We start from the raw sequence: 130,403 nt of genomic DNA on the forward strand, positions 1-130,403 counted from the left end.
GAAGAGGAAAGGGAGGAAAAAAACTCGACAGAAGCTACCTTTTGCCTGTTCTATGACAGAGAGAGAAGAGGGTGTGGAGGGAAAAAGGTGATGGTGAACTAAAAAGAAAAATAAATATTTGATGGATTTGCATTTTTCGACTATTTTCTATCATTCAGGTGAGAGTGAGTGAGTGAAAGAGAGAGAGGAAGAGAGAGAAAGAAATCGCGCGTTTTTACATCCTTGCCCCTCTCATACCAACCTTCGTTCACAACAAGCCCAATCGATTGATCAAGGCTCCCCAGCAACCGTCTCTTAGCAACCGCCCGCTCCTTCATTTCCATTCCCGTTCGGAACCATCACAACCCTCATGAACCGACCAACTTGAAGGATTGCTAAGAATTCCTCTCGAAAGAGTGTCATGGAATTACTCCTTGTCATCATCTACCTGAGTGTCTCGGCGCTGGGACAGGAAGATAGCGACTATCCAGTGGTCACTACGAAGAGCGGCCGCATCCGTGGGAAAATCCTCAAGCTAACCAGCGGTAAAGAGGTGGCAGCTTTCTTAGGAATATTTTATGCCGAACCGCCCGTTGGAGAATTGAGGTTCAAGGTAAGGGGCCAATAAACTCGTTGAAAGTGCCTGGAAACATATTGTGCTTAGATTATCTCTAAATATTAAGAGGTGTAAATCGAGTAGATTAAAAAAAATTGAGCGTGAAATTAAATTTTCGATTTCTTTATATCAAAAGCAAACAATATAAAGTAACATCGAAAATGAAATATGATATGCTTAGCTCTCGGTTTTTAAAACTGCCCTGGAGTTGTCTATTCGTTTTTTCTTCAATATTATAATGCCAAGAGATTTGGAATCTTAACGTGAAAGGAATGACGCAAAACTGATTCAAACAGCATTGTAGGATGTAATTCATGAAAATGTTTTGTGCGCACTTTGATGATATAAATCATATTTCTTAGATATCATCGATTGCTTTGTGCAGAATTACTTATCATCATTTTTTTTATCCTATAATAATCTTTACACTTCATTTATTACCTGACTGTCATTTTGTTAACTATTAGCAAAACTTTCGAATGTAATTTTTGAAATTTATTATAGCTTATTTTTTTTTAATATTTCGTTACATTTATATATATATTATATAAATGCAACAAAATAATAATATAATTTATATTTATATACTAAACAGATGGCATTTTCCGATTCTGAAAATATGCATATATCTATGATTTCAAGGAATACTCAGATAATTATAACGTAATTTTAAAAATACCATAAATAGAATTAAGGTGTGCACGAATATAATGATCAAGGACTTAAGTCTTTAAAAAATAACAATTAAAATTTGATTTTTAAAATATAATTCAACAACTGCTTTAAATGAATTTTCGAATAAAAAACTATTCTGAATAATTCCTAATAAAAAAGAAATTATTTGATTTTGAATTACTAGTCAAGATGAAACTATAAACATCATTCAAGAAATTCTAATGCACTCTTTTGAATTGAAAATTGAAAGAATATAATATTTTGGCAAGATTATTACAATTTAAATATTTGTAAAAGCTACTTAAATGAATTTTAATTTATGATTGAATAAGTAAAAAAACTGAAATTTATTTTAATCCATTTTTTATTGCACAATTAACTTAATAAGTGAACTTTCATTTTAAAAGTGGAATACTGAAAAATTTAAGGAATAAATAAAAGAAATAACTTGCGGTTTGGATATATATATTTTTTTAATTTTAAGCATTACCCGTTTTGAAAGCAGGCCTTTAAAATTAATTCTGATGAAAAGTAAGATGTATTTACTTTGAGATTTGGATGATAAATAATATTCATATGAGAGATCAAATCACATCTCTTATTTAATTAAAATTACAAAAAATAGAATAATTACAAGTAAATAAATATGTAGTGAAGAAATTTAAATTTACGAAATAAAATCCTCTTGTGATTTCGCATTTCTCTCTATTAGAAAAAAACGGCATTCATAATTTATATACATTATATTAATTACAAAAATGACTTCTGTATTTTTCAAAAATAATTTATAATATTTGATAAAAATATAATTAGAAAACAAGTGCCTCTTATTAGGTGTTACATAGATAGTTCGGAAAAATGGATATTATAGAAGAAATGCATTACATATCCATAAATTCCTTCTCGTATTTCCTACTCGAATTTTAATATTTTTTTAACTTTTAAATTTTTACTACATTCTTTTGTTCCTGACTTATTCGAAATATATAACTTTTACAACTTTTTCTTCGCAAGGAAAAAAAATAATAATTAAGTATGCATTTCTTCTATCATAGATAATAAAAAAAGTAGATTTTTTTTCTTGCTCCCATAGAAACAACAGAACATGTGACAATAACAGTGAAATGAATGATGGTGACCTTGACATCAGGTTTCAGAAAATTAAAGCTTTTTTTTTTCCCGTAATAACTGATGCCGTTGAGCGCATACACTAAGGATTCATATATGTGTTATTAAAGTACATTTCTTTCGTGAAGGAAATATAAAGTAATTTTGGTAATGAGATATGCTGGTTTTTTTTTCGGTTGAATCCATTTCCAAGATAAATCATTCGACGCTTTTACCTAAATTGATGCGTTAAACTAGTGAATCGAATCAAAAAATATTTGATATACTTAAATTTTTAATTAATTCATGTTTGCAGTTCATTAAAAAGATAAGAATAAATTGGATGCTTTTAATTATTTTCTATTTTCGTATAATTTATGTTTTTCAAAATTTAATAAGTTTAATTAATTAAAAGTTAAATTGTTTCTTAAAAGCAGTTATATTTATTCATCATGAAAATTACTTCTAGATTCTTCCTAATCTCGAAAGTAAATTATATTTTATCAAAAAAATAAATAAATAAACCAATCATATAAAGGCTCTGTTCAATCAATTGAAAAATTCTAAATCAATGCAAAATATTTAATAAAAGTTAATTTTGAACACAATTGTTTTTATTAATCGTATATTCTACATAGTCATCAATCGATTATTCTCAGGCTCCTACATTTACTATTTATCCATTCACTGATATCTAATTAAAAATTAGTTTTGCATACAATTGTTTTTATTAGTCGTGAATTCTACGTAGCCATGAAAGGATTATTCACCCGATCCTTAACTGTTTGTCCATCATCACTATGCTTTCTGCATAGCATCGACAAACCGCGAAGCAGGATTATGTTTACTTTGATAAAGCAGTGCGAAATCTCCTGAGCTATTTATTTTCTTATTCATCTTATTAATCTTTTTGTTGTGTCTGTTCTGTGTTTTCATTTGGATTAAACATAGAATTGATACAATATTTGAACTGCAAAGATTTTTCACACTATTTCCAAACCAAATTATAACGTCAATGAATGACAACTTTAGCCTGTAGGTTCAAAAGTAAAGTAATTCTAGATAAGTATGATGCAAAATGCATATACGTATATGGTATAATGATAAAGGGTTAAGGATCATGGCTGCGTTAATATAGGGAATTGTCCGTCTCATCATGAAATTCATAACAAGAAAGTGAGTTATTTATATAATCATAAACTTCAATACTCATATGATCTCTAAATGAAGCAGTTTATGTAACAGCACGCCTTTTAAAATCTTTTGATCGCTTCTCATAGTTCATTAAAAAGAAAAATGAATGGTAATTTCTAGTACATTTGGAAAATTATTAATCACAACTCAAAAAACCTAATGTTGTGTTAATTAGAAAATATGAGAATTCTTCTTTTAAGGAAAAGTGGAAGGTAAATATTTTTCAGTCACATCCGAAAAGCTTATACTCATTTTCATAAAATGGCTATAAGTAATTGTGTGAATACAACGATATCATTTATGAAATTGATCCAAGATTGCAAGCTACTACTATTTATAGTATAATCTTATATTTCTATTTGTCTCCGCGACAAGAATTCTTTGTTGACAGTAGTCTTTATAATTACTACAAAACAATCATCAATTATATAATACTATAAACTTTTTACTATGGAATAATACTGTTCTTTTTTTTTGTCCAAAGGGATAGCGTAACTAATGTAGAAACAGTGATTTTATATTTAATTGTTATCAGAATGATGCAACGATGGGGAAAAAAACTCAGCATGTTCTTTCATCCCATGAATTCAAATCGATCATTACAGTTCAATGTCAAGTATGGTGTTACATAAAGACAAAATGTGTGCAACGCCAATTGAAAATATTGATATACTCAAAGTAAGAATCACAGATGTTGTATCTAGTGTGACAGCGAAAATTTCGGACAATATTTGGTGAAAATCGTAATAATGCTTTGATATACCCCGAGCTCCCGAGAGTATTCATTCTAAAATTTAGTGAAATAAGTGGTTTTATTAAAAACTTTATAAACATCTTTACTCGATCGAGAAATACATCGAAACAACCATATGCAGAATTATAGGTTTTTTTTGCAATTAATTTCGTAATCAGGTAAAGACTTAGGGACCTTCATGTATATTAAATGAATAGCGTTAGTTTCTTAAGAATACCTTAAAGTCACAAATGAAGTAAAATTCTTAATCTAGAATAATTTATTGTTTATTAGAAAGTAAAACCATCCCCCCCCCCAAAAAAAAAAAATTCTCGTATACTCTCTAATAAATTTGTCATAACAGAGAACGCTTTACAAGACATTGACGTACAATAGTTACGAAATATTTTTTGGCGCGAATTTAGCATTTTTACTTAATCTATTTCGTTGACTACTTACTGTGATCCTTGGCGAGTTATTTGGAGATTAATCCCGGGCATGAGGTTAAGAGTATCCAAAAATCGAATGTGTGTTTTAGATAATTTTTCACAGCCGATTGAAAAAAAAAAGTGATATAAAGCTAAACTTGTAGTTATAAAAATCCCATGCCAAGTTTAATATATTTAACTTATTGGTTTTTTTTCAGTTATAGCGTTTATCTGTTTCTGAAAGCACAGACCGACAGATAGTCAACTCTTAGTTGGATTTGGCTCGAAGTTTGACAAGAGTCGTTATTATAAATGTTAAATCTGTAAACCGAATATTATTTATCTAGCTATGTTCGTTTTGTAGTTATCGTGTGAACTTATATTCGAACAGCCGGACCGACAAACATCTTCAGAACAGATTTTACACAAAACTTGAAAGAAATCTGCAAATTTGATGTAACGACCATATACCAAATTTCAATGGTCTAGCTCAAATCGGTTTTAAGTTATATTTGTCACAGGCAGAGGCATGGACATTTTCCAAAAATGTATTTTTCGAAATTAGGGAGATCGTAAACGTGGAGATTCGTCGAAATCCCGAGTTCTAAAATTTATTTCCTGCAAATGGTTCAGTTGATGTAGTTACAGAAAATTGATGTCTTTTGTTGACGCTCAAATCAATCTTAAATCAATCAGAGATTTCAACAGAGAGTTGATGCCTTGAAAGTTATTTTATTCATACGAAGAGTTTTCAGTACAAATACAGTCAGCAGTTCCGATAAATTATTTTAGCATAAAAATAATTTAAATGTTCTTTGAAATCACCCTTTTTGCATAAACGTGTAGGATAATTTATTTAGATCAATATCATCGTTTGAAATAGAATTTGAGTAAATAAACACTGAATAATATACTTGCATTATAACATATCCTGGACTCGCTGGGAATATTCATGGGATTATGAGATACAACTGAGGCATCACAGTCAGCACTTATCAGATGAATTTATTGAGCATGAATTTAACATTAGTACTTTATTTCTTCATCATGTTTTTACTTATACAAATGCATTTAAAAAACGCTTCAGCATCAACTATGAAGTTTCGTCCAGTGTTGTTTTAAAATGGTTTATCTTGTACAGTTATCTGAAATAATTTACATTTGCAACAGATTGCTGATATCATCATTATTAATATTTCCTATTAACAAATATCTTTTTGTTTTCTCATTTTTTTGTGTGTTCTGTCATTAGAATAATGAATGAATGAAATAAGTTTCACATCGCTTTCAACATAATTTCCAACAACCAAACTTGTTACGAATAAGGATGCTATAAAAGAATCTGCTTAATATTTCATCTGATACAGTATCTTGGTGTAAAAATATGTATCCACAAACAATTTTTCTTTATCTATGCACATTTACAATATATGTTATATAACAGAAATTTATGTCTATAATCATTTTTTCGTTTAAACAGTTCGAGGCGGTCAAATTAATTTCCTTCCTTTATTTGAACACTTTTTTTTAGTAAAATGATATTTACATCTATCCTTTTATAAATTATCTCATGACAAAGCTGATTCAAAGATTACTAACTTTACGAAGCTATAGAAAGTGGTTTGGGAGGGCCATATAATATATTTTTTATAAAGGGATTTTTTTCTTCTTCTACAAGTTATTATGTTTTGCATAAGGGTGTTCAGTTAATGGACAGAGAAATTCAAATGGTTTTTAGTAGATATCAAGAGGAACGAAAATTGTGATGGAGCAATGTCGTAATCCATATTGAAAAAGGTGGGGCTCTCGAAACACGCATGCAGGTTTGACATCACACTGGATCGTAACGAATATAATAATAACAACAACAAAAAGATTATTTGATTAATTATTTCAAAAATCACAGGAAGACGCAGCTTCTGATCTCATTGCACAATCTATAAAGACATAAAAAGGATTTCTGGGTGTGCTCGGAGATACCAAGCAAGCTTTTTATATTTGCCGTATTGATGACAGTCCTCGCTATATTTTAACTGGATACATGCGTCGCATAAACGAGTGATTTTAAGACGATATAATGAGAAAAAGTCACACGAATTGAAATACGGTGAATGTGAAGACCGAGCAATGGATCCAAAGTGTATTGTCCACTTTCTAGAATATGTAAAATTGAGATGATTATGCCCCTCGCGGGGAAAATATACAAGGGCTCCATTACCAAAATTTGCATGGACCAACCACATGCAATGTTTTGCTGTACTGAGTCGGCCTTTTTTAAAAAAACATTTTTAAAAGGAAGTGTAGGTAGAAAAACAAGAGATATTAATTCCAAAAGTAAGTGCAGCCCAAAGAGTGAATCACCCAGGATCCCTGTTCACTCGTTAGAGCAAAATTTCAGTTAAAATTTCCACAGTATACTGGTATGAGGATTATCCATTTCTCACTTGTGTGCTGATAATGACTGAAAGTTTGCATGCGTTTTTCGCGATTTTCACCCCTTTGACAACCCTCTGAATTTTTCAATCAATTATTATATATTTAAATTAGCTTATCATTGTTATAAAAGTTAAAAAAAAAGAAAAAAAAAAGAAAGAAAGCTACGGCGACAATATGAAAAAAAGGGAGCTTTAATTTATGAGCAGGCATTAGAAATCCAGAAGATATTTTATGTAAGCTTAAATGTGAGATTTACAGCTCAACTCAATAGAGAACAGTAGTTTCGAGAAAATGAAATAAGCAAAATCAGTTTCCTTTCAAAAAGAATTTTATAGTTGGATGACATTTCAACAATAGAATTCATATACAGTAGACTTCCGAGTATCCTGCCTAATGTGGTCAAAAGACAGGTCGGATAACAAAAAAGCCGGATAGGTCGGAGTTTTATGAATTCATTTCTTGGACCGCCAATACCAGAATACATAGTTTTTATACAATAACTCACTGTTATAATATGTATTTTCTAACTTCTTATTGAGTACTAAGCCCTCCATTTATCTCAAGCTACGCAGAATGTGAACGCGGCCGTGACCCAGTGAATCATAGAAGCAGTTGCCGATAACTTGTCAAGTTATAATAGAAGCTTTATACTTATATACGTTTATACACTGCACTGCGTGTTTCAAGAGAAAAAGCAAGTTAAAGGATGTAAATTGCTCCCATTTTAACATAAATTCTGTAATCTTTACTGTGGTATACTTAAAAAAATATTTAGCATATCCCAAGAACAATTTATGTATACTGTACATACTGTGCTGTTATAATCAGGAACAGTGGTAGCAACTGAGGTCCCTCACGCACTGACGAAACAATGAACAAAGAGCAGAATGGTACTCTTTTCCTGTCACAACTTGTATTTTGCACAAGGAGGATCGTAGCAGACGTCAGCTTCTAATACTTTGGCAATGTTACTAATGAATGTTTTGCCTTCTTCATTTAATTATGATAAAGGAAAACTAGGCCGGATACTGCGAAAACCGGATACTCGGGCATGTACTGTAACTTGATTTGCCTCACAAAGCTTCAGTTTTCGAAGATACAAAATGCCCCTCGGAGACAAAATTCACAATTCTAAACTATAGTGAACTGACGTAATATAAACTACAACCCGTTGATTATTATTCGAATTTTGACAATTATTCGAATTTTCACAGCTCTATGGTAGAGATTTTAAGTTCGTTATAGATCAGCAGCAGGCATATCAACGAATGGGCAAGTATGCTTCTCAATGAAGACAAGATTTCACAATCTATATTGGGTTTTAAAGCTCAAAAGCCAATGAATGAATTCAAATGATGAAAATAAATATTATGCATTGAACACCATTTTCACTTACTGAGCCATTGACTTAGAGCATACTAGATTTATATGTACATTGATCAGCTCGCGTTGAATCAAGTCTTATCCAGAGCAACAAACTGTACTTTTATCCCACATTCATCAACATTTGTGAACCGAAATATAAAAAAATATTGTAAAAGACATCTGAAGTCATGGAAGAAATTTAATTTATTATTATCGAAGAAAGAAATATTCTCTATAGCATTTTTCTTATGATATTCTACGCAGATTCAGTTAGTACTATGTATTTTTATCATACCTTTTCTTATAAAACTTTATTTTAAAGCTACCTTTTAATTTATCTAGAAAATTTAAAATTCAACGCAGTTCGATTTTCTAAAAGATTTATTTTGAAAGAATTCAGTGATAAAGAAATATGCATGTTGAAATAAGAAAGGCAACGTAGTGGGTAATATCTTCCTCTCTCGAATTTTTATATAAAATTGCTTTTATGCAAACAAAACTTTTCAAACATTAAATTTGATTTTAACAAATTAAAGCAATTTGGAGAATCAAGTTATTGGGGTGTTTGATTGAGAAAAAGAAGTGTCGAGAACAGCTGGTAAAATGATTAAATAGAGCAACTCAACCAATTCTGCTAGAGAGCAGAACCAACATTTCTTCTTACGTGTTTCATTATTAAAATGCCCTTGTGCGTGATGGCAAGTTTAAGTTCTCTGTTGTTCTCAGTTTCTACATATTACAAAGCTTTTTCTAAGACATGAGATGTGATAATAAATACTTCAGGGATAGCAAGCATGAAGAAAATATTTTAATCTTTGAAGTATTAAAACTCGTTCAATGTTTGAAAAGAGAACACTGGCTTCCATTCATTCCCTAGAGCTATATTTATAAATATGAAGATAAAATCTTTTAAGGATGAATTGGATCATAAATTGAAAATGAAGAATAAGAATGTAATTCTGTTTAGTTCGTCGTTCTGAGGTATGAAGCTCATTTCGAGAAAAGCGACTATCGTGATGGCAGTATAATTTTGATTTATTTTCCTTTTCAGAATTATAAATAAAGTTTTATAATTTTGCTTGTATCTAAAAAAGTATTTTTGTCAAAAAATGTCAAATTTTTTTCTTCTTAAAAACGATTAGTTGAAAATATTAAATTTTCAGGGATACAGTTCATCAAAAAGTATAAGTATATTAAGTATTTAGCTACTACACTCATGTCCAAAATTAAGGCCACAAACATAAAATCTGCGAAAAATGAAAAACTATTCACTGTGTTGCCACGAAATTTGGCACAGAGGTACACTACAATGGCAGAAAGAACATAGACATATAACAACGTGGGAAAGATTTTAATTGGGGATTAAGAAACATTATATATCAAAAAGTGTTACATTATGAATCAGAGATAAAGCATTTATCTCGGGAAAATTCGTGTCTAATATGGAATGTGACCACGTGCACTGCTATACTGGCTTCACAACGAGCTTTCATACTGTTTATGAGGGTGTCAATAAATGCTTGGAGCAACAAAGCCCACTCTCCCAAAAGCGCGGCTTTTAACTCTTGGAGGATATTAGGAGGGGGGTTACGCTGTGCAATGGTTCTTCCGAGACCATCCCAAACATGTTCAATAGGATTGTCATCCGGAGTCCTCGAGGGCCAGTTTATACGTCGAATATCCTCTTCCTCAAGAAAATCATCAACGATCTGGGCTTTGCGTGGAAGCGCGTTTTCATCCATAAACATGAAGTCTGGGCCAAAAGCACCCGGAACAACCTCACATAGGCTTCAAGGATCTCATCCCTATAGCGATGTGCATTGACAGTACCCGCATCGAAGACGTGCAGTGGCGTACGTCTGCCCAACATTATGCCACCCCAGATAAGGATTTCTCTGCCACCAAATCTGTCGATTTCTTTTACGTAGGAGGGAGGATAGCGAGCTCCTCGCTCTCTCCAGATGAATATTCGATGAGTGTCACTCTGTGTGGTAAATCGCGACTCATCTCTGAAAAGAACACGCCCCTAATCTTGATGTGCCCAAGACTGATATGTTAGGCACCACAACAGCCGGGCTTTTCTATTGCATGTAGTCAAAGGGACGAACTCAACTGGTCGCCGGGCATAAAGAGCCCTTTCAGCTAGACGTCTGTATACGTTTTGTTTGGAAATTCTTATTCCAGACGCAAGAGCATGAGCAAGTTGAGTAGCCGTTGTCAGCCTATGCTGTCGTGCGCTTAATGCCAAATAGCGATCCTGTGCAGGCGTCTTTGCTCTGAGACGGCTTTGGCCAGCCTTCCTGGTTACAGTACCACTTGTTTAGAATTGATTCCACAACCTGGATACCACATTCGGTGCCACTTGTTACCATCGAACCACCTCCGCTTGAGACTGCCCAGCTTCAAGCCTACCAACGGTTCTCCATCTCAAGACATCGTCTAAACGATTATGAGAACTCATTCTCACTGGAAACAGGTTAAACTTTTTGTTTTAATGCAATATTCACAAAATTGCAGGCAAAAATCCCGAATGCCTAAACGGTCTAATTTCAGTAGTTCCCCCAAAACTAATGCTAAACAACATTTTTTCTCCCAAAAAACGGTTAATATCGTGTTAGCGGTCCTTCACAATATATAAAATACAATTTGTTTAAATTTTACTGGTAGCCATTTAGAATTACTTTGAAAAACATTTTTGTGACCTTAATTTTGGACATAGTGTAATTATTGGATATTTAATATATAAATTCCTATGACTTCACAAATCTATTTGCAATAATTTTTTTCATGCAGGAGGTCGTCTTTATCTTTAAATTTACACGAATTTTTTTTTTCAAATTTGTAACAGCTAGATTTTAATATAAATTAAAACTTATTATTAAAATTAATCTAAATACATATTTATTTTTGATAAAAACCATTGATATAAATTATGATCCGTTAAAATTTGAAACTCTTAATATTAACTTTGAAAAACATTTTTGTGACCTTAATTTTGGACATGAGTGTAATTATTGGATATTTAATATATAAATTCCTATGACTTCACAAATCTATTTGCAATAATTTTTTTCATGCAGGAGGTCGTCTTTATCTTTAAATTTACACGAATTTTTTTTTTCAAATTTGTAACAGCTAGATTTTAATATAAATTAAAACTTATTATTAAAATGAATCCAAATACATATTTATTTTTGATAAAAACCATTGATATAAATTATGATCCGTTAAAATTTGAAACTCTTAATATTAAACAAGGATTTCCATTTTTTTGAAATATTTTTTCACAAATAATTAACAATAATTCTTTATTAACTCGAAAATGCTTAATAAACAAAACAAAAGTTATGTATAACAAGCAAATTTTAAAGCAATATTTAATTTTTATATTAAAATTTGAATAGATATGGAATTTTTTTTATACCAATAAAAATAACCAAAGTTGAAACATAATTGCTCTAAATTCTGGCTTATTCTAACAAGTTGTTGCAACGATATACACACCAGGTTGATTAACACCACTTTCTGAGCTTTTTTTGTATTTTAATGTCAAAGCATTTGATATACTCTTTTTATATTGATAGTACGTTTTCTTAACTATAAGAATAATGACTAACATACTTAATGAAAAAATATTTGTTTCAGAAGCTAATTTATTTGAACTCCATACTTGTGGTGGTAGCTTCATAAGCCAGTTAACAACCACAGGATACGAGTGATCTCTTTTGTCTAGTGGCTACGTTACGTGGCCACGAACTCTAACGTTGCGAGTTCGGTTCTTGGTGATTAAACCACGACATGCTGTTACATAAAATCCACAACGCACACCATAGTCTGCATTGCATTTTAATTTATGCTGCAGTGCGTATGTATGCGTGCTGAAAAATACTCCGCAGATATGGTAAAATTTTTAATGTCATCTCATCAGAATTAGTAAGTGAAAGAACCTAGTCACTTGCATTCCAGCTGTCACAGATTTCAATTATTTATAGAAAAATTATTTTAGTTGCAATTGTTTTTAGAAAAAAGAGAAGTTATACCGTTATATTAAGATAGATGAAATAATTAATTATTTGAAAGCTAAAAATGATGAATCTGATAATTTTTCAGTACAGATCATTTTATAAATGTGACTATTATAAAATTTACGATCAAATTTACGTGATGAAATTCAAATACAGCTGATGAGTAAACTGAATAATCAATTTAAACAAATGTTGCTGAATAATCAATTTAAACAAATGTTGCTGAATAATCAATTTAAATAAATGTTGCTGAATAATCAATTTAAACAAATTATAATAATAATTGTTGTAAAATCTTAAAAATATACAATGGCGAATTTTTTTTATCAATTTAATAAAAAGATTCATTTAAAGTTTGAGTTTGACGTTACAACTTTTTTTATTTTCTCGTATATGTAGTATAGAGAAAGTATAGTAATCGTCAAAGAATTCGAACTCGAGGTTTTGACGAATCTTTAACCCCCCTGCCAAGTTCGAAAAACATATTTTTGAAAAATGTCCATCTATCTATCTATGACAAAGATAATTCAAAAAATATTTGTGGTATACAGTTTTTACACGAAATTTGAAGATTTCTATCAAATTTTAAGCAAAATTCGCACAGAGTAAGTTTGTCTGTCCGGTTGTTCGAATTTAAGGTAACACGATAACTTCAAAACAAAGCGAGCTAGATAGATAAAATTCAGTACACAGTTTTAACATCTATTTTAACATTTATACACATTTTAACATCTATATAATCTATCTCAACATTTGATGGATGTCTACATCCATCAAATTTTGAGTCAAAACCAATAAGGTATTGACCAACTTTCGGTCCGTACTTTCAGAAACATGTAAACGCGATAATTCAAAGGTGCAATGAATTAAACATATCAAATTTGGCATGAGATTTTTATGACTACAAGTGCAGCTTTGTATCATTTTTTTTCAATCGGTTGGGAAAAACGCGTTTAAAACACAAATTTGGATTTTGGATGTTATTAACCTCATACCAGGAATTAATCGCCAAAAAACTCGCCAACCATCAGATGACAGATTCTGTAAAAATGATAAATTAACGCCAAACGGGAATATTTCGTAACTATTGTACTCCAATGCAGTGCAAGGCGCTTAAGATAACACCTTTATTCGAGAATATGAGCGAAAGTTTTAAGGAGACTATTGATTCACTTGCGAAATTGATTACTACCTCCAATCACTCCGAAATTTTAATAATAAAATGGATTGCTTAAAAGATTTGCTGTTTTACAAATTTTATAAATCGTTAAATAAAAGCCAGAATTAATAAAAAAAACAAAATATATTTATTACCTGATCACTTTTCTGAAATTTCCTGTTTTATGGATTTTATCAATTTAGTTAGAGAACTACACGTAAAGTGACAACCAAAAGCTTGAACGGAGACTGGTTTTGGGTTCTAAGTACCAAAATCGATAATGAACTGAAGAAGTCTTGTCATTAGAAAACCATTGCAATAGGTAATCTTCCTATAGGAATTTACCTAAAAGTGTTTAAAAATAAGCATTTGCTGTTATTAAATTGATGATCAATTCCATATCATTGTATATTTTCAATGTCAATCATGTATAATTTTTTAAAAACGAAGTCCTTAATTTTACAAACCATAACCAAAAATAAATTCCCATCTTAATTAGTAAAAGAAAATTCAATATTACTCACTTTTTTGTTCACTCTTTCATGTGAAGAATATTCCAAAGGAAAGTAGTCAATATATTAAAATATTCTTTTTAAAAAACTTAAAAAAGACTGCAAGATAAAAGATTAAAAACATAATGATGAAATATTATTTCATATCAAATAATCCTGAATGGTTTATATGCATTATAAAATTTAGCAAAATAACTATAAGAATGACACATTCGGGCGAGAGGGAAAACATCAAACGATTATAAATCGCAGTTCTTTTTCAAAATAGTTCTAAAATGATGAACAAGCTAGAAAATCGTTTGCGCCTAAAAAATGAATTATTTTTCAGTTCGCTTTATTATTTCAGATAATTTACGTACAGTAATCTTAATCAGTAACTTGATAATCAAATAAAATATTTTAATCTATTTAATTTGTATTTTGTAAACAGTTTCTAAATATAAAATATGACTAAATTTAGCTAGCATTTATAATTAATCTGTCATTTGCTACTTGCTTTCGGATGAAAATTACCATGGTCATTTGATCGCCTTGAACGGTAAAAAGCATGCTCTATATAACATTTTACTATTGGTAACAATGCTAAATTGTTGTTACAGTACCATTATTGATGTGTGTAATTTTTTTCCGTAATACTAATGATATTTTCAAGCAGCTTGAACTCATTAATTTAATTTTTCTTTAAAAAGAAATTTTAATCTAGTTTCTTTCAACAGTATAATGACCTTATATTTTATTGATTCCTTTAATATAAAAATTCTTTTTTTAAACAACAACAACAACAAAAAAACTTTGCGATTGCATTAGAGATTGAAATGTAAACTTGAATAAAAAAGGGCATTAAAGATCTATTTTCTATATTTGCATATATCAGCTAAAATATTTTTTCGATATGTATTTCCTGCTAGTTTAAATCGAAATGTTTAAGATTTCATTAGAATGCAGAGCCATTTTTTTTAAAAAAAAAGAGTGTTATCCTTTAAAATTTGAAGATAGGGCAATTATGAATACAAAAGTATTTCACATAAATTTGAAACGAAAATTCTTACAATGAAAGTCATATATATTTTTTAATTTAACTTTTAATGTATATCATTTGATATACTTAGATTAAAATCCTTTCATGGATAATGTTTTTAACATACAAACTACTTTTGTATAAAATATGTTAATATGCAAAATTCTTTTTTAATTTTGATTAATATCAATTGAATCAGACGGTTTTTTAAAACAACAGATAGCTAATTTTCACCATAAGTTTTCTAATAATATTTTTTATATTAACACGGCAAAATTTGCTCGCACATACTGAAACAAGCGAAAGATTATCTTCATTTCCAACGATTGATTTAAATTTAGCTTTAAGTGTGGTAAAATCACCAACAACACTTTTAAAAGCAATAAAAGCACTCTGAAAAGACGTATTAAAAAAGAGAGAAATAAAACAAATAATTGTAGAATAGTTCAAAATCTTTGAAAAAAATGTTAATTTATAATTAATTGAAATTTATTAATTTTTGTTTTAAAAAGATGAAAATTCTATTTTTCATATTTTTCACGTCATTTAAAAAAATAAATGAGTAAAATTTGTTTGAATTCGATTTTGCTGTTTATAACCAGAGATGTGAAACACACACACACACACACACACACACACACACACACACACACACACACACACACACACACACACACACACACACACACACACACACACACAGTTCTAATGATTTTTATTTATATTAAGACTACAATAAGACTGTCAAAATGCAGTACTTTAATAATTTTTATTATTTATATATAGCTTCTTACGAATAAGATGTAAATTATTAGGTGAATATGAACAAGATAACAAGAATTTAATAATAATATCTACTGAATATTGGTAAGAATTTATGACTAAATGAAAGAGAAAAATTCATTTAATTTTCTATTTGTTATTCGGGCTAAATGAAATTATGAAAAGTTCTATAAAAAATGCAAGTGAAATATCAAATTTTTTAAATAAAGCCGAATGTAACTGGCAAAAATATAAAAAATGAAGATACATGAAAATTTTAAAATGTTTATAAAAATAATCTGTTTTGAAAACTTTAGTCTTCATTCTTTTTTTAATTTTCTGACAACGACGGTGCAGAAAATGTCGAATGATAGAAAATCTATAAAAGTTCTAGTGTTGGCTTGGTTATATAATAATAGTTAATATATCCTAATAAAAATAAATAGCCTTAATACGATTTCACATAGGTTTTATTTTAATGAGCTACATAAATTATAAGATTAAATAACCATTAACTGAATTTTCAATTAAACAAGCTGTCTTTTTTATCAAATAATTAAAAAAATAAAGAAAAGAGAGATAGATGTTGTGATATTATTTTATTTCATAAAATCATTATGTATTTCATTCACACGATTCATAATTCCATTATCTGTTTTATTATCTATATTACTTAATAATCTGTAGTCTAATTTCCATATGTCAATTTTGGTGTTCATTTAACATATGTATAATTAATGTGTTTTGAATATTTGAACTAGACACTAACACACTTAAAAACTAATCTTATTTAAAATGCTTTAATGTATAAAATATGTTTATCGTCTGCATCCACCTTTTTGTGCATGGCTCTTCCCTTTTATGATGTCAAAAGATCCATTGTTCATCACTTCTCTTCTAACTGGCAAAAGTTATGGGATCTGCAGATCTTAAATAAATTGCATTCTGTTAAAACGGACATTGCTTTGTGGCTTGTTCATCTTATACGCGAGATGGATGTTAAATTGACTCGTTTCGGTATAGGGTATACGCGCTTCACCTATAAACATCTCATATTTGGAGAAAATGCGCCTATGTGTAATAGTCGCAAAGTTTCTTTTACTCTTCATCATGTGTTAATTGAATGTCCTGTTTTTAATTCTTATCGTGCACGTTTTTTTACCTAGGCATCTTTAACATTACAAGACCTGGTGGGTGAAAAATGCCACCCAAATATTTTTAATTTTGTAAAAGCTATTAGTTTTTTCACTTGCATTTAGCATCTTTTTTCTCCTTTAGTGTTATAAAAGATTAAATGAATTACTTCTTTATTTTGTTTTCTTATGAATCATAGTTTCGATTCTATTTGTATTTGTTTCATCTTTTTTCATGTGTTTTTATCTTTATACCGCTGATCTTGTTTTTTAATAAATGAATGTTTTATAAACCTTTTTATAACTGTACCATTAAATTGGCGCAGCATGGCCAAGCATGGCTCTTGCGCCTGAAAACGAAACTCAATTAATCAGTCTGAATCATTTTATTAACTAAAATTAAAATATACATTGAACATAACGCTTTTTAAAAACAGCCAACAGTTTATTTTCTTCATAAAATATAAATATTTGTAATATTGTGAAAATTTTGTTCATAAATATTAAAGTTTCAGAAAGGTTTTAAAGAACATTTTGAGATAATTAATTAAATAGTTAATTTTTATAAATAAAAATCTTCATCTCCTAAATATATAATTGTTCCTGATACAAATTGTTAATCGTCTGTTTCCATAGTTTTCTTTCAGAATTCTGTTAATGTGCCCTGTCAATAGTTCTTTATACGTATTCTTGAATACGTATACGTAATTCATTTACACTCAAGAATTTTGCTATCGTCGTCTTCCTTTAAATTTCAAAGATGGATAGTTATTTTCAGTTCTTCTTATATTGGCATTTTAAAATAAATAAAAACAATGGCATAGATTACGCATTAAAATAAAAGAGAAATAAAAAAATAGCGATAGAGAGTAGATCCAAAAATCTTAACGTTGTCTAGTAAAGAAATACTTGTGTATTACTTAATTTCAAACTCGATTGTGTTAAAGCCTTTTAAAAATTAATAGTGAAGGAAAAATTGCTCAGAAAGGAGACTGATTTTATTGAAAAGACAAAAAGTTGAATTTTAGCTGAGTGTGAAAATATATGTAGATGATAATTTTCTTTGAAATTTATATGGGACAAATGAAAAATTTTGGTTAACATATAATTAATCGAATATTTATATATGTAATAATATTTTAAAAATTTAATTTAAAACTTAATTAATTTCCTAATTTTTAGCTCAATTTAGCCCATATTAACTTCATTCTAGAATATTATCTTATTTCCTGATCCCATTCCACTTTTTCTATCTAATTAATTCAACAGAAGCTTAATTGCCGAATCGGATAAAACCTCAACTTCCCACACTCCGAGTGAAGGGACAAAATACCATTGACTTAACAAATTCTTTTTTAAAAGATCCTTGTGTTTCCCGTGTCTCGTCGGCGCGTGTAGCGAAAATCCCTATCGAAATCTCATTGTATATAAGAACTATGGAGAAATATTTTTCTTATCAGTATCTCATGTTATATAAGACGAGGGATAATTTATCTCTCTTCCCCACTTCTGCTTTTGTGCTGTGATGTGGTGGACGTGCCTTGTCAGCGCTTATTTGTAAATAAATCATGCCTGCCTCCCGGGAGAGAGTAAAACGAATTTAAAAATTAAAAGTCTTTTCACTGTTTGTCATATCTGCATCCTGATTTTCAAAAAATAATGCTTATATATATCTGTAATGATATCTCCTAATCTTTATCCTGATTAATTTCCTAATTTTATCTTAAATTAGTTTAAGTTAATTTCATTCTAAAATGATCTCTTATTTCCTATTAAAAACTATGTGAAGAAGAGTTTTTTGGAGTTTTACTTTCAATTGGTATGTGCTTTGCTTTTACATTTTAATGATAGTTTTTGGTTTTATGATTAAGTAGTCTTTTTTAGTTTGATTTTATTCAATTTTGCTGTGGTTTTGCTTAGATTTAAAATAATTTTGAAATAATATTTTACTTGTTCTTGTGTAATTTATTGTCTTTAATTTTGTGATACTAATTTTTTCTCCAAAACTTCAATTTCTTGGGATTTTCGCTTCACGAGGAGTCAATATTTTTGGATGAAAGTCATATTCCTCATTGAAAAAATCCCTGGTTTGAATCCCTGACTGAGGGTAACCGTTGAGAAAGTCTTCAAGCAGGATTCATCTTGGCTTTCTTTTTGGTCTTTTTTTGCAATAATCTTAATATTTATTTCTAATTTCGTTTTATTTCGAAGATGCATTAAAATTATTTTTAAGAATAAAATAAGAAACGAAATTAGGCATACAGAATAAATACCAGCCTTGTCGGAGAGGCAGATCGTAAGAAAGCAGAACATAAACGTTTGTAAAGAAGAAATTTTGCAAATGAAATTTCATTTATTTCTTTATACGCTAGAGTTTTGAAATTTTCTATATTTTTGTATTTTCCGAACAACACAATAATTTAATATTTTCCGAAATTAATTCTCAATCAATCGATTAACAAATTTAAAAATTGATTCCATACTACTGATGTTGTATGATGCTGAATTTGAACACATTAATTCAAGTTCAATAAACAGTAAATATTTAAAATAAAAAAAATCTATTTAGTACAGCATTAATTGTGCCTTCTAAAGTGCTTTTAATAAAATTTGTTATTAATGTGTTTTTTTTATTGTGCACCGAAAAATTTATGCATCTGCTTTGTTTTTAATTTTCAGGCTCCTGTGCCGAAAGTGCCTTGGGATGACATTTACAATGCCACTTCCTTTGGGCCTCTCTGTGCGCAGAGCAAGAATAGATCTCACTGGGATATAGAGACAGAAGCCAGTGGCAAAAAAATACTCCGTAGACTGGGATTATGGGATTACATGCAAGGAGAAGACTGTCTGAACCTCAACGTTTATGTACCGGCAGAGGTGAGAGAAAACTAATTGTTTGATATCAGGAGTTAAAGATTTATTTAAATTCAGTAGAACAATTCATCAATAAATAGTGCACAAAACAAAATATCTTTGCACGTCGCGGCTTATAGTCTCATCGGTTTATAGAAGGAGTCTGATACTTGAATAAAAAATTTCAAAATTTGATACCAAAAAACAACAATATGAGAAAAAAAAAATCATAAAAAAACCAGATTGAAATCTATGATCGCAAATTTCAAGTTATCATGTGAGAACATTATTATTTTTTAAGCCATTATTTCCCTTAATTAATTTAAATCATTAACGAGTTTAAACCGCCCACGAGACTTCTCTCACGGTCTCGTGGCCGGTTCACGAGACTTCTCTTTATATATATATATCTCTCTCTATATATATAATGATATTTTTTTTTAACTTTCATTTTCAATTTCTCTAGCTGGCAAACAAAGTTTTGGAGCTCGACCGATTTTGACATGAAAAGAAAAACCATTGTTTTTCTAAATATCGACGCATGCGTAATCTGATAGTCTCGTGATTGTTTCAAACCAGTTTAAACTGGTTAATGACTTAAATTAATTAAGACAATTCGTAAGAATTCAAAGAATTTACAGTTTGGAAATCCAGTTGTAACTTTAGTAGGCAATAAATCGCCAAATCTGAAACCTTCTGCATTATTTTCAAATAACCTTATTTTAATTAGTTCAAAATATCCCTGAACCAACAATCTTTATCGATTAAACAAATAATATTTTAACTTGTTTGGTTTATTTTTAAAAAATCGTTGCGCGAGTTAGGCAATAACACTGTGATTTCCAAAGGAAATACTACAACAGCAGACGATAGATAATTCAAAAGCTATACAGTGAAAGCCGACTCCAAAATAAAAAAAAGGGATAAATCGCCGATTTGTTCAGGCACAATAGATAAGTTCTAAACAGTCAGGAGCTGATAAATTTACATGCTTGCAGTTGGAAGAATTTACTTAACGATGTAAAGTATTATATTTTATATTTTAGCCAATAAATATATTTCTGGAAAAAATTAAGAATAAATTTTTGTACAGTCTTTAGTTCTATTAATCATCTTTAATAATATGATGTTAATATTCTAATCTATATACTTATAATAAAGCTCAATGTGTGTGTGTGTGTGTGTTGGCGCTCTACAGGCCAGACCGTTTGACATACAGCTACCAAATTTGGTACATGTATACCTTAGAGGTCGGGAATGTGCACCTGGGGTCCCTTTTTTCGAATTTTTAATTAGAATTTTAATTATTAATTAAAAACTAACTTTCCCGCCAAAAAAATCTTCCATTTTCCCCACCGCCAACTTTTCCGCCAAAAAAATCCCAGCGCCAAACGAGAAAGGCTTCAGTTTTTTTTTTCTCCCAACAGGAATGAGGCTAGGGTTAAAATTTTTCGGCGGATTATTTCAATCGGTTCTGTTTATTTTCGCAATGTTTGATGCCTTTAAAATTAAACATTGTTAATGAATCAATCTTTAAGATTTATTCTGAAGTACTTTTGAATTAAAATAAAACAGAATAAAGGAAATTAAAAATTTCTAATCCGCATAGGGTTACCCCAACTGGCGTAGAAAAAATCACGTACTTCCGTTACGTAACCGGCGAAGAAAATTCACGCATGCGCATTCTGTTCTGATTGTTACCATGACAACGTTATCAATGGACGATTTAAATTATTTTTGGGTTAGTTGCATGCTTTTGTAAGTAAATTGTATTTATGTTAGTTATATATTTTTTGTATATGCTTATAGTTTTAAGTACATCGTTTTTTAAGTAGTTTTTTTAAACCTGTTTTCGACCGTTTATTTTAAACGATTCGTTTTATTTTCTTAGTGTTTGACCCATTTAAATTTAAACATTGTTAATGAATCGATCTGCTCATAATGAATCTAAGAAAATTTTGTTGACCAACTCTTGAGATATTACATAAATTAAAACAGATATTCTTTAGTGCCCATAAAGTTTAAACGCTGAGTGACTCTATTTTCAGTAATCAGATGATAAAAAAATGCTTTGTTTCAGTAAAAAATATTATTATATTAATTGAAGATAAATTCTTTCCACTTTAATTTAAAGCATAAATTCTACGGGTGCTAACAGAAAATGAGAGAGATACATATTACGTTATGACTGAAGGCCTTTATAATATTATGAATGAATTATATGATAATCAAAATTTGAAGTTTTAAAATATTTTGATGAAGAAGCTATTAAAGTAGAAATTGCATAAAATATTTAATTATTAAAATTTTAACGAACATTAAGATTGGCGAACCGGCTGGTCGCCAAAGGCGGCTAGTATTTGAAATAAAAGAGATCTTCCCTTTTGTGTTTATTACTAACCAAGCATGAACAGGTTGGTTAGTAATAAACGCAAAGCTTGGACAGGTTGAATCAGGTATGAACAAGACTATCTTAGACCATATGAATATTCACCTCCAGGAAGATCCACCAATCAAAACAAAGCAATCACTAACCGTCCTAAATTACTGAAATTAAAAGCTTCATTTCTTCGTCAGTTTTAAGCATAGAACTTTTCGAAAATATTAATGGCATTTTTTTCAAAAAAAAAAAAAAAAAAAAAAAAAAACCTTTTAATATTTAAGAATATTTTACTAAAAAGGATTAGTAAAACTAATGGACTTTAAATGAATTCCTATTTGATAATTCTTTTAGAGGGGCTTTTATTGATTTAGCAGTATCAGATATAATTATTTGCGTCATTTTAGGAATTTTTTGATCAAGTAATATACGCCTATCTTTTGAAGTCTAAAAATAAGGTATTAGACAGAGTGGGCACTTTGAATGTAAGCGTATATATCAGCCATCTTTACACAGGAAAAATTAAAATAAAAGGAACTTACATATCAACTTTTAACAGTTGATAAAGTGCATCTTTCAATTGTAGAAAGTTTTTTTTATGCTAAAATTTTTTATTTTATTTTATTTCCTTTTAGAAACATTATTAAATTTAAGAGCTAACACTTATATGAAAGAATCAGACTTTGATATCAATTAAGAATAATTTTATGATCCATGATTTCAGGCAAACGAAGTTTAATTGTATTTTAATAAACATTTATAAAAATAAAATAAAAATAAAAGATACAGATAAAATTATTTATATTGTTACTGATTGATAATGGAAAGGCATGTTTATGTACTTAGCACGTCGATATTTCTTTGATGGATTGTATATAAAATAGATTGTTTGAAAAAACGGTTGCAATTCTTTAAAATTTAAACGGTACTGTTCAACGTTTAAGAAAGAATCAATAATGTCGCAAAATGGTAGTGATATGATTAAATTTATGTATTATTGTATCGCATTGTTGAATTTACTCGTATATTGCATACTTTTATATGCCACTCTACATTCCCACCCAAGAATTCCAAAAGGAAGTTGAAGTATGAAAACTAAATAATCAAAAAAAAAAAAAAATAATAATAATAATAACGATATTGGATAATATCCACATTTCAAGGGCGCTTTTCTGCTCAAAACAATATACTTTTCTGAAGATATCTGCCATTAGTTGATTCAAAAACAGTAGCCATTTGATCAATAATTGCATTGTTTCATCTCATCAGTTCCATCGATTACATACAAATTAATCTACGGTTGGATTTACACTGAAACCTCGCTTTGTATAATGTGAAAACTGGCGGTAATTTTAATGAGTACAAGGATTAAAACTGAACCAAAACTTTTGAATTTTATTCAAAATTTCCTTTGGGAATTTTTTATTTGATGCTATTGATTATTGATTATCTTTGATTTATTGCCTCTTCATAGCCCAGAGTCCGACTGAGCAAACGCGCTTTTCACTAGAATAAGATAACGGTAACTCACTTATCTTTGAATAGTAAAACTTTTAGAAATCGTACTGAAGTTGAGACGCAGATGGAGATAAAGCTAAATAGCTGTTTTGTGGGTTGATGTGTTTCAAAAATTGTAGCTTTCGATGCTATTAACTCTTCAAATCGAGGATTTTTTTGCGAATATTTTCAAAATGAGCTATCCATTCCGTCAAAGTAACATATATGGATTACGGCTTCTTTCAGTGTAAAAGAGAGCAAGACTTCTCAATACTCAGAAATATCATTCATAGATCCAGAGTTTTAATATCAAGCCATTCGCTATGGCCTGATATGTCCAACCGGAGACTTACATTCGCATCTTCTGCGTTGTTTATAAAAATTGTCAAACCTGTAAGCACTTTTAATCTGAAAAATATTCTATGCTTTACTGACTTAAGTTTAATAAAAACATTTCTTAACAATTATTAACAACAGTTAACTGCGCCGGTAACCTGATATGCAAACCAGCAACGTTTGATTCTTTTTAGTCTCGCTGCAGGCTTAAAAAGATTCCTTTTACAACTGTCTTTTCCTTAATGATTCTGCTAGATAAAAGAGAGTTTTTTTTAATCCTTATAAATGATTTTTATAACCTCTTAAGATAGTTCACTGAATGCACAAAACGCAAATCATTTTATTTTAAGATGGCGGTAAGGTACTAATGATTAACAAAGCCAAAAATGACGCGAAATACTTCTAAGAGTAGAGCAAGAGATATATATTTTTTCTTTTATGTTAGTTTTCTTAGAATATGTCTATGCAATATTTTATGGATTTATTTTCATTTGTTCATTTCAGGCCTTGCCAAACAAAAGCGTCAACTCAAAGCCTCTATCAGTTATGTTTTTCATACATGGTGGATCCTATAAGACCAATGGTGGACGATTCTATCCTGGAGAATGGCTAGCAGCTGCTGGACAAGTTATCGTTATTACTATTAATTACAGACTAGGAGTTTTGGGTATGTAAAATATTATTTTCTTTTAGGCTGTTATATTTTCTCCTAAATATATTTAGTAGGGATAATTTTCTAAATTTGGATACCAGTTTCTGCCTTTTTTTTTTTTTTTTTTTTTTAATTCTGTAATGCCAAATCAACATTAAAGCATGAGAATTTTCGTCTCAAAGCTTTCATTAAATTTATGATATTTAATTGAACTCTGAAATTGTGGAATAGATGATGGCTAATTGATTTTACCAAAAGCATAAGCTTTTATATGTATGGTCCTTACATTCAAATAAGATAAGAGTTCGGTTGTTGAAATAAAGAAATTATACAATTACTAAATCTTTTTCGTAATTTGATAATTTCCATAATAACATTTCAAGTTTTTGAGGCAAATCAAGAAATCAAAACAAGTTATATGCGATTAGAATAATTTCAACCTATAAAATACTTTTTTAATAATAGCATGAACATCTAGGTAAAAGGTTTTGATCTTTCAGCTGGAAAAATTTTTTTTCTTGAACAAATAAATATTACTTCATTTTAATTTTAATTTGGTCTAAAAATTTTCTTGATAAACTGATAAGAAAATTATTCTCTGTATGAATATCAATTTTAACTCTATATTCCATAACGTAATTTGTCTATTTGTCTGTCGAAATAATGTAAATCGTTATAAATATAGTAAGGAATGCGGGACAAGTATTTAAAAAACCAATTTCGAATCTTAATTTTTTAATAAAATTTTTCTCTCAGCTTTTTTTTGCGTTTTTATTAAATAAATTTAAAAAAATTATTTTTAATTTCTAAGTTAAAAAGTAAAATTTCTGTTTTTAATTACTCTCTACTGTATAATTTATAAAAAATATCATTCATTATTATGGATATTATGAGATCTTGTAATCAATTTTTTTTCGCTGTCAGAAAGTGGAATGGAATCAAAATTTAATTGATTGATTCATTTGGTTTTCCTTAAATTCTTGACAGCATTAAAATATTATATTATCATCAAGAATACATGGGCAAGTAAAATTTCCTCAGGAATGAAAAATTGATAACAAATTTTCATCTTACTGTTTTTTTTTTTTGCCAAATATGAAAATTGTCAAGTTAAATAAAAAAAAAGAAATAAAATTATTAATTAAGTATTAAACTGCACAAAATATGTGTATAAATGTGTAAGTGGTGCAAATACAGCACTGCTCAGTAAAGGATTGAAAATTAAAACATTTCTAAGATTACATCATATAAGTCCTTCTGAACCTGTTCAATCATGCAGTCAAATATTATGAAAGCAACCGAAAGTTATGGTTTCAACGGCATGAAAATGTTCATTAATGTAATTTTGTAACATCTTGATACTACTTTTGATTATTTATTTAATAATATCCTTTTGTAATTGTCTTGTTTCAGAATTGTTCTTGTTCAGAAGAAATAATTGTCTTATTTCAATTTATTAGGTTTTTTGAGTACTGAAGATGACACTGCAAAAGGAAACTATGGACTTTTAGACCAAATATTAGCTTTGAAATGGGTCAAAGACAACATTGCTGCTTTTGGAGGCAACTCCTCTGATGTCACGATTTTTGGAAATAGTGCTGGAGGTGCATGTGTTGGACTACATCTAATCTCTCCAATGTCCAGAGGTAATTACTTTTAGACATTTGTATTTAACTTGACTTTTTTTCATGTTTGTATATATAGAAATTCTTAATCGATTTTTTATTCTCTTTCTATATGCAATAATTTTGAAATTTAATGAAAATAATTTTGAAATGTAAGTAAAAATGATGTAACTTTTTAGTATACTAATAAAAGAACATACGAAAACTACTTTTAATAAATCATTTCATGAGCAAGGTGGACATCATTTCAAATTTTATAGATGGCTCAGGGAAACACAAACAAATTATTTCTGCAATAATGCATGAGGGCGTAAGTGCAAAGAAATGTAGTTATATTTCAGTGCCTGTTAATTAATAAATTATAATGTAATTAAGAAAATCGTCATAGATAAAAGCTAAACATTTGTAATTTAGTAGAGCATTTATTGATTAAAGTTACATAAAATATAATTATTACTTCATTTAGACCATTTAAACACATGCATTTCTATCAATAAATGTTTACAAACTATCCGTTGTGCCCGGAATCGAAAGGATATATATTAAACCATGTTTACCTTAAATAAAGCTGATTTATGGAATTAATAAAGTAGATATTGTAAAATTTCGCAGAAAACTTTGCTTTGGATTTATTTTTTTTAGAAATTATTATATTTATTAATTATTTCATTTTATACAGACACTAGTTGAAAATTACACTTTTCTAGGTTTGTATTAATATTTAACTTAATACTTTAATTTGAGCTTTTGTCAATATGATAGCAACTCGTTGAAAAAAGTTAATTTTTTCCCATGCACGCGTAACGTGCTCATGCAGGTTATATTTTATTTTCATTTTGAGAGAAATAAATTGTTCAAAAATATGGATAAAATATTTTTAAAAAAATCTTTAAAAAAGAAATTTAATTTACAGGATAAAGCATTGGTATCATTAAAAAAGATAATTTTTGGGCTTTAATTTGATGTACAAAGCAATTTTGTGCTGTAATATTTTTGGAAAGTATTGCGGAAAAGAGCCAAAATTTAGCTTAATTTTTAATTATTTAAAATTCTTTTTAAAAATTCATTAAAAAAATCTCTCTAAGGTGCACATTTCCGATCTCCAAAGGTATATATGTGCCAAATTTGGTAGCTGTAGGTTAAACAGTCTGGATTATAGAGCATCAACACAAAAGACCACACAGACACACACACGCTTGCGCACACACACATACAGCTTTATTATAAACTAGCCGCCTAACCGCGACCAGCCGGTTCGCCAGTCTTAATGTTCGTTAAAATTTTAATAATTAAATATTTTATGCAATTCCTACTTTAACAGCTTCTTCATCAAAATATTTTAAAACTTCAAATTTTGATTGTCATATAATTCACTTATAATACAGGGTGTTTATAAAGTCCCGGACCCATTTTGATGCTTAATAACTCGTAAAATAATAAAGATATAAACAAACTTATGGCATTTATTGATGGAATAACTCATATATTTTCCTTTTCAGGTTTGAATATTTTTACTTTTGTAAATATCGTCTGCACGTGTGATTATTTTCAGATAATTTCATTTTCCAGTCTAAATATCTGTACTTTCCTAAATATTGTCTGCTTATTAATTGCATTTTTCTCTCTTTTGTTTTTGGCAACTATTGCAATGTTATGTTTACTTTTGATGTGTTTGTTCTATGTAGTACTTTTGTATGTGATGTTTTATTCGAGTGGATATTAAGGAGAATGCGTACACCACAAGAGAAAGGACAGATTTTATGGTGGTTCATAGAAATGAAATCGATAGTGCAAGCACAGAGAAATTTCAAAAGAATTTACCAAAAAGATCCTCCATCCAAAAACAGCATCTTGCGGTGGAAAAAGAATTTTCTAGAAATTAGAAGTATCGAAGATAAGAAACGTTCCAGACGTCCTTGCACAAGTGATTTTGATGTTGAGCGTGTCAGAGAGACATTTTTACACAATCCTAGAATATCTGTGAGATCAGCGGCAACAGAATTGGATATGCCAATTTCGACGGTGTACTAGGTTATTAAGAAAAAATTAAGACTGCATGCATACAAAGTTCAAATTGTTCAAGTTTTGGAACCGAACGATAGGCCTAGGAGGATGGCCTTTGCAACAGATATGCTAAGGAGGATAGAAGATGCTGCTGATTTTCTGAAGAGCATAATGTTCTCCGATGAAGCATCCTTTCATGTTTCTGGCATTGTTAATCGCCATAATGTGCGCAAATGGCTCTGTGGATGCCGACATGCTTGTCGCTACCTGGCGTGAAATTGACTATCGACTTGATATTCTCCGTGCGAAGAAGGGGGCACAGGTGGAAGTTCATTGACAAGGGTCATGAAACTTTTTGAGTCTATTTAACCATTTATGTTATTAATTTTAATCTATCTTTATTATTTTATGAGTTATTAAACATCAAAATGGGTCCGGGACTTTATAAACACCCTGTATTATAAAGGCTTTCAGTCATAACGTAATATGTATCTCTCTTATTTTCTGTTAGCTCCGGTAGAATTTATGCCTTGAATTAAAGTGAAAAGGATTAATTTGCAATTAATATAATAATACTTTTTACTGAAACAAAGCATTTTTTTATAATATGATTACTGAAAACAGAATCACTGAGCGTTTAAACTTTATGGGCACTAAAGAATATCTTTCTTAATTTTTGTAATATTTCAAGAATTTGTCAACAAAATTTTCTCAGATTCATCATGACCAGATCGATTCATTAACAATGTTCAATTTTAAATGCACCAAACACTAAGAAAATAAAACGAATCGTTTAAAATAATCGGTCGAAAACAGGTTAAAAAAAACTACTTAAAAAACGATGTACTTAAAACTATAAGAATGTACAAAAAATATATAACTAACATAAATACAATTCAATTACAAAAGCATACAACTAACCTAAAAATAATTTAAATAGAATCCGCATCCGTTGATAATAATTGTCAACAATCAGAACACAATGCGCATGCGTGAATTTTCAACGGCACGGTAACGCAAATGCGTGAATTTTTCGTCGCCAGTTGGAGTAATGCTATGCGGATTAGAAATTTTTAATTTCCTTTATTCTGTGTTATTTTAATTCAAAAGTACTTCAGAATGAATCTGAAAGATCGATTAATTAACAATGTTTAATTTTAAGTGCATAAAACATTAAGAAAATAAACAGAATCGTTTGAAATAATCGACCGAAAAATGTTAACCCTAGCCTCCTTTGAGTGGAAAAAAAAATACTGAAGCTTTACTCATTTGGAGTTGGGGAAAATAAAAAGGTTTTTGGCGAGAAAGTTAGCTTTTAATTAATAATTAAAATTCTAATTAAAAATTCACAAAAAAGTGACCCCAGGTGCACATTCCCGACCTCCAAGGTATGCAGGTATCAAATTTGGTAGCTGTAGGTCAAATGGTCTTTTCTGTAGAGCACCAACACACACACATTGAGCTTTATATATAAGTATGGATATAGATGGATAGATCGATGAAAATAAGAGATTTTGTCGCATTACGAACAACTTTATACAGAACGACATGGACGTGGAAAATGTTTGAAACATAATAAAAATTTTTGCTTTTCTATTTCTTGTCTGCCATTATTGTTTTTTTTTCCTTTCTCTAACGATACTTGCATCCTTTTCCATGGCTTTTCCATCGCTCCAATGTTATTTATATATTTTAATGTAGAAATTGCATTTCTGTAAAGAAATAAAGTATTGTTATTTAAAATTTTCGAAATTTTTTCTCATTTCAGACATTATCGAAATTTTATGTAACTGTAATTGTGAGAGCTTGTCGGTTACATTATACGCCATCTTTTAGCACATTCTTTAAAATATCTGCATCCAAAATTCCTTTTCACTTCCTTGAATGATATTGTTGCTGGGGATTTTTATATAGGCAGTGCATTTAATCGTAATTTAATTCACGGATTCTTCGCATTCGTGACCTTATCTTCTATTGTTCTTTCTTTTTTCCCGTTATTTTTCTTACCAATTTAAAAATGCAAAGCGCATTACACACAAAACCGAAATAAAATGTCATATATTCATTAAAGACACGAAGAAAATATTGCTTATAAATTAAATCCGCAGTGTTTTCTCTCCAAAAATTTTTCATGAGATATATGAGTAATTTAATTTTGCTTCTACCCTTACTTATTAATCAAATCATCGATATGAAGATCCCTCTTTAAACAGGTATTGTATGGGGTCATGTACATGTTCAGTCATCAGCAAAAATGGCGGGAAACCTCTATAACTTTTTACTATCGCAGCTTCACAAAATTTGTATCGATGGATTATTCAAGAAAACAGGTTTATTTAGAACTAGCCGCCTTTGGCGACCAGCCGGTTCGCCAATCTTAATGCTCGATAAATTTGAATAATTAAATATTTTATGTAATTCCTACTTTAATATCTTCTTCATCAAATATTTTAAAGCTTTAAATTTTGAGAGTCATGTAATTCACTCTAAATAATACAAAGTCCTTCAGCCATAACATAATATGTATCTCTCTAATTTTCTGTTAGTTTCGGTAGAATTTATGCTTAAAATTAAAATGGAAATGACTAAACTGCAATTAATATAATAATATTTTTTACTGAAACAAAGCATTTTTTTAATAATATGATTACTGATAATAGAGTCACTGAGCGTTTAAACTTTATGGGCACTAAAGAATATCTTTCTTAAGTTATGTAATATCTCAAGAATTTGTCAACAAAATTTTCTCAGATTCATCATGAACAGATCGATTCATTAACAATGTTTAATTTTAAATGCATCGAACTTCAAGAAAATAAAATGAATCGTTTAAAATAATCGGTCGAAAACAGGTTTAAAAAAAACTACTTAAAAAACGATGTACATAAAACTATAAGCATATACAAAAAAATATATGACTAACATGAATACAATTTAATTACAAAAGCATGAAACTAACCTAAAAATAATTTAAATCATCCGTTGATAACGGTTGTCATGGCAACAATCAGAACACAGTGCGCATGCGTGAATTTTCTTCGCCAGTTACGTTAACGCAAATGCGTGAATTTTTCTACGCCAGTTGGGGTAACGCTATGCAGATTATACATTTTTAATTTCCTTTATTCTGTGTTATTTTAATTCATAAGTACTTCAGAATGAATCTCAAAGATAGATTAATTAACAATGTTTAATTTTAAATGCATCAAACATTAAGAAAATAAACAGAATCGTTTGAAATAATCCGCCGAAAAATATTAACCCTAGCCTCATTACTGTTGGGAGAAAAAAAACTGTAACCTTACTCATTTGGCGGTGGAGAAAATGGAATATTTTTTTGGCGGAAAAGTTGGCGGTGGGGAAAATGGAAGATTTTTTTGGCGGGAAAGTTTGTTTTTAATTAATAATTAAAATTCTAATTAAAAATTCGAAAAAAGGAACCCCAGGTGCACATTCCCGACCTCCAAGGTATACATGTACCAAATTTGGTAGCTGTAGGTCAAACGGTCTGGCCTGTAGAGCGCCAACACACACACACACACACACACACATTGAGCTTTATTATAAGTATAGATATAGATGAAAACTGATTTAGAATGAAACTGAACATAGTTAATTAATTAGTTTTTCGGAATTTTGCCATTTCGAAAATCGGAATTTTTGTCCTCTCTGTGAAAATGGAAATTTAAAAATGGAACGAGTTCGCATGTGGTCTGTACCCTAAAAATATTTATATTGCATCAAGTTTTGACTAAATCAAAATAAGGAAAGTTATTATTTTTGTCTATCCGAACAAGTGCATGAGAACACGATAGCGAAATAAAGGCTAGATGCATAAAATTTGGTATAAGAGTTTATAAACAGAATTAAAGATCTGTATCAAAATTTGGATTAATTCTATCATATAGTTGACTGCCTATTATTCTGACGATTCAATCGAGGTTGCTCAGAGATATAAGCTAAATATGTAAAATTTGGTTCGTAGTTTTGACAATAAAGCAGTAATCATGTGTTGAATTTTCGATTTAATAATTTAATATATAAAACATGTTATTTTATTACTTTAAAGTAATTAAAACATCAATTGCCACTTTGAATATTTTCATTAACAGTATTAATCTATCTATGCTTATATAAAGCTCAATGTGTGTGTGTGTGTTGGCGCTCTACAGACCAGACCGCTTGACCTACGGCTACCAAATTTGGTGCATGTATACCTTGGATATCGGGAATGACCTGGGGTCCCTTTTTTGAATTTTTAATTAGAATTTCAATTATTAATTAAAAACTAACTTTCCTGCCAAAAGAATGTTTTTATTTTCCCCACCGCCAAATGAGTAAGGCTTCAGTTTTTTCCCCACGTTAATGAGTCTAGGCTTAAAATTTTTCGGCTTGTTATTTCAAACGATTCTGTTTATTTTCTTAATGTTTGATGCATTTAAAATTAAACATTGTTAATTAATCGATCTTTCAGATTCATTCTGAAGTACTTTTGAATTAAAATAACACAGAATAAAGGAAATTAAAAATTTCTAATCTGCATAGCGTTATCCCAACTGGCGTATAAAAATTCACGCATTTGCGTTACCGTAACTGGCGTTGAAAATTCACGCATGCGCATTGTGCTCTGATTGTTGACAACTATTATCAACGGATGCGGACTAGATTTAAATTATTTTTATGTTAGTTATATACTTTTGTAATTAAATTGTATTTATGTTAGTTATATATTTTTTGTATATGCTTATAGTTTTAAGTACATAATTTTTTAGTTTTTTAAACCTGTTTTCGACCGATTATTTTAAACGATTCATTTTATTTTCTTAGTGTTTGATGCATTTAAAATTAAACATTGTTAATGAATCGATCTGCTCATGATGAATGTGAGAAAATTTTGTTGACAAATTCTTGAGATATTACATAAATTAAGAAAGATAATTCTTTAGTGCCCATAAAGTTTAAACGCTCAATGACTCTGTTTTCAGTAGTCATATTATAAAAAAATGCTTTGCTTCAGTAAAAAATTATTATTATATTAATTGCAGATTAATCCTTTCCACTTTAATTTAAAGCATAAATTCTACGGGAGCTAACAAAAAATTAGAGAGATACATATTACGTTATGACTGAAGGCCTTTATAATATTATGAGTTAATTATACGACTTTCAAAATTTGAGGTTTTAAAATATTTTGATGAAGAATCTATTAAAGTAGGAATTGAGTAAAATATTTAATTATTAAAATTTAAGCGAACATTAAGATTGGCGAACTGGTCATCAAAGGCGGCTAGTCGGTAATAAAGCAATGAGAGCAATCACAGTGAAAAAAGAATATATAAAGGGATCAAGGAACCATTAATTTGAATATGAGGTTTGCGATATTGCAGCTTTCCATTTGAATCCTATGACGAAACCATAGATCAAAGCATGATAATAGAGTTAGTTGGATTACATCGAATATGAGCTACGAATGTGTCATTCGATTTTTTTACTTTCTCGTATATGTAGTATAGAGAAAGTATAGTAAGCGTCAAAAAATTCGAACTCGAGATGTTGACGAATCCTCGCGTTTTAAACCTCCCTGAGTTCGAAAAACACATTTTTGGAAAATCGTCTGTCCGTCTGTGACAAAGATAACACAAAACCGATTTGAGCTAGACGGATGAAATTTGGTATATGATATTTACACTATACTTGCAGATTTCTATCAAATTTTGAGCAAAATCTGTACAGAAGAATTTTGTCTGTCCGCCTGCTAGAATGTAAGTTAACAGGATAATTACTAAACGAAGAGAGCTTGATACATAAGATTCGGTACACAAACATCTACATTGTAGACATTTGTGAAATGCTTTCGCTAAATACAATAATGAGTTAATGGTTAGTCGGTCTGTACCTTCACAAGTATGAAAACGCAATAGATTAAAAATGGAATGACTTAAATGCATAAAAATTGTTGAGACAATCGTAGCTCTGTGGTAAATTTTGGTGTCATTCGGTAGCGGAAAAAAAAAAAAAAAAAAAAAAAACGTATTTAAAACGCAAATTTTTTCCCCGGATACTATTAATCACATATCTTGGATTAATCGCCAAAAAACTCGTCAAGTCTCACACGATGGATTCAATAACAGTGTTAAATTCACGCCAAAAGTTAATATTTCATAACTGTTCTACGCTAATGCCATGCCAAGCATTCTCTGGCATGACAAGTTTATTAGAGAGTATGCGAGAAATCTTGGGTGGGACCATTCAGTCTGGTTTAAGTATGCCTATTGTCAGAAGGTTATGTAATTTTTGTCTCCTTTTTCAATTTTATTTTTATTTCATGCAATAAAGTTATGTAATACGAACAAGTAATTTATTATCTAATTTGAATGGGAATTACATTTGTGCTGGGCTTGATTATGGTATTCACGCAAAATCAAGTTGCCTTGAAAGAATAAAGGATAGTTAATTTGCAATACAAAATGAGAGATTCAATTAGAGTTGATGACTGAATCAGCCTCAGGAAAGATAAAAACTGATACACCTGAAAGAAAAGAAGACTACATTCGCGTCAGAAAAAAAGGAAAATCACCACAAAACCGGTTATTCAATATCGGCTTTAATGGCCACCACTCCTGGTACCTGCATACCAAATTTCTGGAATAAGGCTCTCTACAATTGTGATTCAATTCAAATCGCAGGCTCTTATTGCTTCGACAGAAAAGATAAATTATAATTACATTATTCTTTATGGTAATTGATAGATCGATATTTAACTGAGATGTAACGATTTAATTTATTTCAGCTACACATCATAATTTATATATTTCAGGGAAAACATGAAATCCTTTTTTAAAGCACAGAGAAGATATTAATCGAATGGCTTAACCCTTTAAAGGGCTATTTTTTTTTCTTGTCATATTATGTTAAAATATTTTTAGGCCTAAAATGAGAATAAGAAAAGGGATTCATTTAGCTTATTCGATAAATTTAATTTGATTAATTAATTAATTTGGTTAATTAATAATTAAGTAACAAATAAAGACACATCATTTTGTCTGAGATAAAGAACTGAAGCATCTAAGTTTCTGACTTATTAAAAAAAAATTCTCAGAACTGATGCCAACCTACATAATTTCATACAAAGATTGATAAATTTGGTGGGAAGCATACTTTCCACGGCCCTAGAAAGGGTTAAATAAATATGAGACAGCCTTCGTTTTTAATTCCTCGATGAAAAATGCTTTTCAATGTGAAAAATAGAAAATTATAAAAAATCATAAATATGCATTATTTGCACATCTAGCCTTTGATGAATAAATCTTAGAAAAAAATTAAAAAGATTCGTTAAAATTCGCAATCAAGTAATATAAATATTCTTTTTTTCTAAAGAAATTCTTATTAATGTTCTTCATCTTTTATATCAATTGATTAAATATACTTATTTTTAATAAAGAAGGAAATACCATTGTATATAAAAATCATTTGTTCGGAAAATTACCAAATGGAGCGATTTTATTACAGTAATTAAAACTCGTGTATCACGACGAGTAGATTAATAGAAACAATTAGAAATAATATAGAAATAATAATAGATCGATAGAAAACAATTAGAAATAATATATAGTCTTTCAACAAATAGGTATGTGAAGGCGTTTGCAATCGACAGTGGGTATTTTGCACCTTTTTTCGACATATTTCAAAATATTTTCAGATACCAAGTAATTCTTAGGATTCCGATTTTTTAGGATCCCAGCTTTATTGTCATATAAAATTTTTAATAAATTGTAATTCGCTTTTCCTTTTATCACAGCTGTATTTAAAAATTTATAAAAAAATATTTTTTTTTTAATTTAAAAATCTATTTTATCTATTTGTGTAGTAAAATTATGTTCTTTAAAAGAATAAAAAAAATGCGAAATATATTATAGTTTTCAAGATATCGCCAAAATATTTTATGATCTATTTAACATTGGAAACGTCATTTTTGCAAAACTTTGCAACTCTTGAAAACTTTATCAGAAGCTTACAAAAAAAATTTGGGGATTATTTTCATGACGAACAATCGATTAAGCGACAAAACTGGTATGCGTAATGGAAGAATTGCGAGAGTTTTAATTCATTAATTAACTATTTTAATTAGCCCAATTAATTAATGCGTCTATTTAAATCAACTTGTCTTCGTGTGTCATTTCCATTGGCAACAATCTTATGAAGATGCAATAATAAACAGCAAAGTTACAGAAGTGTCCCGTTATTTTTGTTAACGACTGTACTAAAGATAGTTTTAGTGAAATAAAAATTCAGACAATGAACACTTATATTATTTTGAATGATAAGTCTCTTAATATCACTTAGGCAGGTTAAGGATAAAGACAACATGTTGAAACTTATCACACAGAGAGAAAGGCTTATAAAGTTGACACTGAGAAAAGCTTTGATGACGTTTATTAAGCAATAGCGTTTATTTATAAATGGCTTATTTTCTCCTGAAAACGTCTGTATGTTTTAAAGACAAAAACTTGAGAAATACTTAACATATTGGAGATATTTGTAACACTTTGTAGAGCATATATTAGGGAAAGTTTTAGTATATTAAAGTCATGTCAAAATAAAAAAGGAGTTTTATAATTGCGATTTTAATTATTTTTTTACTACGATTCGCGCATTCGTAAAACAGCAGTATAGGTACTTTGTACTTATCCGAGCATATGCGAAATAGCAAGAGGTGTGGTATGCATTTCCGATACATTTATTTGCTTACGTCTGATTTTAAACAGCAATTCAAAACTCATTATGTTATATTTACACTCCAAATTTAAATATTTTATATAAAATTTTAAAAAAATCTTAAAATGATTCACATATTCTATTCTATTCTCTATTCATATTTTTTATCCGTTCGAGTAATAAATATTTTCATAACATTGTCTGATAGATAATATTAGAATTTGTAATTTTTTCTGTAATTCTCAATAGTTTCTTCTAAAAGTAGCTGCACCAATTACAAAAATTGAAATCAGTTTTGATTTGATATGAAGCTGTTGAGTAATATTTTTTTATCCATCCAATTCTTTAAGATTATTGTTGAAAGCTAAAGTATACAAGTTTTATATTTAATATCTGAGTAGTTTACGAGACGTATAAAAAATGAAATTACAATATCGCGAAATTTAAAAGATAGGTGAACTAGATATTTACGTTTTTAACAGCGCCATAATATCATGGGACTGATCTCCATTAGAAAGGTTCATGTGCACAAAAAACAGAGCATATATGCAAAAAATAATTAACACGGTTTTAATGACTGATAATTTGGTGGAATCATGAACATGAAGCTATATCTTTACATTTTAGAGAAAATTAAATGTAACTAATAACCCTGGCAAACCAGCTGGTCGTCAAAGGCGATTATTTAAATATACAAGCCATTTTTCGTGGATAGCTGATTCTTTTATGTGATTATATTTTCAAATGTAATCACGCAAAAATGATTCTTTATACTATCTTAAAATTAAAAAAATAATCTTTAATGATATCTGTTTAATTGTTGGGCAATTTTTTCTAAATTTTATCAATTTTTAAAATGATTTAAAGAATATTCTAAAACAATACTTTTCATTGTTATGGTTATTAGATTTATGATCATCCGCCTTGCAATGATATCAAATACGTTTTTAGTGTGCGCTTTACTAATGCCATAGTTGACAGTAAAGTTTTAAAAATAATCTCATAATATACGAATTAAATTTAAAACATTATTATTCAATGAGTTCTGAACTAGAAGATTGCATCTCCTTAATTTTTTCGTTTATTTAACGAAGAAGAAAATATTTTTCATCGAAAGAATCACTTATCAAATTGAATTTAATTAATAATATTTTATCTTCAAATTTTTATAATCTGTCCCTTTAAAATAATTTACCTTAAATCTCTTTACTATTTCATTATTTTTTTTTTACCGTAGGTTTGTTTTCAAAGGCCATAGCCCAGAGCGGAAGTCCGATTGGAGAATGGGCTGTACAACGGCGACCGCGCATGTACGTGGAAAGGCTTGCCAAGAAATTAAAATGTCCAGATGTGAATGACAGTGCAACGATTCTTCAGTGTTTGCGAAAAATTGACCCAGAGCAAATCATAGATAAAAGCGAAGATGCCGTAAGTGTTAGATTCTATTTAATCCTTTTTGTTACATTATGTTTGAAATTCTCGAGATATATTTCCATTGAAAAAAATTCACCCTGTAACTTTTCAATTTAGACAAATAAATTCCAAGTACATCCAGCTTAACGGAAATATTGCAATGTTTTTACATTGAGCTTCAGTCTTCTTCATTTTATAATGACCTTAGAGTATGTTTTTAAACTTTTCTCCGTAAACCTTTCGGAGCCTCGGTGGCCTGATGGTAAAGTCTCGACTTCGGGACCGGAGTGTTCCAACTTCGAGGCCCGATTCCACTGAAAAAAACGCCGTGTAAGCGCGTCTAGGGTACATTAATTGTCCATCGGGACAAAACGTCCTACCGTTGACGCCTTATAAGTCTCATCGGCGATCATTTCTGTTCTTACAGCAACGAATTTCCAAATCTAAAATGGATTCAATCAAAGGAAGTCAAGTTGTATTTGCTCTCCCAAAAGCATCCCAGACATGCAGCATGAGATTAAAACCCGAATTTAAAATCCATATTCTTTTTCTCAGAAATTTGTCGATCAGTTAACTCCAATGTGTGCAAGCACTATTCTTTATAAGGATGAAATCAGGGCTAACTTCTACCTTTCGATAAAAAAGACATCAAACACATTTTTAATGACTGTTTAGAAATAGTTTGAAAAGAACTTTCATTTTATGTGGTATTATTCAGATGAAATTTTTCTTTAAATATTAAAGAGCTAAAATGAGTCTCGTATTACAAGTTTGCTATGTTAATAAGAAATTGAGAGGCAGAATTATTGAAAATGTTTTATTATAATTCTTAACCCTATTGCAAAAAGTAGTCCACCTGGGAAAGAATTTTTTTTGTGTGGTGGCGGGAAAATTTTCTTGTGATCGTCGGGACTGCTTCACTTTCATTTCATCATTTCACTGGAACAAAATGATGAACCATTCCCAGTATGGGAAAAATCATTTTGTGTCAGGACGTTTCACCGTTTCCATCAAAAATTCATCGTCGGGACGACGTTTACTTTCATTTCATTAGAAATTCTTTTTCGTTGGGAGCCAATGTGGTGGCGGAAACTTTTCTTGTGATGGTTGGGACGACGTCACTTTCATTTCCTCACAAATTCTTTTCCGTTGGGGCCCCACATTGGGCGCCAATGTAGTGGTATGTAGATTATTATGATCCATGCAGGAAGCAAAAGGACTAATATTTTTAGAAACATTTCTTTTAATAATCACATTCACACACTAAACAAGCACAAACACAAAGACAAGACATTGACGCGCGCGGCTTCACAGTTCAGCATCACATCTCATTCTAATTACAATCGCAATGCACTATGGGATGACATATGGGATGGCCTAATCAGGTATCGCCATCTAGTATTCAAAAGAGAAGATAAGAGTAATGCAACTGCTACATTTGTAAATTTTCAGCTACATCTAATGAAGATTATTTAATACTAGTCAAAGATTGTTTAACGGTTTCCCCCCATTAAGTGATAGATGTATAGAGGGCTAACTAATAAAAAGAAATCAAAACATGAAAGCACAGATATAAGAAAGCACAAATGTCAAATATGGATGTGCAGCTTTTTATGAGATGATACGTTATAGGTCTGAAAACACGAATTAGCAAAGAAGCCAGTTTATTTTCACAAACTTTTATAATAAGATGTCATTGCTAAGCTTAGTTATGGATGTCATATTAGATTTTAAACTGCTTTTGCCACTTGAAAAAGATGATAAAATATTAAATATGTTATTATAATATATATTTAATAAATATATGTAAATATAAAATTATTCTTTAAAATGAATACTAAAATTTAGTTTTGATACGAAAGAAAATTTTACTGACAATTTTTGTTATAAAATCTTTAAAATCTATACAAATAGTCTTCTTAATTATTTTTCCTTTGCATGTCATAACAAATGGGAGCACAATAGTTTTCTTACTAAAAATACAAACAATCATACCTTATGAGTTAAAATTTTTATATCTTTTTTTATTATGCATACGAATTTCATCATATATTTTATACAATCAAGCGGTAATAATGGAAAGCTATTTTCCCCTTTGGACTCAAATCTCCTTGGAAATATGTTATACTACAAATAAGAATGTATATTACGCTAAAACAGAAACCATAATGACGTTTATTATTCCTCGCATCCTTTCATAGCTCATAAAGAATATTACTTAGCTGTTTATTCCTTTGTGACGTCACATTCTTTCGGGAAATGTATTATGATTCTAAAGAAAAGAAAACATTTATGTGGCCATAAACCGAGAAAATATTGTGATTTATGGTAGCTGAAAGAAAGTGGCAATGTCTGAGGCAAATTTGGAACAAACACATGCAAATAAAACAAGGGGTAGCAAGGAATTTTTATTATTTTAAACAATACATTTATGATTTTCATCTTAAATTTTGTTATATTCATACAGTTTTGAAAAACTGAATTAATTATTATATATCTATACGAACCAAATATATAATTTTCAAAAACTTCCTCTGTAAGCAAAATTAAAGTTTCTTTTGAAGCAATTTCTTTTCTCTATATAGTTTTAAATCATTTATGTATAAAAATTAAATGAGCTGTAACAAAAGATGCATATTTACTGCAATATATTTATTTTTTAAATAATTTATGAAAAAAATTTGAAATTAATTTTTATTTTTATTTTAACAAATTAATCTCCTCATTATCTTATCAACGAACGGCATCATTTATTTTATCAATTTTGAGACATTAGTTAGTATGGCAGTTTCTCACAAATTACCTCTGCAGGTTTCTAAATATGTTTCAAGACCTTTCTTTTATTTCATTCAAATTAATCGTAAGCCTTTGAAAAGATTGATAAGATGGAATTGGAACAATGGGGATTATTCATTTCTATTGATTTAGAAAAGGGTAGACAAAATTCATAGAAGCATTAATTGATTCGATCAGAAGCAATACGATAATCAAGAAACAAAAATTGAGAAGATTAATGGTTTTATTGAATTAATAATTATTAGTTGCTACAACTAATAATTGCTAACTCTTTGGAGTTAAGTTGGTTAATTGATTATATAGTAAATTTGCTTTCATTTAGTTCTTTATTATTTTTAGCTGATGAAAAATAAACGAATTCGAAACTGAAAAGTCATTTTGTGATTACCCATATATGATTAATTTTTGCGACAATTGAAATGTTATTTGCACCAGTCTATTAACACATTGACTGCCGCACTGCATTTGTTACAATGTAATTTACATGGGCCCGCCGGACACCGGCGATCCCACGGCAGTTAAGGTGTTAAAGAAAATAACTATTTTTTCGCCTTCTAAAGTAAAAAAAAAAAAAAACTTTTAAATAAGGTTTCATTTTTGCTAGAGGTGGGAATTCGATATATGTGATCCCTTTTTAAAAGATGACTATTGTTGTTAGGTTTAAAATTTTTTAACTACTATTTATTTCTGTAATAGCAAATCATAAAAAAATTTCGTATTAAGTGAGCTATCGGTAAAGCCAGGTGTATATATTCACCGAAGGATTTAGCAGCAAAAAAAAGATTATTTTGTGTATAATGTTTTCATCGAAATCCTTTCATTATTTTATTCTCGAAGAAATTATTTTTAAGCGTGACGTGGCCTTCCTTCCAGAAGACTCTGGAGGATTCTCTGATGCTCCAGTTTGCTCCGGTGGCGGACGGCGAATTCCTGCTCAAGTACCCCACGACCATGCTGCAACAGGAAGGCTCGCTGAGTCCTGTACCCGTCATGGTGGGCGTGACAAGGGATGAGCTCGAAGTATGGATGACAAAGTGTTAGTAGAAAACCTTTTAGATTTAGAAAATCTTACTCTCCTTCGTTCTGAGTGTCTTCGCCTCAAACAATGCTGGGGCTACTTTAAACGAGGACCGCTCTTCCTAAATTTCAGTTACTGCTATGAGATAAAATAGATCTAAATTTTAATAAACTGTTTCTGTATTTTTGTAACTTTGTTTTGTAAACTTATTGATCTGCCTCTTTTGTTTTATGAGATAGGAAATATACAAAGATAAAATATTGTGATCATCAAACAATTCGAAATCGAGATTTTGATGAATCCAAATTTCCCTGGTCAAAAAGCACATTATTGAGATTTAATCTGTCTTCCTATGAATTCGATAGCTCAAAAACGCTTTGAATTATTTGGATGAAATATATTGTAAGTGAATTTTATATCGAATTTGCAGATTTCTATCCAATTTTGAATGAAATTCACTCACGGAAAGTCTTATTCTCTGGTTGTCCTGTTATTAGTGGGCACGATACTAAAACACTTGAAAAACTATATTGATAAAATTTAGTACACAGTTGTAGCATCTTAAATATAAAGCCATATCAAATTTTGAACAAAATCCGTATGGAGACTGACTGTCTGTCGGTCTTTTATCTTCGCATGCATGCAAACGCGATAACTCAAAAATGCATGCATGCAAACTTAATGTATAATCTTGTGTCTACAATTGTAATTATGAGTCAAATTTTGGTCTTAACCGGTGGGAGAAAAAGTGTCAAATATAAGTCTAATATTTCATGATCCTTGTGTAATAACCACATGCCAGCAATTAATCGCCAAAACAATTACCAGAGACAGCCAAAACAATTGCCAAGCACGGTGCGGGATTGTGGTAAAAATTTGAGCATTCGTACTGTTCACGACCTTGCCCAAAGCCCACGATTTTATGCAGGGAGAGGGGATAGCATTTTTTTAGAGAACATGCGAACACGTTTCGAATTGACCATCCCCGTTGGTTTTATTTCTCACTCAGGCGCAGATTACCTAGAGGACATAAGGTTTTACTCGAGTAGGATGGTAAACCTTTCTGTGGATAGAAACAGCACCTATCTAGGATGGAAAGAAAAAAGTTTGTACATATATAGAAGCAGAAATGATAAAAAACATAATGGAAAATAAATAATATTTACATAAAACTCATAATATAGAAACGATAAATAAATAATTGTACATGTGTAAGTAAATAAAAATGATAAAATGTGTAAATTCATGAATGGCATATACGTGTAGAAGTATAAATACCTGTAATAAATAAAATTTAGGTACATATGCAAGATTTTTATTAACCTCATCGAATAGTAAAGAAAGACAACAATGCACAAGAATTAAAAAAAAATCTGCAAGAATATAGTCAAGTGTCTGCAAAAGAAAAAAAAATCTAAGTATGTAATAATACAATTTTGATAAGAGAAAAAGAAAATGGTTTCTATAATCTAGTTTAGAAAAGACTAGAAAATCGTGTCTGCAATCAAATAAAAAACAAACAAACAACGAAGGTTGTCTATATCACATGAAAAATGAAAGTCAGATGGAGATACAATGACTGAAATAGAATTTTGTATGGAATCAAAGTTCAGACTCGTTCAGACTCGTCAATGTTGTAAAAGATACTTCTGAATGGCTGCAATATATTATCTGTCCAAACCAATGGAAGTCTCCTGCTTTCTGATTAATACATTAAATGAATACATTTTGTGCTGAACTTCATATAATAAAGAGAAACGAATATGCATTTTGGATATTTTACCATTCTCCAATCAGTTCCCAAACTTAAGGTTTTAATGTCAAGACCCCATATTAAACATTTATCAAGCTTATTGACTTTGGGAGTTACTGTACTCACAGAAGCAAGGGCAGTCTGAGATATATGATAAAAAGAATTAGAGATAAGTCTATAATTTTAGAATAATAAAGAGAAACGAATATGCATTTTGGATATTTTACCATTCTCCAATCAGTTCCCAAACTTAAGGTTTTAATGTCAAGACCCCATATTAAACATTTATCATGCTTATTGACTTTGGGAGTTACTGTACTCACAGAAGCAAGGGCAGTCTGAGATATATGATAAAAAAAATTAGAGATAAGTCTATAATTTTAGAATAATAAAGAGAAACGAATATGCATTTTGGATATTTTACCATTCTCCAATCAGTTCCCAAACTTAAGGTTTTAATGTCAAGACCCCATATTAAACATTTATCATGCTTATTGACTTTGGGAGTTACTGTACTCACAGAAGCAAGGGCAGTCTGAGATATATGATAAAAAAAATTAGAGATATGTCTATAATTTTAGAATAAAAGTTATATACTGAAATTTGCTCATCTAACCTGTTGCCTGTTATTACTTTCACATATGAATAAATAGACACATTTGTAAACAGTCTGTATGCGACACTTCTGGTCCAAAATTTGATACAGATTTAATATTTCAGCAGTAAAAATTACTTGCCAGAATTATTTATTTAGCTAATTGCGTTTTTGAGTTATCGTGCATTTATATATACTCACTAACATATAAATATAGTTTCTTTTTAAACATTCCAGTCAAAATTAGCTGGAAATATATATTTTTGATTTCATGACAGCATACTAAATTTCATCCATCTACCTTAAAACATCTCTGAACTATCAAATTCGCATTTTTTGACTCTCTCATATGCGCAGTATAGAGAAAGTGTCGAGTCTAATGTGCCTGTACCCATTTGAGTAGCGCCAAGCATTATGGCGAGCGTGTGTGGTTGCTGATGCTGATGCACCAAGTGAATCTGACGGCTTTGTGTTGCTGCGTCAAATGAGTCTGACGACTTTGGTTTGCTATGGGTAGATGGCGCCACAACAGCTTTACGAAGGTTGAAGGTTCATGGTCCGGGTCACCAATGTAGCGGATTGGAATGAGCGAGTAGAACCTGGGACCTTGTGGTTCCCAGCCAAGTAACAAGACAAAAGCAATTGCTCGTGTAGCGTAGCTGTTATCTGACTTATAAGCTTTCATTACAATATCATCAAAAAATTCAGACTCGAGACTTTACTAATCTTCACGTTTTAGATCGCCATGAGTTCGAAAAACACATTTTTGAAAAAAATGACTCTCTGTCTTTGACAAAGATAACTCAAAAACTATTGTAGCCAGATGGATAAATTTTGGTATACAGTCTTTGCATCAAATTTGTGGATTTCTATCAAATTTTGTGTAAAATCTGATCAGAGAAAGTCCGGTTGTTAGAATATAAATTAACATGATAATTACAAAACAAAGAGAGCTAGATAGATAAAATTATATACACAGATTTAAAATCTATAGTTAAAGACATATTTCAAATTTTGTGCCAAGTTCAACTACGGGTTGACTGTCTGTGGGTCTGTACGTTCAGAAATAAGAAAGTGCGATAATTCAAAAACTCAATGATTTTAATATATCAAAATTTGTATCTAATTTTGTGACTACAAGTGCAGATTTGTGTCAAATTTTTGTTACAATCGATTGAGGAAAACGTATCTAAAACACAAATTTGATTTTTGGATACTATTAACACATGCTAGGGCTAATCGCCAAATAAATTACCAAGAATGACATGATAGATCTAATGAAAATGTTAAATTCAAGCTAAAAGTTAATATTTTGGAAATATTGTTCCCCAATGCTATGTAGCATTTCTCTGACATGATAAAGTTCATTAGGGAGTAAGCGAGAATGTTTTGTGGTGACCACTGTCGGTGGTTTACAATCAGGAAGATCCTTGAAAAGGGCATGCAGATTTTTCAAAATATCAAAGCTGGATACTTTGAGGGTTACAACTTTTTTTTTTTTGCAAGGTGGAAGTAAAAGTTACAGTTAACTTTTATAAAACAAAAATTCATAAATTCAGTGTAAGACATTGGATTTTTTTTCTCATTTTAACAAAATAAAATTTCGCATTTTAATAGAAATAAGCTTTGATTATCATTTTAAAAAAAATCTATTGGAATTGTCTACTATTAACAAGCCATTTTCACAAAAGCATATGATCCATTATTTCGGCGTTTGATTTATTAATCTGGTTCTCAATAAACGAAAGACACCGCTTCCAAAATAAGTTTATTTTGTTCTGTTCTGTTAAAGTTTTAGGCGAACAAAAAGATATAAAGAATGATTTAATATTTAGAGGTATAAAGAAAAACATTTTAGGGCTTCACGGATGAAGACGGAAGTATTTTCTTTGTTGAATATTAAAGTAAAACAAAAACTAGAAGGGATAGTTTTGCCTAAACTTTCTTGCATACTCTTTAATAAAAGTGTTTCCCCCCTTTCCCCCGAAGAAAATTGGTGATCTTGGACAAGGCCATAAACACCACGAGCTCTCCGATTTTAACTTTCAAAGTCTTGTCCATGAGAGCTTTGTGCTTCGTAGTTTAATAGACAAAAATACATATGTGTTTAGGATGATTTTTTTATTCTTCAGACTGAGACCAAAACTTGGCACAGAAATACAATTTTTTTAAAAAAATCGTATACTTATTATTATATTATAGCATTTACTTGCATGCAATTGCACAGATCGACAGAAAGTCAACACGTTGCCGGATTTGAATCAAAGATTAATAAAATTGTAGATCTTAACATTGTATGCCAAATTTCATTTACATAAATTTTTGCGTAAATTTTATTCATTCATTTGTGTTTCATTTATGTAAGTTATACGCATGCGAAAGTACAAACAGACAGAGGATCAGCTCCATGACATATGTGTTCAAATTTGATATAAATTTAAACTTTTAATGCTGATCTGTGAACTATCTATCTAACTTTTTACATTTTGTAGTTATTGTGTCCGCTCGTATTGGAATAACCACACTTCCAATAAACGGATTTCGTAGAAAATTTTATAGAAATCTGAAAACTGATGTAAAGATCACATTATAAATTTTATCTGTCTAACTCAAAGCGTTTTTAGAGTTATCGTGCTTAGACAAATTCGAAGAATGCGTTTTTCGGACTCAGAAAGATAAATCCAAAACTGGCGATTCTTTAAAAGATCGAATTCGAATTTTTTGACGATTGCAGTACTTTCTCTTTGTATATTTTGTATATGAAAAAATAAAATATCAAGAGAAACAATGTAGATAGAGGAAGAAAAGAGAAAAGAAGATCGTCAGTTTGTAATTTTCCCAATATTTAAGGTTGGGCTGTTGTCACAGCAGCTTCTAGAAGGCCATTCCTCCACCCAGATTTTCTTAGATAAGTGGTCTTTTACGTTGTGTACAGATATTATCATGTGAGAACATGATGTTGTTTTGGTTAGGGGTTTTTGAAGCTCGAAATTGCGTAGGCAATGAATATTGAAGCTCGAAATTGCGTGGACAATGAATAAAGCATAACTGGCAATTTTCACCACCATGTTTTAATCGCATATATTTTTTTACCTGTTTTTACCAGTATTGCATTATTATTACATATGCTTCTTTGAAAGCAGATGCGTTTTTAAAAGATTGACCTGCTTTTACCAGTATTGCTTTATTATTACGCATGCTTCTTTGACAGCAGATGCGTTTTTAAAAGGTTGACGTAGAACTGTGACATCATAGCTGTTATTTCATCTCAAAATCGGTCGAGCTCCAAAACTTTGTACGCCAACTTGAAAAATTGAAAATGAAAATTTAAAAAAATTATATATAAAGAGAGAGGAGGGGATAGAACTGATAGAGAAGTCTCGTGATTGTTTCAAACCGGTTTAAACTAGTTAATGACTTAAATTAATTAAGACAAATAATGACTTAAAAATAATAATATTCTCATATGATAACTTGAAATTGGCGATCGTAGATTTCATTTTAATTTTATTATTATTTTGAGCTGAAAAGCCATTCGTTTTAATTTCGTCCTAGTTTCAATATAATGTAATTAAATTTTTGGTAGTGTGCACAAATTTAACTCTTTTATCCTTTGCATTTTTCTCTCTTAGTCAGTTATTGCGAAGATACGCAAATATTATATCTAATGCAATTATATATGTAATTGAACATTCTGAATAAAATCTCTCTTTTTTTTTTCTTTTTGATTCTTCATTTTAAAATAATTATGAAATATTTTAGTAGCAGTAATATAATCATGAATTTTGCTTTCTATTGTTAAAATTGTTTTAATTACAAGTTTTGTCTCTTTTATTAAATTATAAAAAAGAAAAGAAGCCATGATTTTGACTTTGTAATTAAATGAATTTTCTCGAAGAAAGGGCAATCCATTAATTGACTTAATAGCACTATTTGTTGAAAAATAGTAACCGAAGTATGCATACTCTATGCATTAATTTTGAAAACATGGCAGTAACTGAAAATAAAAGATATAATAATGAATTATATATTCAGATTACAAAAAAAGAAGCGTTTGAAAAAGTTTAGTAGGGTTATAGAAATGCATTAGCTTATGCATTATTTGAGGTTATAGATATGTATTGTTATGATTTCTCCCTACCATTATTGTAGTTCACCTCTATACGAACAGAGAGATTCTTTTCTTTTTAATAATACTATGCATGTCAAGAACTACAAATCTGTTTCGTAAAACAAAAATAATAGCGCCCTCTTTAGTCATAGATAGCTCCAACCATTCATCTCTTTGAAATTAGTTGAGTTGTAAATTATATGTTATGACATTACTGATAAACTGTAGAGTGTTAGGTTACAAATTAACAAATGAGTTTAGTCAGAAGTAAATTTAATAGCAAGAAACTGGAAAACATTATATGTTGTTGGTTCTAATGGGGACTGACTGACTTAAACCCATCACTGACTTTAGAAATCCGTTATTTTAAGCCAAGAGTGCGTCTCTTGTTTTTTCATAGCGCCATATAGGGCCAAGAGTACGACTTAGCCACACACACGTCATAACCCTTTTTACTCGGCGGACTTCATTCATGCATTTCATTCACAAATCGTAATTTAGACCTGAATCAGGGAACGATCGCCCCTGATCCAGTTCCCCTAGTGGCATTACTCTTGACACGGAGGGCTTTGTGACCAAGACAGATATATACGTGCGCCAACCACCCCCCACACGGAGAGTCTTCGGCCGACGGGGTTCGAATTTGCAACCCAAGGGACGCGAATCCAGCACTCTACCAACCAGGCTATCTCGGCCATGGATAACATCATATTGTGAGATTTAAAAAAATAATGTTTCACGTTCACTGTGTTGTTATACTTACGGTTCTGCTTTAAAGTTGTATCCATTAAGAGCAGATTAATGATAAAATCACAATGCATTCAATTTATTATCGCAAATAAATAATTTTCACTCTTGTGATATTCTCTATCTACCTTTATCATGATCTCAAAATATAAGATATAATCCATGCATTGGTAAAATAATGCATGAAATTCTTACTTTCATATTTAATGCATTACATTTCTTACAACTGAAGGGAAAATAACTTCATTGGTTTCCCTCTCAAGTTTCATTTTTTATACTACCGGGAATCAAACATTTGAATAAAAAAATTTCTGACCAATTTATAATTAAATCATGTAACGATACTATAATATGCAGTTCAGCATTTCAGTGTAACTATGCCGTAAATTCAAATGAAGGGCTGAAATATTTCAATTAAAATAAAAGAGAATTCAAAATTTATAGAAATTTATTTAAAGAAACCTGCTTGTTTACTCTGAACATTTCTTTTTCTTTGACATTATAAAAAATTCTCATCTATTGTATATTGAGATCACACATAAGATTAAAAAAATATTTTTCAGAATTTTCTTTTCAAATTTCAATAACCATTATTGAAGAATCATTATTGAATTATTATTGAATCATTATTGAAGAATTATTATCATTGAGAGAATGACAAAAAAAATTTTTTTTGTCATTCAGCGATTTAAATCTCTAACATTTCCAGATGCTATTAAGCGAATTTTCTCAATTTGCTATTTTTTTTATAAATGAAACATGAATAACTTTACAAAAATAATTGTTTCAAAAAATCTTTGCTTGCAAGCTGGTATATGTGGGGGAAAAGGCTCAGTTCAGCACTAAATAACAGAATGTGTCAAGTACAAAGAAATTAGAGGACAATTCATAATGAGGAGTAAATTTAACTAAAATATTACAATTCCCTGTAAATTTAAAAATATTAGAAGAAATGATGGTAAAGATTTTTAGCCTTTTACCAACAGTTTGAAGACTCTTTTCTTGAACTTTTGTTGGTCGTTGTTTTCGTACCCACGAAGCAGCGGTGGCCTGGTGGTAAGGTCTCGGCGTGTGATTCGTAGGGTTTCAAGCTCGAGACCCGATTCCACCGAAGAACCGTCTTGTAAGGGCGTCTGTTGCACGTTAAATCCGTCATGCCAAATGTCTTCCCGCTGGTGTGGAGAGGGGTGTGCCAACTCAGGTGTCGTCCTCGTCATCTGACCGCGGTTCAAAATTACGAGGTCCGTCCCAAAATAGCCCTAGTGTAGCTTTGTAACGGGACGTTAATATAACTAAACTAAATCTTATACAGAAGTTGGACAATTAATGAGCATAACAGCCAGTCACAATAATCCCTATTTATACGGCATATTCTGTGGTAACGGGGTGACTGGCCGTAATTACAAAAAAAAAAAAAAAAAAAAAAAAGCCAGAAGAATATGTTAGATTTTTTTTTATATTTGGATTAAATGCAAATATATTTCTCTTTCACAATACGGACCTTCGATGTTCAGAGAAATCGAACCTCGAAGCTTAGACTCTAATATGAAGCGATCCTAGGAGGGATCTAGGAGCCATTCGAGGAGCTAAAAACAAGAAAGCTTAAATGCATATTTTTTATCTATGAGTTGGGTTATCGACTCTTAAATTCTAAGGTTTGGTGACTATAAAATAATTTTAGCACAAAATGTTTTATTATGATGATGCAATTATTCACCTAATTTAGCTAATAATTTAAGAATTATCGGTTGAAATAAAAAATTTAAACTCCTCCCACCATTTCATACCCATTTGAATTGGATTATCATCTAAGAATTCAGCTTGGAGTTATACTTACTCTCTGGATAACATACCCTTAATTAAAATACAATAAATACAATAATACAATAATACAAATGCCCCAGATATTACTTTTAAAACACAATGTAGGCAAAGCATATATTTGATGCCGTGAAAAATTGAAATCAGAGAAAATCAGTATCTTCAGGTGAACATCGACTTGTAGCAAAGAGATCGGAGAAAGATCTAATATTTGGTTGCATTTTTATACTTTCGAACCATATGTCGACAGCGTAATTCTGATGAGAGGTGAACTGGGAAAACGAGAAGACACAGTCAGATAACCGAATTAAATGCTACCCCAAATTTATTTTTATTCTACTGAATTTCTTAGGCGCTTTTATTCTACTGTTTTTCGTTTTTTTTCTAAAATTTTTTCCTTTTATTGTGCTCGATTTCTTATAGGATTTTATCTATCGCAATGGTTCTCATAACAACACTTAGCGAAAATGTTCTACGCAGTTTGGCCGATTATCGTTGCTAAAAACCAAAACTATTCCTAATTTAATGAAATACCCATTCCATTTTTTTATTATTGTTTATTTAGCATTCTCACTAAACGCGCATGTCCATTTGGGTGTAAGACCGGAGAGGTCTGGTGAGAAAACGAAATTCTTAATGTTATTTTGTGAACAAGATAATCAGAACAATTTTGACTGAATTCTAACTGGCAATTTTGACTGAATTCTAACTAGAGGGTAAAATTACCACCGAGATTGTAAACTCTTGTAAAATTAAAAGAGGAAATGACAGAAGAGTAAAATATTTTCTTTTCCTTATATTTCTAAATAAAAGAATCTGTCTTCTCTGTCCGGTTTGCCGACATTAAATTTTTTCACTTTTTACTTGTTAAATTAATTTTCCACTTTGAATTTAAACAGAGATATTTATAATTTATATTCATAAAGAAAACTTTAGGGGATCAGTACAAGATTTCTCGAGTTCAATCAAAGTTCAATAAGTTATTTTGCTATCTTTAATCGATATATTAAGGGGAGGGTCGATAACTTCAAAGAAAGAGATATCGTTATTTTTATCATGCATCTCTTATCATTATTATAATCTTGTATACAGTTTTTGAACGAAAAAAATCGGAAAGTATCAATACACATAACTGTTGATATATAACAACATAAAACCCATTTCTTATATCTTGTTTCTATTTATTTTATTATTTTGATCTCTCAGCAATATTTAAACACGATTTCTGTTTTATTACAAAGTATAAGATAAATCTGAAGGTTACATATTCAGAATACATCCGAGAAAATGATTTCAAATTTTATTTGCTTAGAAATTAATATTTGTTTATTTGCCAAATAACTATATATTGCATGATATATATTATTATTTTGAATGCATTTATTTCTAAATCTTATTTTTACTAAAATAATATATTCTAAGTACTTTTTCATTTTTATAACCTTATAATTTACAAATGCACATTGCTTAGTGAAATCGTTAGTAGTTTAAAAACATAAAATTTGTGTTAATTTTTATTTTTTACTTCGAATTAAAAATACGTCTTATTTAAATTAAATGGTCTTATTTTATTCATTTTGCTCAATTCATCATAGCTTTTCTACTCAATAAAAAAAGCAATAAACTGAGGGATTAAACAATTATGGAATGTCATTTTAACAGGAAATGATTTTAAATTACTCTAACTTTTACTAGATGAAAAAGAGTTACATTATTTCTTCTTTAATTCAAAATTTATCGGATACAAAAGAGAAATTGTAATGAAAGGGGAAAAAACATAGAACATACCAAATAAAAAATTTAAATCTGAAAGGGAAAATAGAAACATAAGATTCAAGGAAAGTACCCACTTTCCATAGGACATTGGCAAAATGTTTCGGCGTAAGTTTTTAAATTAATATGCAAGCATTCAAAGTAAGGCAGTTGTCGTTATGCAGAATGCTGGGTCAAAAATTCTTATACAAACCTTGCAGACAGATAGGCATACGCTAAAGAGATATTTTTTTAAAGGAATATCTGGATGCAAAAGACAGTACCCAGTAATAGGGTTGTGTAACAGTCATGCAACAGGTGATTTCATAAGGTGATTTTTGGGCACTGATTTGCTTTATAAAGGCAGCACTAATTACTGATAATAGCGTGACCAATAGACATTGAATAACTAGTATCTGTGTGAATCTAAGAACCCAAGATCAATGCATCAACTGGGAGCATAACAGCATTGTAGTATCTCCATTTGCAAAACAGGATAGAGTTTACGATACGAGAATCCAATCTGGTCATGCTGCACCAACATCATCGTTCGAAAAAGGACTTTCCCTGTCAATAAGAATGAAGGCAAATTCTCTTGGCTATTTCTGGAAATTTTTTTAAAAAAATTCTATCCTAATAGACATTTACAATAACCTGTTGTCTTGAAACAACTGCTAATCAGTGGTTGTCCTTATCCTGGTTATTAAATGTTAGCATGAAATTTTTTATTGGCATTCATTGCGTTTGTGACTGAAAGCTACTTTATAAAAATGATTCATTTGCGCATGCCTGATATACTGTTCAATGACTTTTGACTTAATCTGTACGATAACAAATTTTGCAATAAACAATTTGTAATAAGCAATTAACAAAAATAACTAATATTGTTAGTTGAGACTTCAGTGAATCTTTCAAAATTGAGAATTATGTTTTTTTAAATTCCTTCTCGTTCAGCTGATAGAATATTCATTGTCGTAGGCCTGTCTTCTTTTAGCCTACCAGGATAAGGACCCCTCATCCATTCCATTCACCAAGGACCTCCTGAGAAAGTATCTGTTGCACCTGGTACGCAAAGATTTCATGTCTGGCATTGCGGCTGATGTGCTGCTACATGCGGTGTACACTGAATATGTGTACAGGCACGGGACCACGTCACATCACAAGAAGAGAAGGCAACAGCAACACAAGATGAGCAACGGAACCATGCCCTATTACGAGAACAACTCTTCGGTGTTACCTGACATTAGGACGCTTGGAAAGGTAAGGCACAGAAGAGATAATAATTATGGATTTATTTTATCAAACTGCAATTTGGTTTCAAAATTTAATGTCAAACTTATGCTGTAAATGATTCCTGCAGGTGATGAATTTCTTCCTTGCCTCATAAATAGGTAACCGCATACGCAATTTTAAAATGCTAATAAAAGTGACAAGTGTTTAAAGATCCTAATCAGGAAGTCACAAAAATTTTTTTAATGCAACTATAGTATTTGCTAAAATGCATAAAATGTCAGATAAGCGTCTGGTGACTTGAATTAGGTATTTCATACATATCCAAATATGTTGCCAATGATTTGTCTGATGCTTTTGCGCGGTAGGAAGTCTGTGTGTAATGCCTAACAGCTAGCTATAAATCCACTAATCATTTCGCTGATATTTTGCTGTTAATGGCTGATCCGATTACATTCTGATATATGCATTGGGTCTTGATATGCAACAGCACGAACAATATCTGTGAGAATTTGCGTTACCTCCATGAAAATAAATTCCATATATTAAATTTTCTTGGAGTTCGTTATCTTAAAGTCGATCAATTAAAGTAATTTGTATTGATCGTATTTTAATTTTTATAAAATAAATTTGTTATAAAATACATTGTTAAAAAAATTGTTAATTTATTAAAAAAATATCATTATTTATTGTAGAAGAAAAGTCAATATTTTGCATTTTGATCTATGGAAAATAAAAGTAATTTTCGGCAGTTCTCAAATTTACCAACGATATAGAAAACTCTTATCTATTTAATACAACAACGTGTAGAGTAGAAGTATCTTATAAAGATCCTAAACTGCTGATAAATTAAAAAAAAGGGGGATTTGTTTTAATTTTGAAGCATATTTCTTTAAATAATGAAAGATAAATATGAACTCTACATGCGGTATTTAAGAGTCGTAATCATTATAAATACATGCAATATCATTGTTCGCCAGTGAAATTTCAAGGAAAAAAGATGCTGTTGCAAAGGTGCGGCTAGGTTTTAAGCAATCAAAACAGGAATTTTCCCGGAAACGTTTGACATTGCATATCTTTAACTAATATCTTGTTAACTTATTAAGTTAACAAGATACTGCAGACCAACATTATGGTGTTACAGAAATTAGATTTAAGAGGCATGAAAAAATTAAAGGCCCAAAACGCCTCAGAAGTCAAAGTATTATAGGAAATATTTTTATTTTTAAATTTAAAGTTAATTTCCTAATTTTTATTAATTAAAACATTTAATACATCTATAAAAAACTTACTTAATAAATTGAATCAATATATAGTTGATGAATTAATTTTCAAAAATATAATATAGATATTTTTATTTTTCACTTCAAACAATTTAAAGCTAATATTTTTCTCATTACTAGTGAAACTGTACAACATTGTGATTACCAATTTATATAATATTAGTACATCGGAAGAAGCGTAAAATACGTCCATCCAGATTCAAATGTACAGGGTGATCCGAAACAGGTGATCAAACAAGTCAATAGAAATAATCTTTGTAATAGAACATGAAGTTTTAAACACAAATAATAATAATATCATCGAATCATTTCATATATCATTATCGAATCAAATAAGTAAACAGGATACATCAAGTAAAGCATACAGTTTACGCTTATTGTAATAAAAATTCATGATAAAACCATATTCATAAAACCATGCACAGTGTGTAATGCTCCGAATAATAAATCAGCTGTACACACTCCACTTTTTTTTGGAACATTTTAGTGGTTTTATTGCTCAAAGGAAGTTCTACGTGCTTATCTATCTGTCAATTTACATACCATTTTTAATGCCGCTACTCATGCACCTGTGTTATGAGGAATCTGTTCTATTAAATTTCTGTTACACATTTTATTCTACTGCATTCTTTTCTTTTATTCATTGATAAAGAAAACTCGGAAGCGATCATTCGTTGCTTTTGCGACTACTGCAAAATCGTTTTGTCTTGACATCATCACTAGAAGTTAATCATTGGGTAATCGGATCACCTTATAGCTTTAATAACAATTCTAATGCTTTCGAATATATGATTTCTTTTCAATTTGACAGTTTGGTTTATTTAATGAAACTGTTTCGGAATTCCTACCCTAGAATATACATTGAATAATATGCGTACGGCGGAGAGGGGAGGGAGCTGTTTTAGTTTTTATAGAAATAAGTGATTCAAAAAACGAATGCCACTTCTAATGACTATTATAAAACAATGTCTTGCATTTTAAATAGTTTTACACGTGTTTTGGGAACAGGATTATTTAAAATCATTTTTATTATAGAAAATTTTATAAAAAGGCAGAATCTTTCCTTTTAATTATTTTCTCTTTTTTAATATTGAAAACTGTTGCCTCACAAATTCACTACCATGTGGCGTCCTTGGTAAGGAATGAAAATTTAATTGGATTAAGGATTAATTAGTAACAAAGTTTTGAAAATTATTGAAGTAATGCATTCGTCATCGAAAACACAAATGAACAAAATTATCAGGTACTCTATGGAAAAATTGACTGCAAAATTCCTTCTTTATAATTATGAAGCAAATCAAGTTCATTAAAAAAGTTTCATAAAAAAATTTGCCCTTCTTATTTTTTTCAAAATGGAAAAACAAACAGATATACAGGGTGTCCCAAAAAAATGTATACACACTTTAAATAATTGTAAATTTGGGGTTTATTATAATTCGAATAATTTTCAACATGTAAAAGATTCTACAAATATCATTCTATTGTCTTGTTATCGCATGTTCTCAAACTGATGTCCGTTCTGCTCCAGACACTGTTGACAACGCGAAGAGATGGAATAGCACACATGATGAAACAATTCCCTTGGGATATTCGTACATTCATGTTCAATGGTTGCCCTCAGTTGAACAACTGTTGCAGGTTTATGGACGTCCTGAACAGTTCCATCAGCTTCAAACTTATCTCTAATTCGAGTGATGGTAATTCGTGTAGGTGGTTCTTTGTTAAACTCCCTCTTAAATTTTCTTTGCACTTCTACTGCATTTTCATACTTCCAGTAGCATTTTAGAATAAATTTCCTTTCTTCAAATTCAAGTCTGTCTGCCATCACTCGGTTCAATGGGTTCAGTTTGTAAAGAAAGAAGAAATAACTTAGTTATCAGCTGCTAAAATGTGTATACATTTTTTGGGGACACCCTGTATATCTTCACACTTACGACAATACATTAATTTTAAAATTTAACCACTGTGATTTTATTCAACTTCCAGTCCTTTTTCTTAACGTTTAGCATTTATTTTCGTGTAAGATAACAAACGAAAAGACAAAAGAAAAAAAAAAGAAATCAATTATTTTTGAGATAAATAATCTGTTTATATATAAAGTGGCATGAAATGTAAGCTTTTTCGAGCGTATTTTTCCTTTCTATTTTCAGATCATTAGCGACATCGATCTGAAAGCCCCTTCCGTAAAGCTGGTGAATCTGCTGACTCTTCACCCGTCTGTTTCAGTCTACATGTATGAATTTGACTACGCCAGCTCAGATGACGTTATCGCTAACAAATATGTAGGTGCGAAAAATTCGTGGGTAGGTGAGTCGCAGATTGAAGATGTGCTGCTACATCCCACCCATTTCTTGTTTCTTTTCCTGAAATTAAGTTGTGTATCCCTTAAGGATGACTCATTGTTGTGAATTTAATATTTTGATAATTATTAGGATGATGCACAGATGTCTGGGCTTTTTTTTTTTATCTTTTTGTTACTTAAGTTTTGATGACTTGATAACTATTGATAGTTAAATTTTGATGTTTACAAGTAATAGTTAAGTGCAGATTATTTGTCTACATTAGCAGGTTCCAATATTATTCGCAATCTTTTTAAAATAATATTTGTTTTTTTCTTAACGTATTCTTGTTATACCATCTTAACTAAACCCCCGGGGGGTACTTCTGAATGAGGATGAGATGCTTCCGGCATGGTGGTTGGATCTCGCCACCCTGGAGGGTACACAAATAGGTGGGGGATCTGACTCCTCCCATCGATGACGGGACGTACTTCCTTCGGGGAGGGTTGTACCGTGGCCGGTGACGGCCCTTAGGACTCAACCACAGTTCCCGCCAATGTTGCTGTTGCGGCGGTCCGGTCATTCAGTTTTATGGTTTAAATCCGTGTGCCTTCTTGGTGGGTCGGAGAGTTAGATGGTTGACTATACCATCTCAACTATTCCTTTGTGCAAATTACTACTATTAATAACAATAACAGTAAAGGCTTCAATTAGTTTAGAAGTCAAACTACTAGATTTAACAACTTCTGTATGGTTAAACTTTAATTTAACATTTCATTACATTTTTATAATAGCACAGATTCAATACTACAGCAAATTAGCACATTGATTACCACGCTGAATTTCTTACGATATAATTTATTTATGGATGCTTAGTCACTGGTGACCTCCGAGTTAGTCAAGGTGTTAATCTCATTAACCCCGTCGTATAAAATGATGAATCTGACCCGCGGATCGAATTATTGAATTTTGAAGTTTAAATCTGTAGTTAAGTGATAGTACTAAGCAATTTAAAATGCAAGAAATCGCTTAAAAACTCTTCAATATCTCAAATGCCTTTATACTATTATAGAAATTAAAATAATAATAAATGTTGAAAAATAGGATATGTCATCTAATTAGGGAGTTAAGTAAATTCATGAGTCAAGGAGTTAACTTATGATGAAAGTTGACAGTTATTTATTGAGATAATCAATTAAATTGAAACATGAAACTTTGAGAAGATTAACTTTTTTTTCTGGATACTGCTAAATGAAAAGATTAAAAAAAAAGGTACCTATTAACATTTCTTTTTCAACTTTTGCGAAGATATGGATAGTTCATACATAATCGTTCAAAATCATTGATTTTGGGTGGGGCTGCTGACACCTAATTATCAATCAATTAGTAGATCTTTATCTATTCTTTGCTTTTTCATATTTCGTGAACAGGTTTTAGGGTTTGCTCGACTTTTCTCTTGTGTACGAACTGTGGGAAATACAATTCTCTTTTGCTTTATTTTCCACTATTATTGCTATCACCTTAGTTTATCCCTAATTTGTATTAGCAAAGGATAAACAAAAGTGATGTTACTCCATGTCATGACGTCATGCTTTTTTGTTTTACTTAATCTATATAAAATAATTGATCCAATAATAAATGTGGTAGGATCCATTCTTCCTCTTATCATTTAAGGACATCTCTTCCAGTTACAAAGTACAGAGTGGTTATAATTAAAGTTTCACTTTGAAATGATCTTACAAGGGAAACTACTTGACCAAATGTTATCAAACTAGGTAATAATTTAAAGGAGGGCGTAAGAATTTCTTTTCTGACAAAAAAAAAAGTTCAAAAACTCACCACCAGGTATGAAATGGCGCTGTATCAATATTGTTAAGCAAAATAGGACATGAAGACATTGTTTTAAAATGGGTTAAATCGTTTCTCAAACGTGTTACAAAGTATGTTAAATGTGTGTTATCTCAAAAGCACTTTTGTGGTGACAATTAAACAATTTGGCGGAACTGAAAGATGCGATACAATGACATGTGCGTAACATTCCTCTTGCTACGTTAAGAACTACTTTTGAGAATGCAGTAATGCGATTTAAATTGCTTTCAGAAAATGGTGGACGTCACATGGATCATGCTTTGTAATACGTTTCAGAAACGATTAAGCACATTTCAAACCGATGTCTTCATGTCCTATTTTGCTTAACAATATTGCATAAAGCGCCATTTCTCAGTTGGTGTTTAATTTTTGAACTTTTTTTTGGTGAAAAAAGAAATTCTCATGACCTAATTTAAACTATTACTAAATTTTATAACATTTGGTCTAGTAGTTTTCTTTTTATGACCATTTCAAAATTGAACTTTAATTATAACCACTTTGTATTTTTTATTTAATTAACATAAAAGAATTTCTCTATTAATAAACCTGATGATGATCGTATAGTTAGTTATTTTTGACTTCGTAGGTCATAAATAAATAATTGTCGCCAGATCCTATCAGTCCCTTTTTTAATGAAAGCGAGAAAAGAATTTGAGGAAATAGTGAACGAATTATTTATATCGAATTTTTATATTATAAACACAAATATAACGAAAATCCTCGAAGACAAATAGTATTCTGAAAGGATTTACTTCAGATAGAAGTCGGGAAGAGATAAAAATAATCAATATCATTTTTAACAAAATAAAATAGGTGCTATCAGACAATTCATTTTTTGATTATAGTCGTAATGTACCTGAAGATAAAAAACATTAAATCTCAAAAATCAAGTTCTCTAATTCATCCGAAGACGGCTGTTAAAAATGCATATGAAAATCTTGTGCACCGGCAAAGCCTTTTTTTCACCTCGGATGATTTTTGGTTTGCTAATTTCACCATTTTAAATGGCACTTTATAATAGATAATCCGGGTGATTTAAAAATAAAACTGTTTTACCATATATAATAATATTGCCGCATTGAAAGCAGATTCTGGACCTTTCTTTAATTTACCAGATAAGTGTTCTAGACTTTTCTTACTGTTTCCAGAAAAGCATTCTGTAACTTTCCCTGTTAGTATAAAAGCAGAAGATCTGTAAGTCACTGTGTTCTGAGCTCAGAGTTGAGTTAATAAATTGGTTTAGATCTACTTCTTGTGTGTGTGTGTCATTGAGTTCCACACTAGAGTACCTACGTGACATTCTTTGGTGGAGGCGCCGGGTACGATTCCATTCAGCGTGGAAACGGATTTACGCAGAAGCAATCGCCTTAAAGGCCTTGACTCAGAATTTGGACTTTATAACCCACCACCCAGAAAAACAAGGAAAATGTCTGTTGAACAGGAAACTAAACCGGTCATCCTGACACCAGCACAGCAAGAATACAGGAATCCATCTGTATTTAAAGGAGACGTGGGACAAGACCCAAGCAAATGGCTGAAGGAATATGACAGAGTATCAAAATTTAACAGACGGGATGACATGATTTGTCTCGCAAATGTGTTATTTTTCCTGGACGGCACAGCCAAGTAATGGTTCGAAAATAATAAAGATAAATTGACTTCCTGGGATGTTTCCAAATCAAAGTTAACAGAGGCATTTGGGGAAACACAGTACTATGTAAAGAAGACAGAAGACCAGCTAAAGTATAGAGCTCAAAAATCTGGTGAAAGCACGCAGTCATACATCCAAAGCGTGTTGGGATTATGCCATCAAGTCAAACCAGAGAAGAGGAAAGTGTCTCAATTGATGAAAGGAGTCGCCGAAGATGTTTACCAGGCACTACTGACGAAAGAGATAACCACTACAGATAACTTTATTAAATGGTGTAGAAAAATCGGCAGCATCTTCAATTTTGGAATTAACCAGAAGTCACAAGGATCTATATCTGGAAAATAGGGGTGTTAGGAGACAAGTGGAATTCTATGTTTCGCCAAGAAATTCTGAATAAGGCGTGACGAATGAGACGGAGCACTGTCATGATGCAACTTTTCGTCGTCCAGGTCTGGTCTTTTGCGCCGAGCTGCATCTCTGAATCGGTGTAGAACTTGTTGATAATTCCTTTTTTTCATTGTTTATCCTTCCAGTGCTTATTCGTAATGCATTCGCAATTGTTTCTGTCGATGTGCGGCCATTTTTTGAGTCGGTTAAATCTCTCCTTCATTTGTATTACCCCCCCCCCCCCCCCCTCATATCCAAATACTTGCTGAATCTTGCGAATTGTTTCGCTTTGAGAATCACCAAGCTTTTGCCAAAATTTGATGCTTATCTCGTCTTTGCTTATCTCTTTCAGTCATCTTGAGATAAATCAAAAATCCAATGAGCACTTCTAACAACGCCTTACTCAGCGGCCAGCAGGTGGTGACTGGCATACGCGAATACGGAGAAAAGAATCAAGCATTTAAGCGTTAAGCTGTCTTCTTCCACTGTGCACAGTGGCGCCGCTCTAGCATCATTACCGAACGCAGGAAAATTCAAGCCCCTATACTTTTTAGACTGCCCGTGTATTTATAATTTGTTCTTCAAAAGAGAAAAATTTGATTTAACTAATTCACAAAAATAAAAATACAAAAAATAATAATTATAAGAATAAATAATCGATTATATTTTGTCTCACAGTGATCAGTTTGAGAAGCAAAATGTGCTTAAATGTACTTTCTCTAGAATATCTTTATTTTTGACGATTCCAGCTCTCAATATCTATGTCGAAACATGCATTCAGGATTTGAAAAGTATCTCGAAGGAGTCAAACCATGCCGTTTTATTAGCAGCCTGCTCGTATTTGTTCCCTAAAGATAGAGAGAAGAATAATAATACATTAGGTGAGACAAACCTTATAAACTTGAAATATAAAGTTCATTGATTTCATACATGATAAATAAATTCACTTTCCTAAATACAATTACTGTTAAGAAAACGTTGAAATCATTATCTCACATTTTTCCTTCAAAGTGACCAAATTTGTACGCGATATCTGCAAAAAAAAAAAAAAAAAAAAAAAAAAAAAAAAAAAGGAAGGACATCCTGCAGATAATTATTTTGTTTGTTAATTAATTTTTGCTTACAATTTTCAGAGATAAAAAGAGCTCTAAAAGCATTGTAAAAGTAATTCTATCAGTTTGACCCTCTAAAGGGCCATTTTTTTCTAGTCATATTATGTTAAAATATTTTTAGGCTTGAAATTAGAATAAGAAAAGGGATTCATTTAGCTTATTAGATAAATTTAATTTGAATAATTAATTAATTTGGTTAATTAATAATTAAGTGACAAACCAAGACACATCATTTTGGGTGAGATAAAGAACTGAAGCATCTAAGTTTCTGACTTACTAAAAAAAATGTGTCAGAACTGATGCCAACCTACATAATTTCATACAAAGATTGATAAATTTGATGGGAAGCATACTTCTCACGGCCCTAGAAAGGGTTAAACAAAAATTGAGAGAAAGAAATAAAATCAATATATTAATAAAAAAAAGTATTTTTAAAAACACTGGAAAGATTTTTCACTTTCAGGTAAATATACAACAGCTTAAATCCGAAATAGATTGAATGAATAAATATAATGCTAAATTGTTAAATTAAGATATTAAAAGGAAAAGTTTCATTATTTTGATGGTTTTATACTTTTTAGTTATTAATTTATAAATCGATATTATAGATATTTCAGAATTATAAAATTATTTTTCTCAAATTCGCATCTGGTAGCACTACTTTCCATTACATCAAAATTTAATTAAAATTTTGTTGGTTTTTTTTGTACTGAAAATATTAAAATAAAATATTCTCGATAAAAATGTACAAATGTTAAAGAATATTCTTAACTCTGGAACACCAGTAACGGAGTGAAAAATCGGTTACGATATTTCATCTTTATAAATATAAAATTATTTGAAGAAATTTTATAAATAAATTGAAAAAATGCAAATGCCCAAGCAGTATTGCATTGTATTAATCCTTCAATTTTTTTTATTGCTTCATCATGGAGCAACTGCGCTAGTTAATATTACATCATGAAATCTAAGCAAATTTACTAAATTGCAAAATCGTAACTTCTGACTTCATAATCAAAATAATAATAACAGACAATAGAATATTTTGTTTTTAAAATCTTTAAACATTACAATATGCATAATATCTATATAAAACACAAGGCCACAGGATCAATGTACGGCTCATGCGATCTGTGGCTTCAAGGTGTTAAACAAAGATGTTGGAAATGGGTTATAAAATTTAAAAACAAATTAATTTTTATAATTGTCAGATATTTGAATTTAATTATCCTTATTTATTCAGATATCTTTTTTGATGTATAAAAACACGGAATTCTTTTTGAAATATCATGAGGAAATTTATGCAACCAATTGTTGGAAATGCGAAATTGCCAAGTATTCAAGTACTTTTGTTTCTAATTTTTTTTTCTTCTCATTCATAGTTCAGTAGATGAATCGACTCTATTTCATAGAATTCAATGAAATAGAGTCGATTCATCTACTATTTCATTGCTTTTTGCATATTTTATTTATTTATTTGCCTACGCCTTAATTTTGCCGCAGGAAACACCAATAATATTATATTTAAATAATTATCAATGAAATTAGAATCTCTTTTAGCATTTCAAACTTTCAATGTATAAATAATGAACAGTCTATTTGCAGGTTCTTACCACGAAAGTGAGCTTTACTACATATTTGGGTTTCCTCACATGAATTTGAGCAATGCTCTGAGACTGCCTGAAGACAAAGAAGTCTCTAATATTATGATCCAGCTTTGGACGGACTTTGCAAAACATGGGTGAGTAAAATATTTATATGTCTTGAAAGAATGTCCATGGTAACTTTAAAAAAAGATATTACTGATAATTTTTGATTATTTATTGTGTATATAAATATGACTCCGCCCTTTTTAAGTTGTTGATTTAAAAAAATAAAGGATTAATCCATTCAATGTATTCCTTAACACAGACATTACAGAAACTATAACATTTGCCCATCTTTATAGCAACAAGCGAATTTCATGAAGGAAAAAGTCTGTTTGTTTAGATGCAATAATTTTTTTTGTATTTACTTGGGAATTAAATATCTCTTCAGAAGCAGCTCTCTGTATCGAGCGAAACAAATAGTATCTGAAGGATCAACATCTGGCGAATACATCAAATGGGGCAACATATCCCAGCGAAGAATTAGATTACTTTCATCACATTTATCAACTAGAAGTATGCACTTCTTTGTAACTTTTTAGGAATTAGGCACTGGACTGCAATTAGAATGGGCATTCTATATAATTTATCTTGTTAAAAGGTTCTACAAATTTTCTCTTTTTCTCAATTATATCAATAACTTGTAAAAAATTTCCACTTTGATTTGGTTTTTATACAGAAGTTCATAATTATGGTTAATTAAAGAAAGTTTAGATAACTTGAGAGGAATAAAAGTATTATATCATTTGCTGCTGTAATGAGTGACAAACTATTCTAATATCTACTGCCTATTTGGCTATTTTTAATATTGTTACAAAATTTTTTTCTACAAATGCCGCCAATCAATCGTAATAATGCAGCGCATTTAATCGCAAGTTCAACAGCTTGCTTGCTGTCTAATCCTCTCAAATCTTTTACTTGTCGGCGACTTCGACTACCCTCATACACGACCTCCTCGCAGCTTCAGAGTGCCCGTCTTTTATAGTTCCGGAGAATATAGGGCTAGAATCTTCAGATCAATCAGAACGTCTCTGGGTGTATCTCGGTTCCTACTGGATGGATCGTGATACTTCTCGAACTTTCCAGTGTGATCCATTTTGTCGCCAAATTCATCGCCAAGCCGCCAAATGGTCGCCAAGCTCAGCACGCACAGGACAGATCTCACAACGGTTTTAACGGGTTTTCCCATGATGACACTATTCGTGCCGGGTAGCAAAATTACAGATTTGTAACAATATATAGTCTTAAACAAAGCAAGCAAATTCATAGTAATTGTTAACTTCAAAATGCATTTGACATGTTCACTTTTTTTTTTTTTTTTTTTTTTTTTGCATTTACACACATTTGAAAAACTTAAGTGAACTATATTCCTTTCAGCTATTCTCTCAAATCCAATGACATCACTAATGAAATGCTTTATCTTAATTTTTACTGATTTACAGAAATCCAACTCCAAGAGGCGTGAACGAGGAGAACATGGTGAAGAATTTCACTTGGAGACAGTACACAGAAGAGGAAGATTGTTTCGCAACTTTGGGACTGCAACCTTTCGTGGCCAGATCTTACGAGTCGGAAAGGATGACCTTCTGGAACCACTTCGTACCTCTCTTTACTGAATATCCTATTTTAATTTCGCCCAACCACACCAAAAATGTGCCGTTTGAAGAATGTAACTTCACTTACCTCCTTACTTTTGCTGGGTGGCTGTTAGCTATTATCCTTTTGATCCTGGTCCTGCATCTGTGTTCTTGTAAAATGTTTAAGAATTTTGGTGTGATGAAGAAAATTCCAATACCTGTTTGACAGATGTAAGAGAAAAAAAAAAAGAAACACTTGTTTATATACATTTATCTTTACAATTGTCGGTGACAACTTGGTCAACAAACAAGTCATCTGTTAATCAAAAACGAAATGATCCTGTTAAATCCCGATTTTGATGGCTCAACAATGAAATCCCAGAAGTGCGTATGAAAGCCATACTCGCATTACTCTTTGTAAAAATATTTTATATAACTTTTACTACAATTTTTTAGAACTTTCGCAATTGTTTTAAGATTCTTACTAATTTGTTGTAGTGATATTTTAAAATTTTCTCTCTCTGACTTGAATCATCAAAAAAAAAGCACTATAACTAGCATGAAAGGAAATGGATTGTTGTTATGAAGTTATGATATATTAACGTATATATGTGTGTGTGATTTCCATTTCCAAAAATCAAATTCTTCAACTCGGATGCAAAACCCTGTGATGTCTGCTAGATCGACTTTTCAAGTTTCTTGCTTGCATTGTATATTTGCATTGTTTCAAAGTGATTCTCATCATTTCCAATTTCTATGCAATGAATTACGTGTTCCTGTAATGATGTGTGATCATAATTAAAATATTCAAAGTTTTCAGCGTATTTATTCTATAATCAACTTGCACGCCTTTTCAATCAAATCCTTATCACAGAAAAACAACCCAGATATGGGATGAAAAGCTCTCGGTATGGTGGTTGATTCTCGATTTCTTAATGCATACCTTAATACTCCTACTATTGAATAGAGCTATTCCGTTTTCATGGCCAGACTTCTTTCACACATAAGGGGTTATTCCTAGTTGAACATGACATGAAGATGAGAAGCTCTCACTTTAATGGTTGATTCTTAATTCCTGCGTGAGTACATAAATGCTGGGGGCTTGAGTTACTTCCATTTCCATGACGAGACTTAAGTCATTCAGAAAAGTTGTACTTAACCCATTAGCCATTAGAATTCAACTTTTGAAAATAGTCTCCATATTATCATGACGATGTTCAATCATTTTATTCGGTGTTTAGGTAAGAAAGGTGTTGACTCTCATGTATTTTTCAATCAAATCCTCTATCAAAATAGTATGTTGAATATTTTTTTTGCAAATAAAAAAAAGGATTCGCGATTGGATATTACATTTCTTTCAAGGAGTGTGATTATCTTTGATGATGGTAAATAACGACATGAAGATAAATGTTGTGCAATCATAAGAATACATGTAGAGTTAAATTCTCAAGTCTTTTTTCTCAAAACTACTTTGTTAAAGTAACGCTTAAACACAAAAATATTATTATACTGATAAGATATTTTGTTGAGAAGTGCTGATTTATGAAATTAAATGTAAATTAAGCGAAACCTGTCATTTTTTTTTTTTTTTTTGCAAAAAAAGTATTAGAATATAAATATGTATTTTTTAAAAATCATCACATTTTCTCATAACATCAAATATTAATTAAATTTATTTTTACATTTCACGATTTCTAACATTTTAATATGTCTCTGTGGGAAAGAAAAAAAATTTAATCTAATTTTGAACCAATTACGCATGGTTTTACCTTTTAATATATTTTATTAATGATGATAAGTATGAGTAACAGGAAAGAATTCATCGAATAAATTCATGTAGAATTACATTTATCCAACGTAATTTAAGCAAGTCACGCCATTATTTCCCGATTCATATTTCAACTTCAATGTTCTATTTTAGAACTTGCAATGGGAAACGAGTATTCCTCCTTGTCCAGTTCTAGATCACCCACGTCAAAACAGCAAAAAGGATGTCCCGATATTCAGCACGATCGGAAGAAACGGTCTCCATAGCTCAACAAACTTCATTAGGAAGAAGGGTCAGCAAAAATAGATCATAGATTTCTTCAAAAACAAGTACAAACAAATGATGAGAGAATAAAAATATTCAGGAGATGGGAATTAATCTGTGAGATATAATTCGAAATTGTTTGGAAAAGATTCCTTTCATTTATAATACAATAATCTGACAAATATATTACATTGAATTTCAATTATTTCCTTTGGTTTCTTAGTAAATAAGTTTTAAATAAGCGTTTGAAACCTTCTCTAAATTTCTGTTCGTTTATAATTTATCAAGCGATTATTTGTAGGCATTCAAATGAAATCACTAGATATATATGAATATCGAATATTTGTAACAGTTTAGAGCAGATATTTTTAAATTTGCAAGATTTTGGACCTTATAAATAAAAAAGACTAAAAAAACATACTTACAATTATAAAAGCATTTTCTGATTAAAAATCAATGCTGAGTGTTTTAAATAAAATAACAGAATGATTTAAATTTATATTACTCCACCACATAACAAAATATTTGTATTCTAACAAATATCTAAAACTTATTTATTGTTATGCCACTTGGATTTACTTGAAGATTTTCAGATTACGCCAAGATCGCCATAGCGCTGAACCATCTATATTCCTTTTCTATAAACTTCAGCAGTCAGACTCACAAAGAAAGGTCAAGTGATCTATGTTTTAAATCAAGAGATGCCACCACCCACATAGATGCTGCATTCTGCTTATACAAATATTATGGGTATTATATACCGTTACGTATACGACATCAAGATTGGTTACAATCCCGAAATTTCCTGGCAATTTTCAGATAACGCCAAGAACGCTAGGATGATAGGTTTGCTTCACTGTTATTAAATTACGTAAAGATCGCCAAATTCCATTAAGCATAAAATGTCAAGATTTCGCCAAGTAAGATGATTACATTCCCTTGTTTACTTGATGATTTTCAGATTACGCCAAGCTCCAATGTATAATGCCGGGTTCACACTCGGCCAGTTATAAGGCGGTCAATAGGCAGCGCATGTTCAGAAAGGGACTGATTTATGTTTGCCACAATTTCAAAAGATAGATCCAGGCATTCCATACTTGGCTATAAATTGCCGTTTTGTCATCCCTGAATTTTCCTTTTTCACTGTAAATCGTATTAAAATGATGGATATTTACACATAAAAAAGTATGATTAAAAAAAAGGTCAACAGGCCTAAATTTGGAAAACTATGGAAAAGAAATGTCAAATAAAATGAAAAAAAATTCGCATCAGAAAGAATAAAGAGCAAAAAAGGTCTTAAATAATCTATAAGTGATAAATTTTTTCAAACCAAAAAAATCCGCCACATTCTACAAAAACATGCGCAGTAAAAAAAAAAAAAAAAAAAAAAAAAAAAATACAATACAGCGGTATGTTGTTGTCTCCTCGGGACAATTACTTGCCATCGCCCGAACACCAATTTTCAGCCTTTTTATGCATGCGCTCGCTGCCTGCTGGCCGTCCTATAAATGGCCGAGTGTAAACCCGGCATTAAAGATATAAAGATTTCCACAAAGTGATTGGCTTCATGTTAGATTTTTTGGCCGATTTATCGTGGGGAACGTAAAAATTCACAAGTACCAATTATATTTATTTTGAAAAGGTTAACTAGATATGAAGCTACGATTTACCAAGTTAAATTCTTTAAAAATCTACTAAAAAACGCTAACTGAGTATGGCCGCCATCATAAGCACTAATTTAAATAGGAAGGGGTAACTAAAAAATGGAGAAATATACCTGAATTAAAAAATACCAAAATAAAAGAGTACCATTTTCCATTTATCTAATTCTTTACGTATATCATCAAAAATAATGTAATGCGCGATTAGTGATATCATAGTTTATGAATATCTGGTTTAAGAAGTTGAGTTTTCAAAGTATGGTGTTTTTGATGTCGGTTTTTTTTCTTGTACTGTTGAACGAATAATGAAATATATTTCTAATGCGTCTCAGAACGTATTATAAATTTAAAAAATCCAATCAACATTCTGTAAATCGCAATTTTCTGTTCTAAAATAGTTCTAGAATCCGTTAGAGCTTTATAGGTAAGTTGTTTCAACGCGACCGTCAGCGTCATTCGTAATTCTGAACAATACTTTGTGCTAACTCAACATCAATCTAGGCAAATAATTCACTGCTTTAAAGATAAAATGAATTGATAGAAAATAAGTTCAAATAAATGAAAGGTTAAACTTTGAAATAAAAGAAATTTCACTTCACCGATTCGTTCATTAAAGACAGAGAAAGTTGCTAAATAATTTACAGCTTTTATACAAATTCGTTTTATAGGCAAGTTTGCAACGTTTATTCTCTATTATTATGCGTGTTATCATATATGCGTTTCTTCTCTAAGTACTAATCTACTCACAATTATTTGGGAAGATTGAGTTTATCAAAGAAGAAAAGATGTATCGTTGTGTCAAACGTTGGATTCGAAGTACTGTCTTATGCGTATTTTGAAGATCATTCCATTTTTACCTTTCATCAGAACAAGTATTTAATGAACTTAAATCGGCCTGGAAAATTTCGATGTATTTGTTAAATATGATAAGGTATAATTCTTTTATTGATTATTATCTTAAGAAAATCTGAATAGTATAATTTTCTCATTTATTATTGAAAAACTACAATCAATACGTTCTGGGCTAACAATTCTGAAGCACAAGTTCATTTTGATGGGTGGGCTTTGAAACCATTTATAGTACCTTAAATATCATTATCCATGACACGTGCTTAAAAAGTATCCATTAAAGATAATGATGATTTTTTTTCCCATAATGGACACTACGAAAATTATTTTGCGATCGAACATTTTGGTCCATTTTGTCCATTCGGAGATATTTTCCGTTGTTTCTCGATTTTTTTACGAGGTCATCATTTTTTTGGTTGCTCGTGCGTTCTAAATGGCTATGTTTTATTATGATTTTATCTCTTTCTTGTTATGTAATGGATTAACTGAATTTTTTATCTTTTGCGCTTTATTCTTAACCCATTAATTGGCAATTTTTTATAACATTTTTAGGCCGGTTAAGTTACATATATATATGCACAAAAAGTAATGTGTAATAGTGTAATTATATTCGAATTATGCTTTGTGTTGAACATATTTTATATTTTTGAAAAAAGGCATAGTTATAAAAAGATCAATAAAATCATTTAAAAAACACTGAGTAAATAACAGATCGCGATCATAATTTCAATGCTTCATATTTATGTGTGGCATTTCATTATAATATAAAAATCAAACCAAAAATATAATGATTCAAACAGCACAATTCTGTTTCATTCAACTTACAGACGAATTTCAAATTTGTTCTCTTGGCATTTCATGGCAAATGAACAACGGGATGTTTTTTTTTATAGAAATGACAGTAAACTGAATTTCCAAGAAGTTGAATCCATTCTTTTCTTTTTTTCATATTTAAAATCAAGAAACTGCATATGATGTAGCTGATCAAAAAGATACAATAAAAGAAGATAATCATTTAATCAAAAATTTGCCAAAAAAAAAACCTATACACAATTTATAGATAATTTCATTTTAGGATAGTTAAGTTTAATCAATACTAAAAATGTTTTATATATTTTATAATTCTTTCCAATAATTTGAAGGAAACTGCATATATTCATATTTCTGAAAAATTAAATCAAAGTTCTAAATAAATTATTATTTTATAATAAAAAAGACGCTAAAAAATAGGAAGCAAAAATTTTCTTTTCTTAAAAAAATTCCTTTATCTGAAATATATCCAATAATTACAAATATCAAAAATATTGAAATATATATATTAAAAAATGGCAATGTTTTTTAAATATTTTTTTTTAATTTGTACTCTTTATAACAAATGAATTTTCTTTTGATAGTGATACTATCAAAAAATAACATGCATGAAATTTTGTAAGCAAATGTAAAATATTTTATTTTGCTGCAAGGCTAATACTAATAAGAAATGTCTTTTTAGCTGAAAAATAAGCAACTCGGGAGACTCCTTGTGTTCTTTGTTGTATTTCGCATTGTCCAATATCTCAATTACAATTTTATTAGTTAAACATTGAGGGGCTGATATACTACGGACTTGCGATGAGTTCATAGATGTTGGATAAAGCACCCAAATATTAAAATAGAAAAGTGATAGTATCTCATTATTTCCTGTAAACTATTCAGTTCTAGTAATATGTCCATCAAGATATCAAATTATAAAAAGAATTACTTTCATTTTTACCTCCAATTCAGAACACTTCTTTTCCTTCTAACAATAAAAAGCTACGAAAGCTTTTAAATGTTTCATTTTGTACAGCATGAGAAATAGATAAAATGAGGATAGAAACGATCATATATAGATAGAAGGTGGATCACTGTCTTTTTCTCTGAATGCTGTGTGTTGTGACTTATGGCGCTTTACAATCCCGCTGATAGTTATTTGTCAGCTATTTAAGCCGAGTGAGCATCTCTTGTTTTTACAGTAGCGCCAACTAAAGTCAAGAGTACAATTTAGCTACTCACACGTCACAACCCTTTTTACGTGACGGACTTCATTCATGCCTTTCATTCACAGATAGTAATTTATACCTGAATTAGATAAAGATCACCTCTGAACCTGTACCCCCAGTGGTATTACTTTCGACACGGAGGACTTTGTGACCACGACAGATTTATACGTGCGCCAACCACCACACATACGGAGAGTCTTCAGCCGACAGGGTTCGAACTCACAAACTAAGGGATACGAGTACAACGCCCTACCAACAAGGCTATACCAGACCCCTGAAAGTTAAATTTCGGAAACAAGGAATATATTGAATGTTATGACCTATAATTTATTTTAATGCGGTGGATACCCTTCTACACTGAAAAAGAATGATCTGCTTTTATCACTATATCATGTTAAATTTTACAGCCATTTCCTGTACACAAGAATCAGCAAGTGAGAGGTGGCCAAGCGGCAATGGGAATTTTTGCCTACTTGTCCATTTGATTTACCAATTACTTTTTTATAAGAATCGTTGATGAAAACTTTCAAAGCCAGAAAAAAAATCGATGTATTTCTTTTTTTAAAAAAACTAACTTTTTATGCCTTGTTTTTTTTTTTTTTTTTGATACTGAGATTTTGCAGAAAAATTGAATGAAAGGATTTTTATTAAAAAAATTGAACTGGAAAATGTGAATTTATAAAATTATTATTCTGGAATAAATTTATTCAGAAACAAAATAAAAATATTTGTGATAACGTTCTTAATATATGTGAGTACGTTCGGGGTGAATTTTTTGGAAAATGTCCGAAAATAGTTATATTTTTGAATATTCGCAAAACAAAAGATTAAAAAAAACAATTATGAAACCAAAACAAACCAGTTACATGGCAAAATATTTTAAAAATTAGAAAAAAGGCGGATTTTTTTTTATCATGTGAGAGCATGATGTTGTTTCGGTTTGTGGTTTTTGAAGCCTCAAATTGGCGATTTATCGCTTTTGAGGCATCAATTTTTCGCTTTTAGGGTTATTAGAAATTAGTGCAGAAGTTTGTCAGATTTGACGATTTTTTGCCAACTCAAGTTACAACTTGATTTCTAAATTATTCATTCTCTGAATTCTTACGAATTGTCTTAATTAATTTAAGTCATTAACCAGTTTAAACCGGTTTGAAACAATCACAAGACTATCAGATTATGCATACATCGATATTTAAAAAAAACGATGGATTTTTTTTCATCTCAAAATCGGTCGAGCTCGAAAACTTTGTTTGCCAGGAAGAAAAATTGAAAATAAAAGTTTAAAATAATTGTGTATATACATAGTATATATATATACAGGGTGTTGCCGAATTCAACCGAAAAATCCAGAAGGGTGATAGTAGACATCAAGAGGATAAAGAATCACCATACGACAAGGGGTCCCAAATGACGTTTAGGGGGTGAAAATCACAAAAATATAAAGTCAGAAAACTGTTGGAAACTGTAAAAAATTAATAAAAAAATAACAAAGGGTGTTTCAACCATGAATTTTTTAAAGTGAAAGCCCATTCTTAAAGGCTATTTTTCATGTAACATGCCGATTTGATGAACCAGGGGGTCGTAAATTATTGAAAACGAAAAAGTAACTTAGAACCCTTATCTGCAAAAATATTAAAACTTTAAGAAAAATAATGGCTTGAAATATAAGAAAATTTATACTCTTTAATTTGATGTAAGTATGTATTGTGAAAACTGAGGAGGTTTTAAGATATTCAAGAAAAACTAAAATGTTTGCCGGGAAACATCGCTGCAACATCGGCACCGATGTTTACAGAAGGTATTGCAAAATTTTACCGAAAAATTCCGAGGAGTGATAGAAGGCATCACGGCGATAAGAATTTCCAAAGAAATATAAGTCGTAAACGACGGTGAAAATTTATTTGGTGGAATACAGATACAGCATACATTTACAGCACAGATATTTTAACATAAGAAAGGAGACGATGAGAAATTTTTATAAAAATTGCTCAATTTGCGGCCACGAAGATCATTACACAACCGACACCGACGTTTAAAGGATCGCCGGAAGCGCTGTAACATGCCAGATGTGCTTGCGGCCAGCAGCGACGACGATCCGTGCTACAAAATCTTCAACTGTATCCGAAGGTGTCTGATAAGAGATTTCATGTGGCCCTAGAAGAAGAAATCCAAGGGATTGACGTCCGGGGAACAATGGGGCCAATCAAAGGTCCGCCGCTTCCTATCCACCTCCCAGGATATGTATCATCTAAGCAGTTACGCACAGAATTCGGAAATGCGTTGGTGCACCAACATGCATTAACCACATCTTCTGAAGTACAATGGCCGGTATTCCCTGCAGTAAATCCGGAAGAATGTGCTGCAAGAAAACAAGGTACTTTGCGTCATTCAGGTGTTCGAGCATAAGATAGGTCCCAACAGATGATCTCCGAGAATTCCTGTTCAGATGCAAATACTAAATTTGTGTTGCGCGTTCGACGAGATAGTGATATGGGGATTTTCGGATGATCAAATATGTGCATTGTGCGTGTTGAAGACGCCTTCTGTAGTAAAGCAGGCTTCATCTGAGAATAAAATTCTTGCAGGAAAGAGTGCATTTTCCTGTGTGGTACCAAGCATCCAGCGTGCGAACTCCATCCGACGTGGGAAATCGTCATCACATAGGAGTTGGACTTCTGCAAGTGGAAGGGGTACGTGTTTTCAGCACGCATGACTTCCCATACCATTTCGAGCCGAATACCCAATTAAGCTGCAACTGATCGCGTGCTTGTCGATGGGATATCGGAAAAGCGCTGCAAAACTCAGTTTTCTGTTTCAGGTGTGCGCACACTGCGTTCTTTCCTTGCATTTGGTCTCGTCATTTTGAAGGACCCTGCCTCCCGCAACCGTCAATCAATATTTACAAAGGTACTGTGGTGTGGACTATCTACTTGGATATTGCTCTTTGTATATTCTTTGTGCTAGGCGTCCATTACCATCCGTACGGCCGTAAATTAAATGCATATGCGGATATTCGTCATTCGTGAAATCTGACATGTTGTTTGCGAATGAAATTTATCGACTATCAATTCTGCACTGCTCTTTAATGAATACAAGCTGTTTTTATTCTCCTCGAACCATCAATTCAGCAATTCTAACTGCTTTTATATTCCTCGAACGCATGGAAAAATTACATACGAGAAAGCTTCTTTTTCTCGATTACCTTGTTACAAATCCTCGCATTCATAGGGCCATTCACTTCGCCAGGCTAATTGTCTTTTCGATGTCTGTTTTTGAGATTTTCACAGAATAAACGTCTTCTGCGACCCTATGTTTTATGTTAACTTTCAGCTTCTTAATGCCTATTATCTCTTCTCTAAATTTACCTTTCGAATTTTTCAACAACCTCTGTAAACATTAGTACCGATCTTGCAGCGATGTTTCCTGGCAAACATTTTAGTTTATTTTGAATATCTTAAAACCTCCTCAGTTTTCACACAACAGATTTAGATAAAATTAAAGAGTATAAAATTCCTTATGTTTTCAAGCTTTTATTTTTCTTAAAGTTTTAAAATTTTTGCAGATAAAGGTTCTAAACTAATTTTTCGTTTTCAATAATTTACGACCCTCTGGTTCATCAAAGCGGCATGTTACTACATGAAAGCCTTTAAGAATGTGCTTTCACTTAAAAACAATTCATAGTTGAAATACCATTGGTTATTATTTTATTAATTTTTTACGGTTTCCAATGGTTCTCCGACTCCCTATATTTTTGTGATTTTCTCCGTCTAAACGTTGTTTGGGACCCCATGTTTTATGGTGATTCTTTTTCCTCTTAATGACTACTATCCCCCCATTGATTTTGTCGGTTGAATTCGGCAACACCCTGTATATATATATATATATATATATATATATATATATATACAAAGAGAAAGGGGGGATAGAGAAAAGTCTTGTGATTGTTTCAAACCGGTTTAAAATGGTTAATAACTTAAATTAATTAAGACAAATAATGACTTAAAAATAATAATGTTCTCACATGATGACTTAAATTTGCGATTGTAGATTTCATTTATTTATTTAATTTGCTGAAAAAGTTGCAGATAGCTTAAGAAATATATTATCTGGTTCCTGAATTAAATAATATATCAAAAATAAGCTGTTTCTATTTATCCTTTAAATATTGGGGTTCTAATTATAAATAGCACGAAAGTTTCTTTTTTTTTACATTGTGAAGTACTAAAACAACTATAAAATATTTCTAAATAGATAGATTACGCATTCTCTAATTCAGGAACTGCAGAACATCTTGAGAATTTAAAAAACAAAATTCATTAGAATTTAATTTATGAGTTTTTTTCCTAAGAAAATTCAACCAAAGATTAGAATTCCAGAAAATAGTATTAAAGATGCAAAATAGCATTAAAACTTATGTAAATGCAAATATAAAAATCAGTGTAACTTCCCAAAATTAGATTTAGAAACAAAATTCTAAAGGCTTTATTAAGAAACCTGTTCAAATAGGAAGAATATTAAATTTAAACAATTCATAATTTCGCAAAAAAAATCGGTTGTTCTTCGTAGTCACCTATCTTAAATTCGAACTTACCGGTACTTATTTTTTTAAATATGGTAGCTTATCCCCGGCCCTCCCCGAAAGAAATTTTTTTCACACAATTATTGCGAGTTTGAATGTTCTACAAAATAGATATTGTTTACTCAATGTTAAGCTCTATTTTTTCACATTGTGCTACATATGAGCTTTCTATCAACATTTTTTTGAATTTATCAACATTTTAACAAAACTGATTTATATAAATGCCATTAAAAGTAGAATTCGGAATAATATTATCTATGTAGTGAAATAATTGGTAGAAGAGGAAAAAACGCATTCCAATAGCTATTTATTATTATGAATATTGTACTAAAAGATTTTTATATGGACTTAATCAACAAATTTAGAGTGGTTTTTAGCATATTCTGTGCATTACGACGAATCATATTATGTATATTTACTTTTTGTTATCAAACTGCAGTTGATAATATTTTACTAATGAAATAATTATAACCTAATGAATTAATTCACAAAATAATAGATATTTTATATTTAAGTGAATGTAATTTCCATTTGCATATTTTATTTACATCATTTTCTTATGTTGAATTCATATTATTTGGTTACAACATAGCAACTCTTCTTAGCATGTATAAATGGCAAAAGACATATTTTCATCAAATGATATTTAACCATTAACCAGACAAGAAATAGTCATAAAGAAATAAAATATGACAAATCAGAAAATTTTGAAAATTTATCGTTTCAAAAAAATAAATAAAATATATCTTCTTTAATATACGAATTTTAATTGGAGAGTGAAAAAAAATTGAAAGATGTTTGACTGTCTGCATTATCCTAACGCCACATATCAGTGATACTTTCATTTATTTTCCTTAAAAATTCCACCGATAAGCAATTAAAATAGCCGATTAAAGTAAATCAATTTTCATCCGTCTTGCAAATTTTTTAATCGACCGATCAAGAATAATCGATGAAACGTGACATCTGATTCACTTGCCATCGATTATTCTACAAAATGTAATTAAACAACAAAATGAATTGATAACAGAAGAATCGGATATCTAACATTTTGCTGACAACTAGTATTAACCGATTCATCAAATTCGGACAAAATTCGCTTATTTCGTCTGTTTACTATATAATAAATTAAAGATAAGATTAAAATTATTAGAATCTTTAATATCTAGCTCTCTAGATCTCACTTTCGAAGCGCTGAAGAATTTTGTCGATGAAAATCTTACTTTCTCGCCGATGGAGGGAGGCAAGAGATCCACAACCCCCACTAATGTTGCTACCTTGTTGACTTGGTTGCAAAGCATCGGATTCACAATTTGAAGTTCCAGGCTCCTAACTCAATATGATCAAAGTATCATTGAGTAAAAGGGCACAACCCACCCCGAATCCGTAAAGTTCAAACTCCCATACCTTCTATTATTGTGAAGCGGGAACACGAAGAGAGAGCCACCGGACCAGACGTCTTTTTTGCCATCCAACCACGACTCAAAATTACAAAATCCATTCTTTAATAACTATAGTGATGCTTAAAAGAAAAAGAGACAGGATGTGCATATACGGGAGCAGTCTAAATAGACCCAACCTTGAATTTTCCTGCGTACGATAATGATGCTAAAGCGGCGCCACTGTGCACAGTGTAAGAAAACAGCTTAATGAACATGCTTGAAATTTTTATCCGTGTTCGAGAGTGTCAGTCACCGCCTGCTGACCACTGAGTAAGGTGCTGTTATGAGTGTTCATCGGATTTTTTATTTATCTTAAGATGATTGAACGAGGTGAATAAAGGCACTGCTTCAAATTTTGTCAAAAGCTTGGTGATTCTCAAAGCGAAACAATTCGCAAGTGTTTGTAGACGATGCTATGGGGGGGGGTAATACATATGAAGGAGTGGTTTAACCGACTCATAAATGGCCGCATATCGGTGAAAAGATGGCGAATGCATCACGAATACACACCGGAAGGACAAACAGTGACAAAATAGCATTATTAACAAGTTCTACACCGACTCAGAGATGTGGCGGGCTACAAAGACTCGGCGCAAAAGACCAGACCTTTGGACGACGAAAAACAGCAGTTTCATCGTGACAGTGCTCCGGCTCATTCGTCAAGCCTTATTCAGAATTTCTTGGCGAAACATGGAATTCCACTTATCTACCAATTCCTCTATTCTCCAGATATGGCTCCTTGCGACTTCTGACTATTTCCAAAATTGAATATGTCGTTGAAAGGATCCCATTTTGAGAGTAGAGAAGATATAATGCAAAACGCGACAACGAAGATGAACACCATTAAAAAAAAAGCCTTCCATGAATGTTTTCGGCAGTGGAAAGATCGGTGGGCTAAGTGTGTGAAGGTGCAAGAGGCCTACATTGAAGAGAATTAGGGTCTCAATTTCGTCATGTAAGTAATATATTATTCCTGGCCGAAGGTCGGATATTTTTTAGAAAGCCTTCATATTTAAATTAAAATAATTTGTGGAGTTATTTCGAATCGTCCCTTTTCGGATAAGATTTGAGATGTAATATTTTAAATACACATTTTTGGTGCAGTGAAGTATTGCTTAGTTGAATTTTTTTTCGATTTCTCGCAAATAGACAATGGGATACAATTCCTCTGCGCAAGAAAAACAACGGAAATGCCTAATTTAAAAAAAAAAGAAATAATATTCAACGAAATTCTGATTTTTTTTTCGAATTTTATTTGCATCATTTAATATTAAAAATAAAGATTTTTATTTTCTTCCTGGATTATTAAATTTTATGTTACTTTTTCTATCTATTTGCAAGCAAAAATAAATTAATATCCTTTAAAACTGATATTTTCGCTTTACATAACACAAACAATAGAACTTTACTTCAAAGTTCTATTGTTTGTGTTAATAAGTAAAAAAGAATACTTTTGTTTAAGTTTTAAAAATTATTTACTTGTTTTGCATAAGCTTCAGTTTTATATAATAGCATGTGTACACAATTTTATATAATAGCATGTGTACACAATTTTATATAATAGCATGTGAAAATAATTACCGACCATCCCATTAAGTGTGATGTTCAAGTTGAAACTAACAATTCCCAAGAGCACGACTCAAATTCATCAGATAAATTATCCCCACTCTGACATCCCTTCTAATAGAACGACACCATTAAAATTATTAACTTGCTCATTATCCACAAATTTCATGCTCTTCCGCTTTAATTAGAACTTCCTGCAGCAGAAATGTAATGAATTTAATCGAAACTTTCAACCATCGACGCACTTTTGGGAGAGAATTTTTAAACTTCTCTAATTTATAGCTAAGGTTTGCAGTGACTTTTCAGAAAAAAAAAAGTTTACTTTGATGTAAAAGATTCGTGATATAATTGCTCAAGTGGATTACATTTCGAAGTTAATCGGATGCAAAATGACTTTGTTAAGGATCCAACAATCTGTTGCTCTTTTTTTATTTCCTGGCAGATGGGTGATTTGAACTGAGTAATTGTGTTGCTACAGTGAAATGCTGCGTAGAATTACTTAAGTTGATTCGAAATAATTACTCCAAGAGCTCACATCACTTAGTTTGAGACTTGGAAAAATTAGAGTAATTGTTCAGCAAGATAGTTTTGTTCTCTCTAAAATATTTCGTTACTTTCAACGATCTTTTAGCGACTATGATCGTTTGCAGAATGAAAATTTGTTTCTGGGATCGTAGGAAGCATATTATGTCTCTTATTAATGAGTATTTACTCTTATTTTCTAAAAAGGAAAAAAACAAACATTCTTTAAACACAAATATAGAGAAATAAGATTCGCCAAACTTTCACTGAACAAAATGGCAAAGATTGCGAATAATATTGTACAAGCTAACTCGCTTTCCGTGCAGTAGGATAGAAGTTCTGATAGAATGGAATTCGTTTCATGTTAACTTGCTTCTTGTAAATACAACTTGAAAAATAGATTTTTGTCATGGGAGAACATATTGATTTGGTTTGAGGTATTTGAAGCCACAAAATGCACGGGCAGAAAACTGGTTATTAATCGCTTTTGAAGCATCAATTTTTCACTTTTGGCTTTATTAGAAAATTATAAAGAAGGTTGTCACATTTGGCAACTTATCACCAAAAAAAAGTTTCAACTTGGCATGAATGCCACCCATGTACCCGATTCTCTTGCCTGGCCAATAAAGGGCAGGGCCATATGAATTTATCGCCCGAAGAAGCACATAGAAGAACGAAACAGCGAGAGGAGTTATCGATAGGTGTATATATACAGATATATAAAAATGATGATAATAATAATATAATTTTTTTAAACATTCATTTTTAATTTTTCTAACTGCTTACAAATTTTGGAATTCGAAAGTTTTTCAAATGAAACAAATTATAACTTTTCTAAAAGTAAAGATTGCGCAATACAGCAGTCACGTGATCATTTCAAACCAGTTTAAATCGAATTTCCAAAACAGGAGAAAAATTCTGACCTTGAGAAAAAGGTATATATATATATACATATATATATTGATGCACGTGTAATCTGATAGTCACGTGATTGTTTTAAACCATTTTAAAGGGTTAATGACTTCAATTAATTAAGATAAACAATGACTTAAATAATAATCTTCTCACATGATAACTTGAAATTTACGATAGTAGATTTCAATTTTGTTTTATTTTTTCATTTATTATCATGTGAGAACATGATGTTGTTTTGATTTGGGGGTTTTGAAACTTTAAAATGTGTAGGCAACACATTGGCGATTTATCGCTTTTGAAGCATCAATTTTTCGCTTTTGGGGTTATTAGAAAATAAAGCAGAAGGTTATCACATTTGGCGATTTATCGCCAATTAAAGTTACAACTTGATTTCCAAAATTATTTATTCTCTGAATTCTTACGAATTGTCTTGATTAATTTAAGTCATTTACCAGCTTAAACGGGTTTGAAACAATCACGAGACTATCAGATTACGCATGCGTCGATATTTAAAAAAAAAAAAAAAGCGATGGATTTTTTTTAATCTCAAAATCGGTCGAGCTCCAAAACTTTGTTTGCTAGCTAGAAAAATTGAAAATGAAAGTTTAAAAAAATTATCATTATCAGAGAGAGAGACCGATAGAGAAATCTCGTGATTGTTCCAAACCGGTTTAAACTGGTTAATGACTTAAATGAATTAAGACAAATAATGACTTAAAAAATAATAATGTTCTCACATGATAACTTGAAATTGGCGATAGTAGATTTCACTTTTATTTTATTTTTTATTTATTTATTTATTTTATCCTAGGATGGAAAGTGACTGAACAGGAGCTTTCGTGAACTGTTTCATTAAACCTAGCTTCATATTCAGCAAAGGCGTAATCATTCTTTCTCGCTCCCAAAAACTTTCTCGCATATTCTCTAACAAAAGTGTCATTCCGCCTACACTCGCAAAAATTTTCAGATGCTAGGTCTGGCCACGAAAGCCATATATGACATTGGCGACAAATAGTTGCGAAATATTGATCTTAGGCCTGAATTTAACATTTTTACTAAATGTATTATATCTTGTGATCTTTGGAAATTCCCCAAAGTCATATTTGCGTTTTAGACCCGTTATTCCCAATTTAGTGAAACTAAAATTTGACTCAAAATTGCAATTGTAGTCATGAAATCGTATGCCAAATTTCATACATTTAAGTCATTGCAGTTTTGATTTATCCCGTTTACAGGCTTGTGAAAATACAGATCAACAAAAATTCAACCTTTTGGATATATGGCTCCAAATTTGATATATACATATATATACTTTAGACGTGTACAAAATTTTACTCATCTAGCTCTGTTCATTTGGTAGTTACCATGTTAACAAATTTTCGAACAGAAGGACAAATACTTTTTTCCAGATGAATTTTGTTCTAAATTTGATTATCTTTATCAGAGCGTTTTTGAATTATCTTTGTCATAGACAGATAGACAAACCAATAAAGAAACATAAGGCCAAAAATGAGTTTCTCAACTCGATGGGAGAGAGAGAGGATTAAAGGGTGAAGATTCGACAAAATTTCTAATTCGAATTTTTTGATAATTACAATACTCATAATTCACATACGAGAAAACAACTGGTCCAAGTATCTGTATCAACTGTGATAGAATCTCGTGCTTCCCGGTATTTTATGAGCAATCAATAGAATTTTACGACTTACACAGGAAGATGAACTGAACTGTTTTACCTACAACTGCGTGCAGTCAAGAGATTTACGAAAAGTAATAAAGATTCCAATATCTATTGGGGGAAAAGATGTTATTACCGGAAATCGATTGACCTTCATCAGTGAAAGTAGAAAGATGGCGCCATTTTTTACTATCAGGTGGCCGTTTATGGGAGCGTTATGACTGAGCCACCAGATTTAATGCGCACATAAATTTGTACCTTCTTTTTTCTGAGTAATATGAAACAAAACTTGAACGTAGGTAAGAGATAAAGGAATAAATAGAAAAAGAAGATATATTATAGTATAATGTATAGTTTTTATAGGCTGTTAAATACTATAATTTAAAATTTCTTGAAAATCAACCCAAACGTTGCAAAGTAATTAAACGAACGCCATTGGATTCTTGTGCATGCATATTAAACGAGCGCATGATCTGAAATAATAATAATAATAATGTTAAAAAGATAGAAGTGTTGCCACCCCAAAACTTTCTCGCATATTTACCAATAAGGGCTTTATCCCCCTCCTTTCGAATAAAATTGGGGACCTTGAATAAGGTTTCGAATATCTTGCATAGTATTGATGAACTATAGTCACGAAATATAGATCTTTAGAATGAATCTGGCATTTTTATTGAATCTCTAGCGAATATATACCTCTTTACCAACGAATAATATAAAAATTTGATACAAAAAATTACTATTGTAATCACAAAATAAAATACCGTATTTCATTGATTCCGCTACAATACAATCAAATCCGTCAAATTCGACCAGTTATCGAATTTTGATTCAAATTCGACCAGTTAACGAATTTTGATTAACAGATTTGATTCAAAATTTGGTATCTATAGTTTAAATGTTAAGCCGCCGGCGTCCTGGCACGTCTTCCCCGTGACTTCGGCGTCCTGGGTTCGAGTCCCGGTTCGAGCATGGTTGTTCTATCTGTGAGAGGTATGAATGTGCCTCCCTGTAAAAAGGGGTTGTGCAAGCGAATGTGATGCGTGAGTAGCTAAGACGTGCTCTTGGCCCTAGTTGGCGCTACTAAAACAAGAGACGCTCCCTTGGCTTAAAATCACTGACTTCGTCAGCGAGCTTGTCCATGGCAAGTGCCATTATAAACAACAACTACAACAAATGTTAAGCCTGTGTACAAAATTTTATTGGCTTTATTCTTTTTGTTTTGCAGTTATATTTTACTTGTACTCGAACAGCCAGATAGACAGACTTCCCTCAAATGTATTTAATTTACTATTTGATAGAAATTTGATTTTAAAACCGTAAATAAATGTCAATCACCTACCTTAAAACCTTTTTTGAATTTTATAATTTTCACAGACACACCCAGATTGACAGACAGAGATAAAGCAAAAAAAAATGTCATTTTTTTCTGACTCCGTGAGGTCTGAACCATGGTGAATTTTCAAAATCTCGATTTAGAATTCTTTGACAATCACAAAATTTCCTCTATGCATCAGATACGAGAAAGTAATAAAAAGAGCACTTGGCTTTGGTGTTAATTTCCAAAGACAACAATATGTTTGTTTTAGTTGTAAAAGTAGCAAAAATTAGGCAAATAAAGGATTTAATGAAACAATGAAATCGGCTCTAATTTAATTATTAAAATAGTAAAAAATTGCTGCATGTTATTTTCAAAATAAATTTTGAATTTTTTATTAATTAAATAATAATTACATTTAGTGTGTAAATAATTAAATTTAGTGTTTTAAAAAAGCTTTATATATTACATATGAAAAGACAATTAAATTAATGTGAATAAAAAGATAATTGCATGTTTAAAAAGGGATATATTCACATTCGTGCAATAATTATTTTAGAAATTTGACAAAAGACTGAGCAAAGACACCACAGTAAGACGTGACTTATTTATTTTTCATATTTGATTAAAAATCTACAGTAATAATCTATACATTTCAAGTTTCTATTGTTCTCTGTTTAGGAAGAGTTGTTTGACAAACAAATACATATGCATTTAATTGTTCTGTTTTATATTACGGGTACAATAGAGGATATAAATATCATAGAGTACAAAATTATCCATTGTAATACAAAACATGAATTGAAAGTAAAGTATTCGTACATAATAACGAATACCCAGAAAGAGCATTTAATTTATAGGGCATTTTATTTCATCACAAAATGCATAGTTACTCAGAAGAGGAACTTGGCGATATATTTTCGATGCTCTTAAATTTAACAACCAATACCGGCTCTGTTTCTTACAATGAAATCCATTTCATTAAACTTATTTTTACATGCTTTAATTGCATAATCCTAATATACAAATATAAAAAACTCTCCTAATGCACTCTAATCATCCACCTGAATTGTCAATGTGTACACTGTTAATTGATACACAACCCAGTATATCTCAGCAGTACAACGATCCAAGAATGCTGTTCGTTTGAGGATCTCGACACTAGCACTTTTCAACGACTGAAAAGGGTGTCCCAAAATTAACACAAGATTTGAATTTACCACTATTCGTGTAGAAAAGTGTTGACAACCCTATTAAAAAAAGCATTTGGCAGCTGATAGTTTAGGGTCCTTAAAAATGCAGCGTTACACGATAGAACAACATATTTCCATTGGCGAACAATATTTCAAAAATAATGAAAGTCTGGCGGCCATTGTTAGAAAATTTGAGAATCGATCACTTAGATCGTGGGATTTAACACCATTGGGTTTCTTTTTATAAGCTTATTTGAAGTCAAAGGTCTATGCCAACAAGCCCACGAAACGCGTGCATTGAGGAAGAAATTCAATGCTGCATCAATAAAATCCAGCCACATTTATGCAACATTGACAGAAAATTTTGACAAAAGAGTGCGTACGTGCCAGTAATGACGTGGTGGCCATTTGCCCTATGTTTTATCCCATATATAACCCTATCCTATGTACTTTACGATTCAATAAAAATATAACAATTTAAAGAGGAAAAAGGTTCTTTTCATTTAATTAAAATCTTGCGTTAACACATTGTTTGTTCGTGTAAACTGAATTTTTACTAACCCTAAATTATCAGTTGTCAAATGTTTTTTTAGTGGGGTTGCCAACACTTTACTGCACGAATGGTAGCAAATTCAAATCTTGGATTAATTTTATGACATCCTTTATTCCACTAAGCGTTTCTACGCAGAAAGATGTGTGGTTACTATTAATTCCGCGAATACTCTGAGTTCACTTTACTGCTAAATGGGAACATCTCCTTTCATCTTTTCTCACAGCTCTTTTTTGACGGTCTGACGCATGCGCAGAAGCGAGGGAGGTTTTTGAATCCGAGAATGAACAGTAATTGCCAATGTTTAATTTTCTAAATGAAACTTTCTTTTTCCTCGCATTTCTTTCAAATTTTCGAATCATATCTTGTTTTAATATCATGGATTATATTTCATTGATAGATCAATGGATTAAAAACATTCGACAAAATATATGCTATTGAATATATTTAATTTATGATTTCTCTTACAGAATAAATTAATTGTTTTAAACAGACTACTTCTTCATTTGCTAAATTCCGTTAGAAGTACTAATGATAAAAGGACTGTACCTTAAAATAATTTATTGCCGATTGAAAGTGACTTGTGGAATTAGAAACCAGAAAAATTACACTGATGGTGTGTTTTACTGTCTATTATATTACTTTATCGGATACGTAGCATAAAGAAAATATAATAATCGCAAATAAAAAAAAACCGAACTCCAGATTTTGACGAATTTCCACGTTTTAGACCTCCGTGAGTTCGAAAAATACGTTTTCAAAAAAATGTCCTTTTGTCTGTCTGTGACAAAGATAACTCAAAAACGCTTTGGACTTAATGGATGAAAATTGGTATTCGATCTTTACACTAAATTTCTGTCAAATTTTGTACAAAATATCAGTTTAAAAGAAGCTTGTCTGACCAACAGTTCAAATATAAGTTATTATGTTAACTACAAAAAGAGAGCTAGATACACTGATTTAACATCAATAATGTAGACACCTGTCAAAGTTTGAGACAAAACCAGCAACTATCTGTCAATTTGTACTTTTAGAAATATGTAAACTCAAACACACAATGACTTACACAAATCAAATTTCGTATTATATTTTGTGACTGCAGGTGTAGTTCTGATATGAGTCAAATCCTTGTTTCAATCGGTTGGGAAAAACGGGTCTAAAACACTAATTCGATTTTTGGATACTATTAATCTCATGCCAAGGATTAATCACTAAAAAAAATTCGCCAAGGATGGCACAATAGATTCAGTAAAAAATGCTACATTCCCGCCAAAGGTTAATATTTTGTAGCTATTGTCCGCCAATGCTATGCAAGGCGCTCTCTGGGATAACACCTTTCTGAGGTAGTATGATAGAAAGCTTTGGGGTTACCAGTTTCGCTGTTTATTGTAATATGATAAGCAGTTCATGTGGTGTGAATATCATTAATAGGACATGTAAAAGGAAGGATTCGATTTTCCAGAAGAATTGTAGTGTGGATGACGAGAAAATGTAAATTAGAGGACAATACTAATACAGATAAAACTTTTGAGAAGGCAAAAAAGGTAAAATCAATAAAAATGTGCGTTAGTAATACTATAGAATATATTACAGGAACATAACACATAGAATATACATAATATTATAGAATATAAAACAGGAAAACCGAGCTTAGCTCGGCAGTGTTTTTTTCTGTGTGTGTATGTGTGTGTGTGTGTGTAAAATCGAGTTTTTTTTTCGGAGAAAATATTTGGATATGAATCACATACTGATTACATATGAATGTTTTTCAATCTTGCCTATATATGAACTTAAAAAAATCATGAATGCACTTAGTTTAACATGTTATATGAATTGGTTAACACAATAACTGCATTGTCGCTATTCGATATGAGTCGGACATATTCTTATTCGGATTATGTCATATAGCTCAAAACTTTCAGGTATCAGTAGGTTATCGTCTTACGGCAACAATGTAAATACTACAAGAATTTACGAGATGCCACTATATGACATTGTCAGCATGAGGGACGATAGAAAAAGGTTCTAATAATTAATTATTAAATATGTATTGTGTGTGTAAAATTGCTTTTTTTCTTCAGGAAAGTCACCTATGTTGATAAATTTAAAAAGCAAAACCTTATGGAAATATAAAATTTGATCGAAATTGTTAGAGCCGTTTCAAGGATGCACGAATATATATATATATATATATATATATATATATATATATATATATATATATATATATATATATATATATATATATATATATATATATATATATATATATTTATGTATATTTGATAGATATGAGGATAGGTCGTAAAGTATATTATTTCATAACACTAGGTAATTAGGGTGTTCGGCTGTTGTTGGTTGATGTCACCGGCCTATTGTCATTCCAAGATATACGCAAAGTGAATGGACAACAGTATCCAACTTATAAAGATGCATGCCTTGCACTCGGCTTGCTCGAAGACGACAATCACTGGGACAATATGCTTGCTGAAGTAGCATTGGGCTGTACAGCAACACAAATTCGTTTACTATTCGCTATAGTGTTGACTACATGTTTCCCGAGACAAGCAGACACGCTGTGGGATAAGCACAAAGATTCAATGACTGACGATTTATTACAGCGAATTCGTAGATGGTGCAACGATCTAACGATTACATTCAGCGACGCTATCTATAATAAAGCTTTGATTGCTATCGAGGATCTTTGCGTTGTCATTGCCAATTTACCACTCAGTCAGTTCGGTATGAGTTCGCCACATCGAAGTGCATCTGATTTAATGGACACCGAAATGAATCGCGAACTGCAGTTCGACACTGAAGAAATGGCAATGATTGTTACTCGCAGTGTCCCACTACTGACGCATGAACAAAAAATCATTTACGACCGCATTATGCTGGCAGTTTCGGAAAGACAAGGCAGGTTTTTTTTTTTTTTTTTTTTTTGATGCACTAGGTGGAACTGGCAAAACATTTCTCATTTCGCTAATTCTCGCCTAAATACGATCTAATAATGGCATCTCATTAGCTGTTGCATCATCTGGCATTGCAGCAACTTTATTGGATAGAGGCAGAACAGCTCATTCAGCATTTAAGCTGCCACTGAATATTCAAAATAACCCAGACGCAGTGTGCAACATAAAAAAACAATCGTCCATGGCCACGGTACTGAAAAAATGCAAAATTGTCATCTGGGATAAATGCGCTATGGCACACAAACATTCTGTCGAGGCGTTGAACAGGACACTCAAACATATAAAAAACAATAACAAACTATTCGGCGGCACTCTGTTACTCCTTTCAGGTGATTTCAGAGAAACACTTCCCGTCATTCCACGTTCGACGCACGCTGATGAGATCAACGCTTGTTTGAAATCATCGCTACTGTGGCGTAATGTTGAAAAAGTACAGCTAAAAATAAACATGCACGTCCAAATGCTACACGATTCATCTGCTGACACATTCTCGGACCAATTGTTAGATATCGGCGATGGAAAAATTGCTATCTATGAAAATACTGGATGCATAAAATTGCCCACTAATTTCTGCACTATCGTTGATTCGCAAAATTTTCTCATTGACCGCATATTTCCTGATGTATGCACACATTACATAAATCATGCGTGGCTGGCAGAAAGAACCATTTTGGCAGCAAAAAATGTGGACGTCGACGATTTAAACTTCAAGATACAGCAGTCGTTGCCAGGCGACTTTGTATCATTTATTAATGAAATACATTGTATTGAGGAAATAAATGGTTGGTGGGTTTTTTTTTTTTTTTTTTTTTTTTTTTTTTTATCGGCAATCATCGTCTGAAACGCTCTTCCTCTATCTCTCATAGATCCCATCGCCACACACTTACAATACATTCGTTATTTTTTAATTAACAACCAAAATATTCACAAGAAATAATTTATAGGGCAGAACAACGTTTGCCGGGTCAGCTAGTATATTATATATAATTATAACCAAATTAATTTCCAAAGCTTTATCTTAATCTAGCCCATAGTAATTTCATTCTCTTATTTCCTGATATAATTTCACTTTCTGTTTAATTAATTCAACTGAAATTGTGTAAAAATTACTGCGCAATCACTTCTACGTATCAAGTGAAAGTGATACTTCCGTTCTTCTTCTCAAGGTCAACACATGTATTCAATTGAACGTGGCCGAAAATCCCATGTTATATAAGACTAGTGATCATTTGCTTCGCCCTTCTTTCTTTCTTACTTCTGCTTTTGTGCCGCGCTGTGCCGTCTTGTAAATAATCATGCCTGCCTCCCGAGAGAGACTAAAACGAAATTAAAAATACAAAGTCTCTTCACTGCTTGTCAAACCTGCCTTCTGCTGCAAACAAAATAATGTTATATATATATATATATATATATATATATATATATATATATATATATATATATATATATATATATATATATATATATATATATATATATATATATATATATATATATATATATATATATATATATATATATATATATATATATGTTATAAATGTGTTTTTTTCCACAGTCTAAAAGTACAGCCACTAGAATATTATGCAATGTATTATTTGGTTACCTTTTTTTAATAAGGATATTTAACAGTAAGATACAATAAACGTTCTTTCTTTGCCTGAAAAAATTGCATTTGAATCTCTACTAAAAATAAAGACGAATGAGTTTGTGTTGGCGCCCAACAAGATCTAAAAGTAACAAATTTGGCAATGTTATACTTCCAATGTTGCGCCTTTTTTTTTTTCGGAAATTTTAATTAAAATTCTTATAAATTTATAAATTAAACTAGATTTTTCAAGCCCTTTCACAATAACTTCCAAAAATTTCTTACAAATAAAAATGTTTGTTTTATCCTTCTTTGAAGTTCAAAAACTATCTTTTCAATGATGCAAATTTAGTTGCTATTAAATTCTTTAATATAGATTTTAATTAACCTTGAAACAATATTTTAAATACATTTTCAAGTATATATTCCTTGTTGTGAATGAGGTGCAAATCATTTTCATTGTTACATCAAATATTTGACCGCATGCTTCTCTTGGAATATTGAAAACTAAAAAAGGGTTCTGATCTTTATAGACGAATAAACAAGTTGGTGTAGTCTCCTCAAAACTTTCCCGCAAACACTCTACTAAACTTGTCATGCCAGAGAATACCTAACATAGCATTGGCGTACAATAGTTATAAAATAATAACTTTTTACATGAATTTAGCATTTGTACTTAAACTAGCATGTGAAATTTGGACGTTTCAAAACCTTTCACATTTAACTCAAATGCAAATAAATCTCTGATAATATCTGCAGGTTACATTCTTATAATTTCGTTAAGTGTTAATTAATTTGATTTTTTTTTTTTTTTTTATTCTCCTCCTTTATGCCACGAGGATCTCACATGTTTCTATTTTTCGAGATACTTAATAACATAGTCAATCTTAATACACCCATTCACAAATTGGAAATTTTCAAATAAATTGTTTCTACTGAAAAATATGTCTTGCCATATCTAGATTTAGTTAATATAAAATGCGTCTTGTGATATTAAAGTGCTGACACTTTTTAGAAACTGCCTATTCCGGTGATCCAGACTGCTCCATGAAATGCTGTAAAAAGAGATTGTACAAAGATAAAATTTCATTTTCTTAGAATGTTGTTTTATAATTGTTTCCATACGATTTAGTTCTTTAGAATCATTATTAAATAATCTTTTTAAAATGATAGGATAAAGTAAATTAGAGAGATCATCATTCTTAGTGTTTTGCGAAACAATAAATCGTCCATAGAACTTGTGGCACTTACCTGCGGCGCTAGGCTCCGTAGCCGCGTAATAAGACCACAAGACAAAAGTAATTACTCGTGTCCCGTAGCTATTACCTGGCTTATAAGCTTTCACCACAGTACTCTCCCTCCAATGAGTCGGAGGTGAAACGAACGATATGGCTATGTATTAGCTGTTGAGTCTAATGCGTCTGTACCCATTTGAGTAGCGCCAAGCGTTAGGGCAAGTTATATGTGGTTGAGTGGTTGCTGTTGCGTCAAGTGAGTCTGACGACTTTGTGTTGCTGCGTCAAGTGAGTCTGGCGACTTTGGTTTGCTGTAGGTAGATAGCGCCACAACAGCTGTACGAAGATTAAAGGTTCATCGTCCAAGGTCACCAATGTAGCGGATAGTTACTAGCGAGGATAGAACCTGGGACCTTGTGGTTCGCAGCCCAGTAGCAAGACCACAAGACAAAAGTAATTACTCGTGCCCCGTAACTGTTACCTGGCTTATAAGCTTTCACCACAAACTTAACGTGAACTTTAAACAGTTAGGCATGATTGGTAATTAATGGCAGAATGTTCCCTTATTGACTTTACATATTCCATTTACATAATAATATAGTTTTCGGATATCCCACTCCTGAAACCGAAGATAATTCTAGCATACACCCCTATCAAGTAAAGAAAGTAATCGCGAAAAGAAACACAACTGACTAACAACAACTTTTATTTTCAAGAAAAAAGATATTGCTTTTCGTGCTGGTATATTAAAAAATTTTAATTTATATAAAATATGCCTTATAAGAACTTTTAAATATGTTCTAAATTTATAAACTGTTATCTCTAAGAATTTTGAATAATCTATGGGATATTTAACTTAAATAGACTTATATGTATTTAAAAGATAATGTAAATTGAAATAGAATGATCATATCAGTTTAAATAAGTATTTAGCTAAAGATAACAGATCGATTGGCGCTGCGATCGTTTAGAAACATTGCATGTACCCTCTATTATTATTTCCTTTATTTGCTTATCATTTATCAATACATTGTATTCTCCTCTGAAATGTTATCTCCACTATTTAAAAACAATACCGAGAACATCTTACAGAAAAGGAGCAACAGAGCTCTCTTAGGCACGAAAGACAACTCATTTAATATTTCATATTTTACAAAATCTACGAACCGCCATATTTCAAAAATGAAATTAAAAGAAATATGTCCTGCTGACGCAACAATCACATCACTACTGTTTGTTGTGATGATAATAATATAAAGTAAATAATATTTAAGGGGCTATAGGACCTTTAACAGGTAAAATAGACCTTGAAAGTTGGTCAAATGTGACTCTCCCTAACGTAAGAAAAATTTCTTAGATTTAATAGAATTTTTATCACAGATTTATTAGACATTTAAACGTATAATTGTGAATTTTTATGCCGTGAAATAATTTTTATTAATTAAAATATATCTGCTAAAAAACATGTTTCGTATAAATTGTCGAAGACAGTTTACTTGATCGCAAAGTTTTTCAGAAAATAAGCGATTTATACTAACAAATGTTACACCAATTCATTCCGAAAGAACATAATTTGATAATCATTGAAAGTAATAAATATTTTAATAAATTTACTAAAGTTATTTTACTTTTTATTTTGTTAAAATACAATAAGGTTTCTTTTTTCTTTTTTTTTAAATCAGTATATTAGCAAACACTGAAAAAATGCATAATAATGCTTGGATTCCATTTGATTTTCTTTATTATGTGTGTATAGGCATAGCTGGAAAATTCCATATTGATACGATGAACCATTTTTTTTAATCCTGCATGTAAGCTCTGAAAATATAGTACTGAGAAAAATGACTTTATAGTAAACGTTTCTGAGTGGAAGGTCAATAGAGAGCTTCTCGTTTTTGACAATATCTTTTTAACCAATTAACATATACACATTGCAATACCAAAAAATGATCAGATATCAAATAAAATGATAAATAAATCAAAATTTTGAAAAATTAAATGTTTAGAAATCTTACACCTCAAGACAAATTCTGATAATTCCTGAATAACAATTTTCTTACTAAATAATCTTTTTCTTTAAGAAGAAATTATATTAGAACATTAAAGAAAAATAGAAATTAATTGAAACGTTCCAAAAAATTGATGGTATAATGGAGTACGCGCGAGAAAAAAAAAATTAAAGCTACCTCATATTGAAACATTAAAAAAGTTAGTTTGTAGTGTACCAATAATAAAAAATACATAGTTGAATAATTTACAAAGCATAAATTATTTTTCAATTTATTAAATAACGAATACATTTTTACAAGAAAATTTCTTTCAAATCAAATATGTTTTAACTCTACAGAAAATTAATTTCAGTTTAAAAACTTAAGAACATTCTATTTTTATTGGAATATTTATAATATTTAAAAATAAATTTTAATATGCACTCATTCTTTTTCAAACCTTAAAAATAAAAATATTTGAAAAAAATGTGAGTTTTCTAAAACAAAACCATTTTTAAAATAAGTTGGGGGTTTTTTTTGTGTGTGTCTTTTACCTTTCAAAAAATTAAGCTTTTACATTTAATCTTAAAGCAAGATGTTATTATAAATTCAATTCATTTCAAAACAATACTGCATGACTTTACTAATCAAGCCTATTAATTTAAAAAAGCATTGGAAATCTATACATTTCAAAAGTCTTGGCTTCGGAACCGGAGGGTCTAAGCTTTGAGACCGATTCCGCTAAGAACAGTCGTGTAAGGGGGTCTGGTTCACGTTAAATCCGTCGGGACCAAACGTCCTCCCGCTGGTGTGATGTGGAAGTTTGGTGGGTGGTGGTGCTAGCTCAGATGTCGTCCTCGTCATCAGACCTCGGTTCAAAATTGCGAGATTGTGCCCAAATAACCCTAGTGTTTTCACGGCCACAGTAATTCTGGGAACAAGGAATCTTTCGGCTCGTTAATCAATGGGATCGTTGTACTCAGGTCTATGATGTATACTTTGAATAAAATCTTCATTTATACCACAGTGTCGTTTCGTACCTTTTCATTTGAACACCCCTTGTATTAAAATTTGAGCTTCATAATGTTTAATTACTTTTAAAACTCATTGAATTTGAATTATCTGAACAAACATATTGCAACGTATTTTTCTTTAATACTCTCTTCTTTCATTTGAATTTTTAAGTGCATCTATCTGATTGTGGATCAAAAATTTTGAAAAGAAATATGTTAAATATTCGTTTCTATTGGTTTCATATTTTGGTGAAGAATACTGTGCAGTTACAAATAACAATTGATTGACAGAAAAGATTACAAAAGAGCTTATATAAAATAATTTCTCACAACAACAAAAAAATAAATGAAAACACATTTTTTTTCGTGTATATTTATTATACACCAACAGTATACAAACATACGTTAAAAAACGTAAATAATTTATATATTTTTACATTTTTATTATTTTTTATCATTTTAATTTTAATTTCTAATATTTTAATATCTTTTTTTTGCCTTATGTAGTTTTTGTTAATTACATTATATATTTTTTTTTATATTTTTTATTTATGTTTTATTTATTCTATCATTTTTATATTTTTGTTTTTTTTAATATTTTTAATTAAAAATTTCATAATTATACACAAAAAAATATTTAGAAATTATTTACAATATATACAGCATTTTACAGATGGACGGAAAAACACAGGTTATTACAATATATACAATTTTTACAAACAGACAGAAAAACACAGATATTTAACCTATATACAATTTTTACAAATGGACAGAAAAACACAGACATTTACAATATATACAAGTTTTTACAAATGGACAGAAAAACACAGATATTTACTATACAAGGTTTTACATATGGACAAAAAACATAAATATTTACAATATATACAAATTTTTTAGAATCTTTTTTAAATAACATAGCTTCTCAAAAAAAATTTAGGCTTTTTTTTTTTTTTTTTTTTTTTGTAGCTGCTTTTTTGGTTCTGGTTTAGGTACCTATTTTTTTTCTGTGATTTCTTGGATAAATATTTTATGATTTTTTTTTATTTCAATTTTTTTCATAATTTTCTTATTATTGTATTGATGATTATGAATTTCAATTTTCGAAAATTTTAATTCGTTGAATGATATGTATTGAAAAATTTCTGCTCTCTATTGAGATTTTCAAATTGGATTAGTCTTATTTTTTTCCTTTTCATTTATCGACTTTTTTTTTCTTCTTTTCGTTGCTTTTATAAATTTTTTTCGCATAGTTAGTGCAGTTTCTTATTTACTTTTTCCTGTTGTAGATTCTTCAAATTTTACAATTTCTCTAAACATCCAAAATTCGATAGGAACTAGTCTACAATCTATTGAAATGAAATCTTTTTCTTTGTTGTTTAATTTTGAAGCTTCTTTTTTGTCTTTTCTTGAAATCTGCTGTTGATTTTCCGTTTGGATTTCTTCTTTTTCGCTGCAGCTTTCTATAATTAGTAAAAGTGCCAAATTGATTAGGAGATCGAAATATGAGAAATAAAACATTCTTATAATAAACCAGACCCAGAGGAGCAGCACAGTGTTTTCCATCTTTTTCACATTCATTTTTTTAGTACAGTATGAATTTTTCAAGTCCAAATAAAATTATATATCACAGTGAGAAGGCTATGTTGCGTTTCTCTCAATGTAAAATTACATTCTGAATTTTGTTGTGTTTAGAAAAATAAATAATATTCCGCTTTCAACAATAGACGTAATTTAAATAATAAATTGGTTTTTTGGAATTAGATATTATTGCCCACTACAATTACCTGGGAACTTTGTTTCCATTGTTTCCAACAATTAAAAAGATTTGTTTTTATTTATATAATGGTGATGTTTTTAACAGTGCATTCAGCAATAATTGTTTGATGTGAATAACGATTTCCGAAAAACTATAGGGGTGTACGCCCCTTTATCGCATACTTTTGCTGGATATGATTATGTCTCCATGGAGGATTTTATGTTTTATTATTTTGTTTGATAAAGATAAATCAGTGTGCTTTTTGGAATTTTACCATTATCTGTACATAGTATAAAATGAAATCTCCTGAAAGCATCTGTATGTTTGAAAGAGAAAAACTCGAAAAATATTTAACTGATATTAGAGATATTTGTACCATTTTGTAGGGCATTTGTTGGGGAAGGTTTGAAGTCGATCGACAACTTTATGTGGCACTTTCTAGAGTTACATCCAAACAGAATCTTTTTGTCTTGGCACCAGGAGGAAAAACATCCAATATAGTTTACAAAGAAATATTATAAAACAAGCTGAATTTTATTTTCATATCAGATTACACAGAGTTGATAAACAAGTGTGAAATAGTGGGTAAAATGAGTTATTTGTGTATTTTTGAATTTTAAAACAGCTTTTCTATTGTATATTTTTAGAGAATCTGGGACAGCTTTGATATATAGTCAGTTTCGATACAAAGTAGTTTAGCGCCAAATTTTAGCGAAATAGTCAAATGTGGCGCGAACAGCAGCAGTAGAGTAAAGGTAGCAAAAGCACCACCGAAAAATTGTCAAACTCGCAAGGCGCCAAATGACTGTATATCAAAGTTTAGCTAAAAATTGTTTTATAGTTATTTTTCATGATTTCCATACATATTTTTATGTTTGTTTGACGTTTCTTGACATGCCCATGTCATATCGGGTGGAGGCTAGACTTAAGTTTAAAGCTAATTTTTCATCTTGGATATTATGCCACAGGCAACGCTGTGCGGGTACTGCTAGTTTAACATAAAAATAATTTGTAACACATTTACAATTTAGTGCAAAAATTGCGTACCAAAACTCATATAGCCAGTTGGCTCACGTGCATAAAAAAATTATTGCAGTTTAGTATTCAACAAATTTATCGAAAATTTGTAATCTATTAAAAATTTTGGTGTAAAAATTGCATTATAAAATCAATCGAGTAGTCTTGTAGTCTTTTTGAAATCAGTGTTTGCAATCATTTGAAAAAACAGGCAGTTATACTTTCAGACGATGGTATTGGCCCAATATTTTACACATATTTGTTATTACTGACAAATTATTATGCCAAATTTCATCCATCGATCTTCTTATATTTTCGAGTTATAAGAGTCACATGTGTAAACAAGGAAGACAAAAAAAAGTTCTCTTTGAAGAATTTCGTTTCAAATTTGGTATAGATATGCAGTTTTTTACAAAAACAGTGTTTCGGAATTAGGCTGCACGTCTTTTTCCGAAATTGCATTCGGCCCATTGCATAAAAAGTTATAGCAAGTTAACTTTATTTTATTAGACTTTTTCTGTCAGATTGCTGACTGTCTGAAATCTGAATAATATCTTTTAACCCTAATGGTAGAAAGCATTCAAACATCCACTAATTAACGAATCTAATAAAACTAAACTCAGTGGCGCGACAGCCCATGCGGGCCAAAGCCTACAATGCCCATATCTGCTTTCCTGATCGAGTGCCCTGTGGTCCAAAGCAAATGGCGCGGTTAGGTGATTAGTCTAACGCGGAACCCCCAATGTTTTGTTTCCAAGCACGCTTGATCCTGAATTTATCGACCCACTGAAGGGATGACAGGCTGAGTCGACCTTTCCCAGCGCGAGAATCGAACCTTGGACCCGTGCGTTGTGAACCACTACGCCACCGGGCTAACGAATCTAATAAAAAAGAAAGAAAAAATGTATCACATATATGTTGGATGAATAGAAGGCGTTACGTGCACTAAAGGCAAAGATTAAGGCTATTATATTGTTATTAAATGCTTAGACCTAGTGAGTGATAATGATCTTTAATAATCATAACTTACAAAATCTAGTTTCTTGTAGTCCTTTGCTACCAAGCAAATTAACAGAAAAAATTTACAGCTATAAAATTTGACTTCAAGGAAGCCTATTCCTGTTATCAAAATGTACAAATTTATTTAAAACTAGCCGCCTTTGGCGACCAGCCGGTTCGCCAATCTTAATGTTCGTTTAAATTTTAATAATTAAATAGGTTGAACCGGAGTTTAACCCCCTTCTTCGCCAAGTTGCGATAACGCGCCAAAGCTGGCAATCTTTATTATGCATTATAATTGAACATCTGCTCCTTTGCTTTTGAACATTTCACCAGGCCGTTGTTGTCGATTTTTAAAAATTGCTCCAAGCAGGGGGTTAAACTCCGGTCTTACTATTAAATATTTTACGCAATTCCAACTTTAATAGATTCTTCAGTAAAATATTTTAAAACTTCAAATTTGATAGTCATATAATTCACTCATGATATTATAAAGACCTTCAGCCATAACGTGATATGTATCTCTCTAATTTTCTGTTATCCCTCGTAGAATTTATGCTTTAAATTAAAGTGTAAATGATTAATCTGCAATTAATATAATAATATTTTTTACTGAAACAAAGCATTTTTTTAATAATATGATTACTGATAATAGAGTCACTGAGCGTTTAAACTTTATGGGCACTAAAAAATATCTTTCTTAATTTATGTAATATCTCAAGAATTTGTCAACAAAATTTTCTCAGATTCATCATGAACAGATCGATTCATTAACAATGTTTCATTTTAAATGCATCAAACACAAAGAAAATAAAATGAATCGTTTAAAATAATCGGTCGAAAACAGGTTTAAAAAAACTACTTAAAAAACGATGTACTTAAAACTATAAGCATGTACAAAAAATATATATAACTAACATAAATACAATTTAATTACAAAAGCATGCAACTAACCTAAAAATAATTTAAATCATTGAAAACAGGTTAAAAAAAACTACTTAAAAAACGATGTACTTAAAACTATAAGCATATACAAAAAATATATAACTAACATAAATACAATTTACTTACAAAAGCATGCAACTAACCTAAAAATAATTTAAATCATCCGTTTGATAATGGTTGTCATGGCAACAATCAGAACATAATGCGCATGCGTGAATTTTCTTCGCCAGTTACGGTAACGCAAATGCGTGAATTTTTCTACGCCAGTTGGGGTAACGCTATGCAGATTATACATTTTTAATTTCCTTTATTCTGTGTTATTTTAATTCAAAAGTACTTCAGAATGAATCTGGAATATGGATTAATTAACAATGTTTAATTTTAAATGCATCAAACATTAAGAAAATAAACAGAATCGTTTGAAATAATCGGCCGGAAAATGTTAACCCTAGCCTCATTACTGTTGGGAGAAAAAAAAACTGAAGCCTTAATCATTTGGCGGTGGGGAAAATGGAAGATTTCTTTGGCGGAAAAGTTGGCGGTGGGGAAAATGGAAGACTTTTTTGGCGGGAAAGTTAGTTTTTAATTAATAATTAAAATTTCAAAAAAAGGGACCCCAGGTGCACATTCCCGACCTCTAAGGTATACATGTACCAAATTTGATAGCTGTATGTCAAATGACCTGGCCTGTAGAGCGCCAACACACACACACACATTGAGCTTTATTATAAGTATATAGACAAGAATATTCATCAACATGAAAAATTGCTGTCAAAATATATTATATATAGTTGCACTTAAGTAATATTGTTTTAAATATTTGTAGTATAAATCCCTCTCTGTTAATGATGGCAATAATATTCTTTCAAACGAATTTGTAATTGTGATATTAATAAATGACTTGAATAGAAAAGAGTCAAGAATGTGAGAATACAAGCTGGATTACGACAAAGGAAGAAAAGTAACAGAATTTTTTTCCCTCTTTAACCTTTGTTTTATCATGAGATTTGTTTTATCTAGACCCAGCTTTCTAGTTACCATTTAACTAAAAGAGCCGTCATGATTTAAATTTAATTTCTAGAAATATTTCTGATACAGTTACGCCTCTATAGAAGGGGAGCTTTAGTGATCATCAGCAGGTATTTTTTTCATACAGGCATTTCATCTCTTATTGTGAAGGTTCATCCTTTAAGACAAAATACAATATCAGATAATTCTTATTTAATTTGACAAAAAGTTCGAGCTTTTCATAAATAAATTGAATTCTATTAATGATATAGCAATATTGGATATTTTTTTCTGATTTATTAAAGGTTATCTGTGGAGCTGCCTTCAGGTCTTTCAAGAAAAAACAAAAATAAAAAAATTAATAACATATGATTCCGTTTCTGGAATAATGAGCTTGGAGTCCTGAGAAATAAAACTGTTGATCAATAATATTTAAAAATTCAATATGGAAAATTTCCTGCGGTACTGATCGAGTTCTGTCAGATTATAGAGAAATAAAAACTCTTTAAAAGATTATTTTTATCAGCGGGAAAAAAAAGGTTCCATAATCCTTTTGTGAGAGGGTAACAAATAAATTTCATTAAATATCCGAACTGTGATCCATCCACTTAAAGACAAACTCTAAAGGAAAATTTCCTTCTGTTGATAAAAAAAAAATTTAATCAACAGCTATTCTCTCTCCGAGTAATCAGTTGAAGCCACAGACACTAAAGAGGATGATTTTAAGTATCTTAAGATCTTAAAGGGGGTTGATCTTATTTTTAATTTGAAGAAAGGAAAATTCCTGTTAGACTGTATAATGTGTGATTTTTCGTATACAAATTCAATAAAAGGTTTTTAACTCACTATTTTAATTTATGATTTAAATTTAATTATTTCTTCAAATTCTTAATTGTTGGTAAAATATTTTTTATGGAAACAAGGAAAGTATCCAATAAAATGCTTAATGCATCTGCAGGTCTGTCTCCAACCTACACTTGAAAACTTTTTCGAAAAACTTTCAATTTATTTATTTTCCAAGGAAATAAAAAATGCGAATCAATATAGGTTTAGGAAGGAAAACATCTACAAAAGGGCCCTGAACAATATTGAATTTAAAATTTAAAATTTAGAAAAACACTACAGTATGTCATGACATGAAAGATCTAATATGCCTCGACATGAAACGAGCATTTAATAATGCGGATTGAGCAACACTCTTCATAATTTTAAATTATTATAAAATATCGGACATATAAAATTGAATTTTTATTAATTTTATGAATGGAACGTAATTTTTGAGGATAATATGCTAGAAATATTTTGTTATAGTAATAAACAAGCAGTACCCGCACAGCGTTGCTCATGGCATAACACCCAAGAAGACAAATTAGCTTTAAACTTAAGTCTAGCATCCACTCGATATGACATGGGCATGTCACGCAACGTCATACAAACATAAAAATATGTTTGGAAATCATGAAAAATAACTACAAAACAATTTTTACACACATTTAGAAATATTGAGACTGTTAAAAAGGTAAAAATATATGTCCACAGACAAAACAATTCACTAAAAATATGCAGTAGAAAAGCTATTTGAAAATTTAAAAATATAGCAATAATTCATTGTACCCACTGCTCCACACTTGTTTATCAAATCTGTATAATATGATACGAAAATAAAATTCAGCTTGCTTCGTAATATTTCTTTGTAAACTATACTGGCTGTTTTTTCTCCTGGTACCAAGACAAAAAGATTTTGTTTGGATGTAACGCTAGAAAGTGCCACATAAAGTTGTGCATGAGAAAAACATTCTTCGTTTAAATCAATTCCAGCAGTGGGAAACTTTTGTCCTGGGGCTTTATTTATTGTCATGGCGAAACAGAGCCTAACTGGAAACTGAATACATTTAAAGGAAAACTGTAAATCTGTGGGAATGAGAGGGACCTTTGGTATTAAAACCGATTCTCCAGCAACAGAGCCAGTTAAAAGTACTGCTTCAATAAAGAATTTTTTCAAAATTTTTATTTGTAATCGAGTGCCATTACACAGTTTAGTAGCAGGAAAATAATTAAAATCGCAATTATAAAACTCCTTTTTTTATTTTGATATGAATTCAATATACTATATAAATTTAATACCCAATAAATGCCCTACAAAATGGTACAAATATCTCCAATACCAGTTAATTTTTTTTTTTTAGCTTTGAATCGCTGTTTAAAATCAGATGTAAACAAAGAAGTGTTTTTCATGTGCATACCACAGCTCTTGCGCATGAGCAGTTTGAAGTTTTCTTACATGCGTGGATAAGTGCAAAGCACAGATACTGCTATTTTACGCATGCTCGAATCGTATTAGGAAAATAATTAAAATCGCAATTACAAAACTCCTTTTTTTTAATTTTGGTATAACTTCAATACACTAAAACCTTCCCCAATAAATGCACTACAAAATGGTACAAATATCTCCAATCAGTTCAGTATTTCTCGAGTTTTTCTCTTTCAAACATAGAGACGCTTTCAGGAGACTTCATTTTATACTATGTACAGATGATACCGACTAAGATCGAGGATGGCACTATGTCTATAGAAACTGTAATGAAATTATTTAAATTATTAGTTATTTAATTATAATAATTATTATTATTATTTTATTTTAACTATGATATTTATTTAATTATTTATTTTTATTTAAATTAATTTTTTTCATTTATTATTAAAACATTTAAGATAAAATGTATACATTATTATTAAATTTATTATTAATTTATTTAATTTAAAAATTTTCTTAATTTATAGATGGAAAAAAAATATTTTTGAAGGATTTCGCAGATGATTTGAAGCTTGTACTGACTGTCAGAATTAGGAAGCAATTGGAGGATAAAACTAATGATTTCCTAAATCTAATACATAAAAAATTATCCAAATTAAGTTTCAGTGTCGACTGGTTCCAAGCACTACCATTGATACCATTGGTCCACTAGAGGCAAAAAGAGGAAAGGATTTTTAAAGAAATCCAAATTTTAAAATAAATGGGCGTTTGTAATGTCTGAGAAGTTTTTAGCCCTTTTTCAACGACCTTTCGCCCTACAGACGAGGCACGCCTTCCCCTATTTTCCCTCTCTTGCGGTTTTCTGGTGTGTTTTGATGTTTGTCCAGTTTACCGACAATTTGTCGCTAACTGGACAAATAGGGGAAAGCGTGCCTCATCTGTAAGGCAATAGGACGTTGGAACGGGGCTTTAAACATCTGTCTGTTGATAGCAGGTTGACTTAGTCAGGAAGTATTAAGTCTCTGCACTCAAATATTTATGATTTAATCCTACAGTGCATTGTGTAGCCATTTGATTGCATACATTTCTTTCTCTTTAGAAGCTTTTACATGACTGTTCCAAAGGGCTACAATATGTTTTGAAATCTTTTTTTAAATGCTTTTTGATGATCATTTGTAGAAAAGAATATATGCCAATATTAGAATTAGGTATAAACTGGAAACTTGGTAAAATCGAAAATGGCTGTTCTATGAATAGTTCCACCATTAAAAATATTATCAAAATATTTTTGCATTGTAAAAAAATATGTTTGTAAAAAGGGACCTTTATTTTTCGAAGAAGAATTCCAGAATTGTTTTTATCTCATTTGTATCACTAGGATATTGTTTAATTCATAATATAGCCCTTTAGAACATTTTAATTTTTTTTTTAAATTTTAACGGAAAAATTATAAATAACTTTTTTTAATAATTCTCCTAAATTATATGAAATATTCAAAACATTTTTATTTTTATAAATAAATAAATATTCATTCATTCTAAGATTAAAAAGTAATATTAATCAAATTGCTAAAGAGAATTAGAGTATCGATAAAAACTTTATTAATTCATTGTATGTAACTATAATAGAGGAAGCTCTTCTCTATGATGGGGGCTTTCTGGAAGAGGCTTGTATGCAGTGTAAAATTCCACATGACGCAAAGTATCCTTCTGTTAAAAATATACCGAGTCTACGAAACTATCTCCTCGCAGGCGCTTAACATCATGGTCGAAGGTTTACCGTAGAAATTAACAACTGATAGGGAATATTTGAAGTTTCAAATTTGTACTTGTTACTCTGGAGGACCCAATCTGCATTTAGATATATTTAGACTATTGCTTTGTTAAATTATCAAATATTCCAATTGTTATATGAATACTTGAAGTTAAGGAAACACAACTACAGGCACCACTTCAGGTATACATGTAAAGATGCAAGATCAATGAGCGTATGAATTTTCTGTGTGCATCCTCGATAATCAAACAGAAGAGATTTATCACGGCATATCGGCTTCAAATTGACAACGCGTTATTCCAAACGTGGCCATTGGCAAAGCAGTGAATTAGGCTGTAAAGAATAATTTTTTTTACAGGCAATCATGTATATAGAAGCTCTGAAGAATATCTAATTTAGATAGAAATTTGTTAATGAAGTCAAAAAATTTTATAATTAGGGATTTGGTTGGACCCACCTGGATGAAAATTAATGTCGGGATCCAACAGAATGAGCTTGCCGACCATCATGCAGAAATGACTGTACTTAATGGGATAGAAACAAGTGTTCCATTTCCTTTTTATTTTGTAACAATCTATCTAAAAAAGTGATTACTGAAATATTAAAAGATACTTGTATTAATATTGTACTGTTTACGGTGTCCAGTGTTTGAGTCAGGAGTTTCGTGCCTAGCGGGGGCACAATTCATAATAAATACAAGGGGTGGTCAAATGAAAAAGTATGAAACGACACTGTGGGTATAAATGAAGCCTTTACTCAAAACTAGCCGCCTTTGGCGACCAGCCGGTTCGCCAATCTTAATGCTCGTTAATATTTTAATAATTCAATATTTTATGTAACTCCTATTTTTTAATAGCTTCTTCATCAAAATATTTTAAAGCTCCAAATTTTGATAGTCATATAATTCATTCATAATATTATAAAGGCCTTCAGCCATAACGTAATATGTATTTCTTTAATTTTCTGTTAGCTCCCGTAGAATTTATGCTTTAAATTACAGTGGAAATGGTTAAATTGCAATTAATATAAGAACATTTTTTTACTGAAACGAAGCATTTTTTTAAAAAATATGATTACTGAAAACTGAGTTGATGAGTATTTAAACCTTATGGGCACTAAAGAATATATTTCTTAATTTATGTAATATCTCAAGAAGTTTCCTATAAAATTTTTTCAGATTCATCATGAACAGATCAATTAATGACAATGTTTAGTTTTAAATACATGAAACTCTAAGAAAATAAACAGAATCGTTTTAAATAATCGGTCGGAAACATGTAAAGCCTTCAAAACAAAGTCCGTATCCGTAGAAAATAGAGTTGTCAACAATCAGAACACAATGGGCATGCGTGAATTTTCAACGCCAATTATGGTAACGCAAATGCGTGAATTTTCTACACGAGTTGGGGTAACGCTACGCAGATTAGAAATTTTTAATTTCCTTTAATCTGCTTTATTTTAATTCAAAAGTTCTTCAGAATGAATCTGAAAGATCGATTAATTAACAATGTTTAATTTTAAATGCATCAAACACTAAGAAAATAAAAAGGATCGTTTGAAATAATCGGCCGAAAATATATTAAGCCTATCCTCGTTAGCGTGGGGGAAAAAACTAAAGCCTTACTCATTTGGCAATGGGGAAATAAAAAGATTTTTTTGGAGGGAAAGTTAGTTTTTAATTAATAATTAAAATTCTAATTAAAAATTCAAAAAAGGGACCCCAGGTGCACATTCCCGACCTCCAAGGTATGCATGTGCCATATTTGGTAGCTGTAGGTCGAACGATCTGGCCTGTAGAGCACCAACACACACACACACACACATTGAACTTTATGTAAATATAGATATACACCATAGGCTTGAGCACAACGATCCCATTCATTAACGAGCCGAAGGATTCCTTGTTCTCAGAATTCCTGTGGCCATGACGTGATCCAGTTCTTCACAGCGTCCTTGAGTTCGCCGTCCTAGGTTCGCTACTTGTTGAATCCTACGAGCACAGAAGAACCATTAACTCCAATCTGTACTGCGAGACACTCCGAAGACTATGCCTATCCATCAAGAACAAAAGAACCAGGGCTACTCATAGAGGGCATGGTTCTGCTTCATGATAACTCTCGTCCATTCTTCTCCAAGGTCACACACGCGGAACTGGCCAATTTCAAGTGGGAGCAGCTCGACCATCCACCGTACAGCTCGGACATGTCGCTCTGCGATTTTCATGTGTTTGGTCCCCATGAAAAACATCTGAAAGGGAAGCTCTTCAACGCGGACGGCGAACTCAAGGACGCTGTGAAGGACTGGGTCTCATCACGACCACAGGAATTCTGGGAAAAAGGAATACTTCGGCTCGTTAATCAATGGGATCGTTGTCCTCAAGCCTATGGTGTATACTTTGAATAAAGTTTTCATTTATATCCACAGTGTCGTTTCGTACCTTTTCATTTGAACATCCCTTGTAAATTATGAATATTTAATTATCGCGGATGATTATAGCAAGCTACTTTTCATTTCTCCCAAACTGCCACAGATCATATCCTCAATGGAGAAAAAACCCACTCATTTACACTTTCTTTGAAACTTTTTTATACTATTCATCTCTCGAAGTTAGTACACTTTCTAAAGATCATACTAGGAAATGCCAATAGGCAAGATTTATAATATATAATGATAGGTAATTACTATAGATGACTCTTACGAGCTAATTTTCATTTCTGCCGAAATCTTAAAAATAAAATCCTCAGGGGAAAAAAATAATCGTTTGCATTTTTCTCGAAAGTATTATTTTTTTTATGTAGTTACAACATTCATCCATAGAAATTAGAAATTATTTTCGAAGGATTTTAATCCAATCTGTTCAATATCTGATTTCTAAGCAGGAAACCTATTCAAGTTGGACGCAAGGGAAATTAATTTTAAAAATTTGTATTAATCTTGGTACAAAAAAAAAATTAAATAAGAATCGTCTGAACTGTTAAATATTAGGTCAATAATCTATATTTATAATAAGTTGCTAAAATTTTCATTAAATATATAAATTTAATTAATAACATAACTGTAATATATTGGAATATTGTTTATCAATTAACTGGCTGTATTATATTTCCGTTGAAAAGTCATCAAATATTATAATTCTGAATGACATGTTTGTATGAAATTTATTATTTCCTTATAATTTCCGATCCTAATTAAATGCTTTTATTTACAAAGAAGGAATTCATTAACTTATAAATATTTTTAATTTTTCAAACATATTATCTCTTTAATCCTTTTTTCATTAATAAAATTGGTAAAAAATAAATGTTTTTATTTTATATTCCACTTTTATTGAACTGAGCTTCTATTTCACGATTAGAAATTTACGTTTGGAAGCCATACTTAATATAAAAAAGAATACAAAAACTCCTTTCAAATTAAATGCATGTGTTCCAAGATAAAAATGTCTTCAAATGATGATAATGAGATAAATAATAATTAAAATTGGAATTTCATAATGTGCACTATTTGTGGCTGTTAGTAAATTTGAAATATCCGTAAAAACGTATTACAACACATTTTTCTCTAATACTCTCTTCCTTCATGCGAATTTTTATCTGAAGTTATTGAACAACGGAACAAGAATTTTTAACAGAAATATGCTAAATGTTAGTTTTATCAATTTCATTTCTAGTGAAGCATGTTGTTTATCACAAATAAAAGTAATTTATTTAGAGGAAAGTTTATAAGATCGGTTATATAAAATAATTTCACACAACTAAAAAGGAAAGACACACTCATATTTTTTTTAGTATGTATTTATTATACATCATCAGTTTACATGCATACGTTAATAAACGTAAATAATTTCTATTTTTTTATATTTTTATTATTTTTTATCATTTTAGTCTAAATTTTTAATCTTATTTAATTTTTATTTTTTGCATTATCCTTTTTTTAATATTCTTCCATATTTAATTTTTTTATCAAAATATCAGCAAAATAATTCATTTTCAAAATATTTTTAACAAGATTGTTAATTAAAATTTTGCTTCGTATTCATGCCAAAAAAAATAAGGAAGTGTTCTTCCCATCACTCTCTGGTATACTCACTAAGAAAGGTTTTATCCCAGAAAACATCTGCATGGCAGTGGCGCACAATAGTTACGAAATATTAACCTTTGGCGTGAATATGCATATTTACTGAATCTTTCGCGTCATTCTTGGCAAGTTATTTGGCGATGAATCCCTGGCATACCGATAATAGTATCCGAGAATCGAATTTGTACTTTAAAAATGTTTTTTTAGCCGATTAAAATCAAAATTTGACAAGAGACTGCACTTGTAATCACAAAATCTTAGTCATAGAGAGACAGATAAACATTTTGAAAAAATTTGTTTTTCGAACTCATAGAGATCTAAAACGTGAAGATACGTCAAAATATCGAGTTGGAATGTTTTGGTGATTATAATACTTTCTCTAAACTTCGTACACGAGAAAGTAAAATGTTTGATGTTGTCATTTCAATTGCTAACATTATGATCCTAATAAAATACTTTTTCACAAAATAATCACATGATTTTTTAAATCTTGCCTCTTTTATTTTCAGTTACTTTTATTCAATACGCATATACATTCATAGATTCAATTTCAGCAAATTCAATTAAACAGGTGAATAGAAAGTCTTATCTAACAATACGGATATCACATGTTTACATTTTTTACTTTCAGGACTGACAGAAGTGGACGTAAGATCACGTTTAATGAGTCTGACCTTGTGCAGTTATATCTTTCCGAAGGTCGATAAAAAAAAAGTAAGGTGATAAAGGAATGAAAAAAAGAAAGCAGAAACATAAATCATGTGTTTATAGTGGCAACAATGTTTCTAGGTCATTTTCATTTTCCAAAAGGGGAAAAAACAATTCAGTACGAAAGAGAGGATAATTAATTTAAAGTTGGTGTTCACTTCAAGTTTGATGTTTCAGGCCTTGAAAGCGACAGTCTTGAGAAAAATAAAAAAAATAATTTAACATTTTTCACAGTATGAATCAAACAAACCTTGCTTAATAAATTAAGATAAAAGAAAAACGTGTGTTAAATAATTTTCTTTTAATTTTAAAGAAATTGACACCCTCAAAGATAAAAGAATTAAAGGACATTCGAATATAGAATATAAATCCAGTAATATTCGAATCTTGAATATAAGTCCAATAATTCGAATCTTAAATTTCGATCTAATAATTCGGTAACGTATAAAAGTAATATTATAAAATATACTTAAAAATAATTTTAAAAATGTATCGGAAATTAAAGACAAAGTTATGAGAAAATATAATTTATATAACTAAAAATGTCTAGGATTTTAAAATGGCGTAAAAATGGATTTGGAACAATAATATGTTCCGAGGGTATTTAAGATAAACGTTCTAATTTTAATTAATTATTATTTACAAGTATAATCAAGGTTTCGAAAATTTCAAAAACCTGCTATTTAGGTGTAATTAAATTTAAGTTTGATAGCCTTTAGGTTCATTGTCTTTTAAATGCATGGAAAAATTTTTACTTTCTTTTACACAGAAATTATTTTAAAAGTCAAACAATTCGAACCCGAAATTTCGATGAATCTCCACGTTTCATATCATCCTGAATCCGTAAAATATATTTGAAAAAGTGTCTGTTTGTGATAACGATGACTAAAATAAGCTTTGAGTCAGATGGATGAAAAGATTACTCCTTAAAGATTATATTTCATAACTGCTTATGCTGTTGCCATACAAGACTTATTGAAAGTCCACAATTTTTTGCGGACTCCAACAATAAAAACTGTAAAAAAAATCCCAATAATATATAAAGCAATGCCTAAAATATTGCAAATTTTTAGACCAAAATTCGATATTTTGAAAAAATATAAAATAAATCATCTTTGCTTGATATTTATATGATGTTGAAAATTTGTAACGAATAATATTTATTTAATTGAAATTAAACACATAACTAATCAAATTTGGCAGCGAATAAATTTTTATGAGGAAAAAATAGCAAGAGTCAAAATAATAGTAAATAGTCACAGTTCTATAAATTGTGATTCAGGGTTTCAAATGGAGAGAGACTATTTGGTAATTATTTAATTCTCTAATTCTTTAGAATTCTGGAATGATTACCAGTTGTTGTGTTGATAGTTGAAAACAGTATATTGGGTATTCTATTTAATTCTCTAAAATATTCTGGGGAAAATATTAGTAGTTGTATTGGTAATTAAAACAATGTATTCGATTTTCTATTTAATTCTCTAAAGTATTCTGGGGTAATTACCAGTAGTTGTATTGGCAGTTACAAACAGTATATTCGATATTCCATTTAATTATCTAAAGTATTCTGGTGTGGAGGGGGGATTTCCAATAGTTATAATGGTAGATACAAACAGCATATTCGGTGTTCTACTTAATTTAAAGTATTCTGATTGAATAATCAGTACTCTACATATTCAGTATTCAGTTTCGATTTCAAAAGTATTCTGAGGGTGTTTCCTGCAATAATACTGGCATTTTTGGAGATATATGGTTTTTTTTCTACTGAAACAAAAATTCAAAAAACATTTTTTAGCTCTCATGTTCACTGGCATGAGAAAATACAGACCGGAAGACGGTCAACCCCTTTACGAATCTGATTTCAAATTTGATGAGGATGTACACCTTAGATAATAAATGTGTGTGCCAAATTTTATCCCTAGGTCTTTTCGTTTTGTATTTACAGTGTTCACTTGCAAATGGACATTCAGACAGATATAATGGAATAAAGGAATGGGAAACTTTCAGAATTTTATTAAAATTTAAAAATCTGGGATTCGATTCTTGTTCCAAATTTCATCCATCTAGTTCAAAGCATTTTTTTGAATTATCGTATACACAGATAGACAGACCGAATAATATCAGACAAATTTTTTTTAATGTGTTTTTGAATTCAAGGAGTTTTAAAACACGTAGATTCGTATTACGTATAATAGTTCGTAGATACGTATAATAGTTTTTCTTTGAATACTTCGTATATGAGAAAGTGAAAATGAAGTTGCAGTTGATTTGTTCTGCGTGTATTTTATTCAGAAGGCACGGTGAAATAATAACACGAGTGAAAGATCAAGGCCAACTGCTCCTTTACTCTTCGGAACATATGACTTCATTTTTCTTCATTCAAGGCTCTTTATTACAAACGATATGCATACCAAAATAAAGATAGATACCCTTCATAAATAACAACTACAGATTACGTACATTTAAGAGTTATAAAAAGGTCCATTTAACTTGGATATTTCTTATTGGTTAACTATATAAAGATAATACATAATACCAGGGGGGTTCAAATGAAAAGGTACGAAACGACACTGTGGGTATAAATGAAACTTTATTCAACGTATACACCATAGGCCTGAGCACAACGATCCCATTGATTGTCGAGCAGAAGGATTCCTTGTTCACAGAATTCCTGTGGCTGTGACGAGACCTAGTCCTTCACAGCGTGCTTGAGTTCCCCGTCCGAGTTGAAGCGCTTCCCTTTCAGATGTTTTTTCAAGGGGCCAAACGCATGAAAATCGCAGGGCGACATGCCCGGGCTGTAGACTGGATGGTCGAGCTGCTCCCACTTGAACTTAGCCAGTTCCGCGTGTGTGACCCTGGAGACGTGTGGACGCGCGTTATCTTGGAGAAAAACCACACCTTTCGTGCGATGAATAGCGATAGTGTAACACCCTCCGCTTCAAAAATCGGATAACTCCGCGCTGTACCTCAATCGTCGAATTTTGCATCCTATCTTCACATGCACGCCATCCCGTCTTCCCATGCACTGCAACGTCAAAGTTTGGTCAGTTTAAATTTTGCACCATAGCTATGGATGAAAGCACTGATATAAATGATACTGCTCAATTAGTATTATTTATAAGAGGTATTGATGAGAACTTTGAAATTACTGAGGAACTGGCGTACATGCGTTCTTAAAAGTGAACTACAAAGGGATGTCAAATTTTTCGTGAATTTCAGGAAGGGCTGTTAATTTTTAAAGTGTCTATAACAAATATATGTAATATTACGACCGATGGAGTACCAAATATGACAGGAAAAAAAATCTGGATTTCTTGGATTCTTTAATCAAAACTTTCCCGGGAACAATGTTGTTTTTCTACATTGTATTATACTCTATGTAAATCTGCATTGAATATGAAGTCCGTGCTTGATGCAGTCTTGAAGCTTGTAAATATTATTCAATCTCGTGGGCTTACTCACAGGAAATTTCGATATTGTTACAAATCTGTAATTTTGCTACCCGGCATGAATAGTGTCATCGTGAAAAAGACCGTTGTAAGATCTGTGCTGTGCAGCTGCTGCGTAAATAACCTGAGAGCTTGGCGACCATTTGGCGACTTGGCGACGAATTTGGCGAGTTTGGCGACTAAATGGATACTACTGGAAAGTTCGAGAACTTTCACGATCCATCCACTAAGACCCGAGGTACAGCCAGGTACGTCCTGATTGGTCTGGAAGACTCTAGCCCCGCCTCCCGGAACTATAAAAAAACAGGCAGACTCTGAAATCGTGTGGAAGATGTTGTGTGGATCGTAAAAAGCTGAGTGTGTGTATCGGCGGAAATTGTGTGTGTGAGAGTGGTCGTAGTCGCCGACGAGTAAAAAGACTAGAGGATTAGCAAGCAAGCAAGTTGCTGAACTATTAGAGATTAAATGCATTACGATTGATCGACGGTATTTTGCTGTATAGAAAAATTTTGTAACAATATTTTCTTCAGTACTTGCAATCTTAATATTCTAATGTACTGTATTACATGAAGGAAAGATGGCTTAGTGCAGGATGTGTTTTCGAGCGAGTCTGACAGCTGAATGACGACATTGTGTCGTTCTTCCATGAGAAACAGTGTTCTGCGGTGTGCGAAATGTTAGAAGATACAGAATGGCTTTCGGACTTTGCATTTTTCATAGATCTTCTTTGTCATATGAGCAACTTGAATGTCAAGATGCAAGAGAAAAATCAATTTATCGACGATATCAGGGCCCATCTCAAAGCTTTTAAATTAAAACTTAATCTGTTTGCTGGGCAGCTAGCTAAGAACGATTTGCCTCATTTCCCGGGGTTAAATTCAATACCCTCAGTAAATGAAGAGAAGCTTAAGAATTATGAAGAGGACTTGAAAAAATTGCATTTTGAGTTCGAACGCAGATTTCTAAATTTTAGTGCCATTCGAACAAAACTGGATCTTTTTGCCATGCCTTTCAACTTTAAATTGTGAAGCAGTGAGGTCGATTTGCAGCTTGAAGTAATTGAGTTGCAATCTAACAATCATTTCAAGCAGTTGTTTCTAAATATACAAAAGTTAGAGTTTTACGAATCATTATCGAAAGTAAGTTTCCCAAATTTAATATCACACGCCCAGAAATCAGTGCTATGTTTGCTTCATCTTATATATGTGAACAACTGTTTTCAACTATGAACCTTAGAAGGAATTATTTCAGAAGTTGACTGGCAGATGAGCATTTAGCCTCGTTCTTTAGAATCTCGTTAGTGCATCTCACTTCGAACCTCAATAAAAGTAACTTTTAAAAATGAAATCGCAATTTCATTCATCTCATTAACATATATTTAAACTGTAATACTTTTATATTGTTTTTAAAATTTTAGAAAAATTTATCTTGACTCGCCAAACTTTTTTTTTTTTTTTTTTTTTTTTTTTTTTGATTTTTGGGCCCGCGATTGAAAACGTTTGCCCATCCCAGAGCTATACACTTCCGTTGCTTTCTGTTCACCATTTGCATTTTTACCGAATCTGCCATGCGATCCTTGGCAAGTTATTTTGTTCATTAATCCCTGGCATGCGGTTAATATTATCCGAAAATCGAATTTGAGTTTGAGACAAATCTTCTTCCACCAATTGAAACAAAAATTCGGCACAAAACTGCACGTTTAGTCACAAAATACAATATCATATTTAATGTATTTAACTCGTTGCATTTTTGTATTATCTCGCTTACTTGTTTTTGAAATTACAGACTGACAGATAGTCACCCTATAATTGGATTTGTCTCAAGCTTTTGCAGGTATCTAGACTATAGATATTTTTAATGTTATCCATCTAACTTTCTTCATTTTGTTGTTATCGTGTTAAATTATATTCGTACAGCCAGGCAGACGACGGATTTCTTTAAACAGGTTTTACTCAAAATTTGATAGAAATCAAATTTTGATTAAAACCTATTCCTATGTAAGGACCGTATAACAAATTTCAACCGATTAGCTGAAAGCATTTTTGAGTTATCTTTGTCGCAGACAGACGGACATTTTCTGAAAATGTATTTCTCAAATTCAGATGGGTCGGTCTGAAACTTGGTAATTTGTCAAAATCTCGAATTTGAATATTTTGGCCCTTGCAATACTTTCTCTACACTTGTGCGAGAAAGTAAAAAAGGAAGTGATTGAATGCCAACTCAATCAATATACTTCTTGATGAAACTAAGCATTTCATTTAAATTGTAAGAAGGAAAAGGAGAATCATTTTAAACATCAAATTTTTGTGTGTATTACAAAATATTTTAATATTTCAAATGATAAATATTTTATGTGTATTACAAAATATATAATATCGTCAAATGATAAATATTTTAATATTTTATGTGTATTACAAAATATATAATATCGTCAAATGATAAATATTTTAATATTTTATGTGTATTACAAAATATATAATATCGTCAAATGATAAATATTTTAATATTTTATGTGTATTACAAAATATTTTAATATTTCAAAAGATATATTTTATGTGTATTACAAAATATTTTAATATTTCAAAAGATATATTTTATGTGTATTACAAAATATTTTATTATTTCAAAAGATATATTTTATGTGTATTACAAAATATTTTAATATCTCAAAAGATATATTTTATGTGTATTACAAAATATTTTATTATTTCAAAAGATATATTTTATGTGTATTACAAAATATTTTATTATTTCAAAAGATATATTTTATGTGTCTTACAAAATATTTAGTTTCTTTAATGATTCAGAAGATTATCCAATTAAAATTTCTCTGGTTCAACAAAGAAGTTCCATGAGATTAGATAATTTTAAGTGATAAGAAGGGTAATATATTTTCATACATTCAACAATATTATATTAAAGAGTGTACATTAAGAGTGCGTTCATTGTAAACATCTCATTATGCTAACTCGTTAAATTAAATCTTAATTTATACAAAACAAATTTCAAAAAGTGTATTAAAAAACATACGTTAAATAGAAAATTGCTCATTATAGAAAATAAGCCGCAGGTTCAAATTTTCATTATCAAATATAGAAAAAAAAAAACTTCAAGGTGAAATATTAGTATCAGCAATAAAAAATTATTTCAGTTTCGTTTCATTAATAGAATCGTATATTGTTGTAAAATAAAATTTTTTTTTTAAATTGATTAAAAATGGGGGAGAAATATACGGCAAAGGCATTAGTATCATTGAAAACATACTTTTTTATCATATCAGAACGTGATGTTGTTTCCGTTTGAGATTTTTGAAGCCTTAAAATACGCAGTCAGAAAATAAAAGGCAATACAATAGTCAAGTGATCATTCCAAACCAGTTTAAACAGGATTTTAGCAAAAAAAGAAAAAAAAATCTGGATGTGAGGAAAAAGTTTTAGAGCTCGACCGATTTTGAGATGAAAAAAAGTCATAGTTTTTCCTAAATACCGACGCATGCGTAATATGACAGTCATGTGATTGTTTTAGACCTGTTTAAACTGATTAATGACTTGAATTAATTAAGACAAATAATAACTTAAAAAATAACAATACTCTCACATGATAACTTGAAATTTGCGATAGCAGATTTCAATGTTATATTTTTTAATTTTAAAATTATGTAAAAAATTATTTTTTTGTTATATTTTCGGAAACAATTGCTAAAAATGCCAAAATTTTGTTTAATTTTTTTATAAATTAAAATAGTAATTATAATTTCAATAAGTTTCTCTGAAGTATATATTCTTACTCTCCAAAATATTTACGAGTTAGTTTGCAATAGTTTTCCTTTGCATACTTCATATACGGGAAAGTAATGAAGACTTTTAATATTTTTTAGTGGATGCATTTTTGTTGATAAAAAAGTTAATTAAAGTTTATAAAAGATAAAGCTAATTAAAGTTGACAAACAATTAAAAATTAGTTAAACTGAATGTTTTGATGATAAAGATTTTAGTAATTTTGCTCTTTAAACAAAATTCGATGATATTTTTAATCAGATAATAGAATAAGTGAGTGTTAACTATTTAAAAAATTTTGTGTTAATGAGGGAATTTTAATAGACATACTTAAAGATTCATTTCGAAGTTGATATTTGATTCAATATTGAGGATTTTTGATTGAAAAAAACTATGCGATCAGTATGATAATGAAATTATTCTTGGAATGAATTTTTTTTTCTTATACAAAATATAATCAGCAAAAAAAAACTATTATAATAGTCAAAAGTTTCAGCTATCGCCATTTGTGATATATCCATGTTTAATACCACCTGAATCAAACAAAAATCCTTTTTTGTACAGTGCGCGAAAAAAGTATAAGGACAACATGTAATTGCATGAAAATATGCTTTATTTTCATTTCACCTAAATGAACTTTTTATATTTCTTACTTCTGCTGCATAATTTTGTGATAACACTTATACCACATAAAAAGCATAATTTAGCTTCAAAATATTGATTTTACAAAATTTAACACTAAAGAAAATACGGAAAAAATTATAAGGACATGTTGTAAAATACTTAAAAAATGTTTCAATAATCAAGACAACTACCTTTTTTTTCAATCACTTGAATAAGCCGAGAAGTCATAGATCCTGAAAGATCTTTTAAAATGTTCACAGATATTTTTTCCCAAGCGTCTTTGATAGCGTGTGCATTGATACTGTGTGCCGTTTTTGTAAACTACTCGGGCTAGAAGTCCCCATAAGTATTCGATTGGATTAAGATCGGGACTTCTCGCCGGCCAATCAAGTAAATTTACAGAATTAGCTTCAAACCAGAGTTTTGCACTCGTAGAAACGTGTATCGAAGCATTATCCTGCTGAAAAATATAGTCCCCTGAAGTAATTAGTGGCGCTTCAGGTAACAAACTTTCTCCTAACATATCAACATACCTGTCCGAATTCATTTTACGGTTGATAAATACAATTGGAGTGGTTCCATTTCCTTCAAAAGCGCCCCATACCATAACCGAGCCACCACCATATTGACGACTGGAAAACACTTCCTTGGTCTTTCGCAGATCATACCAAAAATAATGAAAACCATCAGGTCCATCAAGATTGAACTTTCTTTCGTCCGAAAAAATTACATCAGCCCACTTTTGACTAAGAGAAATGTATTTTTTGGCAAAGTAAACTCTTCTTTTCTTATGATGATTTGTAAGAGGGGGTCGTGACACTAATTTCCCATAAGAAACTTGAGGATGTTCACTCAAAACATTTTGAACAGTCCTTGTTGAGCATGGTAAACTCAAATTTTGTCTAACTTCATTCGCGGCTTCTCTTTTCTCGCAATCTCTCCTTACAATCATTCTTTTTTGTCGACGAGTGAGAATTTCTGGTCTCCTAGTTCGCTTTTTCATACCATACATCCCAGGATTTTTTAGAAAATTATAAACCACCGTTTTAGATCTCTTGATTCTTTTTGAAATTTCCCATCCACTTAATCCACATTCTCGAAAAGCAACAATTTTTCCTTTTTCAGAGTCAGAAAGTTGAGTTCCTTTGGGCATCGTTTAAAAATTCACACTGAAAGTCGCCGAGTGGGAAATTCTTTTCACAAATGAATCTTTTAACTCGGAATTGTCATTTTATGCTTTCAAATATACAAATTTTTCAATAATTACTGGAGAAAAAGCAATGTCCTTATACTTTTTTCCGTTTTCATTGAGGTTTAAAAATCAAAATTTAAATTTTAGCAGATTTAAAATTGAAAATTTTAATTACTTTACGCATAAAATATTTTAGTTTTACTTCTATTTTTGCTGCAAAAATTTGCATACGGTTCTGTAAACAAGGCTTCTAGATTTGGCGATTTTTCGCGTGTCCTTATAATTTTTTCGGGCACTGTATTATGTCTGAATAATAGCAATAAGTCGAAAATGTTCTGATTTTTGCACCATTACACCCCTCAATAACGGATCAACAAAAAAAAAATCTAGATGGATTAAATTTTGTACGTAATCGTTGCATTAAAACTGTTGATATACATATCAAAAGTGGACGAATTCGAACTTGAAGATGTCTAATACATTTGAACATGTTAACTGAACAAAGAAGTAGATAAATGAAATTATACAAATTTATATTATATTTATTTTATTATTATATAGAATTATAAATTTATATAATATTTAATTATATATAATTATATAATTAAGAAATGTGCATCAAAAATTGGCAAGCAATCGCTCTTTAAATCAATTGGAAATCAGTATAAAATTTGATGAAAAACTTTAATAAACAAATTTTGGATCTAAAATGTTGAATTGATGATAATCAAGAAAAAAAACTCAATTCTGATCACATTAGAACGAGGAAGTTTAACAGAAAAGCTCAGTATCATGGAAGTATTGGGAAAATATGCCTGACGGAGTATACGATAATTTAAAACTCTTTTTTTTTTATGCTTACCCTGTAACAATTTAATGAATACTTTGTCAGAATTAATTACAAAGAGATTCTTAAAATTATAATACAAAATAATATAATGATCATAAAGATACATAGATAAGAACGAGAATTAATCGTTTGTTTTTTAATGTATTAAAATTGAAAATTTATCGTTTGCGTTTAATATAACTTCAAATAATTTCGGAGGATATTGATAAAATAATATAAAGTAAAAAACAATCATTCTCTTTTTTTAAATTATATTTGAATCTAGAAGTTATCGCCTGATTTTTAAATTTATATTGCAGTTAAAAAAAATTTCGTTTGATATTAATATTATCTCAGTTAATAACAGAAATGATACGTAATATGAATGAGAAAAATGTCATTTTATCACTGATGATTTTAATTGAATTAGAATCAAGGATTTATAGTACAACTATTTTTTATAATTAACTTAGAAATAATAATTAATCGGTTGCATTTTTGAATAATTCAATAAACAGACCAATTATAAGATTACGTTATGACTGAATTACGCATTTACCAGCTGTTTATAAAATTGTGTAATGAGTCTATAAAGTTTCCCTTTTTATTAAATACTATTTGATATATCCAGAGTTGCTTGGGATTAAAATTCTTTCATGCATAAAATTTTTACTATAAAATTTACTTTTTAATAACACGTTATAATATACAAACTTGTTTTCGTTCTATTCCAAAGAGGTTATTACTTCTTATGATGGGGAACTGATGAAAGCATGGTGCTAAATGGGTGACATGGACGTTTAACACTTCTCATGAAGATAGGTGAAAATTGACGACAAACTTCTTTAATTGATGATTTCACTGGCAACTTGTTACAAATTTATATATTTATATCCAATCCTTGTATCTTAGGAAGATCTGATTTCAATAGACGACCTCAATTGTTGAATAACAATAATTATTTTCTTTTAAAAACATATAATTCAAATAAAAAAGAAATTAAAAATAAATAGTGATAGAATAGTTCGAACATTTCCCAGAAAAAGTGTTGCCATAAATTTCCTTATTTTAACACCATTTGCATTAGGTTTTCTAAAGAATTAATAACAGTTGAAAAAAAATTGCTGAAAAATGAAAATGGTTTCGTCGAAAAAATAAAATGTTTTGTTGTAAAGTAGTGTAATTTTTTTTTCAGAATAATTTCCTCCAAAGTCACAATGGGAAAAAGGACAATACTGACTCATAGTCTCGCTAGTGAGTTCTTTGCTGTCGTCGCACTTCTGATTTTTTTTTTTTTTTTTTTCCTCACAAAAACTTTACTTTTTCCCTCTATTTAAACACCTGACTTATGCTTGGTTTTAGGCGATGTTAAATTCCTATATTGAAACAAATTTTCAACCCATAGAACAGTGTTAAGGAAAGCCCTGGTCCAAAGCCTAAATCTCCGTTCCCTGAAATTACTTCCAAAAGTGCATGACAGAGAATTTTTTTTTTTTTTACTTGAACAATACTAGTAAATATTATGATGGATATTAGTAGAATTTTGATAGTTAGAGACAATATTTTAAAGGGAGAAAAAAATTAGGTGGAAATAACTTAAGAAAAAGATTAAAGTGATAATTTTTTTTGAAAAGTTTAAAAATATCAATCAGATCTACTTTTGTACCGATTTCAGCTGGTAAATTGGCAAATATTACTTGTGGCGCCATCTCTTAAATTACTTCATTAGTAAATTTTCTCCGCAGGATTTTCACTTTATTTTTCTTGGAAATCAAAATCTACTTTATATTTGATTAGAAAATAAAAATAATGTTTATTCAACTTCTATTTTATTTTGACAGTTAAATTGCGTATGTGACAAAAAGCTGATAACTAATAATAAAGATAAATACAGCCTATTTACCCATTTACTGTAAAAAAAACGTACATTTTGGTGGGTTTGAAAAAAATAATGTTACATTTTTTTCTATGAGAAAAAAGAAGAACCTGAGTTGCCATTAGCCCTAACAGCGAGTACAAAGTGCTCTTGCTCATGCCATGGCGCCAATATATTTGGCACCTTTTCAGCCAATTACCTTCCTTGATTTCTGTATCTTTGTCACCCCGAAGGATGACAGAGATTGATAGCTGATACTGGTGTGATAAAGATTCCATAACAGGATTTCACTTATTCGGAAGAGTTATGAAGATATGCCACTGGCTTCGGATTCGACAGTGATTGATGAGTGTGTGAGAAGAGGATAGAGAATGTTAACTGATACTGATGCAATTAAGTTTCCAAATCACGATTTTGCTTAATCGTAAGAGGTATTGATGACGATGTGCCACTGGCCTCGGATTTGGAAATGATTGGCTGAGTGCGAAAAAGAGAAAGGTGTTTTTTTTATATACAGTTATTATGGAAAAAGGCAGAAATTTTTCAGAGATATATGGTTCGTAACATTGAGAAAAAGAGCAGTAATGACTGGGGATAAAATATTGCCGCATTGAAGAAAGACAGTCGAATCTCAATGGCCGAATGGTCATGGCACTGGTCTCATGATCAAGAGACCTGGGTTCGAATCCCGCTAGAGACAATGCGGTTAATAGTATATGTAAATACTTAATTCCTCGATTATATGTTTTCCTTTATTTCATGTTCCAGAAGATACTGGACATTTCTTTAATTTACCAGACAAGTGTTCTGGACTTTTCTTACTGTCTCCAGAAGAGTATTCTGAAACTTTCCCTGCTTGTATAAAAGCAGAGGATTTGTCAGCCACTGTATTCTCAGTTCAGAGTTGAGTTAATAAATTGGTTTAGCTCTACCTCTTGTGTGTGTTATTCAGTTCTACGTGACAATATATGTAGTTAAAAAAATAATCACTCATGCTAGTAGCATCGCCAAGGCGGGCAACTAACTATACTATATAGATCTAATATATTGTACCAGAATGAAATAATATCATCTGATCGAAAATGAATAAAGTTCAAGATGATTATTATCTAGTCCGGAAACTCAAACTGTAACTGGGTGTGTACGTTTAATCCAAGGAAAGATGCTTTCTTGTCTTTTTCTTATTTATTTTCGCACACACACACATATAACAACACACATGGACGATGATCATATATATATATATATAAAGTAACACATAATATAAATGAAGAATTTGCCACTAACAAAGAGCGAGTGGTGCCTTCTTGCACCAGTTTCACAGCAACACCCAGCTGAAGTGTTTTTCAACAAGAGCAGAAAAGCTTAAGTGCGCTTCACTCATTTTCCAAATATACATATGGTTTAGAGCATACTGCGCCATCTATATTCAGTATTAATTAATATTTACTATATGAATAACTATACAAAGAATAAAAAATACAAATAAAATAATTAAATGAAAACAATAAATTACAGAAAATAAAATCACATAAATACAAATCGAGTATCTGATATTTACAGTCTGTATCAGCTTTATGAACCCGACATTTTTGCATATATGTTTAATGTATCGAATTGATACAATATTACCCAATCCTAGTTTGAATGGATCGGAATTCTTGAAAAAATGAGTACTTCGAATGGATGTGTGGCGATCCTGCTTCCATCAAAATGACTGTATTCGAAAAACTATTTTCCTAACTGCGCACCGGAAGTACGAAGCAGTTATCTACGATCAAGCGCGCAAGCTGTGCGAATTAAAAAGATAAATTTCCGGTATTTCACAAAAATCTGTTGTCTGTCGATGTGTTAACGTTAAAAATTAAAAAGATGTTTATTTTTATATAAAAAAAGTCGTCGCTCATTCTTTATGTGTGGATGTAACTTAACTATCCCAATTTGCAACCTTCTCCACTAAAACATCCCACAGATGTATCAATTTTCGCAATAAATGAAGATTAGAAGAATTCTATAATTTGCGATCATACTGTTTTAGATGCCTTAATATTCAAATTTCTTTAATATTTGATCAAATATTTAAAATCTAATATTTGGGATTTTTAACGCTGATGATATGACTGAAGTTGGTAACAGAAAAAAAAAAAGCTTGAATATTAGAAATTAAAAAGTTAAAAAGATACCAAAAATTATTAATTAGAAAATGCAAACTGGTCCCTAATTTAAGAATAACGCCCGTTTTAAAATATAAAATTTTGAAACCGACAGATACAATATTGTAACGAAACTTAAATTCCACTGCTAAGTCCTCTAAATAACCAGGTTCGCTTGTAGTGGGTGTATGGTATGAAAATTATCAGCATGCCTCAATAACGAACGATGACGAAGTTTATTAAACACGAAGACAAAGAATACAAAGACAACAAATATATAGTCGAGATGAACACAGGAAACACACAGCAGCACACTACGACAAACAATAACCCACAAGTAGCAATCGGGAGTAATAACAATCCATAGCACTCAAAGCGGTCAGATTGAGTCTCTCCAAACGGCTGCAATTCTCCACTGTTTCCTCGCTTTTGTTGTATCCAACTGCCGACACACTACTACACGGCGGCTACTCCTCACAGGACTCGATGCTGTATCTACAATAAACACCAGGACTCTGCACTCAGCTCAGTTCAGCAATCGCTTGAGCTCCACACAACGCTTGGTCTTCGTTGCTTCGTTATCCTCTCGACGACTCGATACTTCTCTACGACTACGACTCACTGCAGCTTGAGAATGCCGGCCTTTTATAGTTCCCGGGAGATGGGCAAAGAAAATTCTGGACCAATCAGGCGTATCTCGATTTCTAATGGATGAATCGCTAAAATTCTTGAAGTTTCCAGTAATAACTATTTTTCACCAAAGTTGCTAAATTCGTCGCCAAGTTTGTCGCCAAACTCTGAAATCAATGACTCGGCACCCGAGCAGCACCCCACGGGGCTGATAGTAAAACGGTCTTTCCAGTGATTGAACTCACCGTGCTGAGAAACAGCATTACAGGTTTGTAACAATACATAACAATTCAATAAACACTGTCAGATTTATCAAATGAAATGCTGTTTAGGAAAACAGATATATTGCAAATGTAACAGTTCATTTCTGATCAAAAATATAAATTCCTTTTTTTTTAATCTTTGGTATTTGGTATTTTAAAACAAAATAAGATATTTTTCTTGGCATGTTAATATTAAGATTCTACAAATACTTGAAAATATATCAGCTTTTTTCAAAGAATTATGAAAAAATAATGCGCTATATATATTTTTTTTTCTGCTCAAGAACCCATCACTGCTTTTACGGTATGAATCACTCAATTAAACATTATTAAAACAAAGTTATTGTTTCGGTTTGGCTAACAATTATTTAGAATATTTAAAAAAATCAATTCGAGTATTTTGAGCTCTATAACAAGTAATGCTACCAAATTTAAATTATGATGCAAAAAAATTCAATATGAAATATTGCTTCAAAATAAAATAAATTTCATGTTAATAATAATATAAAAAATATGTGTATTTTAAATGCATCGTATCAAGAAAAGATTTATATTTACTTAAATATAAATCTTTTAAGAATAAACAAAGAATCACTATACAACATGGGGTCCCAAACATCGCTTAAGGGGTGAAAATCGCAAAAATATAGGGAGTTGGCGAACTTTTGGAAACTGTAAAAAAATAATAAAAAAATAACAAATGGTGTTTCAACTATAAATTTTTTTTTAATGAAAGCACATTCTTAAAGGCAATTTTTCATGTAAGTAAATGCTGATTTGGTGAACCAGGGGGTCGTAAATTATTGAAAATGGAAAAGTAGTTTAGAACCCTTATCTGCAAAAATATTAAAACTTTAAGAAAAATAAAAGCTTGAAAATATAAGGAATTTTATGCTCTTTAATTTAATGTAAGTCTGTAGTGTGAAAACTGAGGAGGTTTTAGGGTATTCAAGAAAAACTAAAATATTTGCCGGGAAACATCGCTGCAACATCGGTACCAATGTTTACAGAAGGCATTGCAAAATTCTATCGAAAAATTCTGAGGAGTAACAGTAGGCATCAAGGAGATAAGTATTTTCAAAGAAATATAAAGTCGCAAACGACGGTGAAATTTATTTGCTGGAATACAAATACAACATACATTTACAGCACAGACATTTTAACATAAGAAAGGAGACGATGAGAAACTTTTATAAAAATTGCTCAGTGTTGCGGCCGCGAAGGTCATTACACAACCGACACTGACGTTTAAAGGACCACCGGAGGCGCTCAGACATACCAGATGTGCTTGTGAATTCTCTAGCAGCTACGACGATCCGTGCTACGAGATCTTTCAATGTTTCCAAAGATGTCGGATAAACAAGAGATTTCATATGGCCCCAGAAGAAGAAATCCAAGGGATTGTGGTCCGGGGAACGTGGAGGCCAATCAACAGGTCCGCCACGTTCTATCAACGTTCCAGAATATGTATCATCTAGGTAGTTACGCAGAGAATTCAAAAAATGCGCTGGTGCACCAGCATGCATTAACCACATGTTCTGGCGTGCAATGGCCGGTATTTCCTGCAGTAAATCAGGAAGGACGTGCTGCAAGAAAACAAGGTACTTTGCGCCACTGAGGCGTTCGGGCCCTGCATTTGGCCTTGTTATTTTGAAGGATCCTATTTCCAGCAACCGTCTATTAATATTTGAAAAGGTTCTGTGGTGTGGACAACGCCTACTTGGATATTGCTATTGGTATATTCTTTGTGCTAGCCGTCCATTACCATCCGCTCGGCCGTAAATTAAATGCATATCCGCATATTCGTCGTCCGGGAAATCGGATATGTTGTTTGCGAATGAAACTTATCGACAATCAATTCAGCACTGCTCTTTAATGAATACAAGCTGTTTTTACATTCCTCGAACCATCAATTCTGCAATGTTCGCTGCTTTTATATTCCACGAACGCATGGAAAATTTAGATACGAGAAAGCTTCTTCTTCTCGATTACCTTGTTCCAAATCCTTGCATTCTTAGGGACATTCTCTTGGCCAGGCTAATTGTCCCTTCGATGTCTGTTTTTGCGATTTTCACAGAATAAACTTCTCCTGCGACCCTACGTTTTATGAAAATTTTTCATCTCCTTAATGCCTACTATCACTTCTCTAAATTTACCTTTCGAATTTGGCAACAACCTCTGTAAACATCGGTACCGATGTTGCAGCGATGTTTCCATGCAAACATTTTAGTTTTTTTTTTTTTTTTTTTTGAATATCTTAAAACCTCCTCAGTTTTCACACTACAGACATATCAAAGTAAAGAGTACAAAATTCCTTATATTTGCAAGCTTTTATTTTTCTTTAAAGTTTTAATGTACTTGCAGATAAGGGTTCTAAACTACTTTTTCATTTTCAATAATTTACGACCCTCTGGTTCATCAAATCGGCATGTTACTTACATAAAAAACGGCCTTTAAGAATGTGCTTTCACTTTTAAAAATTTCATAGTTGAAACACCTTTTGTTATTTTTTTTATTAATATTTTACAGTTTCCAAAAGTTTGCCGACTCCTTATATTTTTGCGATTATTGCCCCCTAAACGTCGTTTGAAACCCCATGTTGTATGGTGATTCTTCTTTATCCTCTTGATGCTTCCTATCACCCTTTTGAATTTGTCGGTCGAATTCGGCAACACCCTGTATATATATATATATATATATATTCTAATTAATTTTCAAAGTTTTATCTTAATTCAGTCCATATTAAATTCATTCTGAAATGTTCTCATATTTCCTGATCCGATTCCATCTTTTTTTATTTAATTAATACAACAGAAGCTTTGTGAAATTGCTGAGATCGACAAGTTCCCATACTTCGAGTGAAGGGATAAAAATTTGTCGATCTAAGACATTTTTTAAAAAATATCTCTATTATTTCCTTTCCTAAACCGACACGTGAAAAGAAATCCCTATCAAAATTTTATAATATAAAAATGTCGGGAAAAATATTTTCTCTCTTGGCCCTTTCCCGGTCTCTTTCACTTTTGTGCCGTGCTATGAATGTTTTTCCGTGCTTCTTGTATATAAATTATGCGTCCCGGGATGGAATAAAAGCAAAGTGAAAATTTTGAAAGTGTCGTGTCTCTCTTCGGCTTCTGCTTAAAAAACTATGACAACATATATGTATAAACATTATTTTATGTGAAGCAGGATGCAGTTTTGAAGACAGTGAAAAGACTTTTTACATTTTTAAATTAATTTTAATATCCATCGGAAAAGCATAATTATTTACAAAAAGGCGCGGACATGGCATGTCCGCCACAGCGCAGCACGAAAGCAGAAGTGGGGAAGAAGCGAGAAATAAATTATCCCTCGTCTTATATAACATGAGATTTTGATAGGGAAAATATTTATTAACAGTGCTAATATATTATTAATAGAGATGCATAATCCACAATTTTTTGAATAACAAATAATTTTGCTATTGTTATTTTTAAATATTTGTTCCAAATATCTGTTATTTCAATCATATTATTAATTAAAAATTATTACTTAATATTAAATATAAAATTTATTAATTGTAATTAATACTTAATTTACTAATTTAAGTAACGTGTGATTTAATTAATTTATCTATTTCAGCTTACTTCTTAAATTTGATTTTTTTTCAAAACTATTTATTTAATTTCTTTCTTGGTGTAAATCATTTTCTGAAAAATTTGAATTAAATATATATATAATTTCTTTAAATTGTTTACTTTAGTTCTATATTCTACCAATAGATGGCGCCAGAAGTAAAAGGAATATATGCAAAGTCAAGTCACAAGCAATTAAAAAGGATTTGTATGGAATAGTGCATCATCAAATGCGAATATCGGAAAGTCAAGGTTACTCTCATGAAGTGGAGCGGCGACTTCACACTTTCCAGTAAAATCTCCGCTCCTATAAATTTCAGTGGTATGCAATTCAATGATATGATCATTCCAATAACCGGCCCGTTCACTTTTCAATCCATTCACAGATTTCTCCTTTTCTTTTTTGTTCGAGAGCTTCCATTGGACAGATCGTATCGATTGTTACTTTCCATCGTGATCCAAAACCTGTAATCAAAATATCACCAGTAAGATCGTATCAAGGATTTGAATCACACCCCTCTTTGAAAAGTATTGATCACTGGTATTTGTGACTTTATGATATTGGTTACGTAATAGCCGCTCGTAATATATTCGTCATCCCTAATTATTAAGATTCTGATGGGAATTTCTGACGCATGTCAATCACAAGTAAGGGAAACACAGGGATCTATTAAAAAGAATGTGCTTACTGGACAATTTTTACCCCTTCACGCGGAACATGTAAATGTGTCGGCGTTTAGCCGATTCAGCAAATTTATAAAGCTTATCTTGAATTAATTTAGTAGAGACAGTAGAATTGGATCAAGAAATAAGAGAATATTTTAGAATGAAGTTATTACGGGCTAAATTAAGACAAAACCTTCAAAATTAATTAAATTGAAATTAGAATTAAAATATCATTACATATATATATTCATTTCCATTTTTTCTGAGTAATAAGAAATTTCTACTTAATGAAAAGAAAATCCAAATTTGTGAAACAATAAAATTAAATACAAGAAATAAACTTCAAAAAATTTTATTAAAAAAAAAAGGTTAAGCCTTATGAACTATGCCATAGAATAAAGTTTTGTTCAATATAAAATCAGTTGTCTGGATGTATTACCAATAAGAAGGAGAAAAATCCACATCTCATTTTAATAAATCCATAAAAAAAAAGTAATTATGTTACAAAATAATGTAGAACACTTTTTGCTTCCATTAAATAAAAGACATATTTAAACAATTTTGAAGGCATCAAAAAAACATATACATTTATTATTTGTCTGAATAATAGGAAATTTGCATTCATTAAAGTAAAATCATACAGTTTCGAAAAATAAATCATGCACTACAATAAATTTAATAAACAAGGATAAATTTTTAAAACTTAGAAGCGCACCACAGAAAAAAACTTCACTAAATATCAAAGTAATTTCCTGAATGCGTCATCAAGCAAATAAAAATTCTACTGTTTTTCTATAAATTTAATAAAAAGAAATAATTCACTTTTTTTTAAAAAAAATGACCATCTTCATTCACGGTTTCTATTATATATGAAACAGCTAATTTCAAATTACAAAATATATGCATAGAAGAGATAATGTATTTAAATTTACATGAGTAATGGGCAGTTTCTATTGGAATAAAAGTCATTTTACAAAGAGCTTTAAACTGATTGTAAATTTTTCTTCAATATTATTCTTAATATTATTATATATATTATTCTTAAAATAATTTATTATCAGCAATTAAAATTGTTGATAAAAATCAGTTTATATTTGTTGATACCAGCAAATATTAGAAATCGTGATATTTTTTCTTTTATGATCAATTTATATAGTATAAAATACATTTTAATGCATGCGCTTTTGTTTGAAAGATCAAAAAGTGTAGTAGAAAGAAATTCATTAAAAATATCTCAATTTACTAGATCGCTAAATTCCAAACATTTCTCCAAGATGATTTCTATTGTATTACTTATCTGGAGGCTTGCAGATCAAAATTGACATGCCAAAGTGCGGATTAAACAGGCGATATTCTTGCTCGTTTGGCATGATGAAAATCGGAAGTTAATTTGAAACTTATCTACCGTTTCACATCATTGCC

At 30.7% G+C, this 130,403-nt stretch overlaps 1 protein-coding gene across 8 annotated transcripts; it reads left to right on the top strand.

Annotated features, from left to right (window-relative positions):
• Nucleotides 1–240: 240 nt before the first annotated feature.
• On the top strand, nt 241–67,060 carry LOC129976143 (neuroligin-1-like). 8 transcript variants are annotated; one of them, XM_056089554.1, is made up of 11 exons: nt 241–592; nt 19,822–20,019; nt 24,713–24,875; nt 26,321–26,506; nt 38,442–38,632; nt 42,251–42,449; nt 54,205–54,470; nt 57,874–58,030; nt 62,659–62,790; nt 64,627–64,762; nt 66,110–67,060. In XM_056089554.1, the coding sequence occupies exons 1-11, from the start codon at nt 401–403 to the stop codon at nt 66,468–66,470; spliced, it is 2,181 nt and encodes a 726-aa protein (XP_055945529.1). In that variant the 5' UTR covers nt 241–400; the 3' UTR covers nt 66,471–67,060. The 8 variants fall into 8 exon arrangements, with proteins under 8 accessions (XP_055945529.1, XP_055945531.1, XP_055945530.1 ...); XM_056089556.1 differs by having other exon boundaries at nt 57,874–58,009; XM_056089555.1 differs by having other exon boundaries at nt 42,251–42,433; nt 54,189–54,470.
• The last annotated feature ends 63,343 nt before the right edge of the window (nt 67,061–130,403 follow it).

The sequence above is a fragment of the Argiope bruennichi genome, chromosome 7 (assembly GCF_947563725.1).
Source record: "Argiope bruennichi chromosome 7, qqArgBrue1.1, whole genome shotgun sequence".
Lineage (NCBI taxonomy): Eukaryota > Metazoa > Arthropoda > Arachnida > Araneae > Araneidae > Argiope > Argiope bruennichi.

What these genes read in the sequence shown, in the direction of transcription:
- LOC129976143 (XM_056089554.1), top strand. Translation starts at nt 401, where the DNA reads ATGGAATTACTCCTTGTCATCATCTACCTGAGTGTCTCGGCGCTGGGA. An exon ending in TTGGAGAATTGAGGTTCAAG is followed by an intron (nt 593 to 19,821) that starts GTAAGGGGCCAA and finishes TTTAATTTTCAG; the next exon opens with GCTCCTGTGCCGAAAGTGCC. An exon ending in TGCGAAAAATTCGTGGGTAG is followed by an intron (nt 58,031 to 62,658) that starts GTGAGTCGCAGA and finishes TGACGATTCCAG; the next exon opens with CTCTCAATATCTATGTCGAA.